Raw genomic sequence first — 144,179 nt, 5'->3', positions numbered from 1 at the left:
CAAAATAGCAACACACCAGGTCCTGCCGAATGAATTCAACTCAAGCCTTCTTTCAGCCAAAGTAAAACAAAGGTTATTAAAAATTTGCCATATTGTGTTGACTCTTAAGAAGCTTATCCATTTGTGATGCTCGTATGGACAAGTGGGCCAGATAGAATCTGACCCAGATTGAGTCTGAGCTTGTGTTTGTCCTTTGTTCTCTAAGTGGACCATGACATCAAGATGATGACATGACTTGCAGTTGACTTCGATTTGAGTGAGTGTGTGTGCTGTGCAAGGTCACCAACCTCACTTTCTTCTCCTGAGCCATCTGGGTCCAGTGGCCAGATAGTCATCAGGATGACTGGAGATGGCCCAGGATGCAATGTGAAACCATGACCCTTTCAGGCTAAGGTCTTATCACATTCTCACTTTGAGTGAGATATACCCATTCAATGAATAGGCTTCTTTAAGTAGTTACTCAAGGGATGGCCCCTTTAATCAAAAAAACAAAAAAACTGGGGGAGGAAGACCCTCAGGGTTCCTGGGTAAAAGAGAAACAATTCCTATTTAGAAATTACAAGGTGAGTCTGAGCAGAGAAGGATCTTATTCACAGAAAGACTGTGGGAGGGATCTGAGGATGGTCTAGTAGTCTGGAAGGAGAGGTCTAAGGAAGATCTTAATGGGACTGGGGTGACTGCAAGTCAGAATCAGGAGAGTGGGATTCTGATGTGATCAAGGGTGGGAAACTGCTGGAGGCAATTGCAGTCAAGGAGATACCAGATAATGGAAGACTGGGGTGGAAAGCAGGTGGGGCAATCCTGAGGTAACAGATAATGGAGGCCCAGGTTAGGTGTAGGGTAACAGATTTAGGTATGAAAAGCCAAATTAAGTGAGAAGATTCCAGAAGAGTTCAAGGAGATTTCCAGAGTCTGTACCCCATCACTGACCTCTGACCTCCCTGGCTTCCTTTAAAATCCCACCTTCTACTGGAAGCCTTCCCTAGTCCCTTTTCATTCCAGTGCCTTTCTGGTGTTAATTATCTCCTCCTTATCCTGCATATGACTTCTCTTTCTTGCTAAGTAGTGTCTGACTCTTTATGACCCCTTTTGGGGTTTTCTTGGCAAATATATTGGCTCTTGTTTTAGAGAGAAGGAAACTGAGGCCCCTAGCTAGTTAGTGGCAAAGCTGGGTTTCAGAGCTTCCAAATCAAGGCTCCTTCCAGTATACTCCTACCTAGAAGTTACTCTAGGAGGAGGAAGGGGCAGCGTTGTGTTCCCCTCTAGGACCTGTGAGCACCTGACACACATACCATGGAGCCAGGGTTCCAAATGCACCTTGAAACAGGTCGTGGCATTTGCTGTAAATCAATATTTTCAGTAAAATCAATCCTTAGTTTGAAAAAACATCGAGTTTTGTCATTGAGTAAAACCAGCAACCAGGAGAAAATGGAAAGAATGCTAGACTTGGGGGAAGGAGAGAGCTACCTGAGCTTGCACTGTGTCCTCCCAGGACCCTGAGTAAGTGGTTAACGACCCCTTCCCCCTGACTCCAATAGGTGACTGGGTATTGAAGCTAATTCCAAGCACTGGGCTTGGAATCAGGAAGACTTGGATTCAAATCCAGCCTCAGACATCTACTAGCTGTATGACCTTGGGCAAGTCACTTAACTGATGCTTGACTCAGTTTCCACACCTGTAAGATGGGGATGATAATGGTAAAGCACTCATCTCCCAAAGTTGTTGTGAGGCTCAAGGGAGATGATATTTGTAAAGTGCTTAGTACAGGGCCTGCCACATTTGTTGTTGGTTAGTTATTTTGCTCATGTCTGGCTGCCTGTGAGCCCTTCTAGAGGTTTTCTTGGCAAAGATCCTGGAGCTGTCTGCCAATTCCTTTTCCAGTTCATTTTACAGATAAGGAAATTGAAGCACACAGGGTGAAGGGACTTGCCCAAGGTCACACAGCTAGAAAGTGTCAGGCACCAGATTTGAACTTCTGTCTTCCTGACTCCAGGCCCAGTGCCCTATTCACTGTGCCACCTAGCTGTCCCACACCTGGCACATAGTAGGCATTTCATAAATGTTTCTTTGTTTCCTTCCTTCCTTCCAGCAAGCAAGCAAGCACTGTGAGGGTGGGGACTGCTTCATTTTGATCCTTGTATTGCCAGCTTCTCTGGGGTCTTGGAAGCTGGGTTTTGTTCTTTTTTTAAATAAACAGAACTGACATCAGTGGTGTCAGGGGCCCTGAGAGGTTGGTGCCCAGCGCAGGGTCACTCAGTCAGGAGGTGTCTGAGATGGAATTAGAATCCAGGCCTTCCTAGTTCTGGCACACTGCCCCTCGTGTGCCTGGCAAATAATGGTCACTTCACAGTGCTCATTCTTCACAGGATCCTGCCTGGATATAGAACTGAAAGAGACTTACATGTTACCTGGTGTGGCCTCTTCATTTGGCCGACCCCGGGGAGGTGCTCCAGGACATAGAAGTGCATGTTCATGCCACACAATGCTCCCACAGCTCTGTGATGCGTGTCCATCTGTGCAGGATGGACTGGTCAGCTGAGCTTGCCCCTCACAGGGCGTGGTATTCATATGGGTCTTGTTCCCCAAGGCTGCCCCCCATCTATGTTTATTTGAAGTATCTGCTCCCTCCAATGTGCCAGGAATAATCTTGACTCAAAGAACTCTTGAACAGCTCAGTGGGGCATCTCCTTCTCCATGCCCTGACGTAAGGGGTGGGTGCTGGGGCAGTAGGAAGAGAAGGATCATCAGTTCTCCTCCTCCCCCCTTGAAGGGGTCACCCCTTGAGTGCCTCAAGTTCCTGGGCTTAGCAGCTTCAAAGCCCCAGAGCTCTGTTGACTTGTTTTCTCAGTCACACTGCTTCCTTCTTGACCCAATCAAAGAGACTTTTGCACTGAATTGAGAGATCAGGGCATAGAGGTTTCTCATTTCTGCAGTAAGACCCCAATATGTATGACTATATCAACTGATTTGGAGATAGGGAAATAACGTCCCCCCACCTTCTACATGGAAAAAGGATGGAAGTCCTTGTGCCTGACACTTTCTAGCTGTGTGACCCTGGGCAAGTCCCTTCACCAAGTGTGCCTCAATTTCCTCATCTGTAAAATGAGCTGGAAAAGGAATTGGCAAATGACTCCATGTCCCCAGACCTCTGGGCGGGGGGGAGAGGGCACTTCACTGGATCAGCTGAACAAGCCTCTGACCTTAGCTCTTGCACACCGGTGCTGTGGACAGAACATGGACCTGCAGCCAGAGTGGGCCTGGCTTCAAATTTGCTGACATGAAAGTTGCCTCAAAGCAGACCAGGCTGTCTTAGGAGGTGTCCTCTTCACTGGAGGCCTCGCCTAGAGCTCTAACTCAGAGAATGGGGCTGAGCCTTTGCCTCAAGGGGCTGACATAGAGGGGCCATCTTCCTTTCAGGGAGTGGGGGGGGTGCACTTGTTTTCTAGAGCTCAGTGTCCCCAGGCCTCACAGTCTGCATCGTGGGGTGTCTTAGTTCACCATCCAATCCAATCTCCAGAGTCCTAACATCATGGTGTCTCTCCCCCAGAGATACCTTTCTCCCTATCCAGGCAATCAGGTAGAGCAGAGCTTAGCCCACTGGGCCTGGTGTTAGGAAGACCCGTGTTCAAACCTAGTCTCAAACACTTACTGACCCTGAGCAAATCACAGAGCCACTGTCTGACTCACTTTCCTTATCTGTAAAATGGGGATAAAAATAATCACTTTCCTCCCTGAGCTGCTACGAGGATCAAATAAGATAATATTTGTAAAGTGCTTAACACAATGTCAGGAACCTAGTAGATGCTAGAAATGTCTACTTCCTCCCTTTCTTCCTTCCCCAATGGGTGTGGACCACACTCTCTGGGAGATGCCTCACCTTTTCTTCTGGCATGATGGTGAGCACCATCAGATACAGAAGGGTTAAGTGACTTGCCCAACATCTCATAGGTAGAATGGAAATAAAGTGAAAATAAATACTTTTTACCTCATTGGAGGCAGAATTTAAACACAGGGTTGCTCTCTATCCTGCCCCTCCCCCCTGCCATACCATCTATTTTTAAGCGACAGGATTCCAAGACTTATCTCTGGCACCAAGATTCTGCTAAGTTAGATAACTCATCCGGTGCTTATAAAATCAGGGGACTGGATGATGACTAATCTTAAAAATGCTTTACAGATATTACTTCATTTTTTTTACCCTTCACAATAACCCTCAGAGGTAGGTACTATCACTGTCCCCTTTTTACAGATGAGAACACCAAGGCTAGGTCACACAGCCAGTAAATTCCTGAGGTCAAATTTGAACTCAGGTCTTCCCCAGCTCTAAATATTACCTGTCAGTCCTGGGGCAAGTCCCTTAAACTCTCTAAGCCTCCCAGTTTTCTCTTTTCTAAAATGAGAACAATGGATTCTGAGTCCACCTCACTCTCTGCCCCCTACTTACTTCTCTGCATGACCTGGGACAAAGCGGTTCAGTCCCAACACTCTAGTCATGACCAGACTGGCTTGAACCCAGTCACCTGCCATTGACACTTCTGGGATGTTTTCTCAGAAGGATGTTTGGAGGAGGCCTCCCCAGAAGCAGTAACAGAATGAATCCTTGGGGGCTGGAAGGGCTGGCCTGCTGGGACTGTCCTGATAAGCAGGGTCAGGATTGGAGGGCTTAAAAAGAGAGACTAATTACTGCACGTCCTCCAGGGGGGCTTGAGGACCACATCTCTCAAATGAGGTAATCTATTTAAAGAACACAATAGGCATTTAATAAATGCTTCCTTCCTTCTAAGTCTGAGTGGGGGAGGAAGGAGGGAATGATGTACCATAGATTCAGAGCTGGAAACAGCCTTAGAAGCCGGAGTCCAATCCCCTCAGTTTACTTTTGAGAAAACTAAGGCCCAGAGAGAGAAATGAAAGGGAGAATAGGCTGTTAACTCTGATCAACCAAGTTTCCCTAAATCTATCTCCCTTTGGGGAGACTTTGGGCAAGTCCTTTCTCCTGCCTGAGCCTCAATTTCCTTTTTTGTTAGAAGATGACCTTTGGTTCATTAGTAATCCAGACCTAGAGACAGAGGAGACCAGGACTCCTTGGGCAGCAGTCCAGTGGGGCCTAGGGACTCCTCAGAAATGCATAAAATATATCCAATTACAGTGAAATACAGCTATCAAATCTTACAAAAAAAAAAGTTCATGGACCCCAGATTAAGAAATCCCAATCTAGTCCAATAAACTGAAGCCCTGTGAAATTAAGGGACTTGTTCATGATCATACAGGTAGGAAGAATAAAAGGTGAGATTTGAACCCAAGTCTTCTGCCTCATCTATTTTTGTACACTATTTCAGATGAGTCCCAGATATGCTTCCCTTCTCTTCCTACTTCCCCGCTGGCTTCTCCAAAGTCTAGATATCATCAAGCTTTGCTCCCACACAGGTTTTCCCTCCTTTCCAGTTCAGTTCTGGAACCATGAACTAATTAATTTTGCCATTGTTCCTGCTGCGTGACCCTGGACAAGTCACTTCACCATGTTTGCCTCAGTTTCCTCATCTGTAAAATTAGCTGGAGAAGGAAATGGCAAAGCACTCTAGTATCTTTGCCCAGAAAACCCAAAATGGGATCACAGAGAGTTGGACACAAGTGAAATGACTCAACAACATTGTTTCTGGAAAGGAATCTCTGTAGAGCCCCTTCTCTGACCACCACTCTCCTAGGTGGGTTTCCTTTATCCAGAAGGAAAAGAATGAGCATTTTCAAATACCTTACAATTCTTGTCTAATTTAAGCCCCACAACAACCCTGGGATGTAGGTGTTGTTATTCCCATTTTACAGTTGAGGAAACTGAGGCAGATAGAGATTAAGTGACTTTTTCAGGGTCTGAGAATGGATTTGAACTCAGGTCTTCTTGACTCCAGTTCCAGTGTTTTATCCACTCCACCACCTAGCTGCTCAATTATTAAAATGAATACTCCTTGTCATTTTATTATATTGGCTCAACCTGCCCATGAACAATTAATATTTTTTATTATTAATTAATTTTATTTATTTTCAGTGTTCTACAATTACTACCATATAATGAACAATTAATATTTCTCCACTGATTTAGGTATATTTCCTTCTGTAAAGAGTGTTTTGTAATTCTATTCATGTAGTGGCTATGAAGGGCTTGGTAGATGGATTACAAAGTATTTTATATGCTTTGTAGTTATTTTGAATAAAATTTATCTTTCTATCTCTTCCTGTGGATTTTTTTGGTAATAGGCAGAAATACTAGTGATTTAGGTGGATTTATTACGTTTTCTCCAACTTTGCTAAGGTTATTGTTTCAATTAATTTCTAGGTGATTTTCTAAGGTTCTCCAAGTAAACATCACCCACAAATTATTTTGATTTCTCTTTGCATATGCTTATCTCCTCAATTTCTTTTTCTTTTTTTACTTCATCTATCATTATCAGTCCTAAATCAATTGGTGGTAGTGATCATAAATAGATAAATAGTGGGTAAGTTGTGATGATAATTGTCTCGGAAGATGATAGGTTTTAGCTAACATTTATATAGCTCTCTAAATTTAATGTCTCATTTGATCTTTATAATAATGCCTCAGGTTGGTGCTTTTTTGGTTCCCATTTTATGGAGGAGTAAGCTGAGGTTCCCCTGTGTTACAAAGGTAGGAAGGGTCTAAGAAAGGATTTGAATTTAAGTCTTCTTGACTCTTGCTTTACCTAGGCTCTTAGTGGAAAGACTTCTAATTTAACCCCCTTATATAAGATCCTGACTCTTGGTTTTAGATAGCTCTTATTTGTTACATAAAGGAAAGGTTCATCACTTCTCTGCTGTCTAGTGTTTTTACAAAGCTGGGCATTAAATTTTGTCAGAAGCCTTCTGTGAATCTATCAATATAATTATGTGATTTTTGTTGTTCATGCTATTAAGATATTCTATTATGTCTATGGTTTTCCTGTTTGAAACAACCCTGCATTGCTAATAAAAACCCAACCTAGTAATAATGTATAATCTTTTTGCGATGTTGCTGCAGATTCTTTGCTAATACTACATAAATTAATTAATTAATTTAATGCTAGAACAATCAAATTATCAAAAGATTACTGTACAGAGCCATAAAAATAATAATGAAATTCATCTAGGATAGTAAGAGGTCAAGAATCTCAAGGGAAGTAATAGGGAAAAAATGAGAAGGAAGGAATGGGGTCTAGCAGGACTAGGTCTCAAATAAAACCACAAAGCAGTAATCATCAAAAAGATTTGGTATTGGCTAGAAAAAAAGAGAAGCTGATTAATGGAACAGAATATGTAATAGCATATGGGAGCCAATGAACCAAGCAGATCAGAGATCAATAATACCGATGACCATTTGAATCAGTGATACCATCAGTATTTATTTTATGTTAGAAAGAAAATGAAGCTCTATAGAAAAGAGATTCACTGTTGTATGTACCCTCCCCTTCTGTCCTATGTTGCATTTGAAAACATTCATTTTATTAATACTCATGTGTTTTTATACACACACATACACACAGACACAGACACACACACACACCCCTCTGCAAAACAACGAGAAGGAGTATCTTTTCCTATCTCATCTTTGGAGCCAATCTTGCTTTTTGTAATTATATAACATTTTAAAATTGTTTTTTTTCCCCAGTTGTGATTCTTTCTGTTTTGATGGTTGTAATTATTGCCAAACAAGTAAGAAGAGGATATAATTACTGTAAGTTGAAAAGGTGCTTTCCACTGTTCTTGTTCTGCCTGTAGACAGCAATGTTTCCCCTGAGAAAGACAATGTCTCATAGTTCTTTAGGGTAGAAACATCTTGACTTATTCATAGACCTTCTCAGTTCTGATTAAGCTCTGGAAGTACAACAAAATAAGACAGAATGAGAATGTTTATGCATACACACAGACACACACACACACACACACACACACACACAAACTGTGCTACTTCACATCGAGCATGTTGAGAAAATTATTGAAGACAATAAAACAATGTTGGTAAGGTGATTGAGAAACAGGTGTGCTCATACATTGTTGGTGAAATTGCAAACTCGTAGAATCTTTTTTGAAAGAAATGTGGCAGTACTTGGTAACAGAAAAGTAATCACATTCTTTCATGTACTAATTCCATGGCTGGGAATATACCCTGAAAGTGTTATCAAAAGAGAAAAAAACACTCTTCAAAGATATTTTAATATTATCTGGACTTGCAAAATAAGAACAACCTAAATGTGTAACAATAGGGGGATGATTAAATCAATTACGGATAGTTGATGTGATAGAATATTTCAAGCAATTATGACTCATAAGTATGAGAAGTAGAAAGAGGTCGGAAAAGCTCTGTTATGGAGAAGTGAAAATGAAACAAAACAAAACAAAATGGGAGACCAGAAGGACTGACTATGCACTGTAATCTCTGAAGGTCTTTAAGCAAAGCCCTTTCAGTTTCAGGGACGAGGGCGTTTTTGTAGAGAGCCTCCTTTTCAGGTTCTAAGTCAGATGAACCAGCTGCTGGCCTCCCTTTTGTGATTTGTCTGTCCAAAGAAGAAAATTTAGGGTAAAAACAGGAAAGTTTAGTTATTGGAAAATGGTCCTTTTCAGTGCTATCACTACAGGCTGAGTTCAGTTCTAGCTCTTTAAGGTATTCCCCATCTGACCTTGGACAAGTCTGTCTGTCTGTCTGTCTTTCTCCCTTCCTTCCTTTCTCTAGGCCTCAGGTCATCTATTTGTATAATTAAGGCTTTGGACTAGATAACCTCTGAGGTCCCTCCCAGCCCCAAAGCTATTATCTAGGAGCTCCCTGGCCTCAGTTTCCTTCTCTGCAAAATGAAGCCATTTGGTCTAGATGGTCTCTAAAGTCCATTCAATCTATGACCCTGTGACCTATGAAAGATACTACTACTCCTAGAAACCCAAGGAGTTTGAGCCAATACGGAAGTAGCTACTCTTTGTATCCTGGTAATAGCTAAATATATAAATAATATTTTTAAAATATCAGTAAAGAAATAAATAATAAAGGATCTCTCTCTCCCTCACCTTCCACCATCCTGCACTTTTCTAGTCAGAGGCTGGGGTGGGTTATAGCATTCACTGGCCTGGCCAAAATTTAGAGTTGGCCAACACTCTGGAATCTGAGAGACAGAAGGTACCTCCAGGCCCTCTAGATCAATGGTTTCATAATGGAAGATGACAGAGGGCAAAGACTGCTAGATTTGGAGTCAGAGCATCCCCTAGATCTCAAGGGAAGGGACCTCAGAGGCCATGTTGTCCAACCCCTTCATTGTGCAGAGAAGGAAACCGAGACCCAAGGAGCTCACAGGAGTATGAGTTTAAGGTGGGCAGATTCCTCTACAGACCCTCCCAGCCTTAGGTCTATGTGGTCTGAAAGGTTCCTTCCAGTTTGGACACTCTGCCCTCTGGAGCCAAGAAGAACAAGTCTGCTCTTTCTCCTTTATGGTCAGAACTTGAAGGCAGCCATCAGGTATCCCTCCTCATTTCCCCAGTCTTTCCTTCCTGGGACTTCACTAGCCCTAGTGGAAAGCCCATTCCTTCTCAGAAATGCAATATCTCAAGCAGAATGGATGGTAGGAAACTGGGCCACTCCCCTAACTCAGGGACAACCCAGTCTATCCTCCAGCAACATGATGACAGCTTGTTCAGCCTCAGGGGATTTCTGCAGCAAATATTTTCCCCAAAGGATTTAAAACAAGAGCCTTAGCAGGTCTCCAGCTGTTAGTTGAGAGGGACAGGCTGAGAAGTCTCTTATTAATCCAGGGATTGTTATAATCTTTTATCTTTATCTCATGGCTACAAGCACATAGCAATAGCTCACATCTCCATAATGCTTTCATGTTTGTTTTTGAATAAGTTTTCTGAACTCCTTTTGTTTTTACATCACAGTCATCTCTGGAAAACAGTGGGTAGGAAGAGTCATTGAGAGAGAAGTTGATGAACAGAAAGAAAAGAACATGAATAAAATGCCAAAAATAGGAGAGAAGATAAGGAAATTCAGAAGGGGCACAGAAAAGGGGAGGATAGTTTGTTACTACCTTGCTAAATTTAATACACTCTTCAAAAGACAAGCTGTACAGAACAGAAGCCCACAGATTCATACACAATCCTCTGAATTGAGGAAATGGAGTAAATCTTACTGACTCAATTCTGGATCTAGCTCAATTTCTTTCTATTCTATTAGGGGTCTAGTTCAATTTCTGTCTTGTGAGGAAACTTTATTGTACTGTTTGAACCTAGCCCTGAATGGCTGGGAAGCTGGACTACCTGTACCTGTTGCTTAGAGACCCACCTAAGGATGCAGATTATGTTGATCAGAAATCCGGTCAGATCTAAAGATGGATGCAAGTTTTCTCACAATTACATATCTCAAGCAACTCCTATGCCTCATCTGAAAACTGGCCCCATACTGGTCAGTTACTGTTTCCTTGTGTTTTTGACTGAATACAGACACTTGAGATGGAGTAACCCTACTTTTGAATTGTACCTGTTCCCTCTCCTCCTTCCAACTTGGAAAGACTTTCCTCCAATTAGAAATGAGAAATCTTGGGTCCTGGTTTATTTCCTGTTAATTGTTTTCTTTTAATGCACAAAAATATGTCGTTATCCCCCACCCCCACCTCCGCCCTGCCCTATTTTGGGGGTCCAGTGCCAAGCTGAGGAGGCTTGGTTCTGATTTGTTATGCAATTGACATGCATTGCTTCATAAATGGATATACTCAGAAGTTCTAACCTTTGTTTCCTCAGTCATTTCAGGTTTCACCCATCATAGTACAACTCTTCTATGTATTCAGATATGCTCGTGCTTATTGGTGTCTACTAAGTTTTCCACTAAATTTTTTTTTATATTTTGCATTTTTTAATAATATAACCTTTAAAATTTTAAACCCAACACACACACGCACACAAAGACAGAGAGAGAGAGAAACATTTCCATATACAAAAAGAATCCCCAAAAGATCATTGCTTAGGAATTCACAAATATCTGTCACATAGTTTGATCTTTTTAATGGTTCATAATAAACTCTACATGTTACTTTCAAAATGGTTCTACTTATTTGGGTTCCCTTCTGAACATTTGGCTCCTCTTCTGTGTATTCTTTCAAATGCTTCAATAACTTTTTCCTTTTTTGCCAATATTATTGTTAGCCCCCCCCTAGAATTTTTCAAAAATGTTAATAACTTCCATTTATATGCTACGAAAATGCCCCTCCCAAGTAAAGCTGATCATACCTCTAAACTCACAGCCATAGGCTAATGCTAGCCTGGACTGACACCACTTTCCTCAGCCTCCTTTTCCCTGATTGGAGGGCTGAAGGGGGGACTACCAAACTCTTCCCAATGCCTTCCTTAAAAGAAAGCAGAACCTGCACTCTGAGATCACCCCACCCTGCACCTGCTGCCCTTTCTGGACTCAATACCCCACCCCCATGCCAAGCCCCCCCCACCCCAGGTTCCATCCCCCTCTCTTCCACCACCTCTTGTGCATTGTCTCCCGCTTTAGACTATAAGATCCTTGAGGGCCAGCACTCTTTTTTACTACTTGTATCCCCAGTGCTTAGCACAGTGTCCTGTTGTTCAGTTATAAAGTCACGTCCAACTCCAAGTGACCGCATAGACTTGGTTCATGGGTCTTCTTGGCCAAGATACTGAAAGAGTTTGTTATTTCCTTCTCCAGTCCATTTCATACATGAGGAAATTACGGCAAACAGGGTGAAATGACTTGCCCAGGGTCACACAGCTTGGAAGTGTCTAAGGCCAGATTTAAATTCAGGAAAACGAGTCTTCCCGACTCCAGGCACTGGGCAAGTCTCCCTCCCCTCCCCGCAAAGATCCTATAAAGGCTGACAATGCAAATAGCATTATCCCCATTTTACAGAGAAGGAAACTAAGGTTCCTCAGAGACATTGAGAAATTTGTCCAAGGTCACAAAGGTCGCCAGAAGCAGAGTCAGCCGATTCTTATCAGGTCGTCCGGCCCCAAATTCAGCACTCTTTCTTTCCACAGCTCTAGGGAGACGGGACCCTCCGCCATTCTAGTCCGGAGTCCGACGCTCCAGTTCAAGGCCGGGATGAGAACTCGGCTCTCTAACTGGGGTTCTCTGCCGCTGTCCCCCACTCCACCATCTCTCCAACTAACAACATGAAGTAGGTCAGCCGTTTTTAGGTGTGGCCAGGAATTCCAGTGAAATAGAGAGTGCATTTGTCCCTTGGATTGGTCTGGTCGGAACAGCCTGGGGGACGCATTAACAACCGGCCATCCCGGAATGCAGCAGCTGTCCTAGCAGACGACGGTAGCTGCAGGGACTTGCTTGGGCTCTTTTTAGTCTAACCAATATATGTGCTTTCATAAAAGCAGAAAACCGCCCCCCCACACACACCCACGGGAAGGGGTTTCTTGAGGTCAGTTCACCTCAGTTCCGGATACTGGGGCTAGAAAAGCCATACATGCTATTGGGGGATGCAGGTCTGTGGCATCCCCTCGGAAACCTCGACCACTCTCGTCCTTCCCCTGCATTTTCAATGAAGCCCCAACGAGACAAAGGCGAGTGGGGGGGCGGGGGAGGGTGGATGTGGGTGTGGGTGTGGGTGTGGGTGTGGGTGTGGGTGTGTGGGTGTGTGGGTGAGTGGGGGGAAGGAGCACATCAGAGGGCTGTGAGGTCTGGTGGGAGATTTTTAAAAATCTCTTGGTGTCTTTCGTTTTTGACATTACCTTCATTCCCAAATACACAGCTTCTCTTTCCCTCCCCAGTGAGCCATCCTTGTAACAATGATTGTAAAAAAGATTTAAAAAGAGGAAGAAAAAATAGTTCAGCGAAACCAACAACCGATCAGCCACGCTTGAGAGCACGTGCGCGCTGCGGCACACCCATCACCCCTGACTTCTAAGAAGAAAAGGAGGCGCATATTTCTCAGCTCATCGTGGGGGCTAACTGTGGTCATCGCCAGCTTTCGGTTTCCCCTTTTTTGTTACGGTTCTATTTATATTGCTGTAAGCATGGTAAACATCACTCTCCTGTTTGCGCTTACCGTTCTCTGAGTTCTTCGTATCCATATCCATCACATGGCTGTTGTTCAGTCATTGTCAGTCCTGTCCTGCTCTTCTTGACTCCATCCGGAGTTCTCTCAGCAGAGATACTGGAGGGATTTGCTATTTCCTTCTCCAGCTCATTTTACGGATGAGCAAACTGAAGCAAATAAGGGTAAGTGAATTGCCCAGGGTCACCCAGCTTGTAAGTGTCCAAGGTCAGATTTGAACTCAGGAAAATGAGTCTTCCTCATTCACTCTGCCATTCTATTCACTGTACCACCTCCTATACCACAAATAGTTTGTTGATGGGAATTTTAAAAGGGGAGAGATGGGAACAGTAAATGATTATAGTATAAGAAAGTAAAAGACATTAGTAAAACTTTTAAAAAATATGCATTTTTTAAAGGACCCAAACAGCTGTCACTCCTCGGCTATGCAGAAGAGGCCAGGGTCTTTAGCTGTAAGGATCAGATCATGGTGACCACTCAGTCATGTTGCTGACTTTTGGATGGATGGATGGATGAAGAGACTGAGACCAACAGGGATTGAGTGACTTGCTCAGGGCCACACAGCTAGCAAGTGTCTGAGGCCTGATTTGATCTCTGGGCTTTCTGCCTCCAGCTCTGGCACTCTGGGCACTACTGAGTAAAGCATTCACTCACCCAAGTCCAAGCTTAACTGCTGGCCAGCCCTGGAGTGGCCCCCATCACTAGATCCTGGCCCTCCAGCCTTTCAAGTCCCCCAAGGCTGTCTTATCTCTCAACAGTCCTTCACTTGCCATGGGGCAAGATGAGTCTTGGGGCTGTCTGCTCATTGCTTCCTGTCAGCTCAGGTCAGGAGGTAGGCATGTTATTGTGGAAGTGCCATGGGCTTCACTGTGGCTGTGAGTGGGAGAAGGCCTGAGGTCCTTCCCTCCCCAGAGGCCCAGAGCAGGCCCTCCTCCTGACTCTCCACCGGGAAGGAAAGAGACCGAGCTGCTCTGTGGACATTTATCATATGTGATCTGAATTCCAGTTCTACAGCCAACCCTTAGGCATTTCAGAAATGGACCAGAAACAGCCACAGAATCCCAGCACGTGCCCTGAACTGGGCGGGCAAGGTTGGTCCATCACATGTTGTCATGCATTTTCCCCCAATTTTTTGTCATTTTTATTTAAGGTTTTGCGTTCCAAATACTGACCTCCCTGAGACAATAAGGTACACATGTGCAATTATGTGAAACATTTCCATATTAGTCATTTTGTACAAGAAGACTTGAATATAAGAAAGAAAAACAAGTGAAAAAATAGCCTGTTTCAGTCTGTACTTAGTCACTATCAGCTCTTTGGAGGTGGATGGTGCACTTCCTCATTAGTTCTTGGGAGGGATTGTCTTGGATCATTGTATTGCAGTGGGGTGCACAGCCCATACTCCGAGGACACGGCTCCTTTTAGCCAGATCAGATTACTTAGAGTGATATCCCACACCCATAGTATTTTACACTTTGTCATTTCTTCTCCAGGGCCAAGATTGGTCTTTACAGTCACACACCACCCACCTTCCTTTGAGTGACAATGCTGTCACCCTAGTGTGCTGCTCTGACCCTGCTTCCCTTTGCCCTGCACCCATTCAGACTTATCTGTTTGTGATTCCTCGATTCCCTCCCGTACGTCATTTCTTATGGCACAATTCTGTCACTGCGTGCAGGTACCACAGTGTGTTTAGTCACAGCCCACCCTGGACACCCACTTTATTTCCAGCTCCTTGCTATCACCAAAAATGAGGCTGTGAACATTTTGGCTTATGTTATATCTTTGTTTGATGGGAGGGAGGGAATAAGCATGTATTAAGTCCCTCCTATGTGCCCCGCACTGTGCTAAGTGCTTTACAATTATTATCTCATTTGGTCTCCTCTGGGTTTATACACCTAGCACAAAGATCTCCGGGTTAAAGGGTTTGACCGCGTAAATGCTTTTCTCACATAATTCCGAATTGATTTCAACAAGGTTTAGACCAATTCTCAGCTCCATTTACAGTGCATTAGGGAGTGTGTGGCTGACAAGCATTTGTAGATAATTTTCTAGGGCAGGTCCCATCTTTGCAGTCACATAATTGACTGAAGAATACAGAGAATAGAATGTCCTACTGGGCTGGTGCCAGTCAATTTTTTAAAAGCATTTGACTCAAGAGAATAAAATATAGCTATCACCCTTGTGATAGGAATAGGACCAGGGATACTTTTGAGGCATTTCTCAGTCTTGGCAGAGGCCTCCAGGAAACAGGATTCAGAAGTCAACTCTACCCCTCACAATATTAGAGCAGGGAGTTTTATTAATAAGGAAGAAAAAAAGTGGGAATCCTTGAAGGAATAACTCTTGGAGGACTCTGCTGTGATGAGTGGGAAGAATTCAGAGAAGACTTATATGAACTGATGCACAATAAGTGGAACCAGGAGAAATTATAGTGACTATAATATTGTGGATAGAAAGAAAACTCCAGGCTGAACACTGCGTAATTATAATGAATGTATTTGGCCCTAAAAAAGAAAGGAGAAAATGCATCTTTCTCCCTTCTTTATAGAGGTGGGGGCCTATGGTTGTGGAACAAATGAACTGTTTCCTTCTCCTTACCCCCTTCCTTTTTCATTCTGTTACCAGGGACAGCTCACTGGGTAATAGGAGAGGGACAGATGTAATTGGAAATGAAAGTGATACAAAACCAAAATATTTTAATACATTTTTTTTAATCCAATCATTAGGCCTCAAGATGGCATATGTGACATGAGGGCCCGAGTCCAACAATTGTGGCTAGTTCTGGCTCTGCCCCTCGACAGCCATGGGATCTTGACCAAGACAGAGACTCTCCTAGTTTTCAGTTCTCTTCTGTAAAGGTCCTTTCTGGCTCCAGATCCACGACCTGATGTCGTGATCTTATATCTACCTTATACAAGTTCAGTCAGTTTAATAATGAGGGGTTGGTCTTCTTGTTGAGGCCTCCCCCTCAGTTTTAGCTTCTGCCCCTTGAAGAAGGGGTAGACTAAGTGGCATCTCTCCTCTCTTCTTTCCCTCCCTCCCTTCCCTCTCCCCTTTTTTCTTTCCCCCTTCTCCCTTTCTCTTTACTTTTTCTTCTTCCCTCCCTCCTTCCCCCACCCTGTTTCTGTCACTTCCCACCCCCCAGCTCTATCCCCTGCCCCGTTCCTCAATATTGCTCTATACCAAGTCCCGGCGAGCCCTGAGTGAACTTCTAAAACCCCTTATTTTCTACGTTTATTTTTTTTAAAGGTATCTTGTGTTTTTACATTTACTTCATTTCCAGATACATTCCTCCCTCCAATGTGGCACTGAGGTGACCCTGGATTCTCCAAATCTAAGGAGTTTAAGCTGTGAAAGGTCCCACCAAGGGGGAGACCCTGAGACGCCTGTGAGATGAGGCCTTGCTGGGCTGAAGTCAGACATTCATACACAACTGGGCCCCAGGGAAATGACTCTGGGATAGGCACTGGCACTCCCATTGGCAGAAAGGAATCCAAATGTCTGATCACAGACCCTTAAAGGATGCTTGGTGACATCAGGAGGGCAAGCTCCCCCACTGACCCTGAGATTATAGGGTCGGCCTTCATTTACAAGAGTTGGAATTGTTGCTGTTAGATCGTCTGACTTTTCAAGACCTACTTGAGGTCTTCACCGCAGAGACACGGGAGGGGTTTGCCATGTCCTTCTACAGGTCGTTGGACACATGAGTTCTGCCCTTTGGGGCCAACGAGGACACACGGGAATGTTACCCAGAGCTCAAGTCTTTTGGTTATTTGTAATTATGGCTACAAGGCCCATTCTTCAGGTTCTGCTTGAGGAATGCATCACAACTCAACAGCCAGTGGCAGCAAAGTGGAGCCTGAGACTGAGAATTAGGAAGGATGTCCAGAGTCTCTTGCCTCTGCTGTAGATGGCCATGGGAAGTATCTGTCACCTCAGCTCAGCATCCATTCAACAAACACTTATTAAGTGCTTACTCTGTGCAAGGCCCTGCAATGAGGCTCTAAACAGAGGCTTTGAACGCTTTTTGTGTCTGTTTTTCTGTCCCATTTAATCTTCTCAGAACCATGTTTCCAAATGCATAACCAATCAGTTGGTCAGTAAGCATTTAGTAAGCACCTACTATGTGTCAGGCAATGTGCTAAGTGCTAGGGATATAAAAAAGAGACAAAAGCACAGACACAGGATTTCCAAGGAAACCAATGATATTGGAATGTGGTGATCAGGTTTGGAGTGTGTTTATTTAAAGTTCAGGAACCCCAGGTTAAGCATTCCCACAGGATACCAGTATAGATAAGGCCGAGCTGCTACCCTTGGAGTAATCAACAATATAAAAAGAAAACACAGCCAGCCAGGGTTTCTAGATGCTTTCTTGATGCTTCGAGAATATTATCAAGTGAGGTTATATCTATTATCAAGTGAGGTTATATATATGAGTGCTCAGCACAATGCCTAGCACACAGCAGGCACTTAAAAATGCTTATTCCCCTTTCTTCTCTTCCTAGAGTAATTCTGGTGATCTGGTCCTAGTATAAGAGAAGAGAAGGGAACATGAGGGGGAATGGAAAGGAGGACAAGTGATTTTCCTGAGTCCCCTCCAATCGGGGACAGACCCCAACTGCCTGCCTGAGCACTGAGAAAGGACAGAAGTGGGTGATAGGTTCATCTCTTTTGGTGGTAAGAAAAGGCAAGATTAACGAATAGGTCATCTTGACTCCAAGTCCAGAACTCTACCTAGTTCTAGATAGACAGAATGCTTCTAAAGGGTGGGTCTGACTCCAGGTAGAGAAGGATAAAAGCACAGTGCACATTAGGTTTAGAGTCAGTTGGAGGCACATTTACATCCAGGCAAAGTATTTTCTATTCCCCGCCTTCTGGTCAGAATTCTGGTTAGTAGGCAACTCAGGGAAGCTAGGGCAAGTAGTTAAAAAAAAAAAACGCACAAATTTTCTGGGATTTTTTTTTTTTGTTTCCTATCATCTAAATTTCTCCCAGTATCCTTCCCCTTCTCCCTCCCAGAGAGCCATATCAACATATCAAAGAATATCCTTTTAGAGCAAAAAAGAAAAAAGACAAAGAGAAGAGGAAAAAAAAAACCATGCAGTGTCACAGGGGAAGTAATTTTGATGAGAACTGGAGAACTGACCAGACCAGGCAGGGTTCAGGGGGAGGTTGGCAGCAGAAGGCTGCCTGGGCTCCCCAGGCCCTCACCACCTGGCACCACAGTCAGAGCCTGGCCGTTTTCTTCATGTCTCTTCCTGACTCCCCCCACCCCCCTTCACCATGAAATAAACCAAAAGTCAGATGGCCAAACATGGAGTGTACCCAATTGTGCTGTGCCCAGGGAAATTTTCTTTCCAAGGATGAGAGAGAAATAACCCAAGGAGACTTTTGCTTTGCCTAAGTGGCTTTGGGCCTGAATGTTGTACCAACCCAGGCTCAGAGGACCTCATGGTAATGATAATATAAGTAATCACTAATATCTATATGGCACCTTACAGCTTTGCATGCCATAGTGCGTTGCATGCACTACTCGTCCGTTATTTCATTTGCTCCTAGTAACAGGCTTAGGGAGCTCTGGTTCTCATTTTATGGAGACACACAAAGGTTTGGTGGGTCACACATCCTCCTCACTCAGTGTTGTACCCAAATGGGTCACCTCACCACCTCTCTGAGTGAGGAGCAGCCTGGACTGACCATCATACAAATCCAGACATTATCAAGTTACTTAGAAATCCTCACAGTGTGGCCTTTGAACCCCCAGAGGCCTTTGAGACTCTTCCAGCAGGTTCTCAAGGTCAAAGCCATTTTCCTAATACTCCTCAATGTCATTTGCCTATGACAATACTCCTCCCTTTCCTCAGCTGCCTGTCTGGGTGACTGGTCAGAACTGCAGATCAAGAGCTGGGGGAGACTCTGTAAGCTATCCAGCCCATTTTATGGAGCAAGAAACTAAGGCTCAGGGAGAAGTGACTGACGGTCACACGGGCAGTAAGACAGAGGTCCTCTGATTTGTTCCATGGTACCATGGCAACTTCCTGTTTTTCTTCATCACGAGGGAGGCTCCTTTACACCCGGGTGGAGTCAGAGAGGATCTCTAGAAATGACTGGGATGTTAGGGGGAAAAATCCAACAGTAAAATTTATCTGAACAACAGCTGCTTTCTTCAGCAGTCCCATGATATCAGGGTAGGTACGCTAGTGCAGATTACAAGCCATCTGCACATTCTCTTCCTGTTCATTTCTTGTCCTGTCTTTCCATAAATCTGCCATAGAAGATCTAGGACTCCTGATGGGATTTTCCTGGGCACAAGGGTAGCCCTTGAGCTGGCCATCTGTCATCTGGTCATTCACATTCACTTGTCTCTCCTTTCCCCAAGTCATCCTCTGCTGCAGCCATGGCTCCAAGCATTCATGGCTCCCTCCTGCTCCTCTGTGGGATGCTGAGTGTATCACTGATGCTTTTCTGTTTCGTTATCATTTTCACCACTGCCACCTCCATAACAGCCATTGAGCTTTCTTGGAGTCCTTGAAATTTTTATTTTTTTGGACCTAATGCATCACAAGGATACTCATGTTAAATTGGATGGAGAACAGTCCAGTGGAAAGAGGGCCTCATTTGGAATCCAAGATCCTGGATTCAAATCCCAGTTCTCCCACTTATTATCTGGGTGATGTTGGGTAAGGTGTTCCCCTTTTATGGGCTGCCTCAGTTTCTTCCCCTGTAAAATGAGGGAAGCAAACAGTTCTAAGCCAATGATTCTATGGAAAACATGGTCTTTTTAAACAGACCCAGTAAGGTCATCTAGCCTCCAGTGAGAAGGCTGCTGTCTTCCCTTGAGAAGCCTATACTCTTTGTGACAGCTCTCATCACTAACAAATTCTTCCTCACAACTCTGATTTTTCAGTTTCCTACAATCTTTCATGTTGTCATCCTGCCCTCTGGGGCCGACACCTCTTTCTTGTGACAGTTCTTTAAATGCTTGAAGACAGCTAGCACACCCTACCTACCTTCATCAGGTTCCTGACCCTCACACTTAACCTTTTCTGGGTTAGACTGAGATTTGACCAAACTCAGACATGAAAGCTTTGTTGGAGGCATATAAGGATCCATCTGTAAGATCTTAAAGGGAGAGAGATGTTAGGGAATGCCTCTTGAGCCATTTACTAAAGTCATGATGAATTAGGGCCCTGCTCTGCTCTCCCGGTCCCAAGGAAGATGGGACCTGCCAACAAGGAGCCCATAGGCCTTGGAATTCAGCATGCAGGTCACTGATGAATTGTGAAGTACCATCGATCCTAACACAGATGTTCCCCAAAGCTCACCAGACACCCCTTCAGACAGAGCGGTTGTGATCAAAGGAGATTATGGACAAGAAGTGCTTTGTAGGTTGTAAAGTGCTTTAAAATAATATCAGCTTATATGACAACTTCAAATGTGCACAATTCTTTATATAGACCATCTCCGTTGAGCCTCCAAAGAGTCCAGTGAATTTGAATGGAGATCAAACCCTGGCTCTGACACATACTAGCACATGACTAGAGCTCATCCGGGAACATTCTCAGGATTTTTGCAGACTGTTCTGATCAGATCCCATCAGAGCAGGGGGGGGGGGAGGGGGGGGGGCCTGTGACCTCGGGGTCACATGAGGCCTTCTAGGTCCTTGGGTACAGCCTTTTGACTGAGTCCAAGTTTTATAGAACACATCCTCTTATTCAGGATCAAAAGGGTCGCACTTGGGGACCTGGAGGGCCATATGTGGCCTGGAGGCTGTAGGTTCCCCAGCCCTGAAGGGTATCACATTCAGTTGTGAGGTCATCCTTATGAAGGGGCAGTGATAAGCTGGCCGGCCTCCCCACAATCCTTTCAAGGTCATCCTGGTTGTCTGTTTCCTTCTCAACTTCCTTTTGTTTGCTCTGTGTATTTCTAAAAATGCTTGAATGGCTTTTTTTTTTTTTTTGCATCACCACTAACTCTACCCCTCTTTTCCTTAGACCTACACCAAGTCCAATAAAAAAGAGAGAAAAAAGACCCTTGTGGTAAGTAAGCACAGTTAAGCCAAACAAATCTCCCCAGCGTCATGTCCAGAGTGTCTTTGTCACCTGAGTCAGATACGGGGGTAACATGCTTAATTTCAGGAAGATACGGGTGGTCATTGCTTTCAACAGCTTTGCTTTATAATGCTGCTGTCATCATAACATTTTCCTGGTTCATTCTGCATTGGTTCCTGCTTCCCAAGACCATCTGAAATCTTCTCTTTTGCAATGTCTTAAGGTCCAACAATATTCCATTATGTGCATATACCACAGTTTGCTCAGCTGCTGCACAATTGATGGGCATCCCCTCTTTGGCTTTCACTTCTCTGATGATTTTTTTTCCTTTTCTCTGAGGATCAGGAAGTTTACTTTGCTTCTGCCTAGTCCCTTTCTGGCATTATCACCCCTCTTTTTTCTTTTGTTAAGTTTTTAATGTCTCTTTTTATGCCACCATAGTTTTTCTCAGTATCCTCCCCTTTTCATGCCCTATAACAAACAGATTTTCATTATCCCTCTTCAGTCCCCTCTCCTTCCCTAACCTCATTTTGTTTTCCTGTTGAGAATGATGTATTTTGGCATGAAACCATTTGGGTTCAGTCTTCCTTTGCCCTTTTCAAATAAGAATAAGGTCCATCTGGATTTCAGAAACACCTGGACTTAGATGAACTGATGGTGAGAAAAGTGGGCAGAACCAGGAGAACACTGTACATGGTAATTGATCAATTTTAGTAGACTTAGCTCTTCTCAGCAACGCAAAGACCTTAGGCAATTTCTAGAGTCATGATGGAAAATGCTATCCACATGCAGAGAAAGAACTTTGGAGTCTGAATGCAGATAGAAGCACACTATTTGCTCTCCTTTTCTTTTGTTGTTTTGTTTCTTCTTTTTCATGGTTCTTCCCACTGGTTCTAATTCTTTTTTACATCATGACTAATGTGAAAATATGTTTAATATGAATGTATATGTAGAGCCTATATCCGATTGCATGCCATCTTGGGAAGGGGGAGAGAGGAAGAGGGAGAAAATTTACAACTCAAAATCTTATGAAAGTGAATGTTAGAAAACTAAAAATAAATTTTTTTTTTAAAAAAAAATCAGAGATCAGAAGAAGACAGTAGTCACCTGACAAGAAAATCAATCAATAAATGTTTTAAGCAAAAAAAATGATCTGAGAAGCTAAAAAAAAAGTGAATGCTGAAAATTATCTTTACATGTAATTGGAAAAAATGAAATACTATTAAGTAGGAAAAAACAGAATAAGGTCCATCTGATGTTTTCCTATTCTCCCCACCCTCCATGTTTGCATGATACTCTCACATGCTCCAATTATGAGAAACAGCAAGGTCTCCCCCCTCGCTTTTCTCATTTCTACACTTGGGTGGGTGCTCTTCCTTTTCCCTTCCCTTCTCTCTTGGCTTTTCAGACCCTCACAATATAACCAATTCACCTGCTCCCTTCCAGGACCTCTGTTCTTATTTAACTCACCAAGTGCCTCTGCCTCTCTGTTAAAATGTTAGCATATCATCATCACAGAATCTCTTTTGACTGCTTGAATACATTTTACCTTTCTACGTTTCTCTTGATTTTTGTACTTGCATGTCAAATTTCCTACCCAGCTCTGGTTTTCTCATGAGGAATGCTTGAAACTCCTCTATTCCATTAAAATGTGAACAAAATAAATGCAAAGTGATATGAGTGTGGGCAGTTGTGGGGGAGGGGGTGTAGTGTTTGGGCAGAACTCTGGAAGAAGCTGTAGATTCTAAGATGCAGAGGGAAGAGGAGGCATTCCAGCCGCAGGCAATGGACAATGAAAGACACTGATGAGGAACAGAATGGGGCTACATTGGCTCATACGGAGAGTGTGGTGGTGGGAGCCTGACATGAAACAAGGCTGGGAAGGACTGATTGGGGCCATCACGTGAAGGCCTTTAAATGCCCAATGAGTGTGTACTTCATCCTGGAGGCACTGGGAGCCACTGGATCTTTTCACCATCATGGAGCACGCAGCTGAGTCACAGCTAGGATCCAGATTCAAGTCTTCCCCCACATCCAGCTGGGGGAGTGAAAGGAAGGGGAGGGATGAGCAGGGCTCTAGTGGAGGTAGAACCAACAGGGCTCACTACCTACTGGAACATGTGGGGTGAAGGTGAGTCACAAGCCCGGGAGGGCCAAGCTCTGTTAGTAACGAAGGGGTAATTCTGGAATATCCTATATTAAAGCATCCTTGTTCTTGCCCTGGAATCACTGGATGGATAACAATACCCTGTGGAAGATGATGACTTCTTCCAAGTCCACACACACAAGGTCAGCCCAAGTCACAAAGGAGAGCTGGGGCCAGAGCCCAGCCACTCAGCCCCAAGACTAGACAGGCTCCCACCAGGCGCAGCTCCTCTCCTCCTGGTTCCACCTCTCAGACCCCACCCCAAGGTATCACTCTTCTCCCTCTCTGTCCAGATCAGAGACAGGGTAAGAGCATTTAATGGCGGCCCTGGAGACAATGGCCTCACCTGTTCCCACCCAGCTCCTCTGGGCCCAGATTTTTTGGGTAAAACCCTCAGATTTCACCTGAACTTTGCTGCCAGAAGCACAGGGGAATGCAATCCCAATAAAAGCTGCAGAGGATGAAAGTGAGTCATGAGAAAGGACCTCAAAAACACAGCTCTTCCACTGTTCCTTTCTAACACACTACCCTGGGCCAGGAGGGTCACCCTCCAGGACTCCATGCTTTCCTCTCCACTCCTCTCGCCTCCAGCTGAGGATGGACCATCCTGCTCACTTACTACAGAATCCCAAACGACTCAAAGTCAACTGGAAGCCCACTCACATCACAACATTTTTCATCCCAAGTCTTCAAAGGATGAACTAATTTTTTTCCAGGTTACAGCATGGTCTTTGGATTCAAAAAGTTTTACTTATGAGACAGAGAAAGGCTCTCTCTTATAATACAATAATAGAGTGCTTGCAAAGGCCCTGGCCATTACACCCAGAATACGTAAAAGCTCATCTCACAAAGCCAACAATGACGAACAGATACTGAGCTGAAAGAAACCTTGGGGAGCCCCTTGCTCAACTCCTCTCATTCTACAGTTAAGAAAACTGAGGCCTAGATGGGGGAACTAAATGAACAGAGCCAGCAAGAGCCACAGCACGGTGCCATGGAGAGCAAACAAGTGCTCGACCACTGAAGAGTGACTGCACAGCGTCTCAGTCTGTCTGGGGTTGTTTCCTTATGGTCAAAGTGTGGGAGTATAACGAGGTAAATCAACAAAGATTTATTAAGAAACTATTGTGTTCTAGGAATCGTGTCAAGAAAAAAATTAAGTTTATAGAATCCCTGGTTTCTGAGAAGTTTACATTCTCAACAAGCAAGCACTGAGCACCCCAGGTAGTCCCTCATCACCTCAGTCCTGGACTGTTAGAATAGCAGCTGGGGGCGGGGGGGGTGTCTGGCCTCATCTCCCACCCTCCAGTCAATCTTCCATTCAGCTACCAAAGTGATCTTCCTAAAAAAAAAAAAAAAAAAAAAAAAGAGGCTGACCATGTTACCACCCCACACAATAAGCTCCAATGATCCTCTATGGCCTCCATGACCAAACACAAAATGCTCTGTTTGGCCCTCAAAGCCCTTCGGAACACAGCCCCTTCTTTTTTTTCTATGCCCACCACATACTTGGATCCAGAGACACTGGCCTCCTGGCTGCTCCAGAAACAAGCCCCCCAACCCCTACTTCTCCACTTCACTCCAGTCCACTCCGCTCCACTCCTGCCATTCTCTCCGGCTGTCCGCCATGCCTAGTAGGCACAGTCTCCCTTCTCATCTCTACCTCCTGGCTTCCCCAGCTTGCTTTTATTTTCTGAGCACCTTTCCTCTTTTTAATTACTTATTTACCCTCTAAACAGATTGTACATGTCTTCATTAGATTACAGTCCCTCTTGAAAAGAGCCAGATCATATGTGGCCCTCTCGGTCCTCAAGTGTGACCCTTTGATTGAATCCAAACTTCACAGAACAAATCCTTTTAAGGAGATTTGTTCGACTTAGTCCAGAGGCCACACTCAAGGACCAAGAGGGCTACATGAGGTCACAGGTTTGCCATGCCTGGCCTAGCACATGGTAGGTACTTAATAAATGTTTTACTGTTTGACCAATTAATAAGTTCAGTTTGTCTGGAGTACAGAGTATGGAAAGGAGAACCATATGTAACTAGGCTGGAAAGGTAGTCTGGATGGAGCCAGACTCCTCCTGTGGAGGGTTTTCATCCTAGAGTCATCAGGAAGATTTTTGAGGGGGTGAATGACATAATCACACCTGGGCACTAAAAAGATGACGTTTGGCAGTTGTGTGAAGGCTGTATTAAAGAGGAGAAAGGCTGGAAGCAGGAAGATAAATTAGCAAGAGGTGCTGAGGGCCTGAGGTTGTGTATTGTCCAAGTAAGGGAAGAGAAGATATACTGAGGAAGAAAACTGAAGACATGACAACTGACAATGCAGACATGAGAAAATGGGAAGAGCCAAGGGTGAGTCTGAGATTGCAAACTAAAAAAAAAGATTGTGGTTCCACCAATAGAAATGGGGAATCTGAACAAATTTCAAGGGGCAAATGCATTTGAAGTGGCGCCCAATGGGAGAGCATGGCAAGCAATGGTGAAATAGAACTGGAAGTCAGGATGGAGAACAATGGGACACAGAGAACTCAAGCAAGCACCTGCTATGCCTTTTCTCAAGAGAGAGACAACAAACATGTGAGGAAATGACACTGGTCAACCTGGAGCTGTCAAGGGCTGGTCAATGTGGCAATGGGGAGAGAGTGATGCGAAGCAGGAGGGGACCATGTCAATAAAGTCAAGAGAAGGGCATAACCAGGAAGAAGGAAGGAGGTACGTTTCAAAAAACTAAAAGATGAATCTCGAGAAAAGGTCATTTCCCTGAGCAAGGAGGTCATTCTAGGATGAGAAATGGTTACGTTAACACATAAATAATAAGTTTCATTTATGAACAGAGCAAACAAGAAACTAATATACCCAGGAAGGTCATTTCCAGCAAAGAGGTCAGACAAGAAGAGACATTTCCAAACTATTCTCTGCCCAAATCATTAAATTGTATATAACCTCTGACCCAGAAAAACCTCTACTCTGCTTATACCTAAGGAGATCAAAGAAAGAGGGAAAGGACCCATACGTACAAAAATGTTTATAGCAGCTCTTTTTGTAGAAACTAAAGTTTCCATCAATTAGTGTCCTTTCAATAAATTGCAATGGAATATTATGATACCATAGGAAATAATGAAAGGGATGGTTTCGGACAAAACTTGTAGGCAATAACAACAGAATGAAGTGAATGGAACCAGGGGAATAACTTCCACAACAGCTCTGAAAGACTTGATCTCTGGCCAGAGCAATGACCAAACCTGACTCTACAGTGCTGATGATGAAGCCTGCTACCAGCATCTCCTGACCAAGAGTAGAGACTCAAGATGCAAAATGAGTCGTATATTTCTAGACAGAGTCAATGAAACATTTCTAGACAGAGTCAATGCAAGAATTTTTCTCTTCAAGAAGGGACAAGTGGATAAGAGGGAAAATAAATCCTTACTAAATGAAAAATTAAAAAATAACAAAACAAATATTTTCATAGTTTTTCTTTCTTAAACTTCATCTAATTTGAACACTTAAACTAGACTTGCCCACTTGGCTAATCTGTTTCTCAAACGAGTCTCAAGTTAATACTAAAAGTGGCCTCAACAAGGCACTTTGGTAGAGCAAATTATTGGCTCAACAGCTATCAAGTGGGCATGTCTTGCAGATAACCACAAGTGGCAGCATCAAGTTCTAAAAGGTGGTGGTGGTGAAAAGACTGCTTGACTCTGGGTGATGGTCAGGCAGGTCACTAGTCTTTTGAAGGTCTGTTGAAAGAGGGATTTGAGAACCAATGGGTCTCTAAGCCCCCAACCTGTTCCCAAACCTGTAGACCCAGAAGAAACCCTAGCCTATGATCATATTACTTCATAATCTATTACATAAAAGACCTGGGGAGCCCCAAAAGTGCGGACGAAGACAAACCCTCTCAGCTTCATCACATCCACACCAGCCCAGGTGTCAAGTTGACAGGCAATGGACTAGGTGTTCAAGGAAACTGAATCCATTCAAGTTGAGCAAAATGTTGTCAGGAATTATCTTCCAGAGACCAGGGTTTGTGGGCAGTAACTTCTCATGATATGATAAAAAGAAGTTTAAAACAACCATTCAGTTACTCATCATTTGGGGATCAGCCACCTCTGCAGCTGCCCCCTGAAATTTGAAAGTAGCCTGCACACTTCAAAATCTTCCATGAAAACCTGCCAGGGATCAGTGGCAGCCTTTAGTGCTTTGTTATAGAATCCTCTTCCCCTCAAAGCACTGGGCAAAGTTCTAATCTGCACCAATGAAGGGGACTGAGATAAAACTAAGGCAAACCTAAAGTTAGGTGTGACCAATCCTACAACCAATACTCCAGCTTGTCATTAGGAAAGCATCAGATTCTCCTTTTCAGGGACTCAAATGGAATCATTTTTAAAAGTTTCTGATGAGCTCTGTCATGCTACAATTATATTACGTGGCTACATCTGAGTGTTAGTTATTACCTCATAGTAGAAGTTACATCCTATTGTGTTCACAGACTAAAAGAACAGGATCAAGAAACAAAAACATAAAAATAAGCCTCCAGAAAATATCTTACATAGTGGAAAATCTCATCTGACCTGCAAACCCCATCGATGTAGAAGGGAACCTTGTTAAAGTGTAAACAAGCCCAAACTTGTGGAAAGAAACATGAAGTTAACACAAAAGCCAATTTCCAAACATTTCTCACAAAAAATAGTAGAAATAATTATCTAATAGGTGGATAGGAGGTATCAAGGGCTGAACCACAAGGCTATTTTTAATTATACTTATCCTGGTTGAGTCAGTACAGGTAACCTCATATGCTCTTCAAATCAGTTTCTATTTGTGCTAAAACTCAGTAAAAGTGTTGTGTAAAAATCATACAAGGAGAAGCTGGAAAGGTCGAGATATCAATTAAATCTGACATTTAAGATGTCAAGATACAATTAGGAGACACCGCTTCCAGAGCTAAGGTCCAGCAAACAAGCTGCATCCTGAGCGTGGCTTAACCACAATCCTTTGTGCTCACCTTCTGAAACCTATGGTCCCTGAGCTCAGGGCAAGCACCAACAGGCCCAGACCTGAAGCCTGCTATGAATGGACTTTTTGTCACTAGACAACCTTGCCTCACTGTTGCTATACTACATTGTGTGACTCTTTTGTCTAGCCACAAATAAATAAACTAAGGTTCAGCCCCACTAAAGCAGGTCCCCCTACTAGGGGTGGATCACAGCACATGTGTTTCATCTGCTTCCTTCCTTACAAGTCACTTTTCTCGCTTTGAAATGAAACTTCTTTTTGATTTCTGACTCTCCTGTCTCTAGCCTGCTGTTTGGCTCTGGCCATCCACAGATTAGAGGCTGGCTTGTTCCATTTGACAAAGATGAAAGACATGGCAAATGAAAGGCCCAGGGAGCAAACCCCAAGACCTGTGACTCCAGGACCTTGGTTCTTTCTACTAGGTCAAGTTTTCTCAACATGAAAGTATTTGAGTGCCAAGCCAAAGGCAGTTTTTAAATACCCAGGAGGGCATGAGCATGGTATTATGACTTGGTTTCCATCTTTAATGCAAAGTTGCCACTTTTGGGCCACATGCCAAGAGGCTGAGCCACTTCTGGAAGCAGTGGCTCTAAGATGATGGCTTTGGGCCAGATGATTTCTAAGGTCCCTTCCAAGTCTAAAATCTATTTGTCTAAAGACCACATTTGTTAAATGATGACCTAGCTGCACCTCAGTGCAAGGCAATGGAATAGCACCTACCAATCTAATCAACCTCTTAGGCCTTCTACTCTTCCTTCACAGATAAGGAAGTATCATGGTGACTTGATGTGATCAGGTTCATGTTTTGGAGAAACAAGAGGAGATAAGAAAGTACACTGAGCTTCTTGGAAGACACTTTGTAAACAAAAATCCTTAGTCTTGAGATGAAGAGCTTTTTTGTAGAAGTGGAGAGTCCCTTTCCCTTCTCTCCACTTTCTCATGTGCATGTCACCCAGAAAGGCTGCCTGCTCATCTTGGGGAAGCAGGAGAAGGGCTTGGGCACCAACAGGTTTCTCATGGCCCTGTTTGGCACATTCTCACACTGATTTCAGAATTCGTTTTCATTTTTGTTTTTCTATAGCAAGCTTCCTTCATCTCTAACAAGGCCTTTTTTAATCCCAGGAGACTCAGGATTAAAAGGGACTTTAGAGATAACCAAGGCTGAACCCGTCATGTCACACAGACAGGAAATCAGAGCGAAGGCTTATAGGGCTGGCACCTTTCCCGCTAGGTCATGTCGGCCATGTCAGATGAAAGCTCTGCATTGTTATTTAGGGGAAAAATTTACTTACTGATGCATTTTGAAAAGTGAACCATGATGCATTATTATAGTCTTCCAAAAGGACACTATTAATAAACACAAAAACACCTATATCAGACACAGAAGAGTGAGAAACAGATGACAATAGGTAGGAAAGAAGTATGCAGTGAAAATGAGCATTTTGTGGTGAGAGTTATGAGTCTGTGAAATTCTCCTTTGAAACAGTCTCTTTTCAGAAGTGCACACTGGCTATTTTTGTTACAGAAGATGATATTTGTACACCATTTAATGGAAGTCAGTCACATCCATGAATACCAGTATCTCAAAACACATTACAAAAGCAGACAATTTTGTTTCTTCAAAATTTTATTTCAATTTAAATTACAGGGCCAGCCAGATTTTCCAATATAAATGCATTTTCCTTGGGCAAAATGAAATGCTTTTATATGCAGTAGTTACAATTGTATACATCTCTACTTTTTTTTTTAAGGGTAAAAGTCCCATGAAATAACTGCTTTAATCTATGTGAGCCTTCCTAACACTTGAGAAGAAACCACTTTCAGTACAAGTTTTCCATACTACAAACATGTCAAATGATCAGAACTCTAAAACACAACTTTTTCTCAACGTCAATGTTTTCACATTCTGTTGTTTAAAAAAAAAACCAAACAAACCCAAATAAAGAAAAAATACCACAGCAACTGCCTCCAGAACCTAATGGGATAGTCCCAAGCCCAGGCTCCATTTCACACATTCTCCCTCCTCCCCTTTTTCTGCTCTATGGACAGAAAACTTTAGTGCTAGGACACACTGCCAAAGTGGAGGCTTTGATGTTCTGAGAAATATCTTGGCAAATAAACTCCATTCCACTCAACCGTGATCAGGGTATCTGCACTAAAACCACTTATCATACAGTGCCAGGCAACACAAACGGTAATACTTACAATTCTTGTGGCCACTTGTGCCTTTCTAAAAAGAATGAAAATTTCCTTTTCCAGAAGCTAAGTCACTTCCCCTATTTCCAATAGGAAATGCGAATTATTTTGCACAGAGTAATTTAAGATTGCTTTAAAAAGATCAATTATAATATTGAGCATCATTTCCATTAAAGAGAACCAAATGGACTCCCTTTTCTTAAGGGTCATGCTCTTATCTGGCTTCCTTTCATGAAGGCTTTAAAATGAACCAAAATACAAACAGAATCACATTCTACCAGCAGAGAAATGATTTCATTATGAAGAGAGGCTAGCAAAGGATGGATAATTCTATCAAGTCCTGAATCCACTGCAGCCAGGCGGCACTGGGACTTTCAGAATGTGATCCAAAAGTTGTTGAGTTGTGATCCTGGCAAGCTTGATGAGAAAGCAGACCCCGCTGCTCCTGATCACTTTGCTCAGCTACGTTCCAGTGGGAGCTGTTTGGTTGTGGTCACAGTAACAAAAGTGATGCAACATCAATTCTGTGTAAATACTGATAATTTGCAATATCTAGGGGCAGGAAATGGGGGTGGGGAGCAGGGGTGGGAGTGGTGGGGAACCTTTCCTGCACAAAGTCTACGACTAAGAACTTGTCATAGTCTACAAGAAGCCGGGGCTTCCATTCTTCAGTCACACAACTATTGTACTGGACCACGGAGACAGTAGGAAAGAAAAAGGGGTGCTCTCTGGAGGTCCCCACCCCTTACCCAAAGAATCAGCAGGAATGGAGCATCATCTTTACCATTTATTCATAGATCTGGCCAATATTATATAGGAAGAATACAGTTTCCTGGCTCCAGTTTCTATTGAGCCTCATCTAATAGATGGCACCCAGTTAGAGAAAGTCCTCGGGAAAGTGTGGAGTCAGCATCTCCATGGGACTGGAGAGATTCAATGACATAGGAGCAGTCATTTTTGCAAAAACTCAATATTAGGTAATAGTTACAGACTAATACAATAACATTCTTCTGCTGTACAAATTAAATCATTTTAAAGAAATGAGTAGTCTAGTAGTTATATACAAAAGAAACCTGTAAGCACTGTTGAACTGAAATGTCACTGCTAGTTCTACTGTCTTAAAATACCTTCAAAAAAGTAAAATGAACAAAAACCCTCGAACATCTCCAAGTTGACAAGTCTCAAAAAAATCAATCAAGTCAAAAAAAAATGTTTTTTCTAGAAAGCACTGAAAAGCATATATACATTTTTCCTTATGAACTTTCTCAGGCTTCATTCACACTTTGGAAAAACTGCTAAGTTGCAACATCTATCAGCTTATTATTAGCATGACGACTATCCCCCAGAGTGCACCTCTTTGATACATTTCCCCTCTGATTACAGATAAAGCACTAAACATTTCGGTTTTGTTTTTTTAAATCAAGGCATACAATCGGATACTAATGGGGCCAGGTGTGCACAGGTCATGTTGTGCTGGATCTCAAACAAGTAAGTGCAAATGTATTGGACTGAATCAGATTGGCAAGCATGCAACCTGTCACTTAACCAAACTAGAACCTCTGAGTTGGCTTTTAGAAACCTCGTATTCCTAGGACCCCTCAAACAAGCAGTGTCTTTGAATTCTGAAATGACAGAAAGATCAAGAAAAGGTCCACACGGTGCTCTAATGTGCAAGAAAGCAGCAGCTATGTTTTTCAACTTGGACTAAAAAAAAAAAAGGAAAAAAGGAAAAATGAAAAACCGTTCACTGAACAGCAGATTAGCAGTAATGTTCCTCATGAATCGATACGAGTGCCTGATGCTGAATATCTAACAGCAAATGCTGACTTGGGTTTAATATTTTAGATGTTTATTTATTGGAGATTAAGCTTCTTGCTGTGCTGGTCTCTTCAAATCCCTGATCTGTTTAACTAAATAGGTCTTCTCATCATTAAATTGTTCATCCTCGGTCCTATCATTCTGAAACTTGCTGAGAAACTCAATCAGCTTCGTTTGGTTCTTGAGGAGGATGTCTAGGATTGGCTGTGTTTTGTTAGGATTGGCTACAAACACCTGCAGGAAAGAAGAAGCAGGGAGGTTAGCTCACTCTTGACTACCCCAGGCCCGGGCTAGCTCAAATGCCGTGCTCTGAAATGTGCTTATTTATAACAGAGATTCTGTTTTTCAGGATGTTTGGTGATAGGTGTCCACCATATGACATATATAGGTACAAAAATGGAAACCTAACAACACTTTAAAAGCAAAAATGTAAACTTTCTTCTCAATGCAAACAGTTTCAGCCTCAGACCTTCTGTCCTCCTGTTCTCCAGAAATCAGAACTTTAATTGGGTCCACACCATGTCTCACACACTGCAACCCCAGGAAATGGTTTCAGCACAATACCTTAAAGACATGAAAGGCCTCAAACTGTATGTTGCGGCTCTTGTCACGCAGAAGGTTCATCATCAGTTTGAGGTTTTCAGGTTTACTGATGTATTTTGTCATAATTGTAAAGTTATGTCTGTCTAGCAGGAGTTCCCCGAGAAGCTGAGGAGAGATGTTTAACAAGCATTGCTGGGTTAGGAACAAAAGGCCAGAGAGGCAGGAAAATCAATCATAAGAACACTTCACTTAAAGGGATTTGTTTGAAACCGAGGGGCTCCACCTAGTGAACAGCTTCGAGAGCCCAAATGTGGGGGATATTTTCATCACTTGGGATGAGGGAAACCTTTCCAAAACTGATCTCATACTTTGCAGCCTTCTGCTCAGAGCACACCAAATGGCATATCCCCTTTTCTCAATGACTCAGGATCATCACCATGAACATATAATCTCAGTGCTTAACAGATGCCTGGTGAACAACCAGATCCTAGGAGTAGGAGGGGGCCCTCAGAGGCATCTGGGCCAGCCACCCCCTCTCAGAGCGCCGCTCCTGTTTCTGCCTGAATACCTGAACAGGCAGCTCCTTCTCCCATTGGACATCTCAAATGGTGAGAAAAAGTTTTCTGCCCCCTGCCACCCTCCAACTTCTCCGATTCCAGTTTTGGACTTTGACACTGTGTAGAGAGTAGACCCACTTCCTCTTCCACACACCATCCTTCAAATATCTGAAAAAGGCTCAAGTCAGCTTCCCAGCTAGCCTTCCCCCTGCCCTCCCAGGCCCTCACTACCTGGGGCAGTAGTGACCCTGATGACTCAGAACAGAGGAGCCCCCACTTTGGGAGCTAACACTGATGACAACCCCTCTGCCACTTAGCAGACAAGCTTCAAGAGCTGCTGATCCTGAAAAATGTGGACTGTGACTAATGTGAAGAATGGCTGGCTTTCCAAGCCCTGGGATGACCTTCTGAGCAGGCCAGGCCAGAGTCTGCTCTTGGGGTCCCCTCTGAGCCAGGCAGAGGCAGGCACCAGAGTGGGGCTTGTCGTTCTACATAACTTTTCTGAAAAGTCTCCCACGTTGGCCATGTTGTGAAAGAAGACACAGAGCCAAAGGGGTAAAAGAAATACAGAAAGTAAAAACTAGTTTGCTTCCATGTGCACTCTGACTCCACTGGTCTTTCTCTGTAGGCAGACGGCATTTTTCCTCATGAGTCCCTGTTTTAGATTCTTTTACACTAGTATGAGTGCTGCCTGGCACTCCATTTGGGGGCAGCTGTCCTGTACACATAAATCACAACAAGCTTACACTCAGTAAAGGCCCCTAACTTTTTTCCCCAAATGAAATGCTAAAGCATCCTCTCTTCCATCTTGTACACACGCATAACTTTTTTAAAAACTAATGCAGGACTTTATATTTTACCTAGAAACTCAATCTTGTCAGACAGAATTTGAGTTTTATTCTCTGTCTTTTGCATGTTCCGGGCCCAAGCACACAGCAGGTGCTTCACACATACTTGTTAGCTGATGGACTGATGAGGTTCATGGCTCCACACCAATTCTACTTTGCTGTTTTTAGTTGCTTTGGCCAGAAAAAAAAAAAAACAGATAACCAAGCTTGCTAGAACTGCATTTGTTTTTAAAGTTCTGGCCAAGGGTCTCAGGAGCCCTATATAAAGTAGAGAGGACTCTATGATCTCTGCTTTGGCTGCTCAGAGTTTTTCTATTTCCTAATTCTTCCTACTTCTCCAATGGACTCTAGATTATGAAGGTCACCACTAGGCAATCACTAAAGAAATGAGAGCCTGCCACAATTAAATTCAAATGATTTGAAAATTTTCATGGGAAAATATGCCTCTTGTCTAGGAGTACTGAAGAACCTCAACATTTAATAACACCTCCCCAGAAGCTTTTACATGAATTTCATTTACAAAAACCTCAAGTTTTCCACAATAACAACGACTAGTCCCCACTCACAGGACTAGGCTTGAGGCCCCTGCCCTGCAAAAGAATGCCACTTCCTTCTCCCCAAATTTCAACAGAGAAATAAAATAAAGCCAATGACCATACCTTGAGCGACTGTCTTTTTGTCACATAATTTTCTGAATGAAGCAACTTTTCATATTCACTGAAGAACTAAGAGAAGAAAATAAACATTAATGAGTTTCCCCCCAAATATTAAGCATGAACTAAGTTTAATGCCACATAAAAATGAGAAAGTTACATATGACCCTTTTCCAGCCCCAGGTTTTGACCTTCCAGGTCTCTCTTCTCCCAGGGGTTCCCAAGCCTCCATCTTCTGGCTTTCCTCACTAGAAACTCGGGGACCCCTGCTACCCTGAAATCCAACTCCAACACCAAGTCTTTTCATCAATCACTCTGATTCCTCTCCATTCTCAGGCTAGGTCTTCAGGAGATCTCAAAGTGATGACTAGAACCACTCCTTGGCTAGCATTGGCCCTCAGTTCACTCTCCTTTAATCTACTCAATGTACAGTTTTCAGAAATAGAGACTTCATTACATTACTGGCCCTGTTTAAATCTCTATGATGACTCATTGTCACTTAGAACATAAATTCCAAACCTACTTTCTGGCTACCTTGTGCCTCCTAACCAGGCATCCACCCCGCCATGGGGTCTGATTTCTTCCCATCCACTCTGCACTCATTCCTCAATGGTTAGCATACTAGCATCAGCTTTTACTCTGATCTGAACTCCCAGATACCCAAGAACAACGCCCTTCTCTGACCCTTCCTCCACAATGTCCTACCCCAGATCTCTTCCCACTGCACACCTGCCCTCATCTTACCCTTTGCCATTCTCACTCCCTGAGAACTAGCTTCCCGCTGATAAGACCAGTTCCTCAGCTTCCTTTTCCACCATCAGCAACACATTTTCTCTTACCCCACCTATTCACTGGAAGACCACTTTGCTCACCACTGCCATTTCAGACTTTTCTTCTATTACCATCACTTGGCAACAATTTCCTTTTTTGGCATTCACACTAACCAAGTTTATCCCCCAATCCAGATCCTGGCGCCAGGATGTTCTCTTTCCTTCCAGGTATGTGCCTGGATCAGTGTCCCTCACTAAGCTGGGCCTTGCACCAAGCACACAGAAAGCCCTTCCTAAATGTTTTCTCTACCAATCTACCTACCCTACTGCCTGTTATCTGGAGGATTTTAATACATATACTGATGTTCTAGCACCCAAATCCCTAATCTGTTCAATCCCCATAACTCCTCACCTCTGGCTTACCTGCAAATAGGAACTATCATACCCTTCATCTTGCCACCACTCACACAGGTGCCACATCTTTGTTCGTGAACACTGGGATTCCTTTACTGGGTCACTGTCTTCGGTCACTGCATACCTCCTTCTGCCTTATGACTTCTGACCTGTTCTTCACCCTTGCCAGGACCTCAGTACCTCCCCAGGTTAGCATCTTGCCCTGACCATATCTTCTCCCTCACCAATCCTGCCCAGTCCGCTACTCTCAAGGTGTTTTCTCCTTTGTCCTCCAGGCAATCACACCTTGACAACCTAGTCCTAGATGGCTCCTATCTGGCTAACCAGAGGGAACCCCCCAGCTCCCAGGCTGGGACTCTGCCCTGGGCTTTCTCACATTGGTGAGCTCATAAGCTCCATGGGTTCAATGATCTCTAGGTCAACTACTCCCAGATATATCCCAGTCCTCCATCAACCAGCAACTGCCTACTGAATATTTGATCTTGATGTCCCCTAAGCACCTCAAACTCAACATGTCCCAAACAGAGCTCATTACCCCTCTCCACAAACTCCTCTTCCAAACTTACCTATCTCTGTTGAAGGCACCTCCATTCTTCTAGTCTCCCAGGTCCATAACCTCAGGGTTGTTTTAATTCCTTACTCACCCTCACCCTGTAGATCCAATCAACTGCCAAATCTTGTCCTTTCTATCTGTAGAACTTTACTTATGTACTGTCCCTTCTTACTACTCACTAAGACCTCATCACCAGGACTATGACAGTTTCCTTCCAAATGACCACCCTGCCTCAAATCTCTCCCTACTCCACTCCATATTCCACAGAGTTGAACATGATTTTCCTAAAGTGTAGGTCTAATCGTGTCAGCTGGTCACCTCCACAATCACTCCATTGTCCTGGGTTTGGCATTTGGAGCCCCTCACAGCCTGGGTCCTTTCTTACACTTCACTCCTCATCTTGTCATATTGGTCCACCTGCTGTCCCTCATACACAACACTCCATTTCCAGTCTCTATAACTTTGCACAGGGTCCTGTTTCTCAAGCCTGGAATGCTCTCAATCCTCACTTCTGCCTTCTTCATATCCTGGGCTGCCTTCAAGACTTGGTGGTGGAACCCCTTTCTGGAGGCCTTTTCTGATCTCCTCCCCTAGTGGGGCCTTCTCCTCCAAGGTGACTCTTCTACGATTTTTCATAGCTCTCCTAAGTACTTAGTGACGTATACACTGTCTTCCCCATTAGGCTATGAGTTCCTGGAGGGCAGAGACCCTTTGGGGTTTGGTTTTTTGCCTTTCTTTGTATTCCCACCCAGTTCTTAGCTCAGTATCTGGCACACAGTTACCTCTTAATAAAAACAAGCTTGTTTTACTAATTTATCAAGGACCTAGATAACCTAATTCCATCATACCATGTCATCTTTATTTCCCAATGTTACCCACTCAAATCTTAAAGCGTCCCTTGTCTCAATGTTCATCACACAAGATTTGCTCTCTCCTCCCTGCACACCTTTAGTCACTGTACATATTACCCCTTTTGTTTCCCACGTCTCTACCATCCCTCTCCAAATCTGACAATCCTTAAACGCTCATCGTATAGTACTTGCCCAAACGCTGAATGAACTGGATCCTAAGTCTTGATCAGCAATCTATGACTTCAGTTAGGAGTTTTAGATCTTATAGTGAATACTTATATTATTAATTTCCAGTCTAATACACAAATATTCAATACAGGGCAGTCTTTAAGTAAAAACAGAATCCATAAGTAGATCCAAAAATTGGGAAAGCCCTCCCTCTGGTGGAAGCATTTATCATTACACCAAAGCAACAAATTCTAATCTTTAGGATTAGGACAGAATCAAAGAGTGAGAAAGGGCCCCAGACAACACTACTTCAACCCACTCATTTAACAGATGAGGAAAATGAGACCTATGGAGTTTAAGTGACTTCCTAAAGTCAAAAAGGTGGTATGAGAGGCAGCATTTAAGCTGTTGCAAATACACCCTGCATGTTATAAATAAAGTGATGATGCTCTTGCATGGTGAGAGGTTTCCAGCACTGGTGCTTCAGACTACCTACATGGAGAGCCTCCCACGTACAAGGCACTGGTGCTGGGTTCTAGGGGCCCAGGCCTCATACAGCTGCCAGGAAGCTTACTAACATGCACTGCACTAAATTCAATACAGGGAAAGAAAGCACTTGTAAGTGCAGGAATCAAGGAGGGCCTCAGGGAAGGCGGTGCCTGAGGGCTCTGATGGACATGAAGTACATTCCAGGACTGGGTGTTCCTCAAAGAAGCATGAGCAGGGGGAAGAAAAGGGAAGTGTGGCCAGCTGGACCACAAAACATCAGACATGGTGCCTGTACTGCACAAGGGGACAAACACGGCCAGCCTTGTGCCTTACAAAAAGCATGGGTTAGATGAGATAGGACCATGCTACAACAGTTCAGGCCAGGCCCCTCCACGCCCCTTGCACAGAGAGAGGCTGAGTAACAAACAGACAGAAGGGGGCTTCCCCTAATTATCTCCCCCTTTCAAAGAGGGAGAGAGAGTTTCAGGTAAATTCATTTTATCTGTGTTTGAATGAGGAGCCACAAATTATTTCTAGGCATGATTTTTCCTCTGGTGTAGAAGTCAGGGGGCTTCACAGCATGTGGGCCTCAGTTCCTTCATCTAAGAAAGGAAGGGTGTTACAAAGAAGAATAAAACAGTTCTAAATCTTAAGTACTTTGAAGGTTCCTTCTGATTCAAATTCTATGACTCTATGCAGTATCTAACTGTAATATTTTAATATTCAATCCATTTCTAGTAGCTAGAAGAAATTAAGACTTATAATACACAATTTTATAATCTTAAATAGACTCACTCTATCATAATGCTGTTCCAAAAATTCGGCACTCAGCAACTTGTGTCTTGTAAGTAAATCCTAGAAAAGAAATTAAGAGTTTCACAACTTTTCTCCAATATTTAAGGATTCTAAAGTTCTAGCCCATTCTTCAATCAACAAAGAATTCTGATATGTTAAAAATGACTCAGTTCAGGGGGAATCTAACTGAAAATGCAATGGCTTAACATGAGCATCAGCAACGTGAAATGGCCCGTAATTTGAAAAGAAATACCCCCCAAAAGCCAACGTAATGGTTAGGTATGGGGTGGGGAAAGGGACAGCAAATACCGTGAATGAAAGACTAAAAACAAAGTCAAGTATAAGAAACATTCACTTTATGACTGTGTTAAGAGGAATTCAAACAAACCATAAGCCACCAGTAGCTAATGGCACTAGCCACCAAACCAAACCATTAAAATGCAAATCTGAAGTCCAAAGTAGCAAGTCATGTGACTGTTTAAAGGTAATCTCTGGGAAGGATCTAACAGCTCAAAGGAACTGAAAAGAAGAAAACGATGGAGCTTCCAGGGAGAGAGAGACACACATACACACACAAGATCAAAGGGAGAGCAGGAATGGGGGAGACGGAGACCCATGAAGATGCCCCTGAATAAGACAAGCAAAGGGCCAGCACAGGCTTTGGCTATACATCTGGGGGCTCTGTCAGACTGGAGTTCACTGGTACAGAAAGAAACATCCAGTGATCTTAATGCAGTTTCGTAAAAATGTGCTATTTTTTTGCATTTACTGAAACGTACATTTTATTTCAGAAGTATTATCTCTTTTTAAAAAAACCTCACTAATATCACATGCAGAGAAAATGAGCCGGCAAAGTGGAATGAAGGATTCCTCATCTGAACTGGGGCTTCAACAGTCTGCCCCTTGGGACCCAGGGGGACTGTCACCTCAGGCATCCTGTTACACTCAGTCTTTTAGTTTCAATTAACAAATCTTTTCACCTGAAAATGGAGAGTTTAGCCTGCTGTCAATTCCCCAGGAGCGACAAGCGGCCCCTGGACTCTAGACATGGCCGCGGCCTACACAGAGCCCTTTCTCTCACACTTTGCTCCTTCATCCGCCAGAGCTCTCTTCCAAGGCGCCTTTGGATGCATCTACTGAAGAGATTCCATCACAAAGCTTTCCCAAACCTACTCTCTTCTGTGTTCAAGGGTTTTCCTGGGCACTAAAAGTTTTGGAAGTGGGAAAGGAGAAAGGAAACGAGCTGTAGGTCTTCAGGTCCTTTGTGGAGGATGAGAGTGCTAAAGCAAGGTTCAAACTGTCTTTACATGTAATCGGAAAAAATAAAATACTATTTACATTAAACAAAAAAGGGGGGGGGGGTCAGGTTCACTGAAGCTTCACCTTCCTTTGAAGCTGTGAACTCCCTAAAAACTACTTCTATCTGGTACGCGCATTTCCCCAGCTCTTCAAAGACTAATAGCTTATACAAGAAACATAATCATCATTTTTGAGGAGACGAAAAATAAAGTTAAATATTAACATAAAGATTTTTGTTTCCTATACACTGCTACATATAAAAATACAAGCTCCAAATTTCCCCTGTATGTCGTGTGAGACTCAGATACAGGAACTGGATTTTTTCAAATAAATGAAAGAATGATACAAATACTCAGAACTATCCAGCTGTCGATTGGGTCATTCCAACAAACAGTCCTCCTCCTAAGAAGGCAGCATATATAGGACTCCTCACATGGGAGCAAAGGCCCCTGGGCCTCAAATGATTCTTCAAGTGAATCCCCCAGTACAGGCCCTCACACACATGTGCACAATCAGTTCCCTCATTTTTAGATTACCTTGAATGTGGCAAATGCATCCGAAGCGATATCAAACGTCGACATTTCAACATATCTGAAGAAATCATAAAACTGCTCTGACCACAAAATGATTTTGGCAAGAGGTTCATGTCTGATGCATTCTCTCAGCATTATTCCACAATTAAGAGCAATTTCTGGAGATTCGTACCTGTAGACAGAACATACATAAAAAGACTTTTTATTTTATTTTTAATTAATTTATTTTGAGTTTTCAACATTCACTTCCACATGATTTTGAGTTCAAAGTTTTCTTCTCATCTCTCCCCTCTCCACTTCTCCTCTCCCCCACCCCAAAAGACCATTCATTTCAATTCCCCTTCCCCCAATCTGTCTTCCCTTCTCGCATTCCCTTCCCCTCTATTTTCTTGTAGAGCAAGGTAGATTTCTTTCTATACCCCACTGCCTCATACAAAGACTTTTTAAACAACCCTAACCCTACTGCATCACGGTCGCATTCTGGGCAGATCACCTTTCTGAGATTTCCTAGCTAAACACTGCAGTCCTATCATGTTATTACAGATGAGGAAACTGGGGCCTGGAGAGGCTGGATGACAGAGTGAAGGGCACACAGGTAGTAACTAATCTAAGGTAATTTATACCTTTATAATTAGAACACCTAACCAGGTAATTTCTACTGTTGTTAATTTCTTTAAGAGAAAAAACCCCACAGATAACATCATGGGGGGTGGGAGGCCAGTCATGTCTGACTCTCTGTGACCCTATGTGGGGTTTTCTTGGCAAAGGTGCTAGAGAGTTTGCCCTTCCTTCTCCAGGTCATTTTACACATGAGGAATCTGAGGCAAACCGGGTTCCGAGGCTGGACTGGAAGACAGGAAGACGAGTCTCGATGACGGGCAGACCTGGGCTCTGTGCAACATGGTGTCCCCTGGTGACCCTGCCATGATGGTGCATGGCTCATCAAAGATGATTTGTGCAGAAGCATTTCGTGTCAAACGATCACCAGGGAGCTATGGTTTGATTAACTTTACATTGGGGCTCTCGACTTTTCAGATAAGGGCCCAAATTAACACAAGAACCCTGTTCTGAAGTTGCTGAGTCCTCATGAAGGCCTGGTGCCAAGTTAAACGGTCTGCCAAGTTAAACAAATCTGACCACAGCATGCCTGTTTAGAGCTTCAGGAGCTTTCTGTTGTCTCTAGGATGAAATAGAAACTTCCTGGCTTTCGTCTAAGCTGGCTCTCACCTACTTTTCCAGATCTATTCCATCTCCTCCTGACTCAACATTCCAACCAAACTGGCTTAACTAGCCTGGTTCCCCATCTCTATCCTGTCACAAAGGCTGATCCCACAACTGAAACATTCTCCCTAACTCCCCTTTATGCCTCATGACTCCATAAGAAATCGTCCTTCCTATCAACTTCAGTTCTCTCCCCTTTTAAAATGTATATATCTAACACAAAACCCTCAGGCTGGCACTGGAAAGCCTTGAGCTGTCTGGCTCCAGGCTGTCTTTTCAGGCTGACTCCCCATTCTTTTCCCTCACTTGCCTCTACGGTTTGGACAAACTGGCTCTACTCTCTGTCCCTGCCTTGGATTTGTGTGATCTATGCCATGCACTGGCTCCTCCCAGAATGCCCTGGAGGGCAGGAACTGTATCACTTTTTAATCTAGCAGTGCCTAGCATCATGTCAGCAACTCAGAAATCTACACCTGCTTGTGGACTGATCCTCCAAAACCTTGTGTCAAGAGAATTCACACCCATGAACGTCCCAACCAGGTCAAACAGCCAGCATTGTCTCAACCTTAACATCTGCAATAGTGGTCCCCTCAGGCTCTCACTGACGATGACCTCTGGCCTCTGCTTCCTTCCCTACCTGAGTCTTTCAAGTGGAAAACTACAGAAAAAACCTGAAATGTTTTATACACATAAGAGATGTGCTAAGAGGTGCTCAGTATCATGTCCACTCCATCTTCCATTCACAGAACCCATTCTTACATGGTCCTAGAGGCTCCAAGGGAAGAGAGGGCTCTCCTGCTAAGGCTGGCATTGAGTCACTGATTCTCATTGCTCTCACCTTCTGACCAACCTTCCTGGGAGGAAGCAAAGCAGAGCGCGGGAATTGGGAGACTCTGCCCCCATCCCAGCCTCTGCCATGATCTCAAGACCTTCGACTGTTGGCCATGCCCTTCCTCTCTACAGGCTCCAATATTTGACAAACCAGTCTTTAATTACTTCTCTCTCACAGACTCCCCATGAATGAGAAATGCTTTCACTTTTCTATCACTCCTTTCATGAATGGGCTACAAAAATTCTTCTATTTCCTCCAAACTTCCTTCTTACTTATCCTTTTACAACCTGAATTCTACCTCCTTACCTGCTACTCAAACAATATAAGCCTCACCTGGGAATTTCCCATCTATTTTTTTTTTTTAAATATCTCAGATCCTCTTTGACAGTTCCTCCCATCCAACTCTCTCCCCAGTTTAATTCTATGACATGACTAGCCTAGTTCTCCTTCCTCTCATTTATTTTCTGGAGGCAATCAGAGTTAAGTGACTTGCCCAGGGTCACACAGCTAGTATGTACCTGAGGCCCTCCTGACTCCAGGCCTGGCACTTTATCCACTGCACCACCTAGCTGCTCTGCCTGCTTCTCTTCCACCAGCTATGGATTTTATACAACTTCCACTTTTGTGTATGACAAGTTTAAAATATAAGAATGAAGGGCTTCTCACCAGAATGGAGTGAACTAACAATAGCTAGGAGGGAAAAAATTATATTTGCTGACACTCTCAGCAAATACCTTTAAAAGAATTTCAAATAGCAAAAGAAGGAGGAAGAGGAAAACGTGTGTGCGCATGCACACGTGTGGTATATGTGTGGTGTGTGTTTATATGTGTGTGTGTGTGTGTGTGTGTGTGTGTGTGTCCCCACTAAAGGTAGATTCCAGAGAGTTAGGTAGAGATATACAGGCATTTACAGGAGGTAACCTCCAAGAAGGAATCAAGTCACCTATGAGCACTGATTAAAGATGTTTTATGAGACAGGCCCCACGTTCAGTTCTGGGCATACAAAGGCAATGATGCATCTGGACAATCAAGGCACAAGAAGTGAGAAGCAGTGATAAAGTCCATGACCTTCCACCCCTAGAGAAAGGCCTGGGTTACAGAGGAGATTGGCTAGAAATCCTCAGGTGAGGAGGCAAGTGAGACCTGCGAGTTCTCACTGACTTAGTGGGACAAGCATATGGCTCTGACAAAGTCAATGTGATTCCAAAGAGAGAGAGGAGGCCAAAAGGGGATGGGGGAAGGGTGTGAAAAAGACATACTTTTGTAAGGAGAGGCCAGTGGAGATCACTGGGTGGATCCAGATAAGGGCAGATGGAAAATCCAGATGACTTCCGAAACGCAGGTCACAAGCCTGGCCCAGAGGCAGGACACAGCAGCCACCAGGGCTTCGATTCTCCAGACATCTGCTGGAGTCCTTTAGGCCAAAAGCAGAGCCACTTGATACTTTACTGGCTTGCTTTAGAGATCATTTCATCCTTCAAAAGATGTAGCAACCAACAAGGGGAACTGTCCTTCTGGAGCTGGGAAGAGAGGAACTAGGCCATCTTACATACTGGGTAGGGGAGGGGCAGGATAAACATGGGAAGTTCTTCCAGAAGAAACCTAAAGAATTCTAATGGGGAGAGAAAGGGAGAGCTTTCTAAAACCAGCACAAGGGATGGATGGGGGCCTGATGGAGATGGGGAGATCCGAGCCAAGAGTGAAAGAAAGGCTGGCAAGGGAGGAAGGAGCAGGTCAGTGTGGAGGAGTAAGTATACTGAGTGCACACAGGAAACTCACCACCAAAGATCTGAAGGCCTAGCCCTTTAAGAACCCTATCAGGAATGGAAAATCTCAAAAGCAGTTAAATGTGGGGAAGATGACTAAGAACAAGGGAGACAAACATCTATTAAGTGCCTACTGTGTGCCAGGCACTGTGCTAAGCCATTTGATCCCCACAACAACCCTGGGGGGTAGGTATTATTAATTATTATTAATATGAGGAAGACTGAGGTTAAATGAATGGACCAGGGTCACACAGCTAGTAAGGTCTGAGGCTGGATCGGGACTCCGGTCTTCTGGACTGTAGGCCCACAGCTCTAAACACTGTGCCAAGGCGCTGCTTTTTTGTTTTTTTAATACAGCTAGGATGACAGAAAAATAAGAGATGATAACAGAGAGAAGGTTGCTTCCATTTTCCTTGGCAAGGGGAATGACCTTTGCACTGGAAAAGATTAGGAAAAAGACTAATAAGAAGCTGGAAGCCAAGACAAGGAAAGAAGAGAGTGCCGAGCTGCCCTGAAAATACTCAGATGTGACCACTGAGCCTCCAACACCAGGGGCTGGCAATGTAAAACTGGAGAAAGGCATTTGTCTCTGTACTCAAAAAAAGGCACAGAGTCTTCCAAGGAGAAGCCAATGACTTGAACTACAATTCTTGATAAAATACGGATATCGTACATCTGACAAAGAAAGTAGTTAGAACAAAGAACGAATATGGTTTCAACAGAAATGGGTTACTAAAGAGATGATTGGGGAATACCATACAGAATGTACCCTTTTCACTTGTGTTTGACTCTCTGTAACCCCTTTTGGGGTTTCCTTGGCAAAGATAATGAAGTGGTTTGCCATTTTCTTCTCCAGCTCATTTGACAGATGAGGAAACTGAGGCAAAAGGGTGAAGAGACTTGCTCAGGGTCACACAACTAGTTAAGTACCTGAGGCTGGATTTGAACTCAGAAAGATGTGTCTTGTTGACTCCAGGCACTGTGCACCACCTAGCTTGTTGATAGGATGTACTGGGGTTTTACTAAAACATTGGACAATAGCCCTTCAAGTTACCTGTGTGCAAACAACAGAAAGATGTAAGTATAATTAAGTAGATTCAGAACTGCCTGAATGATCCCAAGAATAGTCATTAATGGTTCAAGGTATACTAAGGTCTCTAGTGAAGTGCTGCAGAGATCTGTACCTGGCCCTGACCTATATCACGTTTTCATCAGTGACTAGGATAAAGACATAAATCCCACATTCATCCAATTCCCAGTTGACATAAAGCTGGGAGAGATAAACAGTATACTAGATGACAGAGGCAGGATCCCGAAAGATCTGACTACAATGTGTTGCTGAATATCAAAAAGTAAAATTTAATAGCTATAAATGTAAGATCTTACACCAGAGTTCCAAAAAGCCAACTTCACAAATTAGAAAGCAGTGATTAGAAAGTAGTCCCATGAAAAAAGATGTGAGGGCTTCATCTACCGGGACTTGATGAGAGGTCTCCGAAGGAGAGGGCAGACCAAAAGTGGGTGTGATTACAGGCTTTCTGAAAAAAAAAGCAGAGTGAGATGAGGCTCTGACCAGAGGTACTGCACTGCATTCTGACCTAGACACAACTTTTCAGGAGAAGAGTTAGTGAAGACAAAGAGCCTTGAGACCAGACCATACAAGAATGGAGTCTGGGAACAAGATCCACACGACAGCTCTCTCTAAGGATTCCCCATGGAACATGGATTGGACTTGATCTCCTTGGTCCAAGAGGACAGAAATAGAAGCAGGGGGTGGGAGTCACAAAGAGAAAACTTTAAGCTTCACGTCAGGAAAATGTATTAGACAGAGAGCTGGGCCAACGTAAAAAGGGTGACCTCAGGAGCTGTGCACTGTGGGAGGCATCATATCAGCCCAGGCTGCACAGGTCTTCAAAGAAACGCTTTACCTAGATGACCATGTGTTAGGTGGTGCAGGGTAATGTTATTCAGGATGAGATTGTAATGGGTTTTTTTCCTTTTATTTTGCAATTGTTTACACACACACACACACAGCACCCCCCCCCCCCCCCCCCCCCCCGTCCCAGCCTCAGTCTCCACCTCGAATCCTTTGTCAGAAGATCAGTATCTCTGAGTCTGAGGCAGTCCCCTGCGATATTGTTGTGATTACATAAAGTGTTCTTCTGCTTCTGCCCCCTCTGTGCAGTAGCACTTAATACAAGTCCTCTCAAGCATCCATCCTTTCTCACGCCATGATAACGTCCATTACATGAAGTCTGTTCAGACTCTTCCTAGCCAAGGGACATCCCCCCACTTTCAGGGTTGAGGCTACAACATCAACATTTCTGTATATTCTTTGGTCTCTTTGGGCTGTAGGCTCAAGAGAGGGATCACTGAGTTAAGGGACTTTTGGGGCTGAGTTCCAAAATGTTCTCCAGAATGGCAGAACCAATTCCATACTGCCACAGTGGTGCTTTAATAAAATGCCTATTTTTCTGTAACCTCCAATATCTGCCATTTTCCTTCTTGGTCATCTTTACCAATCTGATGGGTGTAAAATGGAACCTCAGAGGTGTTTTAATTTGTATTTTTCTAATTATTAGTGACCTAAGGCATTTTTTCATATGGCTGTAGATAGCTTGGATGTCTTCCTTTGAGAATTGCCTGCTTAGACATGACTAATGTGAAAATCTGTTTAATAGAAATGCAGGTGTAGAACCCACATAAGACTGCATGTCATCTCAGGGAGGGAGGGGAAAGGTAGGAACTGGGAGAAAATTTGGAACTTATGGAAGTGACTGGTGAAAACTGAAAATAAATTAATAAATTTGGGGAGGAAAAGTGCGAGAAATGCCTGCTTATATCCTTTCTTATTTAGTTATTTTTCAGTCATGTATGACTCTTTGTGGCCCCCTTTTGGGGTTTTCTTGACAAAGATAATGGAGTGGTCTGTCATGTCCTTCTCCAGCTTGTTTTACAAATGAGGAAACTGAGGCAAATGGGAGTTAAGTGATTTGATTAGGGTCACACAGCTAGTAAGTGTCTGAGACCAGATTTGAACTCTAGGCCTGGCACCACTGTGCCACCTAGCTGCCCCATCTCTTTGAAACATTTATCTTATGTACATCTTCCCCTATCCAGGAAGGTAATTTCTTCCTTTTTCCTTTGTAATGTCTGTTTGTCTTAACCGCTGGAGAAGGAAATGGCAAACCACTACTATATCTTTGCCAAGAAAATCTCACAGACAGCATGGTCCACAGGGTAACAAAGAGTCAGACATGACTGAATTACTGAACAGTCTATCTTGAAAGATTATAGAATGTAAGGTCTTTGAGAGCAAAGACTGTTTCTATTACATGGTTGTTTCTCCCATGCCTGGAATATGGTAGGCACAGAATAAATGCTTGTAGATTGAAATCTTTGAGGATCCTGGCAATTGAGATTTGGGAATTTTTCAAAATCTTTCCCACCTATTTTGGGGGCAGTTGGGTGGTACAGTGGATAGAATGCTGGGCCTCTGACACTGGGCAGCTGTGTGACCTTTGTCGGGCACAGCATCACATCAACAACCTGTTACTTGTGAGACTGATGTAGCCTTCCTGACACCAGGCTCTCTGTTCCCTCCTGGAGCTCTCATCTGTACTCCAAAGCCGGGCTTCTTCTAGCCTCAAGCACATCATCATGTGCATGTTCAATGTGTCTAAAACTGAACTCCTCTCCCCCACAACTGACTCTCCTTTCCAACTGTCTAATGAATGTTTCCACGTGGCTATCTCCTTAGCTCCTTGAACCAAGGTCTTTTGTCCCAATTTCCATCGTTCTATTAAGGGCATCAAGAATTCTTCAGTGTCACATTTTCAACTCTTATCACCACTCAGTCCCTCATGCTTCAACTACGGGTTCCTACTTCCGGTGATGCCGCCATCTAATTACTTCTTACTTCCCGTCCTCCCCCAATCAGCACCAATCTCACCACCTCCTAACTCAGAAATCTTCACTATCTGCTCCCTGTATAATGCATCAGGAAAACACTACAACACTCTCAACTGAAATCAGACACCGTAATCATAGCAACCAAGCCTGGCCCTACAAGAAGAGACAGGGACAATGCACCTCGCCTTCCTTTCACTGTAGAGACATGACTGTGGAATGCTCCTGACGCTGACAGACTTGGCTACTTTTACTGAAATGCCTTTTCTTCACTTTAAATGTCTGTTTCAAGGATAGGGAAGAGGAAGAGGGATGTATGTAGAAATTAATATAATATAAATACAAAAGGTATCTTTGAAAAAAATTCAAAATCCTTGCAAAGTGAGTTTTCTTTCTTACGTCTCCTCTGTTAGATGAATTTTTATGTCAAATGCCCTGCTGACCTTGGTGTTCCACCCCCCCCCCGGCCCAGCAGGAAGGCTCTGTACTCTTTCCCTTTTTACTGAAAATCCATTTTTCAGTGATATTTTATGGGATATGTCACTAAGGAATAAAAACTGATTTTCTTTGCTTTTGGTGGGAAAATATAACAATCCTTTCATTTATCATAAGTAAAAAATACTCTTCCACAATTTGGTTGATTATTCTTGGCATATGAAGAGTTTCTTCATAGCTGCTTGTAAAATATGATTTTCAGGCTTTTTATTTCATCACGTTTTTCTAAGAGACCAATCTCCTCACTGCGCTTCATCTCCAGGATTGGAATAGAAAAGCTCAGGTGTTCCCCTCATCTTGCTGCCTTTTCATATTTATTCAGGTATCTTTCCTAACATCTTTGTGTTTGAGTTCCCAATCTACTGATTTGTTTTTTTTTTTTGAGAATCTACTAATTCAAAAAGAATTCTCTGCCATTTACATTCTAAATGATCTATTTCTCTTATTTGTCTCTGATTTCTGGAAAAGTTATTTCCGCCTCAATTTCCCTTCTCACTTCCTCCTTCAGTCACTTCACTGAGTTATGAAACCATATTTTCAGCAATCCTACAAGCCCTGAAGGTTGTCTTAGCATTTCTGGGCATCTTTTCGTTGTTGTACCATTCTTCTTTTGAGAGAAGGTTTTCCTACAATTTAACAAATATGATTTGGAGTCTGAGTTTGGTTGTTCTGTCTCTATCGGCCTCCGCTGATTTCTTGGTGAAGTATTCCTCCTGAATGGTTCATTCTGACCCTTCCTGGAAGCCTGCTATTCTATTATGGTAATGCTCTTGCTATTCTGAGATGACAGAGGGGAGATCAGAAGTTCTAAACATGTTTTGCACCTCTCTGATGCACTTATCATGCATTATTTTTGTATCATAATTATCTATACATGTGTCATATCCTCCTACTGCCTACAAAAGCAGGACCTTGGCTTATCTACACTTGCCATCTCCCCTCAACCTGCTCTGCACACAGGAGGGACCAAAGACATCAGAATTCTTTGCGGCAGTCGTCCCCTTCAGCCATGGCCAACATCTTTTGACTTTTCTTTCTCTGAGAGTGTCTGCAGGTTTCATTTTGGCTCATCACACTGCCAAAATATCAACTAGTTCATACTTTTACATCTCCAGCCTGGATCACTGCAATGCACTTACTGTCTCCCTGCTCCCAGTTTCTTCTACCTGAAATCCCCCCTGTACATGCCCACAACATTCAACTCCTTAGACCGCCTGAAGGGCACCACAGCCTTCAGAAGCTACAATGAATTTGCCACAGCTTGACCAGCTAAGCCCCAATTCCTCAGCTTGGCATTTGAGAACCTGCTCTTCCCATTTTCCTCTTCACTGCTCTAAAGCATCCAGCTCTAGTATCCATGGTAGGTATCCGTGCTAGGCACATTACCACTTCTTCCCTCTGAGCATGCTTTTCTACCAGCTTAGGGTTCTCCATGCCCTAAGGGTGCAGTGGATAGAGAGCCCAGCCTGGAGTCAGGAAAATTCCTCTTCATGAGTTCAAACCTGGCCTCAGAAACTTATTTCCTAGCTGGATGACCCCGGGCAGGTCACTTCACCCTGTTGGCCTCAGTTTCCTCATCTTTCAAATGAGCTAGAAAAAGAAATGGCAAACCACTCTAGTATCTTTGCCAAGAAAACCCCAAAAGGGGTCAAAAATTCCTTGCATCTTCTGAAAAATAACTGAACACCACTTCTTGGATATTAAAATAAACAAAACCTGCAAAGACTGCTCTTTTCCCATAAACCCTTCCTGAAGTTAGCCCAAGCTACAGTTGTGACTCATTGAATTTCCTCCTGCACACACAGGCTACTGCAGCACGTGGTGCCGTAATGTGTTTAACTCCCTGACTTATATTGTAAACTTCTCAGGGCAAAGGAACTGGCCTTCAACATTTCAAAAATCTCCCACAGTGCTTAGAACTGGGTAGAGACCACTGCAGGTTGCTTACTCCATGCCTACTAAGTAAACGTATGTTTACACTGCTCTTCTTATAGTAGGCAAGGGAGTCAAAGGACAAAGTGTCCCGTCCAACAAGCTGGGTAAGTTTCGTTTGGGGACTGCCTGCCTCCCCTTAGATGAAGTAAGAATTTAATGAATAAAAGACAAACAGTTATGCCATACCGCCTGTTTGTGGGAAAGCATACAACATCCTAACAACCAACGTTCCCAAATGCAAAGCAACCCCACAATAATAAATACTACTAGTGTAACACAAGGCAACAGAAACAACGCCCTTCCCAATAAGGAAGCAACAAAAGCTCTACAATTTAAAACTTTACCAGCAAATTACATCTTTTTCAATAAGGCTATTCAGATCAGAAGCATCAACTTGGTCTTAACCAATTTGTGTTCCTCTGTTTTCTAATCACCATGTTTCTGGAAAAGGAAATGCTCCCTATGTTCATGCAAAAACATACTTGAGAAAACAGATTCACAGCTGTCTCTTGCAGCACACAATTCTGCTTTGCTAATGGTAAAAGGGACTTAAACACAGTTGTGCGTCACCTGCCTAGAAGGCAGCCCAGTATCTGAGGTCTGAAGAGGAAGAAGCAAGTATGAACTTGTAGGTAGGATCCATCACTGAACCACTCCTGGGAAGCAGCTGAGGGGACAGGACAAGCTGGATCGTTGGGGCTACCAGTTCTCCCAATCACATGTGCACATGTATGTACCCACTCATTTAAAGAGACACCACAAAGCTAAGAACTGACAGATGCAAACCGTAGTTCCATAGTCTATAAATAATTGTGGCACAGAAGTAACAGGCAAGCCTGACCATCAGCTAGGTGCAGTGAGGAGAGAGGAAAGGAATTTGTTTTCTTAAAGTTTTGGGTTTTGTTGATTTTTTTTTTTTTAATTAGGCTGCCCAAATAAAAAGTCTGCTTGTCAGGTGGTAATTCCAGGGAGATGCTCTCCTACTGGGTTAGTGAATACACATTTGTAATAAAAATCAAAGCTGCTGCATTATAAATAGGTACTTTGCTCATTACTTTGACAAAAAGAATTCTGCTTTATGTGGCCTATGGTCTACTCAGAGGAGTTTTTATTTGCCTTCAGAGAATGTACCTTAAAACAAGTGTTTACTTTGCACTAGCAATACCGTCTGATGTTCCAAAGCTTCGAGAACTAAGACAAAAGCATCAAGTGTGCGTTCCAGGACGGGGGTTTCTGAACCTTAAAGTCGAGGCTGCCCAAATTCAGCTTTTCAGTTTCTGACTGTGAAACAGATTGTTTTTATATCTTAACAGCCCTCATGTTTGCTGAAGACCCGTGGGGAAGATGCCCTGAACAAAACTACAATGAAAGAAGCTTTCCCCACCTCTGCCACCTTGCTTATGCTCAAGACAATCTTTTTAATTGAGAGTATAAAAGTTGTAATGTTGTACATACCCTTTTAATAACATGAACAAAATATTCTGTTGAGTGCAGATATATTCAACGGTAGGAGTTCTTGTACCAATTTGTCTTCTGAGGATGTTGTTGAAAATTTGGGCCACATCTTTTTTGCCCTGTTAGAAATACAATTAATTACGCATTTACCTAACTAAACAATGTAATACAAAAAAGCATGAGAGAAGCTGTCTTTATGGCAGAGAACGACCACTTCTGAGCACTCCAAGGATCTAGGATTTTGCCCTCCACTGACACAGACCATGTTGTCGTTCTTCAGGTGCTGCTGGTGACACCTCAGAGATGACCTTCTCCCCCTTAAGAGCTCCATCTTCCCACAAAAGACACTGAATCTGCAGTTGGTGGGGTCCAAGAGACCTTGTGATCTGCTAGAGAAGCCTCTGAGAACTCAGGGTCCCTTCCAAATCACAATAAGGCATCACAGTAGGACCCCAGTCCTAGTTACTCAGGTAAATCTATATATGGCTTTAAAAATGTTCAGTTATTTCTTAATTTCTTTCAAATATTTTATTTTCTTCCCCAAAATCCTACTCGCTATCATGGAACAACGCTAGCCTGGTTCTTGAAGGATTCTGTCAAGCCTAAAAAGCTGAGGCATTGGCCCAGCCTGCATCTGCACTCTGAAGACCAGCTTAAGCCCACAGAGGCTCTTTGCCATAGCTCTGCTATGCCCAACCACTCAAATGAATAAAAATACAAATAATGCCCAAGGGATGGTCAAAGGGGCAAAGGGAGCTCAGAATCCCAGCTTTAGATTACTGAACGGAACCACACGTACACTGGTATTCTTGCTATCAATGAGACCAGCAGAGGATGTCAGGGACCGTCACTAAATGCAAGGGGAGACTGAAGGTTCTGGGAGGAATGAATAAATTTCATCACATGGCCAAAGGCAACAAGAAACAATTTTATGGGATATTCTCTCATCTTGCCCTGCAGTATTCAAAATGATCACCCACCAATACCTGCTGCAAAGGATTAAGAAGTGGACAAAAAAAAAATCTATGTCGAACTTATTGAGAATAAGCTCAGGCTAGCTACTAGTCATTGTACTGGAAGGTCAAAAATGTCTAGAAATGTCTTTTGAGGTGGAGAGGAAAGGGGATCATAAGAGAGGGGGGCTCCAGAAAGGAAGAAACATGGAAAGTTGCTGCCAGAGAGGTGAAGAGGCTGCCCCCTACATATCCAAGGCAGGCTGAGAAGAGGAGGTCAAGATGAAGGTCATCCTAGGGCACCAAAAGAACGCACTGATGTGACCTGAAGTCATGAGTTCTTCACTTTCTTGGTGTCACAAATCCCTGTGGCAATTGCTAAAGACTACGGACCCCTTTCAGAATGCTCTGAAATGTTTCAAATGAAATGACCAGGAATTGTGAAGGAAGTCAATTATACTGAAAGAATGTTTTGTAAAAACCAAGTTCTTGGACTTCAGCTTAACAACTCCTGACCTAAGCCATCCTGAAGAGCTCACAGAGATCACTAAGATACTAATCATCAAGACAACAAAAATGAGAAGGGAATGGAATCTTCCAACTAAAGTCCAAGGATCTGGATTTTGATTACTAGCAAAATATTAGAATATATTATTAAAGAGATGGGAAATGAACTTCTGAAAAAGAAAGAAGTCATCACAAAAAACCAGCTTCATCAAGAATGAATCATGCCACACTAACAGGATTTCCTTTTTTTGACAGGATTGTAGGTTATCAGGGAGATGCTGCAGATAATGTCTAACTAGAACTTAATAGCATTTGGCAAAGTATCTAGGGTATTTCTGTGGAAAAGAAAGAGAAATTTAAACTAGAAAAGAGTAGAATTTGATGGATTTGGAACTGGTTGAATATACAAACTCAAAAAATAGGCAATAACAGTTTAAAAACCACTGGGAAAGCACTTTTCAGTGGAATGTCCACACTTCTGGCTCTATGGGGCTTAGCATCTTATCTATGACTTGAAGGTCCAGAGAGCTTATCAAATTTATCTACACAAAGGTGAGAGTCAGAGCTGGTGTACTGGATGACAAAGAAGCAGGACCTTTCATCAAAAGATGCAGGAACTGAGTGGTGAGAAAACTCAATAGTGGGAACCTGGCAGTTAAGAAAGTGAAATCAATATTAGCCTGCAGCTGAGGGGTACAGTGCCAAGGAGAAGCTGTAGTCTACCTTGGTCAGATCACGTCTTGAGTAGGGATTGTATTTTAGGAAGAACACTGATAAGCTACAGAGCATCCAGAGGAAGGCAATTAGGGATTCTGCTACATGAGGATCATTTGAAAGAACTCAAGATGTTTAAGTTGAAAAAGAGATTTCTTCAAATACTTGAAGGACTGTTTTGTGGAAGAAGAAAAGAACTCTTTGTGATCTTACAGTTCAAAATCATAGGGGCGATGGGTAGAAAAGAGGTAACTTTAGGGTCTGACAAAAGAAAGAACCTCCTACCAGAGCTATAAGAGTGGCATGGACTGACTTGGGAGGGAGTGAATTCTTCCCCACTGGACGGACACTTTCTAGGGGTTGGTATAGAGGAGACCAGTGTCCTAGGACGGACTAGATCAAGGATCCTTAGCCTTCATGTTATGTGTGTGTCATCGATCCCATTGACAATTTGGGGAAGCCTACAGACCCATTCTCAAAAAGATGTTGTTTAAATGCACAAAATAAAAAACAAAGGATTACAAAGAAACCTAATTATACTGAAATAGTTATCAAAACACTTTAAAAAAAAGGTCCCAGACTCTAGGACTAGACAGTTTTCAAGGTTTCTTCCAAGTGAGATTCTGTGACTCTGAACACTGGGCCAAACTTAGTAAGATGGTATTCCAAAGGGATAAATTCCACTGAGGCTCAAAAACTCAACTCCAATTGCACAAAAGAGGAAAGGGCAATTTTTCTGAAAATAATCTTGAGGCTTTAGAGAACTGCCTGCTGAGTGAGTCCACAGTCTGATATGGCAACCAGAAAAGTTAAGGGGATCTTAGGCTGCAGTAAGAGCCAGGACTGACTGTTCATAAACAACCTCAAAGGAGAAGATTCCAAAAGAATGGAAAAGACCACAGGTGAGACTCCCACTGAAGCATCAGGAACTACTGAGGCCCTATGTCTTTCTGCTATCACCTTCATGAGAATAGCCTAAGCATGCAATGAAGAACACAAGAAAGAATTAGGCAGACTTTCACAGACCATTTCCTAGAGACTAAAGGAAGTGAAGAGAATCTTGCTGTGTCAATTGTTTGCTAAAAACGCATTTAACTCAATCCAACGACTGCTCTGAAGGCTCTCTTCAAGCAAGGTATCTCCTGTGCCTGTTAAGATTACACAAAATTCTATGACTGACATGACAATGGAGAGAACTGTCAAACTTTCCCAGTCTGGCTTCTTAGCCAACTGAAGGTCATACTCACTGTTCATCTGCCTCACTGCTCCAAATTACAGAGAGAAAGAGACAGCAAGGTGAGGGTGGGGGAAGAGAATATGTGTTTGTGTGAGAAGTGAGGTGCCTGATTCTGCACTTAGGGTCTTCAGGTACTTGGCTGGAAATCTTTTTTAACCTAGACAAGCCAACATAGGGAGATGATGATGGTTTTTCAGCTGAGGATGACTCGGTCAGATTGGCACACTTATTATTCATTATTAGGATGATTCCAGAACTCTGTGAAGGATCATTTGTTGAAGAGAAGGCAAAGAGACCAGTCTGAAGGCTACAGCAAGAACTACAGGCCTGAATCAGCAGAGTGGGAGCCAGAGCAGAGGAGAGATGCAAAGATGCTGCTGAGGGGGTAGAACTGCCAGAAGCCGGCAGCTGATTGGCTGGGATGCAGGAAGGAATGTCACAAAGGTAGTGTCGGTAGTGAGTGGGAAACTGGGAGGAAGGGGGGGTGAGGCTTTGGTGGCCATGCAGAACTAGAATTCAAAGGAGAACCCTGTGTAGAGGTGATGAGCAGGCACTGGCACCCAAAAAAAGTGCCCTGGAGGATGGAGCCAAGCCTGGTATTCAGGCTCTGGGCAGACTAAGGGTTTTCTGAGTTGGTCCTCCTCCTATGAAACTTCCCTGTTCTCTCTCGCTAGGGACACCGTCTTCATGCCCACTTTCCAGAATCTACTTAAGTCTTATTCTTTCAGTTCAGCTCACTAAACTTGTCTCAGAGTATTTTCTCTCCTTTTCAAAAATGAGGGCCACCATCTTCCTGCAGGCAAGCTTGGGACCACATGATTTCTCGTAATTCCGTGCAATATGCTGCACACACATGTCGCTACTTAACAAATGAAATCTACACTATCTTAGAACACAGAACAATGAAGAAAAGCTCATGTTCCCCAGGGAATGACAGACAGAGAGCACTGGCCACAGGCTCCATTCAGTCCTGGCTCTTCCGCTAAAAAGTGCAGCATGAGCATATCTATTTTAGAAAAAATGCAGAGGAATTACAAACTCCCCACTTTACTCCTTTGGTACATCCCTGTGAAGATGTGATGAGAAAACTGGGCAAGGTCCATGGGAAGTGTTCTGTTCTTACCTCAAAATCAATAAGCTGTAAATCAGCTACAAGGGTGCTGAGGAGGCCGCTGTTGTACAGCTCCTGAGCAAGCTGGGCTACAGCCTCCGTCTGGGGCTCTTTCTCGTTGGTGCCATACAAGATTTCCTTCATAGCAACCAGGTTTTTGGAAACCTCTTCTGTAGCCTGATGAAGCAAGAGATACAAACAGTAAGCATTCCCAACACCAAAGCAAATTAACTTTCAATATATTTTTTTTAATCTATAAAAGAAAGTTTGGTAAAAACACCAAATTTTCTTACTAGTCTATGAATTTTACCATGGCTTAATCTGGGGAAAGAGGCTAAATTTCTTTAAACTCTAATCTGAATCAGACCAAAACTGATGGACAAGAAAAATACAATACTAGCAGTTTAAAGAACAGACCCCTGTCTCAAAAAGCATTCACTCACTGAATGACACAACAAATCTCTTTAAAGGACACCTCCTTGATATAGCAGGTTGGCCCATTCCTCCCTAATGGACTGGCTTTCAAACCTCAGAACATGGCAATCCCCTCCACTGATTTCGAATACAATATATTCAGCTTTAAATAGCTGAGACTTGAAGTGACAGCACTTTCTTCGAGCTTTTAGATACTGCAAATAAATATTTAGCTCCAAGTTCTTTAAGTTCTTTGAATAGACACATCTAGTTCTGACAACTAAATATTTCTCTGCTAAGTTTTCTTAAGTGCAAAAACAGACCTAATCTGGTCTACTCTCAGGTCTCTCCCCATTATTTCCACAAGATGGTTAGAAGCAAGGAAATGAGATATCTCTAAAATCAGTTTTGTTCTCTGCTAGTAATTTAGTAAAGAACTGGGTGGAAGAGAAATGGCAAACATTGTTAAAATGATGTTTGGGAGTGACTAGTGTCACTCCATGTGCAATTCCATAGTAGAATTGCATGAGGTGCCTCTGATCACAGGCTAGTCCTGCCAGAGGGGGTGCCTGAAACCAGCTCTCCCTGAGCTGCACCAGCTGCCTCTCCTTTCAATATGCCATACTACTTCTCTCCCCCACTACCACCACCTACTTAAAAGAAGTGGACGGGCAGAAATGTTATGAAATGGAATCATATTTCCATGATCTCCTACACGAAGCAGGACAAAACCATGACTAAGCTGTAACTCTTTGCCTAGAAGGAGAGGGGCAGTCATCAGTTCAATTTATAGCTTGTAAATGTAAAGGTCTTATGATAACCATTGTTTATTCTTATTCTTCCAAGCCCCTGGGTGAAGAGAGTGCTGGGCTTGGATCTGGAAGACTTGAGGTTGAATCCTGCCTCAGACACCTAGCTGAGTGCAAATCATTTAACTCTCTCAACCTCAGTTTCCCTATCTGTAAAATGGGGATAACAACACCTTCCTCACAGGGTTTTTGTGGGAATCAAATGAGATAACACGAGTGAAACACTTGGCAAGGCTCACCATGCTGTAGTAAATGCTGGCTACTGCTATTACTGTTGTAATTATTTCTGGAACAAAGTCAGTTTCTGCTCCTCATCTATATTCTCTATCACCATCTGATAAGGACTGACAAACTCTGGGTCTTAACATAGGCCACTATACTACATTCCACCTCCAAGGTACTGACCCCAGTCCCATTATTTTTGTCCTGCTCTCCCTGGGGCTGCCAAGGCTTGCAATTTCTCCCAGGGCTTTCTGGGTCATGGACTGCCTGCCTCCCTTGGCCTGGATCAGTAGCACCCTCACAAACACCTCAAACTTCCTCATTTCCTTCAGCTTTCTGGTCAGATCATCACTGTTCTGTTTGCTTGTTTCTGATGTGGATAAAGTAATAGAATTGTGCTGGTCTGGTCCAATACAGATTTTTCAAAAATAATATAACTTATTTTATTTTTTTCAATTAACAAGAAATTGTTTTTCTTCTTTCTTACCTTTCCATCCCTCCCTCCCAACTGAAAAAAAAAATCATTTTAATAGATATGGACAGACACTGGCCATGCCCCAAACCAGATGTCTCCTTCTACACTTCCATCAGGTGGCATTTCATCATCTGTCCTCTGGCATCACAGATATTCCCTGAGCTGATTAGAGTTCTTCAGTCTTTCAAAGTATTTGCCTTTATAATGCTGTTGTTACCATGTAAACTTGTTTCCTGGCTTTGCTCACTTCGCTCTGCATCAGTGCATGTAAGGTTTCCCCAGTTTCTCTGAAAATTGTCCCCCCACCATATTTTATGGCACATTTGGGTAACTTTTCAAACAGACCTCCAAACTGCTTTCCAAAGGGCTCCCAGAGGGCCTGTTTTCCCACAGCCTCTTGACATTTGTCATTTTTCTTTTTAGTCATCTTTGCAAGTCTGATAAGTGTGAGATAAAAATGGGAATGCAAAGGCTAATCCCTGCTCTCCTAGACTTCACAATCCAATGGAAATAACATTAAAGAAGCTGCATGCATCACCGTCTCCTTTTGTGCTGCACTCTAAGAACTGTGAGGGCCTATCCATTTGACAGGCAGCTCTGTGTTGTCTGCCTACATTAGCATGTGAGCTCCTTGAAAACAGGAGCTGTAGTACTTCTCCATCTGTGTTTCCAATGCTTAATAGGTACCTTTTCATGAACACACCTAATCTTTATATTCAAGGTCAATTAACGACCAACTAATCAACAATGGTTCCTGAAGTACCTACTAGGTTCGTAGTAGTGTGCTACACATTAGGGACAGAAAGGGAAAGTGAGAGCTTTCAGTTGAGCAGTGGGAAACACAAACACAAACACACACACACACACACACACACACACACACACACACACACACACAATTTTTCCAATCGTGTCCAACTCTCCATGACCCCATTTGGGGTTTTCTTGGCAAAGGTACTAAAGTAGTTTGCAATTTCCTTATCCAGTTCATTTTACGGATAAGGAAACTGCGACAAACAGGATTAAGTTACTTACCTAGGGTCACACAGCTAGGAAGCATCTGAGGCCATATTTGAACTCTGGAAGATGAGTCTCCCTGACTCCAGGCCTGGCACTCTATCCACTATGGTGCCACTTGGACCCCCTACACACAAATAGCTATGTATAAAATAGATACCAGGATCACTGGGTGGTAGGGGATGGTACCATAGCTGGGAGAGCAGCAAAGGACAAGAGCTGAAGACTCTACCCAGGGCAGGAAAGAAAGAAATGGACTGTTATCTGAGAGACAACACATATAAAGCAACTATTCTTAAACTGCTACATAGATTATGGATTAGGGAAGAAGGAGAGGCAGAGGCGATAAGCCAGGAGAGAAGGCCTGTTAGAGACAGGCCGGGAAGGGATAAGCAGAGAGCTTGTAGCTGCTTTGGGAAAATCAGTTTGGCAGTGGAGGGAAGGATGGATGAGAAGGCAGAGACTTGAGGCCAGACTAATGAGGAGGCTATGAACCACTAACTAGTTACAATAAGCATCTGTTAGGTCCTTCCACTAAAAGCCAGCTTTTCCTCTTCCAGTCCCTTATGCCATCTACTGGACCTCTTGCACACATTGGTCCTAGCAAAGTCAAGGCTATAACCCTGTACAGGCCTCACTTTCGGAATGGCTGTTAGGGCCTGGGTCTTTCACCCCTTTTCAGATCTCCAGCACCTAAGCACAGTCCTTTGTTGAATCTGAGCATTAAAACCCACCCTATCCCCATTTTAGTATAGCTCTAAAACACCAAGAGAACAAGGACCCACCTCTTAGCCTGGCCCTCTGCCTTCCACAGTCTGCTTCCAAATCTCCCTTTCCAAATTCACTAAGTGTTTCTTCTCTGATGTGCTGTTAAAATGTAGTGTTTGTTAGCTTGATGTAAGCTCCCTCCCCCATCTGTAGGGTCTCTTCCACCCCCAACTCCAACCACTTATACAGGTAAGACACCTAGGTCACCATGTCCCTTTCCCTTTGCTCTATTATCAAGTTTTCTTCACCCAACAAGGAAAATCTCTGGCTTCATGTGGCTGCATTGTCCTTTTCCAGGCCTATGGTATGGACTGCCAAACTATTTCCTTTTCTTCATTTTAATTCCCTTTCCCTGAGATACCTTCTCCAGGAAGTTCTGAAAAGTTATTTCATAGATAACCTTGAATTTGGAAGTCATCTGAACTAACAAGTTCTGTCTTTCTGCACCTGTTTTCTCTTCCAAAAAAATACTTTCCTCATTGATGGGCAAGGTCTTCCCATAAACCATGATTATAAACAAACCGTTACCTATAAAGTAATCCTACATGCTAAACACCAAACTGTATTTAGAGGACAGCACTTCCATAAAGTCATCATAACTCCAAGCTCTAGAAGGGAATTCCACAAGCCATCTGGCCCAGTGAATTCCTAACCAGGAATACCCTCTACAGCAGTGGAGTTAGCTCCACAATGCTGCAGAGCTAAATTAAAATGGAACTGGGGAATGGGTAACAAAGTAGATACAGACACACTGGAACACAAATAATGTTAACATGGGGTCTTCTAAGTCAGTAAGTGGGCAGCAGGATCCTTAGGTACGGTTGAGTGGCCCCACTGCTGCTCTGTGGCCCACCCCCAGTGCTTACCAACCTCTGCACTGAAGACCTCCAGTGAGTCCACTCACTTCAGGAGCAACCCACTGGACTTGTGGACAGCTGTTTTAGGATCATTTCCCTTCCAACTAAAATCTGCCTCTCAGAAGACTTTTGTTCTGAGTTAAAACAAAAAAGAACACAATAAGAGACACCAAACATCAATTCAGGGATCGGGACTTAGCCTGCGATTTCATTTTAGAGGGAGGAAAGGCAATGCAATGCAAGAAAGTGGTGTCAAACTCAAATGATCCCTGCAGGCCACACAGGGACGTAAAAAACACAAAGTCACATTCCCTATGTTACATTTTTATTTATTTTGTCAAACATTTTCCAATTCCATGTTGGTCATGAGTTTGATACCTCTGGCCTAGAACACTGAGACATCAAGCAACTTGTCCCCTACCTCAAAAGTGCCAATTCCAGGGTCACACAGCAGGAGATGGCAGAGGTGAGACTAGGAGCCGAGGGTTCCGAGCTGGCTGTCTCTTTCTCGGCCGTGCCAGCCATCTTTTATTAACCATTAATTCATTCTTACTATATGTCTGGAGCACTGTGTTAAGCGCAGGGGAGAAATACAAAAGCAGAAACTAATGAATTGATCTAAGCGGATGAAACTGAGTAAATCAAGTAAAGTGAGCACCTCCTCTGCTTGAGAAACTGTGCTAATGGCTGACAAGATGCAAAGACAGATGTGGTCCTTTGCCTCAAGAACTATTTTGTTCTATTTTATTCATCTAGAATAAAACTGAGAACTAAGAGCTGCTTTTGCAGTGTCCCATAAGTTTTAGTAGGCTGTCTCATTATTGTCGTTCCCTTGAATGACGTTATGAGTTGTTGCTGTGACTTGTGGTTTAACCCACTCATTCTGAGGATTAGACTATTTAGTTTCCAATTAAATTTCGGTCTGTCTTTCCATGGTCTTTTGTTAGATGTAATTTTTATTGCATTATGATTTGAGAAGGATGCACTGACTCTCTCTGCCTTTCTGCACTGGATGGTGAGGATTTTATGCCCTAGTACATGGTCAATTTTTGTATATGTGCTATATACCACTGAAAAAAATGTATATTCCTTTCTAAGCCTATTCAGTTTTCTCCAGAGGTCTATCATATCTACCTTATCCAGAGTTCTACTCACCTCCTTAACTTCATTCTTGTTTATTTTGAGGTTAGATTTATCAAGTTCAGAAAGCGAGAGGCTGAGCTATCCCACTAGTATAGTTTTGCTGTCTATTTCTTCCTATAACTCCCTTAACTTCTCTAAAAATTTGGATGCTATACCACTTGGAGCATATATGTTTAGTAATGATATTGCTTCATTATCTATGGTGCCTTTTGACAGGATATATTTTCCTTCCTCTTCTCTTTTGATTAGATCTATTTCTGCTTTTGCTTTGTCTGAGATTAGGATTGCTACCTCTGCTTTTTTTTTTTTTTTTTACATTAGATGACGTACAAAATATTCTGCTCCAACCTTTTACCTTTACCCTGTGTGCATCCCCATTTCAATGTGTTTCTTGTAAACAACATATTGTAGGATTATGTTTTTTAATCCATTCTGCTATCTACCTCCGTTTTATGGTAGAGTTCATCCCATTCACATTCACAGTTATGATTAATATCTGTCTTTCTCTCCTTCCTATTCCCCCCCATTCACGCTTTTTTTCTCCCTTCTCCTACTCAATAGTTTTACTTTTGACCACTGCCTCTTTCTATCTTTCCTCCCTTCTATCACTCTTTTCCCTTACTACTTCATCTCTCCCTTTTCACCTCCCCTTTTCTTTCCCCTTTCCCCTTCTACTGCCTGTAGGGCAAGTTAGAGTTCTATACTTAACTGAGTATGTTGTTCCCTCCTTGAACAAAATCAGATGATAGAGAATATTATGAAATGCAAAATGGATAATTATTAAACTGAAAAGTTTTTGCACAAACAAACCCAATGCAACCAAGATGAGGAGAGAAGCAAAAAACTGGGAAAGAATTTTTACAACTGGTATCTGGGATAAAGATCTTATTTCTAAAATATATATAGAACTGAGTCAAATTTACAAGAATACAAGTCATTCCCCAAGTGATAAATGGTCAAACGATATGAACAGGCAGTTTTCAAAGGAAGAAATTAAAACTATCTATAATCATATGAAAAAATGTTCTAAATCACTATTGATTAGATGCAAATCAAAACAACTCTGAGGTCACACATCACACCTATCAGATTGGCTAACATGACAAAACAGGAAGATGATAAATGTTGGAGAAAATGTGGGGGAGAGAGATGGAACACTAATTCATTGTTGGTGAAGCTGTAAGCTGATCCAGCCATTCTGGAGAGCAATTTGGAACTATGCCCAAAGGGCTACAAAAATGTACATGCCCTTTGACCCAGCAATATTGCTTCTAGGGCTGTATCCCCAAGAGATCATAAAAATGGGAAAAGGTCCCACATGTACAAAAATATTTATAGCAGCTCTTTGTGGTGGTCAAGAACTGGAAATCGAGTGGATGCTCATCCATTGGGGAATGGCTGAACAAGTTGTGTTATATGAATGTAATGGAATACTACTGTGCTACAAGAAATGACTAACAGGCAGACTTCAGAGAAACCTGTAAAGACTTATATGAACTGACACTGAGTGAAATGAGCAGAACCAGGAGAACATTATACACAGTAACAGCCACAGAGTGCGAGGACAGTTTAGGATAGACTTAGCCCTTCACACCAATGCAAAGACCTAAAACATTCCCAGTGGACTCTTGAGGCAAAATACCATCCACAACCAGAGAAAGAACTATGGAACTGGAATGCAAAATGAAGCCAAATATTTTCTCGTGTTATGTTATATTTTGGTTTGGTTTTTCTCATGGTTTCTATCATTTGTTTTAATTCTTCTATGCAACATGATTAATGTAAAAATGTGTTTAATAAGAATGCATGTGTAGAACCCATATAAGATTGCATGCCATTTTGGAGAGGGAGGGAGAGAAAATTTAAAGTAGTAGTAATTGTTAAAAAGTAGAAGTAATTGTTGAAAACTGTAAACAAATAAATTAAATTTTAAAAAAAGAACCAGTTCTTTCCCAAAAAGCAAGGAAGGTGTCCCTGAGACTCAACTGGCCAGTACCCTGCAGAATGGTCAATGTCCCATGGCTACTCTAGTCAACACATCCCATGTCCCTCTGCTGAGACTTTTTTTTAATTAACTAATTTTATTTATTTTCAATGTTCTACAATCACTACCATATAACTTAGATTATTATTTTTCCTTCCCTCCCCGAGACAGCATACAATTTTACATAGGTTCTACACATACATTCCTATTAAATACATTTTCACTATAGTCATGATGTGCTGAAGAATTAAAATGAGCGGGAGAAATCATCTAACAAACCAAAACACAATACACACACACACACACACACACACACACACACACACAAAATGATCTGCTACATTCTACAATTGAATTCCATAGTTCTTTCTCTGGATGTGGAAGGCAATCTGCCTTAGAAGATCATTGGGAATTTTCTTTTTAAGTCCTTGCATTGCTATGAAGATCCAAGTCTACCAGAAAAAACTCTCACACACTGTGGTTGTTGCTGTGCACAAAGTTCTCCTGGTTCTGCTCCTTTCACTCAGCATCAGATCATATAAGTCTTTCCAGGCTTCTCTGAAGTCTTCCTGTTCATCATTTCTTATAGCACAATAGTATTCCATTCCATTCATATACCATAATTTATCCAGCCATTCCCCAACTGATGGGCATCCCCTTGATTTCCAGTTTTTGGCCACTACAAAGAGAGCTACTATAAATATTTTTGTACATGTGGGACCCTTTCCCATTTTTATGATCTCTTGGGGATACAGTCCTAGAAGCACTATTGCTGGGTCAAAGGGTATGCACATTTTTGTAGTCCTTTGGGCATAGTTCCAAATTGCTCTCCAGAATGGCTGGATCAGCTCACTGCTCCACCAATAGTGTATTAGTGTTCCAACTCTCCCACATCCTCACCAACATTTATCCTCTTCCTGTTCTGTCATGTCTGCCAATCTGATATGTGTGATGTGGTACCTCAGAGTTGTTCTGATTTGCAACTCTCTAATCAAAAGTGATTTAGAGCATTTTTCATGACTATAGATATGTTTAATTTCTTCCTCTGAAAACTGCCTGTTCATATCCTTTGACCATTTATCAATTGGAGACAAGACAATGACTTGTATTTTTGTACATTTGACTCAGTTCTCTATTTATTCTAGAAATGAGGCCTTTATCACCGACATTAGCTGTGAGACTTGTTTTTCTAAAACAAGGGATACAAATTTAAGTGCTGCATCCTATGACTAAATAAGCCTCCTTCTGTTAACTGCTAAATGTTCCCTAAGAGCCTCTTCCCATTCTAACTACTAGACCATTAAGGGCCAGACTTGACAGAGACTAGACAGACAGGTGGCACAGGGCTCTGGGTCTGGAGTCAGGAAGACATGAATTCAAATCCAGTCTCAGACCCCTACTAGCTGCATGACCCTAAGCAAGTCACTTAATTCCTGTAAAATGAGGATAACAGCACCTATCTCAGAGTTGTTAGGAGAACAACTGAGATCATATCTATCCAGCACTTTGCACAGTGCCTGGCACACAGCAGGTCCTCTTCCCTTCCTTCCCTGTCCTTCTCCTCCCTCTAGCCCTTACAGTGAAGCCCAGAACAGCTACAGGGCTAGGAGACCTACCTACGCTATCAAGGAGTCTCTCCCCCTGGGCCCATATTTTTGGAGGACTTTGTCCATAACAGACAGACTACATGGAGCCTTTGACAGCCCATTAGGGGTATACAAGATCCCCAAAGCAGCTGCTCAATAAACCACTTTTTAGAAGTTACTCACCTTTTAATGGGTCTTAGATGTTATTCAACACATGACTTAGGGTCACACAGTCACCCTTCATTCATAGCTGCCTCTTATGAACTAGGTAAAACAAACAGGTTTTCTAACAAGATGAGTAGGACATGGAAACCTCCATCACTCAATGGAAACAGCACATTCAAAATCATACCTGGATCCTTCAAGTGTTGTACCTTTCTTGAAAAGGTTTTGACTCGGCCGGGGGCTGAACCTCCAGCCCCAGGCCCAATGACCTGCCTCCTCCACCAGTCCAACTGCTCTCTGACTATGAGGATTTGACTCTTGGGAAGCACTGCTTTTTCTGGCTCACCAACAGTTTCACTCACTAAAAAAGAAGCATGTGCCACTGGACTGTGGCAGCCACTGGTCTAATAAGGGGATACCCTGGAGGATGGAGAATCTGAAAAAGTCTTCCCAGTGGGGTGCTTCAAATGATGTGGCTAGTAAGCAAAGAGCCCTCAGGGACAGGTTAAATAAAATTTACATCTACCCTGAGTCCAAGTGGTCTGAGGCCAGGAGAGGACAGGACTGAATAATCAAAGGTCTTCTTCCCCTTTAGGGTCAGGCCCAATAGAGGAATTCTGTTCATGGCTCTCACTGAAAAACAGTTGTCAGTGGGCACATCAGCATCTATTAGAGATGCCTCATGTCCCCATCCTGTACTAAACAGTCAGGATGAAATTTCTGTAAGAACAGAAGTTGAGAAGTGTGTCCATTGCCCATTTGGACAAGGGGTTCATGGTGCGATGTTGTGCTGGCTGTGAGATCCTAGGATCCCCCTAAGGATGAGGTAACTACTTAAAAATTTTTTAATGTCTTTTTCAATCAATATGCACTTACTACCCCTCCCTCCACTCAACTGCATACAATACGGCTGTGTGCCTACGTGTATGTAAACCTTTGTGACAAATATGCATAGGCAAGCAATCAAATTCCTGCACTGGCAGGAATCTGTCTCCTTGTGCATCTTTTAAGTACATCACCTACTAATGGATCATGGTGCCTCTTTGGTCATCTAAAATCATGGCTTGTCACCACATTCCCCAATAAATGGGCATTCTCTTTGTGTTCAGTTTTTGCTAATACAAAAAGAAATATATTTTATACATGTCTTTTTCATTCTTCTTTGACATCTTTGGGATGCAGAATTACTGCTAAGTAACAGACCTCGGTCAGAGTATATACATAGTTCAGTGACTTTTGCAGCACAGTTCCAAACTGGTTTCCAAAATGGATGGATCAAACCACAGTTCTGTCAAGCATGCACTAGTGGAAGCAGTAACTTCTGTCAATGAGAACACCCATTTTGATACAGGAGATTTGCCCCTGCTAGTCAACATCTCTGTCACCATGCCCTCAGACTACCTCCCAGAAGCTACCTCTGCAATGAATCAATGCCACCCTAGGACGGGAAAGGGCCCTATCCAACAGTTTCTTAGACCCAGATTCTAGGAAGGCTTATCAGATAAGGATGGACTGCTTTTGGACGTAGTTCTAATTGACTCTCTTTGGTCCTTCTTTATTGCATCTCTAAGCTTCAAGGTTCTTATCCCCCTCAGAAAGCTCAATACACCACGGAAAACAGTTCAGAGCATCCTCAACTAGAAGGTCTCCTTTCCTCTGAGAGGGTTCAGGCAGCTCATTCCAAGAAATGGCTTGGGGAACCAAAAGATGCCTTAATTTTTTTTTTCTAAAACAAGGGTAGATAGAACTGCTTATGCATTAATTATGATGAATGCACATTTACTCAGAATTCCCTAAATGACTTGGTAGTAGTCTTGAGTCCTTGGTTGAAGGTAAGAGAACAGCCTTTTCCCAGTCCTCAAGAATAAATGGAGCAGCCTCTCAGAAAAGGCCTCCAACAAGGCAGATATAGAGTATTAAGTACTCATTGGTTTTCCCAGGGAGAGGGATGTCCTAGTAGGTGGGCTGAAAAATACAAAAGGGATGATGGTACACAGGGAGCCTTGGTACCAGGACAGCTGCACACAAAGTAGTATAACCTCATTGCTACTTTACTCTAGGTTACTGAAACATGATGAAGAAACTGGTTCTAAAGTGCCACTATCTGGTCTATGGCCCTAACATTCCCATTCATGCTCTTCCTCACAGTCAACACTTTGCAACTGGGAGATACACCATGAACCGAAGTTTTGTCAGGTTCCATCAAGTGGACTAGATGGCTGAGATCCAGACTCAGCTTTAAAGGCTGAGGATGGAAGAAGACAGAAACCTAGGATTTCTGGTCTTCATTCTCCAGATTCAATCTAGGAAGGGGCTATTCAACTGACTTCCTTTGGGTTTTTTTTCTCATTTTGTTAAGGTTATCTTTCTGGCTTAGCTTTTTCTCCTCCTCCAGTGCTGCTCACATCTCCCAGATTAGGTTAGTCTCATAACCATCCTAACACCTTTTAAGTGGTAGAAGGTTTTCTAGCCCAGTGATGTCAAACTCAAATAGAAATGAAGGCCACTAAACTATAGATAAGGATCCCTGTGGGCCACATAATGACTTCGAAAACCATATGTGAACATTATCCATGTTCTAGTGCATTTTTATTGTCAAATATTTCCCAATTATATTTTCATATTTTCTTTTCTAGAAGACCTCTATGATCTTGTCACCAAGGAGTGGGGCATGGCAGAAGTAACAGCCACCAAGGTATCCCACAAAGCAGATTAGTCTAGCTGTTTAGCTAAAACATAAGGAAGCCATCCCAGAGATGTGATGGGCACAAAAGAGGAAAGCCCACACAAAGCCAGTCCTTCTGATGTGCAATATAACTCCTGATCTCATGAGTCACTCTGGAGACAAGGTGAGACCATATCTAACCAAGTCAATTACTGTAGTCTCACTGAATATCCTTCCCAAGTTATGGCTAAGTCATTTTGTGAAATGTTAAATATTCTATGAATATCTTACTTCTTAACAATCTACCAGAGTAAACTGTGCAAGGCCTGGAAGTTACCACCACAGTTCAGGCATAAGAAAAAGGAAGTTTACTAAAAGAACCAAAAGATAAAGGGGGATGTGCCATTGCAAAGGAAAAAGATTTTGTGACTGGATACTGATGGTGAAGGAGAATAAAAAAGGTGAATTCAACATTCAAATGCGGGTAACAAGCATCACAAAGCTGATGAGATCCTCAGAGATCCCCTGGTACAATTACCTCATTTTAAAGAGGAAAAACCTGAAGCCCAAAGTGGTTAAGTGGCTTCCTAAAGTGTGTCACAAGTACTAAGTAGCAGAGACCTGATAGGGCTCATGTCAGAGGACTGAGAGAGCTAACCTTAGAGTTCAACTAGTTCAGCTCCTTTATTTTACAGGAAAGGGAAACAAAGACCCAGAGACTAGTGTTTTATGGTCATGTAGGCAGTAAGCAACAGAGAAAGGCTTCTAAGTCAGGCCTTCTGGCTTCTAGCCAGTGCTCTTTCCACCATGCTACACAGCCTGAGTACAACTAGAAACAGAAACATGAAAGTCAGGAGAGGGGGGCAGACATTTCAGGGAGGAAAGGGTGATGAATCTTTTCAGTAAAATGAATTTGAGGAGATAAAGAATCATTGTGTCAGCACCACAAACTTAACAGAGAAATGTCTTTAAGCTCAGGATGTAGAGGGAGAACAGGAAGTAAACAAATCTATATGTGGTGGGAAAGCCACACCCACCTAGAATTTACACTCAGTAGAACTGACAGTAACCAAGGAACTCCAAAGTCCAGGTGACAGTGGTGACTGAACTTAGCAAAGACCACAGTGGAAAGGGTGTGTGCCTAGGATACTTCTCTAAGGTCAAATGAACCAAAGAATCCTGTTTCAGTGGGTTACAGATCCCTCCTCACCAACTGGTCAGTCCATTTAGGATTGGCACAAGGAAAATATGTCCTACCTCTGTGTTCACAAGAGGGCAGAGCCTCCTAAGAAGGGCTCTGGTCAATGGGTGTTGATTCTTACATGATGGTAAAGATTTGGTGCTTGATCTGGCTGGACTGGAGGCTTGGGCTGTGCGACTCATGAGCACAGTCATCTTTGTTTCATGTCCTGGGCCACAGTTGGACTAGGTGACCTTTAAAGTCCCTCTCAGACTAAATCTATGATTCCAGAAAAGGAAACAAGGAACTAGACTGAACTGGTCAGATTTCTAAATTAAAGTTGCTAATGAGAACTCGTCCCCACATTAGGTTCATTAGCACTGGACTGGGCATCAAGACACAAGTTCCACTCTCAGGTTTTATATTAATTGGGGGGAGGGGAAGAAAGAGATGGAGGGAGGGAGGGGAAGAGAGAAAGAGAATGAGAATACGAACACACATTCTAGGCTTCTTTCTGAAACTCTAAAATGAAGGGACTGGAGCACACCTAATAGTCCCTCTTCCAGATTTAAAATTTCCTGACAATCCTTACATGCTACAACTGCACACTTTCTTCGGCTGGCTAATGTATGTCTTCATTTCCAGCAGAACTGCTTTGACCACAATCAGTAATTTTGTCACTGATTCTGCTTTTCACGTCTGTTTCATCTAAAAGGCAAGATTCTCCATTACCCAAGTACCTAAGGATAATGTAATGGGTCCCTAGAGAGGCCACTCCCTCCACTCATGGGGGCTGAAATTCTGCCATGTCTTTCTCCAAAATGCTTCACTGTGCTGTAGAGACAACGCGGGGTTTTGGAGGTTATGCTAACAGAGTGCTCACAGATTCCACAGCACCAAGCTGAAAAGGCTTTTAAAGTAGAATGCTGGCAAAAGGTTTTATCTGCTAAGTAAGACTGATTCATTACCAAAATATTGGTTACTGGGTGAGTGAGACTAGACTACAGGGAGAGATAAATGGGGATACCAAACAAAGGATAGAATTTATTAAATGAAAAATATGTGCTTCAAGAAACAATAGATATTCCATACTATTAAGAAAGAAGAAAATTCTCTTTATATCACCTCTAGAAGGCTTGAGTTTTCTTCTATTTCATACTCAAGTATTTTAGTCCTCTGAGCCAAAAGAGCAGAGCTCCTATTAATAAACTTGTAGGTGCCTAAGATTATTCTAAACAAGTTTAGTATCATGAGTCATCGATGAATGTTCTGAAAGCCTCCTTCCTTTCTCCTCCCCACCCAAATCATCTTCTTTGTCAATGTACTACTTTTCTGGTACAGTGAGTGAATAAGCAAAAAGAACTTGGGAAGAGGACCCAAAAGCAGAAGAGTGTTGGTACTACAGTCTTAAATTTAACATATCCTTTATAAAAAGGACTCAGTGAGACTCCTTCTTTCACACAGAATTCCTGTTTTCTGTTTTTTTGTATATAGAAACATTCATATTTATAAATGCTTATTAAGTACATAATAAAAAATAAAAATTGTAAATGCAGTAAAAAAAAGAGTAAGTGAATAGATACTGGAGAGGAAATACATAAAGAATAGGCACAGAAAGTCACTGTCCTAGAATTTAATAGTCAATACTCAGATGTTATGCAGCAAACTGTAAAAACCTACTGGCACATTACCTACTACACCAGGGATCTTCATTTATTTAAAATGATAGTTAAGAAACACTGGAGCCATTACTTTACAAGAATAAGGAAGAAGGGGGAGAATGGTTCCGGCTGGGCTTCTGACGTGTTTTGGAAGCGACTTTGGTTCCTATTCATACAACTATTCGTAATAGAAAATACCAAATGTGAAGTATTCTTAAACATGTTATTTTGAAGGGAAACATACACATGAGAAAATACTCATGCAATCAATAAAGTAAAAGAGTTTTTTCCACATTGACCTTAATTAAAAGTAAACAGTTCTCATTTTTGAGTTACTAAGACTGGCAGCTTAGTATAATGGGAATGGCATTCTGTGGCTCTACCATTAATTCACCGGACACACATTTGGCTGTTCAGTTGTTTGTGACTGTTTGTGACCCCATTTGGGTCTGAGGACAGATTTGAACTCAGGACGATGAGTTTTCCTGTCAAGCATTCTACCTAATGCACTATCTAGCTGTCCTGGCACTTAGTAGGTAGCTAATAAAAGCAGGCAGCCAAGTATAGTGGATAGAATGCTGGGTTTAGAATTAGGAAGACCTAAGTTCAAATCTGGTCTCAGGCACATACTAACTGTGTGACCCTGGGCAAGTCACTTAACCCTGTTTAGCTCCTCAATTGTAAAATGAGCTGGAGCAGGAAAGGGTAAACTACTCCAACATCTTTGCCAAGAAAATGCCAAATGGGGTCACAAAGAATGGGTCACAACTCAACCACAACAATAAATGCTGACTGACTGATCAAATCTAAGTCACTAAAGCCCTCTGACCCTGCTTCTTTATCCCTAACATGGGGACAATACTGTTTGCCCTGTTAACCACACAAGTTCTCATGAGGCTCAAGATGTTGTACATGAAAACAAATTTCAAAGGGTGGCATACCATATAAATTTAAAGATGAATATTATCCATAGGTCATGCATTCTGCCTAACTTATACTTTTTTTTACTTGACTTTACACAGTAAATTTTAGCATGTCTATATAGCTACGCCATTGGCTATTATCCACAGTCTGTTTTGAGCCAAACTATGCCAAAAATTTGGGAAGAGAAATAATTCGGTGATCCAAATTATGCTAACTTCTCTTTTTTAGCAAAGTCATTCATATATTCCATAAAAAAAAAAAATCTGCTAAAAGCAGGCTTTTGAGGGCAAATGTCCATCTATTTTTGGCATCAGCACATGACCTGAGCTCAAGGCACTGATTCCCCTGCCCTTCTTTTTTGTCCCCTGAAAGGAACAGCAGCTGTTGGAAAAGGCTCCTCTCCACAGAGCAGTGATGATCCAGCAGACTTGGAAAAACCCTCTACTTGTTGCCTTAACAACAAACCAAAATGAGGAAATGCTGGATATGTGCTGGTAGGAAACTCTAGAAAAGTAAGGACAGGTGAGAGGAAAAGAATAACAGTCAAGAACACAGAAGGCTGTGAAAAGAGAAGGAAGGAAGGAAGGACCAACACAGAGGAGGGGCACAGTCCCATAGAAGCAGCACGAGAAGCAGTAACTGCATGAGCTGCAGCTACAATAATGGGCTTGACCCTCAAGGGCTTTCACAGACACACGTTGAGGGAAACAGGGAAATCAAAGGACAAGCTAATGACTGATCCTATGAGTCAGCACAGAGCAATGGCAAGAACACTGAGTCTCAAGTCAAAGGACCTGGATTCAAATTCTGCCTCTGATACTTACCACTTGTGTGGATTTGGGCAAGTCACCCAATCTCCTGGGCCTCAAAGGCGAACAAGAAAGTAGGACTAAACGGGCTCTGAAATCCTTTTTGCCCCCACAGTGACGATCTACACCTCTACTATGATGACAGAGAGAAGACTTCTGTTTGTTTTCACAAGGAAAAGACAGCACAAAAATGGCTCACAGAGAGCTAAAACTCAAGAGAAGCCGAGAGATGGTCAAGTTACCAGGCCTTCCTTGCTCAGATGAATTAATTCTCTGATTACTTAAAAAAAAAAGAGAATCTAGTTATTACTGAGTCACCATCAGTGATACAGAAAAAGAGAGGCATGAAAAAGTCTGAAAAAGCCCAAATCCCCAATTTTCAAAGAAAAAAGTGAATTATGCAAATGAAAGGCCAATGAGTTTGACTTGGATTCCTGGTTAGTGAATATGCAGAAAAGGAAACTGTCAATCACAAATCAGCAGCATAGCTTTGTCAAGAATGAGTCAGGTCAGATGAACTCCATTTCCTTTTCTGGCAGATCATGAAAGCCTAAAACAGAGCATACGCATCAAGATTAACCAAAATATCTGATTGAACTTTACATCTTCTTCTAAAGATAAGATTAGGATTCTATGAATCTACATTTAGGAAGAACTGGAAACCAGATGAATGAAAGATCCAGAGTTGTCAGATCAATGTGGAACCCTCTAGTAGAGGGTCAAAGGGACCTGTCCTTGGTGTATCAAGCACATCAATGAAGGCAGAAATGGCAGACCTATCCAATTTGTAGATGGCACAGGGTTAGATGGGAGAGCTAACTGAATCAGGATCCAAAAAAGATAATTTTTGACATTCTGCAGCAGAGTCCAAAGATGAGACTTAATAGAAAAGAACCTAAATCGTACATTTGGGTTCAAAGAGTTAATTCCATAATATAAGTGCAAGAGGAGGGAGGCCTTGCTAGACAAGAGTACCTGGATTAAGATCTGGGGATTTTTGTTTACTGTGGGTTTAAGGAGTCAAATGTGAAATGGCTGCCAAAAAAGTCAATGCAATCTTAAACTGCATTTAAAAAAGAGTAATGTCTAGAAAGAGGAAAATTATATTCTGCTTTTTACTCTGCTCTAGTTAGACATTTTTAACGGTAAACTTTGGATGGAGGAAAATTATAGCACTTTATAAATCTGAGCGCATTGCACAAAGTTTTCCTAAATCTTAACTCATCATTTCTTTACACAAATTCTACAGAATTTTTTCTTTTAAATATTTAAATTTAATCCATGAATCAAATGTACTATTTAAGCATTTTTATAAAATATGATTTGTTTTACTTTACTATTATAATGATAAGGTATACAGGTTAATCATGACCTTGAAACAACCGCTCCTTCTCCCATACTGTTTTATTTTTACTGATCATAAAAAAAGGAAAACTACTTGAAATTAAGATTTTATCAGCAGATAAAGACACACTAGAGATTAATGTCTGATTACCATAAAAGCCAAAAGGGGGAAAAAAAGTATTGTGAGCTAGGCCAGACTCAAGCTGATGCTGCAGATCAAATCTGAGATCACAAGGAAATGAAACATTTATGGACCATTCAACATTCAACAAAGGATGTTTACTTAGTCATAGCATGAAAGACACTCAACAAATCAAGGAACAGAAGAATCTGGCTAAGGTGGGTGTGTCGTTTCCACAGGGACAATGCATTTGGTCCCCAGGGAGGTCAGGGTTTGGCAACTCCGGCACCCTACTGGGGGGCCCCTTTTATGCTGTTCCACAAGCAGGAAGCAGAGCCACCAATGAAGCCAGAACTCTCTCTTTCGTTTTTTAGGGAAAGGACTTACCTACCCTACATGGCAGATGATCCTGGGAGAAGGTATTCCTACCACCATGGATTATATTGCTAAATAACTGCTTTAAGAGTATAGCTGGGAAAAAAATTTCCTCTCCCCCTCCTTGGCACTTGATTTAGGCACAACCAAAATTTTTACATACTCTAATATACATAAATTGTATTTTGGACTTAGGTATCTGTCTACATAATTCTTGTTAGGTGATAGTGATTTTTTAAAATATGTTTCCAAGGTACTTATGGTCAATTTTCAAGCTACCTCAAAGAGAAGAAGGCTCCCCCAAAACAGAAAAGCTCACAGATAGAATTCCTCCCCTCTCCACCAAAAAACTTTACAGTTAATGATCAGCAATTAGTGACCTTCTTGCCTACTTTCTCTTCTCTAAAAAATGTATATCTATGCTGAGGGTATGATTGATAATAAATATAAAAAGGCAAGACAGACCATATAATTGATAAGGGAGGAATCGAGATGAGCGGTTCTCAACCTGAGGTCTATGGACCCTACCCCTAAAGGGACAGTGAGCCTGGATGGGAAATTCTATGTATTTTATTGTATGAATTAAAAATCATTCTGAGAAGGGGTCCATAGGCTCTACCTGACTGCCAAAGGGATCTACGACACAAAAAAGGTTAAAAACTCCTGGTGGAAAGAATATAAAACACTACTCTTTTTATTTTTATTATTTGGTAGAGGAAAAGGGAAAAGAAAAGCCTTAGATTTTCCATAAAGATTGTATACGATTCTTGGACTGATATATCAATCCACAGAACTAGTTTTATTCAGGGATCTTCTGATGATCTAAATATCAAAGAAGATGTAAAATTGGGAGAACCAGGTTTGCCAAAGGTGCCTGCCAGTGTCACAGACAACGTCCTCAGCCGTGTCCAATGAAAGAGAGATCATCTAAAGATTGCGACCATCTGGAAAATGGCATCATAGCAGCACAGCCAAGATGGCGGAGTAAAGACATGGATCCACCTGTTCTCCCCAAACCCCTCCAAATACCTTTAAATAATGACTCTAAACAAATTCTAGAGCAGTGGAACCCAGAAAAAGCTGGAGCAAAACAATTTTCCAGTCCAAGACAACTTGAAAGATCAACAGAAAAAGTTTGTTACACCTGGGTGAGAGTGGAGCACAATCCAGCACAGGATGTACCAGCACAGCCCTGGTGCCAACAAACCAGGTGCAGGCCTTGGGAGCCACTGAATCAGCAGCAGCTGCTGCTGCTTCCAGAACACTCAGCCTACAGATTGTGGGGGGGTCAGACTGCTTTGTCCATATTCTGTTCCAGGTTGCAGTCCTAGGAGGCAGTCCCAGGGTGAAGAGGAACGCTAGCATAGCAGAGCTTGTGAGGCGGGAACCTTCCCTACAGTTCCAGGGAAGAAAACAGCGCTTGTGGTTGTTCACAATAGCCCCAATAGTTCACTTGTGGGCCAGGAGAGTAAAAAATACTTTTTCTTAGATCATTATCACCTTGAAAGACCTAAAAACTTACAGATCCCTAAAAGCATCTCTGAAAACAGTTGCACAAAGCCCGTGAAGTTTGGGACAGTCTCCCCTCCACCACAGAAGCAGATCCCTACTTTAACAAGGAGTTAAAAATCAAGTAATAGGCTAGAACAATGGGCAAACAACAGAAAAAATTCCTATCACAGAAAGTTACTATGGTAACAAGGAAAATCAAAACATATACTCAGAAGAAGATAATGTCAAAACTCCCACATCCAAAGCCTCTAAGAAAAATATGAACTGGTCTCAGGAGATGGAAGAGCTCAAAAAGGTTTTTGAAAATCAAGTAAGAGAGGTAGAGAAAAAATTAGGAAGAGAAATGAGAGCGACACAAGAAAATAATGAAGAATGAGTCAATAACTTGTTAAAGGAGACACCAAAAAATTACTAAAGAAAATAACACCTTAAAAAAAGACTTGGCCAAATGGAAAAAGAGACACAAAAGCCAATGAAGTGAAGAAGGCCTTAAAAAAACAGAATTGGTCAAAAGAAAAAAGAAACCCAAAAATTCACTGAAGAAAAAAACTCCTTAAAAAGTAGAATTGAGGGCGGAGCCAAGATGGCGGAGTAGAAAGACTCATATACTCTAGCCCTTCCCCCACAGCCCACAAAATACCTGTAAAAAGGACTCTCAACAAAGTCTAGAGCAGCAGAAGCCACAGAACAACAGAGCAAAAGAGGTTTCCAGCCAAAGGTAGCCCAGAAGGCTGACAGGAAAGGTCTATCTCACGCAACGCTGAGCGGAGCACAGCCTTGGTCACATGGCACTGGTAGGAACAGGACCTGAATAGACCTCTGGACAGAGTTCCTAGCAGGGAAGGCCCCAGATACCTTCACCCACAAGGGACAAAGAAAGCTCCAAAGGTCAGTGAGGGAGGGCTTTCCCATTTGGGTGAGAGGGAACAAGTTTTCCAGCAATAGCCCCAGGCAACGGCAGCCTGGAGGCAGCTAGGAGGCTGGGAAGCAACCTGGATCCATTGTTCAGGCAGCTCAGCTTAAAACCTCTGGCGGTAGGGAGCAGCTGATCTAAAATCCAGCCCTGAGTGATGGCTCCGCCCCTACCCAAAGCCCAGGGGAATGGAGCAGCTGAGTCTAATCTCTTGACAAAGGATTCAGAAGGCAAGGAACTGGCTGGGAAAATGCCCCAAAAATGGGGAAAAAAATAAGACCATAGAAGGTTACTTTCTTGGTGAACAGGTGTCTCCTCCCATCTTTTCTGATGAGGAAGAACAAGGCTTGCTGTCACAGGAAGTTAAGACCCCTGCCTCCAAAGTGAACTTAAAAACTGAGCTCAGGCAACAGAAGAGCTTGAAAAGCGAGTTAGCAGCTTGCTAAAGGAGAACCAAAAAAATGCTGAGGAAAATAACACCTTTAAAAGAGGGTAATTCAACTGAAAAAAGAGGTCCAAAAAGCCAATGAGGAGAGGGAGGTATTAAACAGCAGAATTAGGCAAATGGAGGAAAAGGTTCAAAAGCTCATAGTTCTCTGAAAGAGTGAGTTCAGGGAAATGAATGACTGTGAGATAAACCAAGCAGTTGGAGAATAAAACCAAAAGTTTGAAAAAATAGAAGATAACATGAAACATCTCATTGGAAAAACTACTGACCTGGAAAACAGATCCAGGAGGGACAATTTAAAAATTATGGGACTACCTGAAAGCCATAATCAAAAAAAGAGGCTAGATATTATCTTCTATGAAATTATCGAGGAAAACTGTCCTGATATTCTAGAACCAGAGAGCAAAATAAATACTGAAAGAATTCTGAAAGAGACCCAAAAAGAGAAACCACTAGGAATATTGTGGCCAAATTTCAGAGTTCCAAGGTCAAAGAGAAAATACTGCAAGTAGCTAGAAAGAAACAATTTGAGTACTGTGGAAAAATACAATCAGGATAACATAGGATCTGGCAGCTTCAACATTAAGGGATCGAAGGGCTTGGAATGGTATATTTCAGAGGTCAAAGGAACTGGGATTGAAACCGAGAATCACCTACCCAGCAATAAATGGTCATTCAATAATATAGAGGACTTTCAAGCATTCATGTTGAAAAGACCAGAACTACATGGAAAATTTGACTTTCAAACACAAGAATCAAGAGAAGCTTGAAAAGGTAAACAGGAAAGAGAAATCATAAAAGACTTTCTAAAGCTAAACTGTTTACATTCCTACATGGAAAGAAAATATTTATAACTCTTGAGACTTTTCTCAGTATTTGGGTAGGTGGAGGGATTGTACACACACATACACACACACACACATATAGACAGAGTACAGGCTGTGTTGAATCAGAAGAGATAATATCCACAAAAAAAGATATAAAATAAAAATTAAGGGGTGAGGGAGGAAAATACTGGGAAGAGAAAGGCAGAAATGGAATGAGGCAGGCTATAACTCATAAAAGAGGTAAAGAAAAATCTTGTTCAATGGAGAACAGGGAGAAAGGAAGTGGGGGAAAGTGAAGCTACTCTCTCCTCATATGGCTTAAGGAGGGAATAACATGCTCACTGAATTTGGTATGAAAATCTATCTTATACTACAGGAAAGTAGGGGAAGAGGCAACAAGTGGGGTGAGGGGAGTGATAGAAGGCAGGGCAAATGGGAGAAGGGAGTAACTAGAAATAAACACTTCTGGGAAGGGACAAGGTCAAATGAGGGAATAAAAAAATAAGGGAGGATAACATGATTATTATAGAAGTCTTTTGCAAAACGACACATACATAGCCTGTATTGAATTGCTTGCCTTCTCAGTGGGGATGGGGAGGGAAGGAAAAAAGGTGGAATTCAAAGTATTAGAAACGAATGTTGAGAATTACTATTGCATATAACCAGGAAATAAGAAACACAGGTAATGGGGTATTGGAGTATAGAAATTTATCTTGCCCTACAAGAAAAGAGAGAAGATGAGGAGAAGGGAAGGGTGGGATGTGATAGAAGGGAGGGCTCATTGAGGGAAAGGGATCAGAAAGCAAGGTATTAGGGGGTGGGGGGAGGGGAGAGATGGGGAGAAAAACTGGACATGTTACAAAGTAATGTAAAAGCAACTAGTATTAAAACAGTTGACTGAATTAATTACTGTGACTAAATCACAGACATCTTTAGTTTGGGGAAATGAATTTTAGTCTAAGTCTCCTTGAGGCAGGTAACCTCAGGTAAAATTTGGCATTGACAGAAAAGTTAAGTTTTTAATGGTAAATTTGATTTTATGATTGTTATTTAAGCAAGAACTAGAAAAGGTATAGAAAGGCATGTAAGCCACTTAAGACTTGCCTCAAAAGATGTTTCTTAGCCAATGTGAAATTACAGTCATATTTGAAACCTGGTTATTGGAACTTGCTATTTTAAGATGTTATGGGACTATTAAGTGACTGTTTTTCTGAGTCTAACTCCAGGTATGGAAAGCAAGAAAGGTGGTCTGAGCCTCCAATCCATGATGCCAGTAAGCCTAGGAAATGCTGGTATGAACTGAAAAAGGTGATCTCATGGGAAGGGTGGGAGAGCAGCTCTTCAGCCTGGGCTGAGGCAGGATTCTCCTGACTCAATTTCCCCATTGACACCTGGCAGACTCTAAGCCTCACTGAATGCAAGTTGACAGTCTACTCCTGCCTGGAACTGACATGAAGTTGGGGAGATATTGTTTCCCTGTAATGTCCCTACTCTTAGTGGCAATTTCCTATAGTCAAAAGGTTTGTAAGCTTAATATCAGATCTGTTAAATTATAGATTGCTGGTAGGGGAACATTCAAGGTCAAGTCTAAAATTAAGCTATTAGGCTTAGGACTTTAGACCAACAACAATAAGTTAGGGTCCTTTAATTCTTAGTAATAGTGTGGAGACAATTAGGTCAAGGGCTTATGAAGTTAGCATACATAGTTATTATTTGTGTCTCCGTTGGTTAATGTTAAAAAATGTTTGTGGTCTATATTGTAAATGCTTTAAAAGAAATATCACCAAAAGTTGGAACGGTGTTATGTGATATAAACTGTGTTAAAAATTAAAAACAAAAAAATAAACTAAACTAAACAAAAAGTAGAATTGAGCAAATGAAAGCTAATGACTATGAAAAATCAAGAAACAATAAAACATAACCAAAAGAATAAAAAAAATAGAAGACAAAGTGAAATATCTTACTGGAAAAACAACTGACCTGGAAAATACATCCAGGAGAAATAATTCAAACACTATTAGTCTACCTGAAAGTCATGATCAAAAAAAGAACCTAGACATCATCTTACGAGAAATTACCGAGGAAAACTGCCCTGATATTCTAGAACCAGAAGGTAAAATAGAAATGGAAAGAATCCACCAATCACCTCCTGAAAGAGCTCCCAAAGGAAAACTCCCAGGAATATTATTATAGCGAAATTCCTGAGTTCCCAGGTCAAGAAGAAAATACTGCAAGCAATCAGAAAGAAACAACTGGAGACACAGTCAGGATAAGACAAGATTTAGCAGCTTCTAAGTTAAAGGACTGAAGGGCTTGGAATATCATATTCCAGAAGGCAAAGGAGCTAGGATTACAATCAACAATCACCTACCCAGCAAAACCGAGTATAATCCTTCAGAGGAGAAAATGGACATTCAATGATATAGAGGACTTTCAAGCATTCTTGATGAAAAGACCAGAACTGAATAGACAATTTGACTTTCAACATAAAAGGGCAAACAGGAAAGGAAAATCATAAGGGACTTAAAAGAGTTAAACTGTTTAATTTCTATGTGGGAAGGTAATACTTGTAAATCATAAGACATTTCTCATTAGGGCAGCTAAAAGGAGTATTATACAGACATAGGGCATAGGTTTGAGTGCATATGAAGAGATGATATCTAAAAATATAAAATTAAGGGGTGAGAGAGTAGTGTATTAAGAGAAATGGAAGGAGAGAGGTAGAATGGGGTAAACTATCTCACATAAAAGAGGCAAGAAAAAACTTTTACACTGGAGGGGAAGATAGGGGAAGGGGGGGGGGGGGGAGCCGGAAATGAATAAACCTCATTCTCATCAGAATTGGCTCAACAAGGGAACAACAGACACACTCAATTGGGTATTGAATTCTATATTACCCTACAGGAAAGGAGGAGTGGAGGGAGAGGGGTGATAGAAGGTGTGTGATAGAAAAAAGAGCAGATTAGGGGAGGAGGTAGTCAGAAGCAAAAATCTTTTGAGGAGGGACAAGGTGAAAAGAGAGAGGGAACAGAATAATCAGAGGAGGGAGACAGGATGGAGGAAAATGAAGACCTTATTTCTCAAACATATAGAGAAATGAGTCAAATTTATAAAAGAACCATTCCCCAATTGATACATGATCAAAAGATATGAATAGTTTTCAGATGAAGTAACCAAAGCTATTTATATTCACATGAAAAACTCACTATGGACTGGAGAAATTAAAACTAAAACAATACTGAGATACTATCTTCTATGTATTAGATTGGCTGATAGGACAGAAAAGGAACATGACAAATGTTGGGGGGGATATGGGAAAAATGAGATATTAATGCACTGTTGGTGGAGTTGTGAACTGATTCAATCATTCTGTAGAGCAATTTGGAACTATGCCCAAAGGCCTATAAAACCATGCATACCCTTTGACCAAGCAATACCACTACTAGGTCTGTATGCCAAAAGAGTTAAAAAACAAAAAGGAAAAGAACCTATATGTACAAAAATATTTATAGCAGCTTTTTTTTTGGTGGCAAAGAACTGGAAATTGAGGGGATGGTCATCAATTGGGGAATGGCTGAACAAATTGTGGTGTGTGGAAGGAATACTATTGTGCTATAAGAAATGATGAGCAGGATGCTCTCAGAAAAACCTGGAAAGACTTAAAAGAGCTGACGTAAAGTGAAATGTTCTGTGTCCAAAGTAACACAATGTTGTAAGATAATCAGCTGTGAAAGACTTAGCTATTCTCAGCAATGCAATGAGCCAGGACAACCCTGGACTTAAGATGAAAAATACTATCCATGCCCAAAGAAAGAACTGACGGTGTCTGAATACAGATGGAAACGTATTTTTTTTACTTTATTTTTCTTAAGGGGGTTATTTTGTTTTGGGACTATTTTCTTTCACAACATGACTATTATGAAAATGTTTTGCACGACTACACATGTATAACCTATATCAAATTGCTTGCCTTTTCAATGAGGGAGAATAGGGAGGGAGGAAGGAAGAGAATGTGGAACTCACAGTTTTAAAAACAAATGTTACAAACTGCTTTTACATATAACTGGAGGAAAATAAAATACTAAATAAAAAAAATAATAAGGATGGCAAGACTTCCCAGAAGTCTCTGCAGGCTCATGAAATACTGTTACAAACAGAACCCATAAATGGAATATGCTGGGCCATAAGAATGGACAATTTCAGACATAATTAGACTACCTGAACTGATGTAGAATGAAGTGAACAGAACCAGAAGAACATTCTATATAATAACACCATGATAAAAAACAACTTTATGACACTGAAGATCTCTGATCAATGCAATTACAAACCACGATTCCAAAGGAGCCACTCCCCCTGACAGAGGGAAACGGACTCAAAATGCATTACGAGACACTCATTTGGGATATGACCAAAGAGAGAATTTGCTTTACTTGACTATACATATTTTTAACAAGGCTTTTCTTTTCTTTTCTTTTTAGGGGGGGCCTGGGGAAATAAACACTTGTTAATTAAAAATGAGGCTTTTCTAAAAAGAAAATCTCCAGGCAGAACAAAAATTCTAAATCAATCCCAGGAAAAGGCACACAAATTATGGAATAAAATACTAAAAAGCTTTTAAATTCAAATCACTGAATGAGAATCTCTTCAAGAAAATATAGGCAAGTTATAAAACATTGGGGTTAGAAAAGACCACTATTTTCACTGAATGAAATAAGACTAAAATACAGTGTAACACCCAGTGTGACAATACAACTACCAAAAATGTTTAACTATGACATGAGAAAATCCTATGGTTATCATTTGAAAATAATTCTGACAGATTTAAAAATGAATCCCTGCAGCCCACACAAGCCTGAGTCCGCACCTTTTCTGCTTTCTTGTCCGAGATGTCCTGCTTCTCTAGAACTGCCATACTTTCCTTCAGATTCTTCACGATGTCTGCTGGAGACTTATGGGATTTTCCAAATGGGAATGGCATGGCTGCAGCTACACAGGGCTTCTGTCTCCTCTTCTTATTTTATCTGTGGGGGAAAAAAATAACACCACAAACCAAAGTGAGAAAAAAGTGGGTTCTGAATTCCATAAAAAGCACAAAGGAGTTTTATTTCAGATAAATTCTAGAGTCTAGCCTAAGAGAACTAACACTTTGGAAAGTCTGACACTTCACTAAGGTCTGAAATCAGGAAAACCGGCATTGACCACCAATAAACTCTACCACAAGAAATCATGTCACTGATCATAATACTCTGGGTAAATATTACCTCCACAGTGCTTTCATTCATTTGATTTGGACCACACCCATGGGAGGGAGGACTAGTGTCCACGGGCCCACTTTCCTTGATGAGGAAGAACAACAGGCTCTGGGTCATTCAAGTTGTCTGGTGCCATTCATCTGTGACCTTGACTGGACACAGCCACCTCGCTGAGATGCACAAGGGGGTCTCTAAAACACCCCTGAACTTTGAGAGTTCTCTGAAAGGCTCAATGCGCCTTCAGTCTCCTATGATCTCTTGAATAATGGGAATGACATTGGTGCAGATGGGTGGGCCCCGTTCTACACCTTAAGTCTTAGGGAGTTGTCTGGGCTACTGTCCAATGACCTGGCCAGGATCAAAGAGCCAGAATGTGTCAGGGCTATTAGAGGAAGAAAACATTCCATAACCTGAGAACATCCCATGTTCTAAGCTCCTTCCCAGTCCTAACATTTTGACTTCCCTGGCTTTAGATTTCCTCCATTCTTAACTGTCAATATTCATTATTCACTATGCTAAAAAAGTGCTACTATCCCACTAAGCTAGATAGCATTACAGCAGAAAAGTTTTCAATTTGTAATCAGTCCCAGGGCCTATCTATGCAGCATTCATGCACTCCCCAAACAATCAGGTTTCTCTACTGATCATCACTAAGTTCAATCCACCTCGGCACTGCGATGGGACAGAAAGCAGGGCAGGAAGGTAACTACCTAGACTTCCTTCTCAGAACTCTGTACTTTGACTCCATCCTCTCACTATTCAAAGTCTCCCAAAGTAACAAGTCACTAAGGACTCTCCTCTTCTGACCATAACACAAAATTACTTCCAATTAGTTTTCCTTTCTTGACGCCCACACCCCCAATCTCCCATTTTCTTGATGGATACATGTTAACTTGGTATGGAGAAAAAGAATTTGATTAAACGAAACCAGGTATGGGTGACTAACACCATTCCTACCTCACATCACCTTTAATCCTCTCAAAGGTGCTTGCTCAAAGGAATCTCTACTCAGTAGAATATAACATGGGGAGTTCAGGGCAAGGTGGCTTGCATGTAGTTCAGCTCACACATTGAAAAAAAAAAACCACTTAAAAAAAAAAGCCAAACCACCCAAACCAAATAATAAGAAACTCAATGAGGAACTTCAATAAGTGACTTCTTCCAGTCCAGAACTGCACCTCTAAAATCAACCAGAAACTCAGGAGCAATAGGAAAGATGGTCTACCAGAAAAGCCAGCCATCACAGGCAGATAACCAAGCCAGAAGGAAGCCTTCTAGGGCACGCTCAGTCCTCTTCTTGTGTCCTACTTTGTATATGGAAATGACTGTTTGGGGAGGAGGTGTACATGTGTTAATTTCAGAAAATAAACCCCCCTCCCCCAAAAGACCAAAGACAGAGTAGTCAAAGGACCTTTTGGTGGCAGACCTTGCCTTAATTCATACTACTTGGACTATTCTACCTAAGGTCAGTTGTAGGTAGAGGAAAAGGAAAAAATTAAAGGCCCCGTTCTCCAAATACTGGGCTAAAGAGGCTGAGGTTGATGATGCTGGAAGACACAAACAGCCGCCCTCCTTAGGTGCCCAGCTCTGGGTTGCACTGGTCCCATCACAGAGAACGGGTCGTTCACAGGAAACACACTTATAGTGCTGCCTCCCTAGTTTGTGGCTCTACCCAGGAGCTCTCTCTACCACATGCCTGTGTGTACACACACATGATGATATGTTACCCCATATAAAAAAATGAAAATTTTAGAAGGAAACAATAAAATTCATTTGCTGTCCTTGAACTGAGCTTTCCAGGCTCCAACTCCACACACAGGCCATCCCTTAGAAGGTTCTCTCTTCACTGTTCACTACTCCATCCCTACCTCTTTTGTACCATCCAACTCAAAGGCCACATTTTCCAGGAAGTTTTCCACAAGACATTTTCCCTTGGACTTCACACTGTCCTTTTTATGGTGCACATCTGTAATGTCAGGTAATACTGTTTATCAGAAATATATGTTGAGAGTTTAGCCTCCAACTAAAAATGATACTAGCTCCTTCAGGCAGGTCCAGTCTTATCTAAACTTTCTATCTCCCCCAACAAGAGGTAGTGAGCACAGAACAGGGCTCCACAAAGAGATCAGGCTCAGAGAAAGAGATCGGGAAGGCATCTGTCTACAAAGAACCGATGAATGCAATCATCATCGCCAACACACAGCACATTTATCTTATGCTTTCAGGTTTGAAAAGCACTTTACAGATAAATAATTAATGATATCACCATTCCCACTTTACAGATAAGGAAATGGAGGCTGACATAGGTTAAATTTGAACTCAGGCCCAGCATTCTACCTATTGTGCTACCGAACTGCCTCCAGGCAGCTTCGAGCTTTCAAGCAGCTTCAAGCTTTTGGAAGAAAGTACACAGACAGAAAAGGGCTAGCGGCAGAGCTTTGGGGCACACCTCATGGAGCCTTTCCTGACCTGCCCCCTCCCCAAATCTAGCACACCTCCCTACCAAAAATTTGATTCTGACTTTACTCAGTAGACATGTACATGGGCATGTGTTGTTTCCCTGATAGACTGTACGCTCCCAGGGTAGGGATGGGGGCTAGATCATGGTTTCCTCTGTATACCTAGCTTAGTACAATAAGAAAGGCTTTTTGACTGACAGATTACAACCGCACTACTACTCACTGAGTAATCTTACAAAGCTACCCTGATTAAAAAATCCATTCCCCTGCAGCCAGCCTGGTCATGTCAAATGTGTCTAGACTTCCAGACTTCACCCCCAAAGCTTCTCCAGTTTAAGAGGACCTCTCAGGGCCTGGACACTGCAAGAGCAGGATAGAGAGCATCTAACTTAACTGGCTCTCTGCAATCCTAAAACATCATTATGAACATCAGTACTTGATGTAGTGCTGTGTAAATGGGAATAAGGATTCCGAAAAACGCAGTATCAAGGATGGTAATATTCTAGAACACAGCATCCTGTCACTAAGTGCAACTTAGTGACACAGGCCTCCTTGCTGGCCACCACACAAAACATTCCACAAGTCCTAGCATTTTCTCTGGCTGTTCCAGGCTTGGAACCCGCCCCCTTCCCATCTCTGCAGCCTAGTTTCCCTGGCTTCCATCAAGGGTGAGCTTAAATTCCTCCTTAACCTTAAAGCTCTTTGAGGGCAGCTGTCTGCATGTGTGTTGTCTCCACCATCAGAGAGGAGGGACTATTTGGGGCCTTTCTTTGCATCTCTAATTCAAAGCACACTTTAGGCACTTAATAAATGTGCCCTGACTTGAGCTGTTTGGGTACCTTACCATATATATGTCCCAGTGGTAATCTTGAGGCTGTTTGTCTTTGTCTGTGTATCCCCCTGGTCCTAAGAGTGCCTCGCACACAAATGTTTGTGGCTAACCTCAGTCATGGAGGGCTCCAGCGTGTCCAGGCCCTACCCTTCTGCCAGCTGTCCCTGCCAGTGGCTTTGCTCCTCACTTCACTCTTGTTCAATGCAACTCAGGCTACGAGAAACAACAAGATGACCAGGCTGGGAAATCAATGATCCTTGTTTCCCATACAATGCTAAACCAAGTGGCTAGAACCTTCAATCCAATACTCAAGTCCTGAGGTATGCTTCCATCAGATGGCGGAGGTTACCAGAAGTATGTGGGATCAGTTTAACATAAGCTTTAACACCAACACAGAAGCATACAGAGTCAGCATAACAGCTGCTATTTTAAAAGGTATTTGATGAACCAACACTTTCCAGAGACATTAAACTTCTATATGAAGCCCCTGCTTTGACGTGGGCAGCAGGAAGTAACAATTCAAAGATGGGACATTGCAATTGTCAATCACCAGAAAGCAGCCTCATCTACAAAACCAAAGATAATATAGTCTTCACACCTCATCAGAATACACCCCCTCCCATCCTCACTGAGTTTGAGTGTGGAGTGATATGACTTTGCTGACTGCTTACTGGGGATGGAACTTCTATCACACACCCTGCCCACAGTGGCCATTACAAAATACCTCTCCCCTTAAGGAGAAGCCCCCAAATCTCCTATTGTACTGAGAAAATACAATATTGCCCTTGAGCAGCCTCAGTTCTCTTCCCCTCTCCTCAGATCTCAAAAAGGAGGCCATTCTTGGTACATAAACCCCTCTAGGTTCGACCTTGTTTCCAGCCTTTTCTTCCTGTCTCTGTGATTTTAGCCCCTCAATGATTCCCTTTCATCTTCCACATCTCCTCATCCCCCGGCTTCTCCCCTGCTGACTCCCTCCTTCCAACGCTAGGCTCTCAGGATGTCCCTTTGTGTAACTTCCCCATCACTCCTGGTTCTGCCTCCTCAAACCAAAGAGAATAAATGTATCCTTCTTTCCCCTGAGGGACTCCAAATGTTTGAAGTCAGCTCTCATGCCCCCTCAATTCTCTTCTTGCTCAGCTTCTTCAATAGTTCACCCTGAGCCATGGACCCAAGGCCTTTCACAAGCTGGCTGCCCTCCTTGTACTCACAGCACAGTGCTTAGAACAACCAGACCCAGAGTCAGAAAGAATTGGTTTCCCCTCAGAGACTTTCTACAGTTGCTACATTACCCCAAGCAAGTCACTTAACCCCTCCATTTCAGCCTCAGTAATCTCTTCTGTAACACGGAGATTATAATAGCACAGGGTTCCTTTGAGGATCTTGAGGCAATCTATATAAAGCACTTTGGAAACCTTAAAGCACTGCAGAGATGTCAGAAATTGTCCTCAACTATGGAATCCAGAGCTGAAGAAAATATTTCAGTTGTGGTCTGACTAAAGCAGAGTTCTGCTCTGGATGCCACATTTTAGCACTACAATCTGGAAGAAGATTTTTGAAAGGAAATAGCTACATGTGCTCTGATTAAAGTGAGTTAAGTTAGGCATGAAATTCCCTGAAAATGAGGCAAGTCTTCATATGAAATATTAGGGGCATACAATATGATAAAGATAGAAATATTTTTTTAGAGAAGCTATGAAACTGATATTTTAAGTGAGACTACAATTCATAATAAAGTCATTTTCAAGAACTCATCTTTGAAACTTACAACGATTTTAGAACTAGACACCATAAAAAACTGAGTCTCATAAACTAAAATGAGTCTAACAAAAATTGGAACTAATGAGTCTCTTACACAGTGGTACAATGAATTTCAACTTTTAAGGGAATTTCTTTCCCAAAAAAAAGTCACCAAACAATTTCAAAATCTAGCCTCTTGAATTCCGGTTGGATTCTTTCATTTTTATCTTTCTTTGTATCCATTGTGCCTAGGGTGAAGCCTGGCATGAAGTATGAACTTACAAAAACTTAACGGATTCTAGAAAACATCCAAAATGTAAAGTAACTCTCCTCCATGAAATTTCTAAATTGAATTTCAGTGTTTCTCAGCTTGGCAGGGGGTCTGAGGAGTGGAAGAGGAGCCCACCTCTTCAGAAGTGCGGGTCCTTTAGAAAATTTTCGAAAGCTGGGAGCATCAGGTAGGCAGGGTGCATCTGATTTACAATCTTACTCTATGTAATGCATTTCTAGAAGTTTAAAACACAAAAATCACCAACAGAAAAGTTGCATTTAATGGTCAGAAGACAGTGATAAACCATAAATACTCTGAAGTCCTATAAAGCAGACATTCTATCTCTGAATGGAAAAATGGAGGCTTTTTCTCCCATAGCATTTTCTGCATGAGACATGTTTGTTATTTTTGTTATTTATGTGCCAGTCTAAATAATTTGGGAAACCACAGCTTGTCCCTGGTTCAAGGTGAAGCGTCTCAGGAACCACAATATTTCTTGGTTCTACTTGGTCCACCACCTCCCAAAGTGCTTTCACAGGTATAGCCTTCTCTGAGTCAATCCTCAAACATGGGCTAGAAGGTAGGCAAGACAGATATTATTAGCCACATTTTACAGTAAAATCATCAGGAGTTCAGAAAGAAGAGACTTACCAACCCCAGGATCACATAGTTGGTAAGTGGCAGGGCAGACTCCTCACCCAACCTTCTGAAATCAGTCAAATGTTCTCATTGTTACTTGATGTAAAGGGAGGGGATGGTCAAAGGACTGTAGAATTTAGAACTGGAAAGGACCCTCAGAAATTATATAATCCATACTTATTTCAAAACCCTCTGCAATTTGACTTCTGGACTCATCATTCCATTTAAACTGCTTTCTCCAAAGTCACCACTGATTTAACTGCCAGATGTAATGGCCTTTTTTGCCCTCCTACTTCCTGATCTCTCTGAAAGCTTTCTGATAACTGTGGGTTACCTTCTCCTGGACGAAGGTTCCTTTTCCTTCTAGGGTTTCAGAACAAGGCTCTCTCTGGGTTCTTCTCATCCTCCCACCAATCTGAGCAGTCCTCAGTCTCCATGGCTAGATCTTCATTCAAGTCATGCCCATTAACCAGGGGTTTCCTCCAAAGCTTTCTCCTGGACCCTCTTCTTCTGTACTATCTCATCATCACTGATGAGTTCAATGATCATTTCTAGGGAGGTGATTCCCAGATTTATATATGTCACCTTAGTCTATCTCCTGAGCCACAGTCACCCATCACCAACTGTTTTTCAGATATCTCTAAATGGATGTCCCAGAGAGACTGCAAACAATATATCCAAAACAGAACTCATTATCTTTCCCCCAAATATCCTCTCCTCTTCCCAACTTCTCTATTAACTTCAAGGGCAGCACTACCATCCTCTCAGTCACCCAGGCTCACAGCCTCAGTATCATCTTGATTCCCCACATGTCCAATCCACTGCCAAATTTTACTGTTCCTATCTTTACAACCTCTCTCATCGATGCTTTCTCCAGAAAACCTACAGACAGATTTAATGTTTTTAAATGCAAAGGGGGCGGGGGGAATTTAAAGCAAACCAATTACACAGAAATACAATTATCAAAAAAATTTTTTTTACATTCATGGGCAGCTCAATACTATCTTGCTTAGTGATGCGATCAACACCAAGGGGTTCAATCATCATCTCTAAGCAGATGATTCCCAGATCTATAATATCTATCCCTAATTGCTCTCCTGAGATCCAGACTCTTAGACCTTTTGGAAATACTGAACTGGACATCCCTCCTATTCCAAAATTCCCCATCACTACTGAGGTCAATTCCCATCTTTCATATTATCCTTACCATTTCATTCTCAACTAGTCCACCTATCTGACATGTTGCCAAACCTCATTATTTCTATCTGTTCATCTCTCTTGTATGTCCCCTTCTTTCTACTTCCACAGCTACTGCCTCAGTTCAGGCCATCGTCCATGTTTACTACCATGACAGCCTTCTAACTGGACTCCCAGCCTCAAGTCTCTCCCAACTTCAATCCATTCTCCAATCAGCTCCCAAAGTTCCTAAAGCTCAAGGCTGAGTAGATCACTTTCCTATTCAATAAATTCTAGTGGTTATTACCTCCAAAACCAACTTCCTCTGCCTTCTAAAGCTTTTCACAAACAGGTCACATCTTAACTTTCCAACCTTCTTCTATGTTTCCTTCCCTCCACAAAGAAATCATGCAGCTACTCTGGCCTACCTGCAGCTCTTCAAACAAGACCTGCCATGTCCCAACAGCATGCCTTTGTACTGGCCATCCCCTATTCCTGGAATGTTTTGCCTCTTCATCTAGGCTGCTTAGTTTCCTTGGCTTCCTTCAAGACTCCATCTCAAGCCTTGCTCCTGTAGACCTTCCCCTAATCCCCAGTTACTAATGCCTTCCCTTCTGAGATAATCTTCAACAAGCCTCCCTCGTTAGGATATGAGCAGCTTGAGGGCTGTGTCTATTTCTCTGTATCCCCAGCTTTGCACAGTGCCTGGCAAATAGACCAAATGACTAAAATCATTATTACTACTATTATTTATTACTGTTAACAATTCAGGTCTTTTAACATTAGAAAACTGCTTCACTTTCATTTCTCATTAAATCCTTTTAAGCAGGTTATGACAGAGAATAGAGGTAGAAGGATGTATGACTTTACTGGCTTCAGGACCTTCCAGGTAAAGAAGAAACTGGTAGCAATGCAGGCACCTTCTCTGCAATTTAGAGAGCTCCCTAGAGCAGAAGGCACAAACATCCATCTAGCAACACTCCTGAGCACGGATTGAACCAAATTTAAATGCAGTTGGGAAAAATCTAACAAAATAAAAATAGAGCCTAGAGAATGTAATTGTGTTTTCTAAGTCCCTAAGTGGCCTGCAGGAATCCTTCTGAACAGCTTAGTGGGCTCACTTCTATCGGGGTTTCACCCCCACTGGCCAGAGGCTGCCTCATCATGGCCTACATACTACACTGCCCCTCATATTACACTTCATATTATCCTCATTTCACAAAGAAGAAAACTAAAGCTCAGCAAAGATAAAGTATCTGCCCCAGCATGGAGCTGAAAAGAGTCAGTGGGACTTTTGGCTCCAATTGCGTTGCTTTCTTCAACACATCAAATTATCCTGTGCCAAGAATGTCTAGTCAAGACCTGGTACCAAGGAAATACAGAAACCAAAGGGCATCAGTCTCTGATCAGAGGGAGCCAGAGTCAGAAACCAAGAGCTAGGAGTTATTCAAGATCTAATCTCCATGAAGTTTCTGATGATTCTAAACACAGCAGACAAAAGGCAAAATGATATTCATGAACAGAATATGACAAAATGTTTGGGTAATGTTCATCTATGCCTTCTCTGAAAATGCTATTAATAGCAAATTCATCCTGAAAACCTAGTATGTATATTCTTTGTGAAATACTCTACATCAGTTCCCATGGGTTCAATTATCATCTCTACACAGATGGAGCCTAGGTCTATATGGCAGCTCTAGTCTCTAGTGAACTCCAATCTCACATTACCAGCTGCCTATTAGACATCTCCACCTGGACTTCCTGCAGGCATCTCAAACTCAACATGTCTGAAGCAAAACTCATTCCCATCCCTCACCCACATACCTCACTCTTACTAACTTCCCTACCAACATGATCCTTCTAGACACCCAGGTCTGCCATCTCAGTGTCATCTCTGACTCTCTACTCCATACTCCACTGCCAATTCCTGTCCATTCTCCTTCCATAGTACCTCTTACCTTCATCCCCACCCCCTCCCTTCCCCTTCTTTTAAATTTACACAGCCACCACCCTAGTTCAGGTCTTTGTCAAGTCTTTCCTATATTACTGCAAGACTCTAATAACTGGTCCCCGTTTTCTCCCCTCCATCTTACTCCACACAGCTACAAGGGGCAATCCTAAAGTTTAAGTCGGACCATGTCACTGCTCTCAATTCCATTTACTCCCTTTTACCTCTAGGATCAAAGACAAACTGCTCTTATTGGCATAACACCTATCATGACCTAGCCCCAACTATATTTCCAGCCTTATTACATATTATTCCCCTTCATTAAGTTCTATGGTCCAGGCAATGGGGCCAATGCCTCTGTCTGCCTTTGAACAGACTGTTCTCTATGGTTAAAATGTACTCACTTCTCATCTCTTCTTAGAATCCTTCTCTCCTTCTTGAGGCCTTTTCTGATCCCCCAATAGCAAGTATATCTCCCCCACCTCAAAATTACTTTGTTAAATTTACTTAGTATTTCATTTGCATATTCTCCTATATCTATGAACTGTTTCCCTAAAAGAATGTAAGCACGGCAAGTGCAAGGGCTGCTTCATTTCTGCCTCTGGATATTGCCAGTGCCAGCACAGGGCCTGCCACATAAAAGGCTTGACTAATAAATGTTTGACTGATTACTTAAACAATCTTTTTTCAAAATGCCAGATGTCTGATCTTAACTGCTTGAAAACAAAGACTTTCAAGGTGGCACCATGACAATAAAGAATGATCCATGAAGCTCTAAGAATTCGAGTTCCCTGAATTTCCTTTGTTGGCCTAGAAATTTACTCCTACAAGATCCTTTTCAATATAAAATTCCCAGTATAACAAGGCCCTTTGCATCACATAATTTCAGAACTGGAAAAGCCCTCCCAGGCCAGTTAAGCCAATTCTGAGTTCATCTCCTTGAAAAAGATCACATCTTCAGACGAGTAACTTGTGCCACCATGAAAAAAATCTCCTGATTCTGAAGTGAGACTCAGAGAACCTGGTTTCAAATCCTGAGAACCTGGTTTCAAATCCTGACAGTGACACTGACCACCTGTGGGCTTGATCTTTGGGTTTTATTTTCTTCATCTGTCAAATGAGGGAAGATGACTTCAGTCCTTTATAGTTCTTAAATCTATGCTCCAAATAACCCTGACTATAACCACTGAGGAATGAGTGTCATCCCTGCTAGTCTGATAAAAGACTAATAAACCCACTGAGACTGGTATTGCTCTCATAGGCTTGAAAGGATTTCCAGGATTCACCAAGGTCCTTTTATGGTGCCTTTAAACATGAAATATCAGCATCACTGACACAGACTAGGTAACATGAGGCTAATGTTGACAGTCCTAAATTTTTCCTACAGAAGAATGCTCCAGGGAGCCAGAGTGGATCCTATGGAAGATATACTGGGGGATGTGGACAAGAATCAGAAAGGATAAAGAAGTATGGCTAAGTTACTATCTACATCACTGAAGGGAGAGGTAACACCACAGATCTGATGTACTGGCTGATTGCCTAAGTGAAAATGTGAGATTTTAGTCAATATTAGATGCTATGAAAAAGTAGCTGGCTGACGTCTGCAGTTATTTCCTACTGAAACAGTAATAAACAGTAATAAACACAAAAGTTAAGGATTTGTGCGAGTCTGCAGCATATTCTGCCACTGGGCTGATGCTATTATTACAATTAATTTTTAATTGAATCTCTGGAGTTCTCTAAGTAGACAATCGATAATGTTGTTTTTTCTTTACCTGTGTTTGGTCCCTTGATTTCTTTTTCTTGTCTTCTTATTCTACCCAAAATTTACAGAACAATTTAAAATAATAATGAGCATTCTGATATAATTTATCCTTGATCTTTTTGGAAAGGCCTCTAACATGTCTCCTTTACAGATAATGCTCATTCTGGACTTTAGATGGATATCATGGACATTCCTGCCAGCTCTAAATCAATAACCAACAAAATTCATCTGACAACCTCACCAATCCAGAATCAACCAATAAACATTTATTAAGTACCTACTATTCAGTACCTACAGTCACTGTGCTAAGCACTGGGGATTAAAAAAGAGGCAAAAGAATACTTGTCTTCAAGGAACTCAAAACACAATGGAGGGAGACAACCTGCAAAGAAATACATACAAACTATGTAGAGAATAAATAGGAAACAATTAACAGAAGGAAGGCACCAGAATTAAAAAGGGTTGGGAATGCTTCCTGTAGAAGGGTACACTCCAACACAGTTAAGTACACGCAATTAAACACAAACTCTAAGATCCAGTGACACTGCCCCCTTGCTGTTCCTTTGAACAAGACACTCCTCTCCCCTCCCTCCATCTCTCAGTTTCCTAATGTTTTCCCTGGCTGCCCCCCGGGACTGAACTCTCTCCTGCCTCCTTATCTACCTCCTGGTTTCTCTTTCATCAAGTCTCAGCAAAAATCCCATCTTCTGCAAGAAGTCTTTCCCGATCCCCTTTCTTTGCAGAGGTGATCTCTAATTGACCTGGTATACATCGTGTTTGTACACAGTTTTTGCGTTTATAGCATTTTTGCAGATAGCGACTTCTTTGAAGGCAGACTTCTTTTGCCCCCTTTTTGTATCTCCAGTGCCTAGGACTCGTACGTACTTAATAAGTGCTTGTCAACTTGACTTAACAAGACAATTGGAAGGCAAAGAGCACTTGGCAATCAGGAAAATTAGAGAAGGTTTCCTTGAAGACGTGGTAGCTGAGCTGTAAGGAAAAATATAATGAAAGCAGGAAAAAAAAAGTCTCTGAGAGGCCAAAATGGTATCACAATGCTTTACTTAAAAGAAACAAAGCGAGTCAGAATCCTTTCAGAGAAGAGACCAGATTCTCAGATCCTACAAAGAAGAAAACAGAGTAAGGTAGCTACTATCACAGAACAAAATCAAATTAATAATATTTATAGGCAAAGTATCAAGTGCTCCGTGCCATTCAATTCTTGATAATGTAAGACAGACCTGTCAGGAATGACACAGTGGAGCATGATCCCACTGAGAGAAGTCTAAGATGAATTTTCTTTTCTACTGCAGGTATGGTCCGCCACCACTCCTGCCTTTTTATATGTGAGAATTTTTCTCTTGCTAATTACTTTGCTATCCTGTAATAATTGAAAGCTTTGCAATTGCAGGAAAAAAGGAATGAGGCCTGTGCACTTTTTATGGCTGCTGACAGTATGGCCGAAAGGATCTATTTCCTCCATTCATTTTTTAAGATCTAGTTATTCATCTCCCCATATTTGGCAGACAAAACAAAAACAATTTTTTATCTTCCATGTCCAGTTGGAAATTTCAATTAAGTATCAAAAGCCTCACTTTCACAGGCTCCTATATTACATACCTGAGGCAAAACACTATCAAACAACCGTATTTTTGGGCCCTGATATGGGTGTTAAGGTAATAAATTTCTGTTTCTCTGCCAAGTATTTACAAATTACAAAGGGAAGAGCCCAAGAACAATCATCTTGCCTTCTCAGTGGCCATAACCAAAATGCCATTTAATATTTTAGAGTCATTTTTTGATTTACAAAATGCTTTCATACACATTCCCTGGATCTTCATTGAAAAAAAAAATTCCAAGGAAGCCAAGCAAGATTATTCTATATTTTACAAATGAGAAAACTGAAGCTCTGAGAAATGTTAAGTGCTTTTGCTCAGAGTCATATAGCTAACAGAGCCTAAACTCAAACCTAACTTTTCTGATTCTTGGGAAGGAAGAGAGAACAACAATGGTCTAAATTACACACTTAAATATTATTATCTTTTCATTACAAATCTATCATCTATACACTTATTCAAAACTTCCCAGAAAATATTTATATTTTCAGGTTCTACCATTTTGGGGGTAGCACCTCCTATTAACAATGCTGTATTTCTTTTCATTTGTCCTGCAATTTCTTTTAAGTTGCCTAGCTCTGGTCCATAATGACTCCTCTCCTCTACACCCCCCCCCCCCAGAACTGTCCCCCTCTTTCTCCAGTTTTAGAAAATCCATGGGAGGTGGCTGATAAGGAAGGTCTTTCTGTACCAAGTGACATTTGAGGTGAGCTTTAAAGAAAACAGTGAACTAAAAGAAGGCCAGCGTAATGAAGGCATGAGGTTCAGCCTATGTAGAGGCACAAAGACAGAAGAAGCTGGAGAGCTGTGTGCAAAACAGCCAGAGCGTGCTACTCTGGTGAGTTTCTATGAAGGCTAGTTATGTGTAATGAGACTGGAAAGATAGGTTACAGCAAAGTTGTGAAGGACTTTTAGCCACAAAGAGAAGAGTTTGTAATCAGTCCTAAAAGTCAAAGGGAGCCACCAAAGTGTATTGACTAGCAGAATGATGTGGTCAGATTTGTGAGTTAAAAGAATTATTCTGATCTGTGTGAAGGATCAATTGGAAAGGGAAGAAACTGGAGGCAGGGGCACCAATAGGGTGGAGGTTAAAAAGGGCCTGAATTAGAGTGCCAGCTGAGAGGGAAAAGAGAAGAGGACGAATATGAAAGGTACTGTAGACAATAATCATGATAAAATGTGGCAGCCGATTGGCAATCCTAAAATGAAGTCCAGTAGCATACGCCCAGATGTCCCAGAACAGAGCAGGCTGTCAAGCCAGGAACTATAGGTGCTGAAATAGGAATGTGTTATTTAAGTTGAAATTTGGCCCAGGGTCTGAGTTCTGCTAGCAGTAGCCATCCACCCTGTGAATTAGTGACCTCGGGCAATGGAAACACATTTCCACAGATGTTTTTCCTTAGAACAGAAGATCTTAGGAAACTGAGGCCTGAATGTGCCCTTTTGCAACTTCTATATCTACTCCTAATTCTGTCCTCTGAGGTGAAACAGAATAGGGTTGCTCCCTCCTAATTACACCAATCCTTCAAATACTTGGGACAAGTATTCTCTTCTCAAGACTTAAACAGCCACGGTTCCTTTAAATGATCTCTTTGCCATCTGGCATCCTCTGCTTTATCTACGGTTTATCAATGTCCTTACTAAAATTTGGCTTCAAAACTGATCATCATAATACAGAAGTGGTCTGATTGAGACTGAGTTCACTAAAACTCTAATATCTTTTCCCCATTTTTTTAAATTTGTGAAATTGTTGGGTTTTTTAACTTTACATTTATCCCAATTAAAATTCATGTTACTAGATTCAGCCTAGTATTTAACCCTGACAAGAGTCTTTCTGAACCCCAAATCTGCCATTAAATGGGTTAGCAGTTGATCACTTGCCACTCCCAGTTTCATGACACATACAATTTGCTAATTATGTCATCCTTGCCTTTATAGAAGTCACTGATAAAACTGTTAACAGCACAGAGACATGTACAGACCCCAGGGCACACCACTGTAGATCTCCTTCCAAGCTGACTTCGAATCATTAATTACTACTTTTTTTCATCCAGTCAACAAAGAGGTGACCACATCTTTTTGTACTGTCATCTAGCACACCTCTCTCCAACTTTTCTAGAATAACAGCATGTAAGGATTGGTCAAATGTTTGGTTAAAATCTAGGTAAACCAAATCTAAAGTATTTCCTTTTTCTATCAATCTTATGTAATCCTATTTAAAAAGGAAATGAGGGGAGTGTGGTATGACCTGTTCTTGAAGTCATGCAGACACTTTCTGATCACCTCTTTCTTTTCTAGACAGCACCATAATACATTTTACACTCTACCCAGGACTGTAAATCAAGCTCCTAGGCCAGATCTAGAAAAGTTTGTTTTCTGCTTGAGTCATTCACCTTGTGAAAGACAAAATGATCATTAAGACAAGTTAAGAAATTATTGCTGCTTTGCTTCTGGCAGAGAGAGAGCTCCAGCATATTTCCTGATAAGGGATGTCTCCAACTACTACAATATCCCTCAGCATCAGGGTTACGATCTGTACTCCAAATTCATCCTTTCTATCCTATTGGTCTGCAGTACACCCTAATGACAATATTACTTCATATGTTGCTTCCTATTGACCTTCACCTAATTATTTCTGCCCTTGGATTCCCCCAACTCTCATTCCCTGCCACACACACCTTAAAATTTTCCTGTTCTTTTGAATAAAGTATTATATCATCATCCATATTCCAATCCAAGGACTCCTCCCCCCATGACAACCATAAGGCCAATTTTTTCTCCTCACTTGAGACTTTTCGTTCATGGTTTTTACTCATAGTTTGTGCACTTGTGTATAAACCATAGGTTTCAGCCCAGATCCTTTCTTGGATTTTGCCTCCTGTAAACTGGATATCTCAACTCTTCTTCTGCCTACATTACACATATTCTCCATGGTATGAGTCTTGGTGGAAATACATAAGACACTGATCCTTTCCCTCTTCAGTTTAAAAGGTTTCTGATTAGAAGTGCAAGAATACAGGTAAATCTAAGACTACTATGTCCCTGGCCAGGAGACAGAAGTTCCTATATTTTGAGGCCATGGGGAGATTTTCTGTCACCATACTTTTAACCAGCTGTACACCTCCTATGTCTGCCCTTCACTTCTGAATCCCTTGCCTTCTATGGACAGCAGTCATGAAAACACCACTTCTGTTCCTTAGGCCTGGTTTCCCAAATCTCAGTAATCTTCATTCATGCTTTCTACTTTCCTTCTGGTAACTGCAGTGAGGAGTCCCAGAGGTTCTCTTCTGTCACATTGTACAGATATCTGCACAATCCCAAGAAAGTGACCAGCCCATCTACTGTGTGGGTATCATGAATGACTGCCTCAGCAGGAGAATACTAACCACCACGACTCTTATTTCTTCTCATCTCTCACCTGGAAGCACCTTCGTCCTTTTTTGGAGTAGACAGCTCCCTCCTTTGAGGAAAAACATTTTGTTTTGTTCCTAGATTCAAGCAGGCAATGAATGTTCATTCTCCTTTTCCCTTTTTCTTCTATAATACTCTCCCACTGGGTTGGGAAATCCTACTCCTCTTCAGAGTCTTTCTCCACTTCACCACTCCATTTTAGATAAAATACAGTCTTCTTAAAAAATGAAGTTCTTTTTCCCTGATAACCTGGAGAACACAAAGGCCTTTCCCACATTACTTTGATTTTTCTTTAAGAAGAAAGAACAACTTGCATTGTTAACTATCAAAATCCCCATTCTTAATGTCTCAAGTCCTTCATCTTCAATGAAGCCTTCCCAGACTTCTCCAGCCCACAGTACTCTTTTCCACCATGAAATCAGAACACTTCTTGCCTCCTCATATCAACTGTTAGAAAACCAATCAGAGAAGTTGGTAGATAGCCATACAAAAAAGATAAAAAAGGAAAGATGAAAGGAAAGAAAAGGACATCAATAAAATATCTTTTAAAAATACAACAGAGAACAGAATTAAGTTCAGAAAATAAACAGGTCAGTTTTTTAAAAACATCATTTAAATTTTAATATACAATTTTAAAAACTGATTTTCTGAAAAACCATCTTCTAGCTCCCAACATTTCTGAGAATGTAGCCTAATTTATTTCTTGTATTATTTGACCAAATGATTCAGGTCTTTTCTTCAACTAAGACAAGGGATGTATCTTTGAACATTCTTTATACTCCACCCCTACCACACCACATGGGGCACAGCAAGACTAGCAGCTTTGCTGCTTCTAATATTCATTTCCTCATTCCTTTGCCATTTCCTGACTCTAGAAACTGAATTTTTACAGACTAGTCTGTAAATGTTTTCCCTTTCCATAAAACAAGGGAACAAATTTTGTTACTTCTGGCCATTCTAATCATTTGATAAACTTAGTTGCAATGTTTCCTTTGAAATTATGAAGCTTTCTCAAGACAACCTAAGTCATCTAGAAGATGTCTCTTAACCAGTCTCTCTATACACCAATGTTGAGAGAGAAAGGTGGGGGCGATAGGCTGAGGTGGCAGAATAGAGTTGTCAGAGAACAGTGATAAGAAAAGAGTAGTTCCAGCTAGTATGTGGCTAAATGCTGTCATCTCTCCTTTTAGGGGCTACAGCACTTCTTTTCCAATTACAGCAGTTCAACTTAAGCTGCTCTTTTGATTTGGTTGTGGTTTTGAGGGCATTAGGCAAAAGATGAAAATAGCAAATCATGGACCTTGGATCAGTATAATTTTTGTGCCTGCTTCTAATATCATAGAAATAAGTTGCCAATCTATTAACTTTTCAGGAACTCTATTTTCTTTAAAATATAATTTCAATCACCTAAGAGAAAGATGCAGGAATTTTCCCTATAACAAAAAATGACATGTATACAGGATTCCTTTAAGGTATATAAAGTGTCTTACATACATTATTTTATTTGATTTGAATAAATTTCCATGATAGCCACAATCTTTTAAAATTTTCTGTGACCTGTTCAGGTTTCATTTAATCTGACTTTTAAAAGCTTTTAAAAATATATTTGCAATTACATTTCAATGCTTTTACAAGCATCAATCATAATTCATAATGCATTCTTCTCCAGGAAGTTCTATTTTTGTGTTAGTAAAATTGACTACTAACTTTTCATATTTTCCAAAGAGTAAGTGAAGCCATTGATCTGCTTGTTCATGGAGCATGTGTAATATGTTTTATAGAACCCTATGAAAAGATGAACTGGTAGAGAATTTCAACCAAAAGGAAAAAAATTGAGTCTAAACCCAAGGTATATTCTGTGAATGATTAAAGAATTTGATTTGGCTCAAAATGTGCACAACTATTAGTTAATATGTCTTAAGTTATTAAAATGAAATTTGATGTTTAGATTTCTTGAAAACTATTCTTAAAATTAGTGATAGATCTATGTATGGCTCTAACAGGGAATGATTCTATGGCAGAACCAGGAGGCCAGGATTTGAGAACAGTTTCTGACACACACTAGTTATATGACAAAAGCAAAGTTGCTTGATCTCTCGATGTCTCAAGCAACTAAACTTGTTAAGTTAAAGAAAAGGTGAAGATCTGTACTACTGGAAGGCATTTCCACCCCAAAAGTTTCCTACCAGAGTGTCAAACCCAAGAAGAAACAGGGGCCACTAAACCACCATACATAAGGATCCTAGACTACACATATCAATTTAGAAAACCACATGCTAACATTAGGTCTACTTAACTGTATTTTAATTATTTTGTTAAATATTTCTCAATTGCATTTTAATCTGGATCTGCCACACTCTGGAAGAATTACATGGCCTGACACTTCTGTCCTACACCAACGAATTCAGGAGTCAGGAGGGGGAAAAAAGGACTTGGTTTTAAGTAATGACGCTTAATGGCTATGTGGTGTCATTGAGTCAGTTCAGTTGTGTCCGAATCTCTGAGACCCAATGTAGGGTTTTCATATCAAAGATACTAGAGTGATTTGCCATGTCCTTCTCCAGCTCATTTGACAGTTTGAATAAAACACATTTTGTCAGTTTTCAAACTGATGTTCTTCAAGTGGCTGTATTTACCATGTGATCCCAGACAATTCACAACCATGAGTTTCAATTTCCTCATCTGTAAAATAAGGATTACATTTACACAGTCTTCTTCCAAAAATTATAAGGAAAACATTTTTAACTCTTAAAAAAAAGCTCTATATAAATGTAAGTTTTAATCATGACACATTCCTCAGCACATATGAGGACAAGAGAATAAACCGTAATCCCAATTAAATAATATATTTCATACAAATCCATGATCAAGAAATACTGTAAATCGGGGAATTGTGGTTCATATGACTGTAATGAAATAACACTGTGCTATAAGAAATGATGGGGAATGGTTTCAGAAAAACCTGAAAAGCCCTTCATGAACTGATACAAAGTGATTGTACAATGTAATAGCGATACCGTAGTGATGATGAACTATGAAAGACAGCTATTCTGATCAAATACAATGACGCAAGAGAATTCTGAAGGGCTCATGATGAAAAATGCTCTCCACCTCCAAAGCATTGATGGAATAAACTCTGAGTGCAAGCCTACAAGGATTTGCATACTTCAAGGGGAAGGATGGGGAGTAAAAGAATAAGGACAGGAGTAGGATCACAGAATTAAAGATTAAAGATCACTTTATTAAAGATATTTAAGGGATAAAGAAATAGCTGCAGAGAGGATAAAGAGAAGCGCACAGTTCTGGGACCTGAACCCAGGTCATTTGACCCCATATCCAATGCCCTTGCCACTAGACCCATCCAGACAGCCCCAGAGACTTGATCTTCATCTGCTGATAGTGGTAGATGCTACTAAGTCTGACATTTCTTTCTAGATGGGTAGTGGGATTTGGGCTAGAAAAAGTCACTTTGGTTCAACAGATAAAATACCATACTAGGAGCTAGGTTCCAACCTATCAGATATTTACTAGCTGCATTACCTCAGAGCTTCCTCACCTGTCAAATGTGGTTCATGATACTTCTACATCATACCTATCTCGCAAGGTGCTGTGAAGAAAGCCCTTTCCAAGCCTTAAAACGCCATATAAATGAGTTAATATTATGAGATGGTTTCTAAGATCTCCCCAGCTCTAGAATTTGAGGCTTCTATAAAACCTAAAAGGCAAGGTTGAGTTAGATCATGAAGGATCTCTGAATCTGAACTTCATCCTATAGGCAAGGTTTGTGAGAAAAAGAGCCAGAAATTGTCTTCTATCTAGAACACAGAGTGGCATGTAGAAGAGATGGATGAAAAGGGAAAAGTCAAGGAAGGGAGGCCACATTAGAATGCTATGGCAGGAGAACATGCAGAGAAGATAAGAAAGCAATGGGAATGGAAAAAGGGAATCCTGGAAGGAGAACTAAACGGACTTGCCAATTTACTGGATGACCAGATGCTGAAATTCAACATCATCAAGAACGTGAGACCCCAGTTGAAAGATTCTCTTTGTGATATCAAAACCTGCATGGCGTTTTATTTTTTTTTTAAGTTCTACAAACCTGTGTGACATATATTATGATGCTGCTACACAGTAAGCAAAGAGGTGCGAAGAACCTAGTAGGAAACATCCATGTTTCATGTAATCCTTGTCTCAGAGGTGCTTATAACACAAAAAGCCTGGAGTTGTCACTTAAAAAGGTTATCACATTTTTCTCAGGCAGCCTGTTTCCAAAGTCCAAAAAATGTTCCCTGCCCAACAGCCAGGTTTCCCTTTATTTGCAGGTGCTCACTACTCAAGTAAACAAATCATTTTTAACATAAGGGCAATATTTCTTCCTTCACTTTATTTCTCCCTTTTAAAGAAATCAGTCAACAAATACGTATTAAGCACCTACTATGTGCCAAGCCAGCCCCAACCCCTCTTATTAGTGCCTTCCTCTTCATTAACTCCAATTTATCCAGTCCACAGCTTATCTGTACATTTGTTTGCATGTTGTCACCACCATCACACTGTGAGCTCCTTGAGGGCAGGGACTGACTGTCTTTCATCTCTTTGTGTATCCCCAGCACTTAGCACAGAACCTGACACTTGATAAATGTTGACTGCTTGATAGATACAAAGAAAGGTAAAAAATAATCCCTACTCTCAAGGAATTCACAGTCTAATGAGGAAGAAAAACAAGCAAGCAACTATGTACAAACAACATACATACAGAATACCTTGGAAATAATCTCAGGGGTTAAGACACTAAGATTAAGAATGCCACATGGTCAAACACAGGTCAAGGTTCCTTGCTAACAACCCAGAGCACCTCACCACCATCTTCTCCAAAGGGCCCTTTCCCTTTATTGGGGGAGGTGGGGGGGGTGGGACGTGGAAGAGGAAGGCATCAGCCGACGTCACCCCTTGCTTCCCTTCGAAAGGTCATCTTATTTGGGAAGATAGTGCCACAAATCATGTGATTATCCTTCACTGTTCTCCACTCTTCTGATTTCTTTCTCAGATCCTTCTGATCAGCACTGGGACATCCCAAACAAACTCCATGTGAGAAAGAGAAAAGAGGGAGGGAAGAAGGAAAGGAAAAAGGTACAAGGAGGGTGAGGGGGGTAAGAAAGGAGAGAAATGCAAATATAAAGACTTGTGATTTCAACCTGGGGAACTTCCACCATGAAAGAAGCAGATGACAAATTACCCTTTGGGACTTCCTAAGGTACACAGGTATGTGGGCCCAGGGTAAGTCAATGGTGATTTTTTAAACTAAGGTCTTCCTGACTCTAATCCCAGTACTGTAGCTGTTGACACACTGCCTCTTATTCACCTAGACATTCTGTAAATATGGCCTCTTCAAGAACATCCATTTTAAAAGGGGGACAAAATGTATTTTAGTCAAACTTTTAAAACTTTTGATGGCCATTTAAGAACACCTTTCACAAATATCTAAAGTCAGGCCCTAACAGGCTCCCTTCCCCAGGCTTTTCTGCCACTGACAAAAGAGATCTGTTCCTGCCAGCACTACAAAGGACAAAGTGGCATCTCTCCCATTCCACTGTTTTCCTTTGTCCCCAGGGGTTGGCTTGACACTGGTCTTCCTCTCCGAAGGCCCTCATCTCTGAATATCTACAGTAATGGGTATAGTCCCATACCTCCAAACATTATCATCTAGTTCTGCAACAACTGAAGCAAATTACAAGGTGAGTTGTTTCTGTAGGAAGTGGTATAAATGGTCAAGTGGCCATGGAGGAAGATTCTGTTTAGATCTGACTAGGAGATAGGAACTGGATTTATGATTTGATTGATCAGGAACTCCGAGGTGAAGATACTCCCTCTATCAACACAAGATGGCAATTTACAGTGTCAGAGAATTGCTTTAGAACACTGAGAAACAGTGATTTATCCAGGGTCACTCAACCAGTATGTGTCCAGAGTCAGAACCTGAACCCAAGGCTAAGCAGTTCTTTATCCATTAGGCTACACTGATGATGGTTATAATATACTGACTAACGTCACAAGAACACAACACTTGTGGACCAATCAAAAGAAAACTTAAATTAAAGAATCTGGTTATAAAATAATGTGTCTGAAAGTTTAAAGAGCATACCAGAGCAAATATTTTAGTGTCAGCTTTTTAAGGTACAACTGTGAAATTCTCTTCCTAACTTTCTTATTTTCAATTCAACTCAACAAATATTCATACGTGCTTGGGGAGAGAAACAATGGTACTGAATGATACCCAAAGTTTAGATAAAACAAGGTCTGTGGCCTCATGAAAGTTACAATACACACAAACACTTCTATCTCTAATACATGATATTATTTAAGTAACTCAAAGAGAAACCCAAGTGTCTGAAGCACTTACAGATATTCAGCAAAGAAAAAGAGGGAAGACATTCAATCTAGAAACACCTCGCACTACGCTACGCACTGTTCTTAAGAAGCAGTCTAGTGGGGGAGACAATATGAAAACCTCTAGATACAAACTATATGCAGAATAAATTGAAAGATCATGTCAGAGAGAAGATACAGATGGAAGGAAGAAGGAAGATGAAGAAAGGCTTCTTGCAGAAGGTGAGATTTTAGCTGAGACTTAAGGGAAGCCAAGAAAGTCAGAAAGGAGAGAGGAGGAAGAAGAGAATTCCTGACATGGGATTAGCTAAGGAAAACCCCAGAGCAAGGGGAGATGGACCAAGGAGGAAGCAGTGAGAGAAGACTCCTTAGGAGCCCTCTCCCCTTTACTTCTCCATACTTCTTATCCATAGGTTGAGCTACACAGGATTCCTCGACGTACCCAGATCCAGCCCTAGTCACCCCCAAGCTCCAACTGTGCACGTTACCTGTAACTCAGCGTATCCCAAACAGAACTTTCCCCTGGTGCCCATCACTGTACCAAACTTCTCTCTTCCTTCGAGGGTCCCACCCTCGGAGTGTGTGTACTCCTCCCTCCCCCTCCCCCACAGTTAATCAGCTGCCACAGCTGTCATCTCTTTCATTTGTCCCATTCCTTCCATTCACACAGCTGTCATCCTGGGTCAGGACACTACAACCACCTTTTATTTCATCTGTCTTCCCTGTTCCAATCCATTCTCCATACAGCTACCAAAAGAGGTGTGAACACACACACACACACACACACACACACACACACACACCCCTAAACTCTAATGAATCCCTATTATTACACACACACACACACACACACCCCTAAACTCTAATGAATCCCTATTATTACTACACTCAAATACAATTCCCCTGATACTTTCCCAGCCTTCACAACACTCCCCTGCAAACAGTCCAAGTCAGACTGGCCTACCTGTCCCTCACACAGTGCACTCCTGTTCTTGCTCTTGTCACTAACTGTTCCTATGCTCTCCCTCCTCACTTGCCTTCTTGAAGACTCAGCTCAAGGGATACCACCAACCCAAAGCTTCTCCTGAGCCCCACATGTGCTGATATCACCCCCTCCCCAGGTCTCTCCTGTTTTGTAAAAACATACCCACGTCTCCCCTGTTTAAATGTAAGTTCCTAAAGACAGTGACCATTGGTCATCTTTTTATCCCCAATTCTCACTACAGTGTCTGCCACGCAGTAGGAGTTTAATAAATGCTTGTTTGATGAATCTACATGATTTCCCAACAGTGCCAGTTCTAGAATCTTTCTACTCTTCACTCAACTTGTCTCTCCCTCCCTGATAGTGACCTAAGCCACCCAAACAGAAGCCCCTTCACCCCTACTCCTCTTCATCCCCCAGATCCACCTCCTTCCCCTATTTCTTCATCCTCAATCCCAGGGCTCCTTGAAGCTCTTGCTTAATCCCCAGCTCTTATGTATTTCAATCTTTCCATTTAATCTTCTGACTACAAATAGGCATAGGTCTCCTCTACTTTTTAAAACTGACAAAGAATAAAATCTTCTCTGCCAGACCCAACCTGCCAACCTCCCTGCCGGCATGATAAAGTGAACAGACTTGTTCCATTTGGCCTCAAGGGGGCAGAACAAGGGAAATTATAGAAATATCAGTGTTAAGCAACAACTTTCTAATAATTAGTGCTATCTTAAAAAAGAAAAAAAAACCCTGCCTCAGAACGTATCAGATGAGATGCCTGCTTTGGATAGGAGTCCAAGTAAACATTCCAATCTGTAGGAAGTCGCTGCCCCCACTTCGTTACTTCTCCCATCACTTCAAGGAAATTGGTTTCTATTCTCAGCAACAGTCTTAAGCCTACACTCTCCAAAGTCCCAAATGACTTCCTAATTACCAAATCCAAATGTCTTATAGGATTCCAGATCTGGAGCTGGAAGGGAAGGCAGATTATCTAATCCAACAACTTTGTGTTACAGATGAGAGAACCCAGGCCTAGAGATATTAAGTGTCTTGCTCCAGAGCACACAGGTAGCAAATAGAAGAATCAAAATTTGAACCCAGGCCCTCTGAGTTCAAATCTAGCTCTCTCCCAACGTGTAGCCTTTTGTCCATGGTCATCATGCTAGATTTTTCCAAAGCATGGCCCCTTCTGAAACTTGGTTTATGAACTTTATGTACCTTAATTAGACTGGATTTCTCTGACCACTCATCATTGTTGTGTGAGCTTTTCTTTTTCTTTTTGAACCCTGGCATACCCCTCTCTCTCCCCCAGAAGGGATTCTGCTTAATTTGCTTTTCATACTTTCTCAACTACATCTATTGTCAGGGCTTCAACTTCAACTACCATGTCAATACAGGCAGAAAAAGCCCAGATCTTTTCTACAGTCCCATACATGAAAATAATAAACATCTAATGATTATTTTGTACAGCAAAGACAAATGCCAAAAAAGAAAAAAGAAAAAAAAAGCTCAATCAATCAACAAACATTTATTAAACCAGGCACTGTGCTAAGAATGTCTAGGAAAGAAAACTATCTACTGAAAATGGGAGCCTGTAACATGAGTTAGTCCCAGCAGCAACTCAACTGTACCATTCTGGAAACATAATCATCTTCTGAAATCAAGAAATTCTTCCCTGAGGGCATTTTAGTGCCCTTTGACCCCACCATTCCCTCAGAAAAGAGTCTCCTTTTCATAGCTATCGTTAGCCTTCGTTCAGGCCCTATTCCTTGACATCCAGACACATTTGCAGTTTTCTAACTTCTCTTTCTGGTTCTCCTGCCCCCAAGACCCCCCTCCCCTGACAATGACCCAGCATAGCTCTCCCCATGTCACTCCATGGCTCCCAAACACTACAGCCTATCCCATGTGATGATCTCACCAGCTCCCACGGTTTCGACTGTCTCTCTGTACCTGACTCATTCTTAGATCTAGACAACCCACCCTGACCTCTCTCCCAAGCTGCAGTCTCCCATCACCAAAGGCTTTCTGGATATCCCATAGACTAAATCTTAAACTCAGCACCATTTTCCCCACTCTCCAGCCCTCCCAACTTCCCAAGTTTCCTCAGCCTATCCCAGGCATGGCCATCCTCTCAGTTAACCTCAGCATCATCTTTGATTCCTCATTCTCACTGTTACTGTTTGTCCTTTGTTCTCAAAGAGAACCAACTCACTGACCCTACATATTCAAGGCCAAATCTAGTCATTTCTACATCACAAGATCAGTAGGGCGGGTGATGTAAAAACAAAAGATATCAATTTTTAAAATGCATTAAAAAAGAATGAGTTCCCTGAGGGCAGGGAATTTGAGGGGGGAGGGATCTTCCTCTGTATCCCCAGCAATAAACATTGTGCCTGGCACATTAATAAATGAATGTTAATTGTTCAAAGTTCAAAGCCCCTATCATGGTATTCAGGGAGCTTCATGACCTGGCCCTATCTTTCCAACCAAATCTACATGCAGGTATCACACTAACCAAACTAAAATATGAATCACCCCCAACACACTCCACAATTTTAAGCCTTCACACACAAGCGAAGTGATCATCCCTTACCTGGAAAACCTTTCTCCTTCTTTCTTCCTCTCTTCTTCTCATCCTCTACCTAGAGAAATTACTCAAGGCCCAGCTGAAATGCTGACTTCATTTATGAAGCCCCCTCCCCTCCTCACGATGGCTGTGAATTCTCTCTCCTGTGCATTGCTTGCCACTCCCTGCTTTGTATTCCACCTGCCATATTCTGCCACATATTAGAGGCATATGTGTGAGCACATCTTACATGACAAAGTAGAATGGAAGCTTCCAGATTTGTTACCTTCTTCATCTATGTACCTCCTGTAACATCTACTACAGAAAAAGCCTCACAGGTGGTAAGTGCTCACTTGATAGTTGCAGAATGAATGGAAAGTTTCATATTTTTCCTTGTCTTTCAAAACATGGGAGTTATGGATTTAGAAGACTTACCAATTTGAGAAAAAAATTGTTAACACCAAAGGAAAACATTTAAAAAGAAAACCCACCCTACCCAGCTCCCTGAATACCCAAATGTTGTTTACATAACATTCCTACTTAAAGTACATTTCACATTTTATGGAATGGTACCTCCTAGTTGACATCACTATATGGTAAGGATTTTCATGGAAAATAAGCAAGTGTTTTACCTAGGGAGAGAATAACTATTAGTGGCTTTATATCAACTTTGCATGGCAAAAGAAAATACATTCTTAGCTAGTAGAAAGTGAGTTCTAGCAGTGAGAATTATTGAACAAGTTTTAGCAAACAAGTTTTATACTTTGGATTATGATGCTGTGGTTCTATTTTTTTCAAAGCAGACTTGGCCACCTTCTGTTTGTTCTGACCTAAACATTCATCTTCTCCTTGGTCTGCTCCTTGATCCCCTAAGAAGGACATCATATATGTTCCACCACTAAACATCTATAACAATTTCAATTTCTCTCTCTCTCCCTCCACACACATGTGCACAGATATATCATATATGTGTATATATACACACACACAGCTATTTGCAATAATATGTAACGCACGAGTATTCAGGGAGCAGTTTTTTTTTAATCTTTCGCTTTTGGTGTTAAAAAAAATTCTGAAAATATTAAGTCTTTTCTCCTACATCCACAAGGCTCCCAGTTTTAGAGGACAAGGATAAAGACATGTACAGACATACATCCATGCATACATGTATACCGATGTACATATGTGCAAGTGTGTGTGAGATTTCAGGCAGCTGGACAGCACAGTAGCTCATTAGACTGGGAGTCAGGCAGCCCCCAGTTCAAAGCCTGCCTCAGTCACTAAGCAGCCTCCTCTCAGTCTTGGCTCCTCATCTGGAGTTAACAACAGTCACTGGTTTCTGGTAAGAATCAGATGAAACCTTTGCCAACTTTGAAGGGCTGTTAAAATACTCTCTATCATTACTACTATTATTATGAAGTCTTGCTTGGTAACAGCAAGGCCCTGCTCTTAAGGTAAGTTGGTCACAGTCTTTTTCTCACATGGGCTATTCCTTCCTGGTGGGTCTCAACGTCGTCAACAGCATAAACTTCTCCAAGTCTGTACTTCACTCTGATACTTGATGACTTCATTAAATACACTGTATACACTGGAGACTAAATGCTCCTCATACGATACTGCTTCCAAAATATCAATAAACGACTCTACTGAACCGAGGTGGGAAGGCTGTTCCAGGTTAATAAGCATTAACACAGTAAATAGTAGATAACGAAATATGGTCTTTATTTCTATGACTTCAGTCAGATCATCCTCAAATCACCCCGTCAGTAGGACGGCAGACACCAGAGGATAGCAGCAACAGTCATCATTTGGGCCACTGCGCTCCTCTCCCCCTCCCCTCTCATCTATTCAACAGGGAAGAAAGTTAAAACTGTTTCAAAGTAGTAATTCATGACCTTCCGTACAAACAGCTGCCTTTGCAACAAATTAATCTTAATGAAGCCATCTCCAGACATCATTCATTTCTTGTCAACTCACGTAGAGATTAAAAATAAACAACAAAAACTGACCCTGATTCACAAGACTGAAGACACCATCAAACTTAGTTAACCTGTTTGCTTGAAATGGTTTTTTCACTTTCTTTTTCATTCTGCTATAAGGGGGTCAGAATGGTTCTCAACAGGAAAAGGAGAAAAAAATCTATTTGAAAATTAGTGATGTAAAAACAACAGTAAAACCTAAATTTTTTTAAAACAAGGAATGCCCAAACACTGTGTGTGTGGGGGGGGGGGGTGCTACCTTTAGAACAGGGATGCATGTATGCATCTGAATCAGAGAGAGCTTTTCATGCGACTTCAAAGTAAAAACCACAACGTCCAAGACTCAAAGCTACTAGGGATCTCAGAAGCCATTTAGTCCAATCTCTTGGTTTGAGTCCCAGACAGGCTCAGTCACTTGACTCTATACCTCTGGCTCAGATCTAACCCAAAAGCCTGGAATTCGAGAATACAGATATTTCATCATAAAAGGCCTTAATGGTCATTTCATTCAAACTCTCATTTTACAGCTAAGGACTGAGGCTAGAGAGGAGAGATAACTTCATTTCGTAGGGAAAAGTAAAACAGTAGCAATTTTTAAGCAAAGGAATAACCCAATCAAAACGCTGAGTTGGGGAAACTGTTCTAGAGACATATGAGCAGAAAAGGAGATGGGAGAGGTACACAGAAAAAACAAGGGATGACAAATGCACAGTGCAATTATCGATGCACTGATATCAGCATAATGTTAGAAGATGGAGAAAAGGTCTCCAGTATTAGCTGGAAAATTCACACACACACGCACACACACCTTTAAGTAACAGGTGCCAGGTCAAGAGAACTCAAAATTAAGGACAGCATCTTTGTTTACTGGTTCTTAGTTCCTCAATGCCCATGCTACATAAGCCTACATTGTCACCAAATGGTATATATAGAGTTCCCCTACAACAACTAAACGGACACTAAAGAAAAGACCTCTCAACAGCAGCCAAGCAAAAGTTCTGGATAATCTTTGTCCCTGACAGCTAGAATGGATCAAATAGAAATGAATGATTCCATAAGACGACAAAAATTTGCAATCAAAGGCCTGGGAAGAAAAAAGAAGAAAACATAAGGCATTTCCTATCAAAAATAACCGACCTGGAGGAAAAATAATCAAGGACAGACTATCTAAGCATCATCAGAGCAACAGAAAACTACCACTGTCACCACAATAAAAAACTTGAATACCATATTCCAAGAAATCATTAACAAAATCTCCCAGTTCTATTAGAACCAGAGGAAAAAGGGAAAACAGAATCTACCAGTCACCTCCGACAAAGAAATCTTAAAATGGAATCTCCCTGGAATATAAAAGCCCAAATATAGAGCTCTTCTAACAGAGAAAAAAATACTGCAAGCATTCAGGAAAGAAAAACATTCTAGCATTAAGGAATCATAATCAGGATCACACACAATTTAGCAGCTACCACACTGAAAGACAGGAGAACTTGGAATATGATATTCCAAAACATGAAATAAAATAATGATATAACTGAGAGCTACTATGTAAAACTAAATCTGAAGGAGAGGGAGGAAAGGACATTTAAGAGGAATTGCAAGCATTTGGGGGAGAAGGAACTAGAGCTAAATTAAATATTTTTGAAATATAAATACAAGAATAAAGAGAAACTTATCAAGACAAATACACTGGGGCAGCTGGAAGGGAATATAGGTTAAAGAGGTATTTATATTCTAATTGGGAGAGAAGAAACAAACTGTCTCCCTTAGTACCCCAGGGTCTTCAAGGATCACTGACTTAAAGGAGACAAAAGTCCCAGGGGTGCTTTTGTTCTTTTCTGATTTTTAAAAATCACCAAAAATGGTTTTAATCATCAAGATTTGATGACTGGGGTAGCGAGGTAGTGATAAAGAGCTAAACCTTGTGTGTGAAACTAAGTTCAAATCTGGTCTCAAACATATATTAGCTGTGTTACCCTGAACAAGTCACTTAACCTGTTTGCCTCAGTTTCCTCAACTGTAAAATGGAGATAATATAACATCTACCCTGCCAGGTTGTTGTGAGGATCAAATGAAATATTTGTAAAACTCTTCTTAGATCAATACCTGGAACATAGTAAATACTATATAAAAGCTATCATCATCATTATCATCACATACTCTCAGAGTTTGATATAAAAATAATCAAACTCAATAAGGAAACGGGGGTGGGGGAGAGTGTGGAGCCAAGATGGTGTAGTAGAAAGACGCACATACTCTAGCTCTTCCCCCACAGCCCATAAAATACCTGTAAAGAAAACCTCTCAACAAATTCTAGAGCAGCAGAAGCCACAGAACAATGGAGTGGAGGAGATTTCCAGTCCAGGGTGACCTAAAAGGCCTATGGGAAAGATCTGTTGCACTGTACATGGAGCGGAGCCCAGCCCAGCTGGCTGTGCAGCACAGCACCAGGAGGAGGACCCAAACAGTCCTCGGAGGCAGAATCCCCAGCAGAAGTGGCTGCGGTTTACAGATCCCTCAACCCACAGGCACCAAAGGTCAATGAGAGGATTTTTTCAGCTGGCCAAGAAGGGAGCAGGGTCTTCCCATAGCTCCAGAAGGCAGTAGAGGCCACATCAGGCAGCAGCAGCTCTCACAGAATCCAGCATTCACTGCGGCATCATAAAACCCCTGGGGGAACTGAGCAACTGATACCTCAGCCCTGTTTGGAGGCCCTGCCCCCACCGAAAGCTCCTGGGGTAATTGAGCAGCTTATCTGAATCTCAGCCCCCAGTACTGGTTTGGTGGAACTGGAGGCCAGGTGGTTGTGGGGAACTCAGATCTTACAGATCTCCAGAATATAGCCTACTCTTGACAAAGGACCCAAAAGTCAAGTAACTGGTTGGGAAAATGCCCAAAAAAGGGGAAAAAAATAAGACTACAGAAGGTTACTTTCTTGGTGAACAGATATCTTCTTCCATCCTTTCGGATGAAGAAGAACAATGCTTACCATCAGGGAAAGACATAAAAGTCAAGGCTTCTGTATTCCAAACATCCAAAATAAATATTCAATGGTCTCAGGCCATGGAAGAGCTCAAAAAGGATTTTGAAAATCAAGTAAGAGAAATGGAGGAAAAACTGGGAAGAGAAATGAGAGAGATGCAAGACAATCATGAAAAGCAAGTCAACAACTTGCTAAAGGAGACCCAAAAAAATGCTGAAGAAAACAACACCTTTAAAAATAGGTTAACTCAATTGGCAAAAAGGTTCAAAAAGCCAATGAGGAGAAGAACGTTTTAAAAAGCAGAATTAGCCAAATGGAAAAGGAGGTTCAAAAGCTCACTGAAGAAAACAGTTCTTTCAAAATTAGAATGGAACAGATGGAGGGTAATGACTTTATGAGAAACCAAGAAATCACAAAACAAAACCAAAAGAATGAAAAAATGGAAGAGAATGTGAAATATCTCACTGGAAAAACAACTGACCTGGAAAATAGATCCAGGAGAGACAATTTAAAAATTATGGGACTGCCTGAAAGCCATGATCAAAAAAGAGCCTAGACATCACCTTTCATGAAATTATCAAGGAAAACTGCCCTGAGATTCTAGAACCAGGGGGCAAAATAAATATTCAAGGAATCTACAGAACACCGCCTGAAAGAGATCCAAAAAGAGAAACTCCTAGGAACATTGTGGCCAAATTCCAGAGTTCCCTGGTCAAGGAGAAAATATTGCAAGCAGCTAGAAAGAAACAATTCAAGTATTGTGGAAATACAATCAGGATAACACAAAACCTAGCAGCTTCTACATTAAGGGATCAAAGGGCATGGAATATGATATTCCAGAGGTCAAAGGAACCAGGACTAAAACCAAGAATCGCCTACCCAGCAAAACTGAGTATAATACTTCAGGGGAAACAATGGTCTTTCAATGAAATAGAGGACTTTCAAGCATTCTTGATGAAAAGACCAGAGCTGAAAAGAAAATTTGATTTTCAAACACAAGAATCAAGAGAAGCATGAAAAGGTAAACAGGAAAGAGAAATCATAAGGGACTTACTAAAGTTAAACTGTTTACATTTCTACATGGAAAGCCAATATTTGTAACTCTTGAAACTTTTCAGTATCTGGGTAATTGGTGAAATTATACACACACACAAACACACACACATACAGAGAGAGAGACAGAGAGCACAGGGTGAGTTGAATAGGAAGGGATCATAACTAAAAAAAAATAAAATTAAGGGGTGAGAGAGGAATATATTGGGAGGAAAAAGGGAGAAATGGAATGGGGCAAATTATCTCTCATAAAAGAGACAAGAAAAAGACTTTTCAATGGAGGGAGGGAAATGAGAGGGAAAATGTGACACATATTTGACTCAAGGAAGGAATAAAATGCACACTCATTTTGGTATGAAAACCTATCTTACAATACAGGAAAGTGGGGGAGAAGGGGATAGGCAGGGTGGGGGGGGATGATGGAAGGGAGGGCAATGGGAGGAGGAAGCAATTAGAAGTCAACACTCTTATGGAGGGACAAGGTCAAAAGAGAGAAGAAATGGGCAGGAGAGGATGGAGGGAAATATAGTTAGTCTTATGCAACATGACTATTATGGAAGTCATTTGCAAAACTACACATCTATAGCCTATATTGAACTGCTTGCCTTCCCAATGGGGATAGGGAGGGAGGGAGGAAGGAAGAGAAGTTGGAATTCAAAGTTTTAGGAACAACTGTTGAGTACTGTTCTTGCATAGAACTGGGAAATAAGAAATACAGGTAATGAGGTGTAGAAATTTATCTTGCCCTAAAGGACAAAAGAGAAGATGGGGATAAGGGAAGGGAGGGCAGATTGGTGGTAGAGGTAATTAGAATGCTTGGTGTTTGGGGGGGGGGGGAGATGGGGAGAAAACTTTGTGGAAATGAATGTTGAAAACTTGAATAAAGAAATTTTAAAAAAAATAAGAAAACAGGAAGGAAGAGAATAGAAAAAGGAAATAAACAGAATAAAGGGAGTCAAAAACAATATAAATACCAACTATGGAGGGAATTAAAAGAGAAAAGGCAAAATCCTTTGATAGGGCAGAAGACAGAGGAAAATAGAAAACTTAACCAGTAGAAACAGATCCCTCAATTGAGCACATTCTTTCTCCCTCTTTTTGTAAAGAGCTGATAGGTAGGGAGAAGAAAAAAGTAGAAAAGGTTAGGGAAGATACACAATTAACATTCATGATCACAAACATGAATGGAATAAACTCACCCATAAAACAAAAGAGGAAAGAATGGATGAGAAAGCAGAATCCAATGATACGTGGTTTATAAAAAAACAAAAACACACACTTGAAAAATAAAAACTCACACAAAGTTAAAGAAACTGAACAAGATATAAATGAACTCACAAAAGAAAAACCTCCAGGACCAGATGGGTTTATAAGTGAATTTTATCAAAATTTCAAAGAATAATTAATTCAACTATTACATAAATTGTTTGAAAGAACAGAAAAAGAGAATTTCTCTGTGACACCAATTCGGTCTTGATGCCCAAAGCTAGGGAGAGAATGAAAGCTACAGACCAGTATCCCTAATAAGTACTGACACAAATACAGTGAGTAAAATAGCAGAAAAGAGGCTACAACAACACATGAGGACTGTATATTGTGACCAGGTAAAACTTGTATCACAAATGTCAAGTTGGTTCAATATCAGGAAAACTATAAACAAAAATGGCCACATTCATAACAAAAACAATAAAAGTACAAGATTATATTAATAAATAAAGGCCTTTGACAAACTGTGACCAATTCTGTTACGTACACAAAAAAATATAAGAATGAACCTTTCTTTAATATAGTAAATAATATCTCTCCAAAACCCAAGAGCCAACACTATACGTAATGGAGGTAAATTGAAGTCCTTTTAGGGATAAAGCAAAGATGTCTATTGTCACTATTATTATGTAATAGAGTGCTAGAAGTGCTAACATAGCAACAAAAGAACAAAGAAAACAAAGTAACCGCATACATAGGCAAAGAAGAAACATTTTTTTTTAATTTTTATTTCTGCAGATGACACAATGGTCTCACAGAAAACCCTAGCTAACTTCAATAAAGCACCAGGACATTAAAAAAAAAACCCAATCAAGTAATGGACCTTTCTGAATATTACCAAGAAAACCCAACAGGAAGAGACAGAAAAGTCATTCCATTAAAAAAAAACAACCCACCTACATAATGCATAAAATCATTAGGAGTGCATCTCCAAGACACACATGGGAGTTATATGAATACAGTTATAAAATACTCTTTACAGAAAACACAGATAATTGAATCAATATTAATTGTTCATGGGTAGGTTGAACCAACATAATAAAACAATGATATTACCTAAAATAATTTAATTAGTGCTATAACAAATTGCCAAAAGAATCCTTTACAGAGTAGGTAAAAAATAATAAAATGCAACTGAAGGAAGAAAAGGTAAAGATTCTCAAGAGAAATAATGGAAGAAAACAATTGAGAAGCAAATGGGTCTAAAAGTACCCTCCCTAGGCTCTCTAGACTTTCCAGACTTTCTCTAAAGTGTCACAGAAACTATTCACCCTGGAAGTTCACCCTACTGCTAGACTTCACACATCTGAATTACCCTGCAGCTCTATCTTCCAATTGGCTGGTGCCTTCATTTCTCTCCAGACAGCACTTCCGACCTCCCTCATTTCTCTCCTATCATACATACTTTTCAGCTTCCTTTTATGTGTTGTCTTCCTCCGTTAGAATGTAAACTCTTTGTGGCAAGGACTGTCCTTCCCCTGGTAAAAGTACTTAGCACAGCACCTGTTTAGGCAGCTGGTAGCATCAGCAAGATGGCATAATGGACACAGTGCTAGGCCTGCAGCCAAGAAGACTTGAGTTCACATCTGACCTTAGATACTACCTGCTGTGACCCTGGGCAAGCAACTTAACCTGTTTGCCTGTTTCCTCACCTGTAAAATGGAAATAATAACAGCACCTACCTCCTCCCAAAGTTGTTGTAAGGATAAAACGAGATAACTATAAAGTACTTTGAACAGTGTCGCACACAGTACTATATAAATGTTAGCTATAATCATTATGTAGTAAGTGCTGCTTAAATGCTTGCTGATGACTTACAAAAAACATCATCAAAATCACTTGGTACTGGTTAAAAAAATAGAAAAAACAATCAGTGGATTAGGTTTGCTTCTGTAAAACAACATAACGTTTAAAAAACCCAAAAACCACCACTACAGGGTAAGAGCTCACCATCTGACAGAAACTGCTGGAAAAATGGAAAAATAGTCTGGTAAAAATTAAATTTAGAATAATATTCACACTCTATACCACAATAAGTTCCAAATGCCTATGTGACCTAGATATAAAAGTGCCACAAACAAATTAAAGAAACAAAGAAGTTACCTTTTCAACCTATGGATAGGAAAGAGTTTATAACTAGACAAAGGTTAGAGGGGATCAGACAAAACTTACCATTTTTATTATACAGAAAACAAAACTTAGCATTTTTATTACATAAAACCAAAAAGGTTTTGCACAGACTCATTACTAGTAATTAAAAGGAAGCCATTAACCGGAAAAATATTTTTGCAGCAAATTTCTCTGAAAAAGGTTTCATTTTCATGATGTATAAGGAACAGATTCAAATATATACAACAAAAGCCATTCCTTAATAGTTTTCAGTCAAAGGACAGGAACAGACAGTTCTCAAAAGAAGACATCAAAACTATCAACGGTCACTAAGGAAAAAAAATGTTCCAAATCATTAATAACAGAGAAATGAAAATTAAAGCAATTTTGTGGTTCCACCTGACACATGGTCAGATAGGCAAAGATGATAAAAAAGGAAACATGACAATTGTCACAAGGACCTCAGGAAGACAGGACCAGTGGTACATTCTTGGGCAGCTGTGACTGGAAAGCAATTTGCCCCAGTAATACTCACTGCTAGGTCACTACCACAGAAGGACCAAAGAAAGAGAGAGGAAAAGGGCCCATATGTACAAAATTATTTATAGTAGCTCTTTTTTGCTGAAGCAAAGAACTATAAAAAAAGCAAGTTGTCAGAGAATGAATAAATATTATGGTTTACAAATATAACTGAACATTATTGCTCTGAAAGAAATTGTGAAAAAGATGGATTCATAGAAATCTGGGAAACCTTGTATGAGCTGATGCATAGTGGAGGGAGGAAACCATACGAGCAATTCAAACAAAGACTTAAGAGGGCAATTACCACCATGACTTCCAGAGAACTAATAACGAAGCACGCTATCCACCTGCTGAAAGAAGGTTGACAGTCAATAAACATTGATTAAGCACTTGTACAACAACCACTGCCAAGTACTAGAGATACCAATATGAAAAAGATGGAGAAGTCTGAAAAAATGCAGCTGGGTGGAAATGAAGAGAGAATTGGCCTGGGTGCCCTTCTCAATCAAGAGGCTTGGGGAGAGGCTCTCTGACCATCTCTCCAGTCAGAGGCATCCAGAGGCAGAGTACATTGATGAAAGGTGAGTACCAAGGTAACTGGAATCTTGCAGGGTGATTATACTGATAACATTTCTTACAAGGATTGTGTCTTTTCTTTTTGTATTTGGGAGAAGAGACTGGAGGGAGAAAGAGTTAAAAAATAATTTGAATAAAAGACGTTGAGACAAAACGCACCTAAGCAAAGTCATCCTAAAGGCATTTAAAGATGAAAATGGAACGAGGGCAGCAAACAGAAAGAAAAAAGGAAAAGACTGGCAAAGATGTTTATAACAAACTTTTTTAAAAAGCCATCAGGGGCAGCAGAGCCATCAAAACTGGACTCTAACATCACTGACACGGACAAAACTTTAGAAAAGAAGTGGAAATGCACCAAACAGAACAAAGATGGGAAAAGCAGTCAGATTAGACAGATCAGTGCTGGAGGAAACAAATGTAAAGGGGTTAAGGGATCAATTCACAAGGACCTAAAGGTCAGAAAGATGCCAAAGTTGTGGAAGAATTATCGGTCTTCATTAATTCTGAAATAGGCAATCAAGAGAAGGTAAACAACTACCAAGCTATATGTCCACTTTTCCATTTAGATTAAATCTTTTTGACAGTCATTTACACATACACATATCAAGGTACACTTTGACCTTTAGCAACCTTCAAAGTCTCATCCACCTTTGCTGAAGAAAAACTTTATATCATTTGATAGCTGTAAGTGACCAAGTTAACTGGAATGAAAAACATGTCTTTCTTTAGCAATTTCTGTATTTGTGAGAAAGCAGAAAAAGTCGTGTTTTAAAGAAAGAATACAATCAGAGCTCCCAGCCTCCAGAACCATGGAATTTTTACATCAGAAAAGGCCTCTGAGGCCTTACTCAGGGCATAAACATTCCCTGACAAGTGGCCATCCAGTTGCTGAAGTGATACTTACAAGGACAAGTTCCAAGTCAGCCCATTTCATGGGACAGTTTGTAGTAGTGGAAAGTATGCTCCAGTTACAAAGTCAGAAGATATTCAGATTTTGCTTAAGTACAATCTAGGGCAACTCACTCTCCCAGGGCCTCAGTTTCCTTATCTCTTAAACAAAAAATCTTTGGCCTATCTCCCTCACTGAGTTGGAAGGAAAATCCTTTTCAAAAGCTTTATGAAAGTGAGTTAGGAACTGTGAGAAAGCTTCACCTCATGCTGAGAATACTTCAACCCACTGCCCTGAGGCTCTGTTCAGGACTCAGCCCACAGCAGACATAATAAGTGCTTGTACACTGACTATCCTGAGGATTGTTGTTCAGTCATGACCCCATCTGGGGTTTTCTGGGTAAAGATACTGGAATGGTTTAGAAGAGGAAACTAAGGTAAACAGGGTTAAGTGACTTGCCCAGGGTCACACAACTACTAAGTGTCTGAAGTCAGATTTGAACTCACCAAGATGAGTCTTTCTGATTCCAAGTCCAGCATTCTACTCACTGGGCCACCTAGCTGCCCTTCCTAATGTTACATGTGGTAAATTTAATCTTCCTTCCTTTTGACAACTTAGTGGTGCTTAAATTTAGATTCTCCTTTCTCTTCAAGTTAAATTTGTGGCTTACAAAAAAGCAACTTTGTGCCAGAACAAGAACCCAGCCACCATGCTACCACCTCTTTCCTCCAAACTGCCTGCATGCCCAAATCTAGTGAGCCCCAGAGTCTCCCTCTTATCCCCAGGCCAAAAAGAAATTCCTGGGCTCAGCTGTTACAGCTTTTCATAAATGGCCAGTCTTCTTCTACCTTACTGCCCTTCCCCGCCACATCCCAACTACGAAGAACCTTAAGATTCCTTGAACTCAAAACTCCCCCTTCCCTGTCTGTGGGCCTTACACTTGCTCTCCCCAAGCCAGGAAAGATCTATCTCCGGGCAGAAAGAAGCCTCTTAATTTCCCAGGTCACAAAACCCACTGCAAAGGCTTTTCCTGCCCCTCCTCCACCCCAGGCACTAAGGCCCACCCTTCCTCTACACTTCCTTACGTTCCGGGGAAATGTTAGCTCCTTGAGGGCAGCCTCTCTGGGCATGCTCAGAGGTCTGCACAGTGCCTGCCATGTTTAGTAAATGTTTGCAGACAAGTACTCAGGGCTCTACACCCATGGTGCCTCAAGCCAAGAGGTAGTGAGAAAGAACCAGAATGGGGAGAAGCTGAGAATCAATGGTAAGAGACCACAGCCCAGAGCTTCCCTGGACCCACTGAGACTTTTCCTTTAGCCCTCTGTTGGCTCAGGCAAGGCCTAAGTCCAACAAACTTCAAGTAAAGGGAAAATACATTTTTGCTGATAAAACAAAATGCCTAATGAAAAACACCACCATTTGCTACTTTAAAAAAATTATTAGTACAGTGGGGAAAAAATGCTTGATTTAGAGTCTGAGGATTTGGATGTAAATCCCACCTCTATTACCTGTGTGACCTTGGGTAAACTACTTATTAGTTTTACTTCCCTTAACCTGCAAAATTCTCCCACCCACTTGCCCTTAAATGTGAACTATTTTGTGTTTCCTTGAGTTTCTCTACAATCTGTTAATGGGACACCTCTTGGTATTCAAGACGCTTTACATATATTACTCAATATATGCTTGTTAATATTTAAGGCAGAAACTTTATCTTCGTTCTTCTACAGGGGATGCAGAGTGGAGTGCTGTGCAAACATGGACAATCAACAAATGCAGTTAGGAAAGAGATCCTCATCAGTAAGTCTATACAAAGATGGCAGTGGGTCACATCAAACAAAACTCTTAGGTCACTTCTGATTACTTGGATGACTCAAGCACAAAGCTTCAAGCTAAAGCTAGGTGGGGTAAAGTGGATAGAGCACTGGGCCCAGAGTCAGGAAGACTCACCTTCCTGAGTTCAATTCTGGCCTTGGACACTTACAAGCTGGGTGACCCTGGGAAGTCACTTCACCCTATTTGCCTTGGTTTCCTCATCTGTAAAATGAGCTGGAGAAGGAAATGGCAAATCATTCCAGTATCTCTGCAAAGAAACTCTCAAATGGGGTCATGGAGAGTCAGACACAACTGAAACAGTGGTGACAAAGTGAGGAGAGGCAGGGCTGGGGCAGGGTCAGAGATGAGAAGGAGACGTACTGGAGAGATGTCACAGAGATGAAGTCGACAGCCCTTGGTAATACATTGGATGTGAGGGTGAGAGGGAGGAGTCCAGATGTTTCACAGTTTATAAAAAGAGTTTTTCTGCCTAGGAAGGCAGCTCCAATCATTACTGGTATTGCATAAGGGCAGAAAGCAGTTCTGAAGTGACTTTCTGATTCATTCCCACATTTAATAAGGATAAAAACCAAGGCTCCAGTTTCAGTCCTTTCCTCATCTGGACCACATGAGGACCAAGGGCCCTTCCATTACATTCCATTTAACTGGGGAGCAGGCATAGTACAAGGAGACTTTAGGATTCTCATTCTGCTTTAGATGACTCAATGACATTAAACATGACATAATCATGTCATGTACATTCAAAAGGCATACTGAGACGTAAATACAAAGTAAGACAGAGCAACTGTAAGAAGGAGAGTATACCTCCAATGTATCTTAAAGGAAAAGGAGAGATTCCAAGAAGTGACTGTGAGGAGGGAGGGCATTTAGAGACAAAGGGGCACCTGTACAAAGGCACAGAGGTGGAAGAGGGAACACCATATACCAGAAAACAACCAGCAGGATAGTTTGACTGGGGCATAAAGAAGGAGTGTGGAAGGGAGTAATGGAAAAGAAGGGCACTACCTAGGGGTTCAGCAGTGGAAGGAGTGAAATTCCAAGCAGGAGACTTTCATCCTCAAGGTGACACACACTCATTGAAGGTTGAGCTCTGACCTGTTTTAGGAATATTAATATGGCAACTATGAGGAGGATGGATTGGAAGAGAGAGAGAATGGAGGCAGGGGAGTCAATGAAGAAGCTCCTACAATAATCCGGGCAGACTCAACCTGGAGGTACAATTTAAAAGAGGCCAAGTTCTTCCTCCAGAAAACTCTGTAGTTAAGCCCTAGTTTCAGAACTCCAAAAAAAAAAAAAAAATGAGTAGTATTATCTGCAGAGTTAGAAGCAAGCAATTCTTATCAGTGGAAATAACTATGACTAGGCTCCATGTGACTACTTACTCACTTGCTTTAAATACATGTCAAATGCAAGGTGTGAAGATATCACATAATCTAATCAGACAGGGGAGTTATAAATAAACCCAGGCCATAAATTAAACAGCAGTTTTGTAAACGAGCTCCACAACAACTCAAATATCACAGACCCGGTGGAAAAGGACTCAGTGCACAACCCCAACCTAAGAACCAAATTCTATGGTTCTGTGGTTGCCTTTAAAAAGCGGTACTGAAAGCATCCCGCGCTGAAGTTCTCTGTGCTGTGCGTGAACAACTAAGTGGAATGATCTGAAATGCTAGGATCAAAGAACTTGAGATTTACAAACCCAACTTTCAGAGGAACAGGAATCCCCACTGATGGGGGTCAATCAACTTCCCTCTGATGATCTCCAGGGAGGGGAAATCCCCTCCTTTTGGGGCAGGCAACTCATTTCATTTGTGAACAAACCTATTACTAAGATTTTCCTTCTATAACTTACCTCCACTTACCTTTATTGCCTTTCTTCCCAGTTCTGTGCTCTGGAGCCTAGGAGAATAAGTCAAGTCCCTCGATCACACGACCACCATGAAAACAATCATTTTTCCCCCACTAAGTTGTCTCTTCTTCAAGCTCTTTGTACAGCATAACAAATGGTCCATAATGGCTGTCCTCCTCAACATCCTTCCTCCTCTGCATCCCACAATCCTCCAAAAAGAGCACCATTAGTTAGACCTAAAGTCAAAAATTTCAGAAGGATTATGAGTGTCTCTTTCCCCTCCCAACCTGACTGTTCACCTCTAACTTCACCACTGAAAATCAAGGTCACGCTTGCTCTTCCCCTTCTGCTCCATGGATGGTTTCTCTCCTCTCTGAGTTTGCCTTAGAATAGGTACATTACAGTGTGATAAATGCAACAATCTAAACTTCTCCACATGACACTGTCTCTGGAATGGTGAGCACTAGCACCATGCCAGGAGCTTAATGCAATAATCAAGAGTCCTTTGGCCTCCCCTATCAGGACTTAGCAGACTAAATGAAAAAAAAGATGAACTCTTTTACTGATAAAACTGTCATCGATAGCAAAAACTAGTTTTCCTAGCACTCTGTCAACCAGAAGGCTCTGTTAAATGGCACTTCACCCCATCATTCTTCAATAATGGTAGTTCTGCTTCATTTGACTCTGAAGCACTGCAAGACGATGGTGGCCACAAGCGGCCTCATTTTTCACAGTGGACAATGGAGAGGTGCCAGGTAGATGGGAACAGGCTGCAACATACAAAGAATAAGGAACCATGCACAACAGAAGCAAAGAGTGTCATTAAAGAAACATTTAATCAAAAAAGACGAGCTGGCTATGTCGCAAGAGATGCCTATGCAAAAGTCACCCAGGCTCCATCAGCGCCCTCATCCTGGAGAGACGTAAGAACCCCAACACCCGTACGCGTGCACACACCTAGAGGCAAACATGTTGAGCAGGTACCAAGTCCAATTTCTAGCAGGCCATGGACAGGAGATGCACAGGGTGGGCAAGCTTAGATGAACTGTGATCTGGTGGAATGTCCACATTAATGAGAATGCATATCCATGTGTATGTTTACAGACTTTATTGCAATCAAATTTTTTTAAAACTGGTAACAGGTTTATGGTAAATTTCTACTGAAATATTCCCATTAATGATCAGAAGACCCCATTCTGCAATCATGCCAAATAACATAGGTATGCTGCAGAAAACTTCGTAACTACTTTTTCCCAAGAGATAAATGAGAGCAGGCCTAAAGAAGTTGGGGAACAGGTAAAATACTGCTAGGTTTGCTAGGTTTAAAGTCAGAGGGCTGGGGCCACCTGAATGATCCCAAGCCAATCACTGAACCTCCACACTAAATGAGGGAGCTGACCTACATGACTTCTGAGCTCCCTTCCAATTCTGAAGCTACAGTCCTATGATCTTACGACTGTACTTCCCTATTACAGGCCTCTGACTGTTTAATGACAGACACATCTTCGCCATGATGCTAGTAAAGATTCTGTTAACTTATCTAGAGGGACATGAAGAATGATATTTCAATATAAAACAATTACATCTTAACAGAGAAAAGTAGTTCGTCAGAGTCCTAATCTTTTGCTGAGAACACTGTCTTGTACATTAATAAAAGTGTACAGAATTGGGACAAAGGGACAGAGTTCACATGACCACAACCACTTAAGAGACACAGTGCTAGCCAGATGTACAGTAAGGAACTCTAACAAAATGAGCAGTCTATGGAGAAGGAGCAGTCCAAGAGCAGATGAGGAAAGAATCTACTTAAATGATTTAACTCAATAAATAATGCAAACATCCCTAAAAAGATATCAGAAATCTCTGTCACTCCCCTGCTCAAAAATCTTCAGTAGCTCCCAGTTCCTCTAGGGTAAATCATAAACTCCTCAGTTTGGCATGCAACATCTCTCTCCAACCTGTCCTTCAAGACTCCCCAATTCAAATGACTCCCCCTCTCACATACTCTACATTCCAGATAAATTGCTCTACTGTTCTCAGATCTTGAAATTCCATGGTCCCTCTCTGTCCTTCTACAAGTTAACTCCCCTACTTGGAATGCACCCCCTCACCTTTGCCTATCAGAAATTTTTCCCTTCACTGGAGCCTCAGCTTGAGGCCATCTCCCCTTCCCCAGACCACCTCCCAACTGGTAGGACTCTCTGATTCTCAAATTACCTTGGATTAGTCATCTATGTATAAGTAGTACTACTCTCTTTAGGATGGAAATGTCTTGAGGTTAGAGACTGCCCCTACCCCCAACCCAGTCTTCCCAGAGGCGGGCTAGCAGGATGCTTTGAATCTAGCTACACTGGAGGAAAACAACAGGTACACAGAGAAATAAATGCAAAATATATATGAAGTAGGTACAAAATCTTGGGGAGGGCAGATATTAAAAAGAGGCTGGGCACCGAAGCCTCAATATAAGTAGCCCTTGAGCTGAGCTTTGAAGGAAGCCAAAAATTCTAAAAGACAGAGGCAATGAAGGAGTGAACTGCAAACAAAGGGGACATTCTGTACAAAAGCACTGGGGAAATAAAATGGTATGACCTATACCAAGTAGCTCAATTTGGCTAGACCCTACAAATATATGAGAGAAAGTAGTGTGTGATCAGAAGTCTAAAAAGGCAGGATGAATTCTCAAATGAGGGCTTTTAGTATCCAATATTTACAGACAAGTAAGAGAAACATGTAAGTCCAAAAGCCAGGGGGAGGTAGGGATGGAGAAGTTAGCATTTTTATATAGTGCCCACTATGTGCCAGGCACTTTACAAGTATTATCTCATTTGATCTTCACGACAAAACCCTAGAAGGTAGGTGCTACTGTTACCACCATTTTACAACGGAGGAAACTAAGACAGAGATTAGGTGACTTGTCCAGGGATACATAGTAAGTGTCTGATGCTGGATTTGAACTCCCTGACTCCAGGTCCAGCACTCTGTCCACTATGCCACCTAGCAGCCTGAAACAAACAAAAAGAATCAAAAATTATTAACAATTATATTAAAGAATGCTCAAAATCAATAATCAAAACAACTCTTGAGGATTCATCTCACACTCAGCAAACTGGCAAAGACGACAAAAGATAGAAACAATCAATGTTGGAGGTTTTATGGAAAGATAGGCCCATTAATACACTGCTGACGGAGCTGTGAATTTGTACAACCATTCTGGAAAGCAATTTGGCACTCTGCAAAGAAAGCAGCCATACTCTTTGACCCACAGATTCCACTGCTAGTCTTTTGGTGTATCTGTAGCAAAGGACTAGAAACAAAACATTCCCCACAGACTGGGGGATGGCTAAACTGTAGCACATGAATGTCATGAAACATTACTGTGCTATAAGAAAAGTGTGAAGGTGATGAATAAATACAGAGAAGCATGGAGAGACTAATGAACTGATGCAAAACGCAGGAAGCAAAGCCAAGAAAAAAAAAAACAACATACACATACAACATATAAACAAAAGGAACTACAACACAATTAAAAATGAATGTTGCAAAATTATAAATAGTACAACATGCAAATTAAATTCCAACATAAGGAGGAGGTTGGGGTAGAGAGAAAACCCAGTACTGAACTCAGAGGAAGGTAGGCATGCCTGGGTGTCAGTTTGCTCATCTGCAAAATAAAGATCTCCAAAACCTGTTCTAAATAGGCTACAAGGAGGGAAAGACAACTAAACACATTAGTGATGTTGTAGAACAGTTTATATTTCTATTGCCCTTCATATCCATTTTCCAATCTGATCGTATCCAAGCTTTATAAGGCAGCACTTTTTAAGTGCAGGTCCTTGTCTCCAGCCTCTACATATAGAATCAAAACTCAAAGGACATCAATGACAAAATGCTTCAAATCACTTAGAAGCAAAATGCAAATCAAAACAATCCTGAGTTTTCACCTTACACTCAAGGAACTGAGGGGAAGATGATAATGGAAAATGAGAACAGTCAAAGAGGGAGGTGATGTGGGGAGACAGGCACACTAGTGTATTGTTGTCAGAACTTTGAATCAGTATAACCATTTTGAAAAGCAATTTGTAATCATGTAAACAAAGTGACTAAAATATCTATACCCTCTGACCCAGAGATTCCTCTATGACAACGGATGTCACTGTTAAGAAAGTCCAAACCAATACACCAAAATATTTATGGTGGCATTTTTTGTGATAGAAGGAAATGGAAATAAAGTGGATGCTCATCAATTGCGTGATGGCTGAGCAAACTATGGCAAATGAATATCATGGAATATTACTGTACTTTATGAAAGGATGTATATGATGAATCCAGGAAAGGTCTACATTACCTGACGCAAGGTCAAGAAAATAATACATAAAATGACTACAACGATGTAAATGGAAAGAACCACAAAAAACAAATAAATAAAAGTGACAGTTATAAAATTACAAAAAACAAGCATGGCTCAAAAGAGATACAAGAAGACATCCCTACCCCATCCCTCTGCAGAGGTGGGAGATGCAAACATACTGCACATGTTCTCAGACTCAGTTATATGGATTTCTTTTATCTTTTTTTTTTTTTGAGGGGTGAGTCTTTAAAAGTATTATGGGATAGAAAGGGGAGGTGGGCATACACTGGATGAAATTATGGTGATGTAAAAAAACAAAAGATAGTAATAAAAACCTATTTTTCGTCCAAGATCACAAAGTCGTTAAGTGGCACAGTTAGGAGTGAAACCCAGGTCTTTAGACGCCTCATCTGGCTGATGCTGTGCTGTATACAGCAGGTCCCTTTTTAAGGATACTATGATCTTTCTTTACACACAGCAACATAATCCAAATACATTCTAAATGTGAAGGCTATGCACTAAGTGCCAAAAATAAAACATGTGGACACAGAAAAATGTTTACTTTTCTACAGATCAGGCAACAAGACCCGATCTGAATATAGTGATTGTCTATTATGGGGTTTGCCAAACTTGAACAGATCATGGAGCAGAGTGTCAGACTAGGGGCAGGGAGGGGTTACTGGCAGAGTCAGATAAAGTCCTTCCTTATTCAACAAGTTGGAACCAGGAAGGCCTGCAGGCCGTGGTCAGTCATGTCAGCACTTCCTGCTTCTATCTAGGACAGCTGGTGAAATATGGCAGAGAAATAGTCATTTCTTCACTCTGCCCTCTACTATGGCAGAACCCTCCATAACAACAAACCCTTTCATTCAAATCTCCAGAATTCAACTATCTATAACAACCTCACCTCTCAGGTACACTAGCCTAGAAAGTAGGGGGAAAAAAGCAAATTGAAGTACTCAAAATAGGAGTTATAACACCTCAGCTTCAGTATTTCCTACTCCTTGGGGTCCTCACCAAGAACCTACTTACTATTATTTTGCACACAAACCAAAAAAACTCTATGGTCTGCTTTCCAAACGCACAGCAAAATTAAAATCAGCAACTTCAATGAGTACTGGGGGCCTACTAGGGCAGACATGCCAACAACAGTGAGAAGGAAGGGACTCCCAGTTCCTTGAGGATGAGGTCTATGTCTCCTGCCCATTTCTAGTACCTAGCAGTATCTAGCCCTTGGTAGATGCTCACCTGTTGAATGAAAGAATGAATGCACCAACAGCTGGCAGATGGGGGAAAATGAGAAAGATGATTTTAAAAAACCAACATGAACTCAAAAAGCATAGAAGTTTGGGACCACTTAGCACAGAAGCAAAAAGATCTGCATTCTTCCAACAGGCCTTCAACAACTATGAATTATATACCGCATACTATAATAATAATTCTATTAAGGATGATAATCATTAAAAAAAGATTAATTCATTTCCTAAATATTCTACAGTATATTTAAAAGTTAGAAAAGTAGGCTATAGAGTCTTTTCAAAAGGTCCACACAAAACGAACCAAATGTTCCAGTGTAGTACTTAAAGTAGGAAGCCCTCAATTATTTGGAAAGCTAAGCTCTCAATAATGACTCATTACCCAAGGGTTCAGGCTGAAATAAGAACAGGATTGGACCCCTCTTCCATGCCAGTAGCTCCTGCCTACCTGACAAGAAAAATGAACAGACCAATTATCAACACTAACCCAAGGAAAAGGGTGCAGACATTTAACCAACCTACTGTCCTTTACTTGCTGTTTCTCTTGGGTTGTATGGGGTGTTCGAGGAGACTAATACCCCTGGGCTCAGGACCTGCCAAGTCCTTTTCAGTTCATGCACAAAGATGGTGTCCACATTCTACCCAGCTCTTGTCTGTGGTTCCAAGAAGCTGTAGCATGTGCAGCAGCGACATCCCAATAAAACTTTCTCAGATGGGCTAAACCAGGCTGAGGGTAACCAAGCCATCAGTGAGTTTAGGGGGATATCAAGATTGCCCCTGGTGGAATGAGCAGACATTGAAGACATCAAAGGCATCCACTGCATCCTGGACCATAGGCAGCCATCTTGACTTCTGTCTTGTCACCGTATTTCAATAACTCTGGAAGAGGGAGTGAGGTCAATGACCTAGTGCAACTCTGCCCCACTGAAATCCAATTCACTCAGAAGTCAAGACATCACACCATGAAGTCATTGGTCCTTTTTGAAAATGAAGGACAAACAACAATTTCTTTCCTCAAAAGAAGAGAGTAGAATATAAAATATTTGGCAAAAGATAATCCTGGAATACTGGGACAAGAAGAGATTATGAAAACATGGGTTTTTTATAGTTCATCTAGTCCAACCTTCACCCCACCCTCTCATTTTCCATCAGAGGAAACTGAAGCCCAGAGAAGAAAATGATTTGTCCAAGACCACACAGGTAATAAATGCCAAAGCTGGGACTGAAATACAGGTTCACATACACAATGCACCACACACACTGCTTCCCAACCTTAAAGTAGATCTTCTTTCAATGAAAACTAGAAGTCCTAAGATCACAGAAATCAGATATTATTGTACAAAATATGTTACTTTTCCCACATGCTGGGCTGTTTAATGGCTCAAAGTTTATATTTTGCCTACCTCAAAAACAGAACCATCATATGCCACTATTTAAATATTGTTTGAATTCACGATTCAATTAAAGCAGCCACAAGTTTAAAAAAATTAGGAATAATGACCGAATTTCCTCAGAAACTATTACAAATGCATTCTGCTGCAAAAGTAATGTAAACAAATTTACTACTTCAATTATGGTAATTCAGCTTTTATTTCTTTTCCTTATGCCACATTCAAACTAGTAAAACAAGAAAACAAAAGAACCACAACTATGCCACAGGGAGATGGTGGTAAAGGTGAAGTTTCTTAGGGAAGGCTTTGAGGGGGTGGTAAACAAAACTAAGGCTTAACTGACTTGAGTTTTATCTCAAAAATGAAATAGCACTTAATAGGGAACAGATCAAAGAGGAACAGGATAACACAATAAAATCCATAATAAATTCAATTCAACAACACTCATTATTAACCTCACATGTACACTGAACATTAGGAATACAAGAATGAAACAACACACAGACCCTGCTCTCAGGAAACTTAAGGTCAGGGATGTTAATGGAGAATGAATATCAAGTGAACAAAAAAAGATTTCCATGTGGGAAAGGGAAAACAGTCAAAAAAGGATCCATTTGAATGTGAATGGAACACGTTCCTAACCTCGATTTTTAACAAACATGAAGGCAGACTTTAGCCCTTCCTATAAAAGCTGAAACTGTCTCTCAATGATACTGTCCACAAGTAGAATGTATTTTCAAGATGGAATGAATTCTCTATCACTGGAAGACAAGAAGCAGAAGGTGATGACTACTTTTCGGGGACACTGTTGTGGGAATTCCTGTTCAGAGAAGAGTTAAATTAAAATAGTGAGGTCCCTTCCAACTTCAGTTCTATGAATATGTTCTCAAAACAAATCTTCTTAAGTGACATGACATTTCTCATATATGGAAGGATCTGGATAATATAATCAGCTCTCAGGGAATAATGGGCTCACTATATATCCTATCCCTTCAACTTCTCATCCTCTGATTCAGTCACGTTGTCTCCTTTCACTTTCTTCTGACCCAATCCCATGCTTTCCCTGACAACAGAATCCTCCTCATTCCACCTCATTTGTGTGGGCGGGCTCTAAGGCTCAGATCTGGGTCCTCTTCTTTCTTTCCACGCTTGTAATTTCATCAAAGACAGCTCTGTACAGATGACACCCAAATCTGCAGAGCCAGTCCTTCTCTCTCACCTGCCACCCATCACCAGCTGGCTGCCTACCTTACAGGCAGTTCAAATTCACCCTACACAAAACAAACCGTGGTGTCTTTCCTCTATCCAACCTTCCTACTTTCCTATTTCTGGAGAGGGCTCCACCATCCTGCCCATCACCCAGGATCAAAATCTCAGTCATCCTCACTCAGCTCTTCATTCTTCTTGGCTCCTGTATCATCTCGACACATCCTGTCAAGTCTACCTCCAAAACATCTCTCTGAAAGTGCTTCCTCCCCACCCACACAACTCTCATCACCTCCGGCCCAGGCCGATGCTCAGCCTCCAACCTCCTTCTCCAAACCATCCTTCCCACAGGGGCTGAGCTGAGGAACCTAAAGCTTATATCTAACCAAGAAGCCTCTAGAACAAAATACAAACCCCTTGCCTGCACTGTCAGCCCTGCGCAGAGCTGGCTGTGGCCAATGGCTCCAGACTTACTCCACCTGACTGCCCTGGTCTAGGCAATCAGGCCTAGTCACCATCCCCTCTCCAGCATACTCCTTTTCCCTCTCTCTCTTCCTCCTTCCAGACCTCCTCAGCTGGTGCCACTCAGTTACTTTGTTACAAGTTAGTTTGTACCAACTTTAGGGTAGATTTTGTATTTATTTCTCTGTTTGCATATCATCTCTCCATTCCCATCATCACCCCAAGAGAAATGAGAGCACCTGGAAAGGCAGAATTGTTTCTTTTCTTGGCTTGCTTTCTTTCTAACAGCTCCGGGACAGTGGCATGTAGTAGGGACTAGAAGTTGGCTGAACTGAACCCTTCCTATCGCCTATATTTCCTCTTCCTGCTCCTTGACTATTTTAACCCTAACTTGGATCCTACAATTTCAGTCCTTTCTTTTGAAAACTCACTGAATTTGGCTTAATTGTTCTGAGTCAAATACAACACACAGTACTAAAATACACAAAGCTAAACAAAGTAGAGAAGATTGGGAAGTTTAAGCAATTGTGAGCATTAGTAACTGCCCTGGTAGCTAGCTAAGCATGTACTTCCCAAAACTATAATAGTCTGCTCTTAAAGCATCTGCTGAGAGGAGAGATTAAAGCTAACATTCTCTCTCATTCACACACATTCACTCACACTCACACTCACACTCACACACACACACACACACACACACACACACACACACTTTCACTTTATTCACAATTACCAAAAATAAAGCAATACTACAAAGCAATGTAATCTCTAGCCACCTGTCAAACTAGGAGAAAACAAAACTTCACTCAGTCATAAGCCAAAGAGGAGCCTTCATTCGTTGTGTGCCTCCTCAGGGAAGTCACACTTCCAAAGAGAGAGGAAGTGCGTAGCAGAGGATAACAGGGAAGCAAGAATTCCTATCTTCTCTATTTAAGGAGAATACCATCATTATTAAATAGTAGAGAAAATAAAACTACTCATAAAAATAAGGTTTTTCATATGTGCTGCAAAAGTACAGACTGAATTATTTCACTTTTACTTATTGTTACAAAAATGATCAATAACCAGATTCTAATTATAATTCTTCTTCCTCAGACACCAGATTTAAAATGTCCATTAAAAGGCCTGGAGCCTAAGGAAGAAACTAAAATCATACCAGGCCTTCTGATCCCTGTGAAACCCTGGGTGAATCACTTCTACTTTCTGGGTCTCAGTATACTTATCTGTAAGTGTTCAGGGGTGAATATGATGTCTTTGAGGTCCCTTCCAGCTGTAATTCTGCATGATTACAAAGTCTCTGGAACGGGACCTTAACTGTTATTTACAGTGGAGCTATACTCATAATTTACTTGTACTGTTTATTCCAATTCTCAACCTAAATAACCAAAAAGTTCTGTTTACAAGTTTCTATACCTCATGGACTATGGTGACTATGAGTGTAACAAACAGAATGAATTCTTAAATGAAATACTCTATTATGCCTACCCCACCCTAGCAGAATGTAAGCTATATAAGGTCCAGAATTTTTTTTTCTTAACTTTTACCTTTGTATCCACAGTGTAAGAAAGAATAAAGCCTGGAACCTTATCTGGGAAAGACCCAGAGGAGGAAACTTGCCCCCAATGTTATTAGTGCCTTTTCTGATCTCTAAATTAGCCTTGGAGAACTAACTGAAAGGTTCACTCAGGTTCACAGAGAAAGTATGTGCCAAATTTAAGCCTTGAACTCAGGTCTCCCAGGCTGCAAAGCCAGCTCTCCATCCACTACTCACTGCCTGAATGACTTTCAAAGAACCCTCAGTACAATGCCAATACATTTTAAATTATCAGTGTAAACAGTGCAGGGAAATATTCAAGAAATTATTTTTAAAAATCAATGAGAAGCTGTAAATTGAATCATCAAGAATAAAATGAGGATGTTAGAAAACAGAGTAATTCTCTCATCTGGAACATGAGGGGATCAAACACCTAACTCAATGATCCTACTACCATTAACTGAATGCCTGCACACACAAAGACCAATATACTAATACGCTACAATATATGCTGCATATGCTACAATAAAAAAAAAATCAAACAAGGAGTAAATTCTGGAGGCTTCTATTCACACTTCTTTTGTGAAGGCTAAGCACTGCTATGTTTAAGACGTAATGCCTTGTTCAAAGCAGGGAACCCAGAGGGTTGAGCCTGGGACAACTTAATTTTTCTACTCCATTGGCACTGACGACAAAAGCCCTGGGAGCAGCACCCCCACACACCATAACAGCCTATGTAGGACTTCAATGGCAGAGCCTGAGTGATGGTAGGGAAATGCAAGGTGTGGAAATTCAAACATATCACAATTCACTCATGGTCACTAATGGGTTTTATCAAGGCAGAACATTTTGTAGAATGGCCAAAATAGCACTCAACTGGGAATCATGAAATGTAAGAACTACTCCCTACTTCCTCTGCCACTATCTATGTAGCTTGATAACCAGTGACAGTCACTTAACCTCTGGGCCTGTCTCCTCATATGTAAAATGAAAGAATCAGATAGACTAGATTCTCTATCTAGCTCTAAGGTCCCTGGTAGCTCTATTATTGGATAATCCTACAAACTAGCCTTAACAAGAGAAATTTAAGTAGAACACTTCTAGAGCATTTCTATATTAACTGATATTTGGCACAGCCTTTTTTTTTTTATTGGGAAAGGGAGGGGAAAAAAGTTAAGGAAGAGGTGAACTACAAAGCAAAGTTAACATTACACTTTAAAGGGGAAGCAATAGTTGAAAATGCACTAAAGATTTTTACAGTTACAACTTAACTAAGATGAAACTGAGAATCAGATGTATAATTTGAAGTATTTTATCAAAAGAATGAAGAAATTCTGAGCTGTTGGAATTTCTTGACATAATCACATATCAATATAGTCCATGAAATCACCTATCAATATGCTTCCTACTCCAGATCACACTTTACTAGTCCTCAATACATCTGTTCATCCCTTTTACTGCCCCCTCCCAAGAAATGACTATTAAAACCTGAAAGATAAAAATTACTTATTCCCAATCTTTCCAATGAATCTAGGAATGAATGAAAAGGCATTGATCAAGTGCAGGCACATTGGGGATATAAATGAAAAAGTCAATCACTTGTCTGAAAATACTTAAACATAGTCATACAAATCTACTGTTTGAAAAATTGTGTCAGTGTTTAAAGTTAGACATTATCTTAGACTCTCTAGTTTCCTTAAAGAAAGCTGGACAGCCATCTCCCCAGAAGGCCTGTCCTAGTGGTCAATCTCCCCTCCCCTAACCCCAGCGGCCAGTGCCATCCACCCTGTATTTTCTCTTTATGTTCCAATTTTATGTATGTTGGCTTTTTCACTAGTATGAAAGTTCCACAAGGATAGGCAAAGTTTTTTGCTTTTTCACTGGATCCCAAGCACTCAGCACTTTATATCCTTAAGAAATATTTTTGGTTAGTTGACATCAATAGCTCAAATAACTATGCAGACATCACCACCTACTATGTGTCGATCTGAAATGTAGTGTAACACAGAAAACTCCCTCTCATGGAGGGCACTCCACAGTGGACTGAATCCTTATTGCCTTCTGCATCTATCCCTCACTGTTTCTCTCTGCTCAGCTGGCTAACTGCTACAGCGACCTCCCTGTCATTCCCTCAAACCTCCCTCCTAGACAAAAAGAAAAGAAAGCTCCATGGGGGAGGAAGAGACACACGTAGAGAGCTCAGTAAATGCCAGAATGAGTTATTAATGGCAAGATGACAAGCCTTCCCATCCCCCAGCCCAAGATATGTAGACCATTCCATCCATATATCCATCTGGTTCGAAAAAATGTTTGCTTCCATTTCTCCAACATCTGCCACCAAGGGCTCTTCAATCAATCACTGATGGGTCTTGAGGAACAGCATCAGGAAAAGCACCTATTTAAAGCATGCTCTTGACTCCTTGCAGCGTTCCAAATACTGGATGCAGAAATTCACAATTCACTCTAGTCTGCTCCCAAGCTAAGAAAGCTGGCAAGAAATAGTGACCAGGCAGTGAGATAATTATTAGCAGTGGATTTATTAGCTCTTTCTAGCATACAGAGGACTGCACTGGCACCTGGGGCTCAAGTGCTGTTTCTGGCACATGCCAGCTCAAGACCAAAGGCAAGTCACTTAGCCTGGAGATGTCCCAGGCATCTCTTAAAACTTTAGATTACGGATAAGTTGCCTGATGGGAGTTCCCACACCAGGCATTCCCTACACTTATGAAATCACAGGTTAAAAGGGACAGAGAACAAGCACCAATCTGTAGTTGGTTTATTCAAAGAAAAGTCCCCCAACCACCAGCCTTACTCTCTCCCATGAGAGTCAAAAGTGAGGAAGATAACTGAATTAGTCTGCATATGTGCACACAATGCACACACACAAGCATAAGTCAGTCTTTTACAGCTCAAAGAGATCTAGCTGCACCACTCCCCAGGAAACAACATGAGTCATAAGCAATTTAATACACGGGTTTAAAATGCTGTACCTCTCCCAGCCCCCACCATTTTATCAGCTCCCCAATGTTTAACCAGCTCCACCCACCTTTGCCAAAGTGTCACATTCTTATTTCTGCAAGGCACACTCGAGCTCATCCACAAAGTCAAATTCAGAAAAAAGTAACGAAAAGAAAGGAGGTACATAAGAAATTTTTTAAAAATATATCTGTAAGTAGCATAGAAAAGAAGACTTGACATATGGAAACTGTGAAGAACCAAGAAAAAGACTCAAAAGGGCAGTTGGAAACAGAAACAAAGTTATCCCATCTCTAGGTTTGTTTTAGGATTTGACAATACGAATTAGGACTAATGTATGGTTGTATGGTTGGGCATGGAAACATGAGTACTGTGAGTATATCTGGGGTGAGGGGAGAAAAATATTTACAATTTTCTACTAGTGAGAGCACTTCTCATAAACCTACCCCAAAAGAAGTAAAAAGTAAAAATGTTTACAAAATATCCTCAAGCAATACAGGGTATTTCTGAGATAAATATCCATTTTTACAGAATGCATAGAGTTAACTAAATTACAATATTAACTCAAGTATTAACCAATAAATTTCTTCAAGTTTTAAATTGTTTCCATTTAAATAAATGAGTTCAACTTCCCAGTTTAAAAATACCAATAAAAATTAGTCATTTAAACTGGTCAATTTATAATTTAATATCAATAATGATACTGCAGTTTGATATGATGATGTATATAATGAACTCAAATGAACTACCTAAAAATTAAACTACAAATCTGTTTCACTGTCCAAGTACTTAATCATTTAATTTTCATCAGAAATGCTAAAATATTTAAACTTAAAATATTTAAATTTTTAAATTTCACAATTCTCTAAACACTTTAGTTTTAAAATTTCATATATGACACAAAAACTGTATGGATAATTTTAACATGACTTCAATCCATATGGATGGCCCTATTTATAAGCACCTTTAAAAAGGAAAAACCTGCAATACATAGTCCACAAATATATGACACTAGCCCAGAAAGCTATGTTTTTATAGCTGCACTGGTGTTTTACACTTCAGTGACGTCCATTCCATAGCTGATAAGCTGATAACTTGCACCCTATAAACTAATATAATCATGTTCCTTACGTTGTCAAAATTAAAAAAAATTCAAGACACAGGTCTTGAATCCAAATCTTCACAGATAAGGAAAATGAGAAGTTACTCCCAAGCCACATGTGCATGTATGTCAACATCAGCCTGCCTTCATAAACATTAAAATCCAAAGAATTTCAGGGAGCTTTTAAGGGCATTTCCCCTTGATCCTGTCAAAAAATCATTTTTTCACTTATTAATCATTACTAAACAACTCAAAGACAACCTACTAACACGAATTTGTAAAACCAAAGGAAATCAAACTCCCTTTCAAGAAGCTCACTGTCTAGAAGCTAAGTACATTTGTTAAGATATCTACCAAGTGCTCTGGAAAAACTTAAGTACCAACTTTATTAACTTTCACTTTTAACATGAAACTACAAACAAATCACTTTATAATAAAAGTCAATTTAAAATGTTATCTACTTTGTACAAAAATTATATTTATATATAAAATTTTATCCCAGGATAAAAATATCCTTAACAATAACACATCAATTGATAAAAAATGCTACCACACAATAGCCCAAATAGCTCAGTAACTCAAAAACTTACAGGCCAATTCTTGTGTGAATAATTACATCTTTTAGTAAAAAAGGAACAGAAATGAGGAGTTAGCAAATGAGTATATTTATACAGAAACGTTCCGGCAATTCCACAAGAGCTTGACATCTCCAGTAAACACCTTTCAAACAACTCAGTCTGAGCAAAGTCACTTGCATCTAGAAGTAAACCAACAAGGTGATTTACCCCCATCAAAAGTGAGCTCCAGCTGCATTTCATTTAAGAAAGAGGAATTCCTTCTACATTTAAATGAGAAAATGTCAGCACCAAGCTTGGCTTTTCTCACTCTTCTTTCACAGATCCACCCTTAACTTGAGAAACACTGTATCCAACACCACACCAAATACAAAGTTACAACAGAAAAATACCAGTCTGTCTTCAAGCAGACAGCTTTCTCCTGGGAGACACATCAGGTACATTCAGGAAGTAGAGAACACTCCAGATGAACAAAGTGTTGGACAGCACTGACCCAAATGAAGCTGGATGGCCACCAGAGGCCCCCTGGTCCAGGATCTCTAGGACATCCCTGACAAGTGATCAGCTGGCCTCTCCTTTTCGAGACCTCCAGTGCCCAGACCACCTCTTTCACTGCTCACTGGTGGCTGCGAAATGAAATCACATAGGCTGTGGTGCACAATCGTTCAATCCAGAGAACTGAGAAAGAAAAGAGAAGGGCGCTTCCTGCCATAAAGATCACACAGCAAGCCCTCGATCCGTTAACAGGAAGCTAGCGAAGGCCCCAGGGTGGGGTGGGTCAGGGGGCGGTAAAATGCGGGAGAAGGCCCTGGTCTCGGGAAAGACCACTCCCCGGACCCCGGCTCCGGACTCGTCGCCCAATGATCTCCCCGCCAGCTCGTCTGGGGGTCCGGCTCCACGTCCCGTCACCCTGGGTCACTGTGGGTCGCCCTGGGCCCCGCCGGCCCTGGGGGTGTCTCCCTCTCAGCCCCAACAAAGCCTCCCGCACCCTGGGCTCCGGGGTCCGGCCCTGACCTCCCCCATAGGCGCCCAGGCCGCAGGCCTCCAGCGGGCCGGGCCGGGTCGGGTCAGCACAGGGCCGGCGGGGCCTGGGTCTGCTCAGGCTTCTCGGCGGGGGTCGGGGCCGCCCAGAGGCGGCGGGTGCCGAGGGGGGCGGCCGGCCCGGGACGGGCGGTCACTCACCAGACTAAGGCCGGGCCGGGCCGGGCCGGGCGGCTCCTTCCTGGAGGCCTCGCCGGGCTCTCCTCGGGCTCGTCCTTTTCCTCCTCCTCCTCGTCCCCGCCGCCGTCCCCGGCCCCGTCCGCGGCCCCGGCTCCGGCTCCGGCTCCGGCCTGGGCGAAGCGCTGCGGCGGCGGCGGCGGCCCGTCCGGTGCCCGCGGCGCGGCTCGGGGCCCCTCCGTCGTCGGCCTCCCGCGGGCTCGCGGGCTCGGACTGGGCTCGGGCGGCCCCGGGGGCTCCGGCTCGCGGGCTCGGGCTCGGCTCGGGCGGCGCTCAGGGGCCTCGGGCTCGGGCTCGAGCTGGGCACTGGGCTTCGACTCCGGCTCCGGCTCGGTCTCTCAGGCCTCGACGCTCCCCGCACCCCGCCCCCAGCCCGACCCGGCGCACGCTCTGCGCAGCCGCAGTGCGCAGCCTCCGTGCGCTGCGACGTCGGCTCGCAGCGCCGCGCGCCCGACCGAGGGGCGGGGAGCCCCGGGAGCCTCGGACGCCCCCACAGGCTTGGCGGACCCACCGAGGCCGAGCCCGGCGAGGGCCCGAGAGAGCGAGCCGGCGAGAGCGCGTGCGCTCAGTGCTCTCCCCTCGCTGGGGCAAAGGCTAGCCTGGATGCACGAGCGGGCAGATAAAAGTGAAACAGCCCCTGCCCTCAGGCCGCTTACATTCGGTTTGTTCCCAGGGAAGCCCTTTTGTATCCCAGCTCTGCTCTAGGAGCGCGCATTTCAGTGGTTCGTGATGAAGCCCTTCACGGGGCAGCGGTGGCACAGCCAGGGGCACAGCCGGTGGCACAGCGGGTACAGTGCCCAGCCTGGAGTCAGGAAGGTTCCTCTGAACAAGCTGGGTGACGCTGGGCAAGTCAGTTCATCATGTTGGCCTCAGTTTTCTCATCTGTCAAATGAGTCAGAGAAGAAAATGACCAACCCCTCCAGTGTCTCTGCCAAGGAAACCCACACTGGGGACAGGAAGGGTGGGACCCAACCCGTGGGACCCAACCCGACAATCCACAAGGAGAGCTTCCATGGTGCTGGACTTAGAGCCAGCTTTGAAGGCCACTTAGGAGAGGGTACCCTTAGATACACAGCCGCTGGAGCCCCCAGTTCCTCATCTGCAAAATGAGGGGGCCACCTTCTGGTTCTAGGGCCCCCTAAGCTCTAAGTTTGATTCTGCAAGGCACAGCAATCCCAGAACTCCAGACAATGGGCTTGGGAAGAAACTCTGGGAAGACTGTGATCGGTTCAGAGCTTTTGGGGAAGAAAGCAGAAGATTTAGGAGGAGGCAGAGTTTGAGTGCACGGCTGCCTCTTTCATCTTCTGAGAGAACATGTGAAGGAGATGTTGATTCTGTCCTAGCTCTTTCATTCAGAGAGACCGTGAGAGCAATCATTTACCGTCGTTCAGTATTTTCAGTGGTGTCCAACTCTTACTGACCTCACTTTGGGATTTTCTTCGACGAGATATTGGAATGGTTTGCCATTTCCTTCTCCAGCTCATTTTACAGATGAGGAAACTGAGGCAAACTGGGTTAAGTGACTTACCCAAGGTCACCCAGCTAGCATGGTTACTGTAGGGCTACTGCCCTACCAACTGATGGCTGCTGTGGTGATAAACCAACCTACCAGGAGACTGACCCTCATCTGTCAAATGAACTGGAGAAGGAAATGGCAAACTCTTCTTTGCCAAGAAAACCCCAAAAAGGGTCAAGAAGGGTCGGACACAACTGAACAACCACAACAGAGCCTACTATGTGTCAGGCACTATTCTAAATGCTTTACAACTATTGGTTTATTTTATAATCGAGGAAATTGAGGCTAAGTGACTTGTCCAGGAGCACATAACTAGTAACTAGCTAGTAAGTGTCTGAAGGCAAATTTGAAGTCAGGTCTTCCTGACTCTAGATCTATCTACTATGCCACCTTGCTACACATTCTTTTACTTAGTGGGTACTATGACTGAGACCTGGGAAAGACCTTAGCATAAAAAGGCCAAGGCCTCCCCCTGCATCCTAGGCCATTTCCAGTTGTCCTAATCTATATCTGGCCACTGGACCCAGATGGCTCAGGAGGAGAAAGTGAGGATGGTGACTTCACATAGCCCTCTCTCACTTAAATCCAATTCATTCATATGTCATGGCATCCCCTGCCTGATGTCCTGGTCCTCTTCCAGAACAAAGGACAAACACCAACGACTATAAACATGAATCAGAAATTTCTTTAGTCAGAGAATTCATTCTCTGATTAGAGAAGGATACTGATCATCAATCTCTTACTAAGAAATATTGTTTGTAAAACACTAGAAGGGTCTAAGGTAGATTTTAGCTAAAATGCAACAGATTTCTTTCTTCTACCCAAGGTAAACTGTTTAACACTGAATGTAAATGTAATAAGAACTTAGAAAAGGGCGAAAGATTCGTGTAGACTGAAGGAAGCAGGGGATATTTCATTTTATTGGTGGAGAGAAGCAGGAAATAATCTGAGGAAGAGCACAGGAAAATACTGAATAGTGAAGAGGATGACATCTCTGGATGGGAGGCTGGAGCAGTGAGGATGGAGGCTCTGTTGGATCCAAGAGTAGGACTTGGAACACAATGGAACCCTCTTCCCAACAGAGCAGAATTGGTCTTAAAAAAACCAACCAGGATCTACTATTTCTATGTACCTAGTTTGTGAAAGCCATCATGCTGGCTGCTGGGGCCATCCCAGGTACTTGTGTGTGTGTGTATGTATGTGTGTGTGTGTGTGTGTGTGTGTGTGTGTGTTTTGTCCTTCATTCTCAAAAAGGACCATGACATCAGGAAGATGATGATGTGACTTGCAATTGATTTTGATATGAGTGAGAGAGAGCTGTGCAAAGTCACCAGCCTCACTTTCTCCTCCAGAACCATCAGGATGGCTGGAGATGGATGGCTCAGAGTA

General features: G+C 41.8%; 1 protein-coding gene across 3 annotated transcripts; it reads right to left on the bottom strand.

The window, feature by feature from the left end:
* Positions 1–29,877: 29,877 nt before the first annotated feature.
* On the bottom strand, positions 29,878–141,412 carry CAB39 (calcium binding protein 39). Of its 3 annotated transcripts, none has more exons than XM_072640511.1 (9): positions 141,239–141,412; positions 83,977–84,133; positions 56,903–57,067; positions 52,369–52,487; positions 40,759–40,927; positions 38,924–38,983; positions 34,890–34,955; positions 32,847–32,990; positions 29,878–32,516 (listed from the first exon to the last, which is right to left on the bottom strand). In XM_072640511.1, the coding sequence occupies exons 2-9, from the start codon at positions 84,088–84,090 to the stop codon at positions 32,328–32,330; spliced, it is 1,026 nt and encodes a 341-aa protein (XP_072496612.1). In that variant the 5' UTR covers positions 84,091–84,133; positions 141,239–141,412; the 3' UTR covers positions 29,878–32,327. The 3 variants fall into 3 exon arrangements, with proteins under 3 accessions (XP_072496612.1, XP_072496614.1, XP_072496613.1); XM_072640513.1 differs by lacking the exon at positions 141,239–141,412 and adding an exon at positions 140,550–140,734; XM_072640512.1 differs by lacking the exon at positions 141,239–141,412 and adding an exon at positions 100,226–100,467.
* Between the last annotated feature and the right edge of the window lie 2,767 nt (positions 141,413–144,179).

Source organism: Notamacropus eugenii, chromosome 2, assembly GCF_028372415.1.
Source record: "Notamacropus eugenii isolate mMacEug1 chromosome 2, mMacEug1.pri_v2, whole genome shotgun sequence".
Taxonomy (NCBI): Eukaryota; Metazoa; Chordata; class Mammalia; order Diprotodontia; family Macropodidae; genus Notamacropus; species Notamacropus eugenii.
Note: the sequence above shows the minus strand (reverse complement) of the source record. Positions and strands in the feature narration are given on the sequence as shown.

Excerpts from the sequence above, each read along its gene's own strand:
- CAB39 (XM_072640511.1), bottom strand. The coding sequence starts at position 84,090 with ATGCCATTCCCATTTGGAAAATCCCATAAGTCTCCAGCAGACATCGTG. Across the intron at positions 38,984-40,758 it reads ATGCATTTGCCACATTCAAG|GATTTACTTACAAGACACAA; the intron begins GTAATCTAAAAA and ends TTTCTTTTCTAG. Across the intron at positions 34,956-38,923 it reads TGGAACAGCATTATGATAGA|TTCTTCAGTGAATATGAAAA; the intron begins GTGAGTCTATTT and ends TTCTTCTCTTAG.